Genomic DNA, 123,731 nt, shown 5'->3' on the forward strand with positions numbered 1-123,731 from the left:
AGTACGGGGGCCACTGTGCGAATCACGACTCACTAGAAATCAACTCCTATAAACACAAAGGAGAAACTTAATTATTAATCATGTTTACTAAATTTCCAGCAACTATTTAAGAAACTAAAACCCTTCGTTTAATTAGAAATTATCGTTATTCGTCAATTTAATAGTCTCAAATAGTCAACTCAAGTCCTAGCATAAAACATTGACTTTTTAGCTTTAAAAATCATTAAAATCAACCCTTTAAAGCTTAAATCTGAAAATTTAAGTTGATTCCCATAATTTAAATCGTCATTAAATTATGTGAATCAATCGATTGAACAATCGGAATTAAAATCCTACTAATAGATTATTAATAAAATCATGTTTTGACCTTAAAAATTGACACTTTGATTAACCTTGAAATCTGAAAATTATAATTCTTTTGAATCAAAACCAATCTCATCAATTCGAATACTAAATATTAAAACATGGTGTTCATAACCGTTCCAATAAATTTAAATAACCCAAATAATTAAATAATCACGATTAAATAACTAAAACAATTTAAAACTGAAAATTGAAAATTTTGAAAGTATACAATTTGGTTATCACCAATCAACAACACACACACACACAATAATTGATGTGTTGAATGGATATGTTTGACTTATCAATCTATGCGTTCACAAGCTAGTTCTAATAGAATTTGAGTTTTTGAATTCTAATCTAATGAAATCTAGAAATGCAAACAAATAAGGAAACTCTAGAGGATTCGGGAATCGACTATGGAAATCGAATCAAAGGAAGCACAAGGTCCAAACAATCATGAATATGCAAAGACTTGATGCATAGGGGAATAGAAACTAATGACGAACCCGCCACCTCTCGGATAGGGAACGCTAAGCGTCTAACCCACGAAAGAGCTTTCGCCTAATCCTAGATTAAACTAACTAGCATATAATAGGCACTACTATCCACATGCACAAATTAGGCCCACAATCTCTTGCCAAACCTAACCATGCATTCCAATAGATTCTAATCAAATATAGCATTCGCGACTACTACTCAACTAGGCATGGATGTCCTAGCACCGAATCACATTTAATCACAACATCAATCATGAATTTCCCCAAAACTTCTCCAAATTCAATCCCAAAGCTTCATCCCTAACCTCTAGACTAAACTACTCAATTAGCATGATTAACATAAACATTAAACTAATATTAATCCTAATCATGAATCTAATTGCAACAATGAAGCTAATTGAATCAAGAAAATTCAGAAAATTAAAACCACAAAAATTGGGGAAAAATCAAGCAAATTCAAAATATCAAACTGATTCTAGAATTCAAGCATGAAATCTAAGCAAGAACGAAATTAACAAAGAAATTAAAGAATTGAAGAACAAAATCAAAAGAAGAATTAGAATTGTACCATGAAATGAAGAAATTGCATCAAACTTTGAAGAACAAAATGAAGAACAAAACTCAAAGCAAAGAGAAAAAGAAATCTGAAAATGATGATTGAATTCACTAAGAATTGAAGAATTTGAAGCTAAGAATCCTAATCCTAATCTCTAATCTAAGCCCTAAACTATTTCTCTCTCTAGAATTCTAATTCTAAAATCTGAAAATGAAAACTAAAACTAATTCTACGTAAAACTAACTCGTCGAAATGAAGCTGCGATTTCGTATTTATAGTGCCCGCGCCCAGCTGTGCGACCGCACAAGAGGGTGTGTGCGCCCGTACAGGTGTCGTGCGACCGCACAGATGGGTCGTGCGTCCGCACCAAACAACAAGGAGTTCCTGATCCAAATCTGGCATTTCATGCGCTCGCACAAAAAGGTGGTGCGCCCGCACTGATAGCTGGTGCGCCCGCACTGAAAGCTCATGCGCTCGCACAGACTGCCTCTTGCTGCGCGCTACTGTTGTGCTGTTGCTGCGCATATGGCTGCTTCGTGATGCTGATGTGCCATGCTATGGCGTGTGTGCTGGCTGCTCATATGCTCATGCCTTGCTTCGTCGTTGCACAAAGAACAAAATCGTATAGCACATTATTAAAATCGGAAAACGCATTATTGAATCGGAAAATCACATATTTAATTCGTTTGACATTTTCGTAAATCGTAAAGCCATTTAAATCATCGTCTAAGCCAAAAGTCGCATTATTTAGCACGTTAACACTCCAAATGACCCCACGCTATCAAATTGAGCATAAAAGACATAATTAGAGCGAAAACGGCTAGAATATACGCAAGACGAGAGAATGTAACGATAAATGCAAAAATGTAACAAACGAACTAAAAACGATAAAACTAAGCGAAAATAATAATAAAAAGCTAATAAAATGAACTAAAATCCTAAGCTAAGAGCGACATAAATGTCGCTCATCAAACTCCCCCAAGCTAACCCTTTGCTTGTCCTCAAGCAAAGCTAGAATGAGAAACGGGGAGGAGAATGAGCTTATTTATTAAAATCAAAATTACGAAAATAAGATCTACAAGAATGCACACTAACTCACTTTCGTAGGAATCACGGTTTCATTTAAGCGCATGCAACAAGCTCTTTGAACCCCACAATCGCTCATGAGGGCGAGTGGGATCTCGCAAGGGTTTCCATAGAGAAACACCCATAACTCTTCCAAAAATTTGAATCAAGGCAAGAACTAAAAATGAAAAACAAACCAAAAAAGAAAAAGGAAAAGAAAAGAAAAGAAAAGAAAAGAAATAAAAAGAAAAAGAAAAACGAAACTACAAAACTCAAGATAAGGGCCTTTATTATGGAACGAGCACAAGAGAATGCTAATATTACTAACTAAATAGACGAATGCACGCTAACCAATGTCCTAGATCGAGTGAAAGATTCAAGTGCCAAGCAAAGAGAACTAAGGGAAAACACTAGCCAATTCCCCTTCAACCGAGCATACCACGTCAAATCTCTAGATCCTATCCACCCTTGAGAATAGCGTCTCGAGACACCGTGAAGGCGCCGGAAAAACAAGATTAGGCTACCCGACATCTTAGCATGACAATCCCATTCCATAAACTTGACCAAATCCTCCCTCCACCGACAATGACTCAACTCTAAAGGGTCAAGAGGACTTTTTAGGGTGTAACGTAGGCTAGGGGTAAGGTGTGGAACAAATTTGGTAATTTGGTACTCATACCTAAAGTGAAGCGCAATTAATGAACTCAACTCAAGCAATTCGATCCACAACAAACTTATACCACTGATTTGGGATACCCCCAAGCTTATTCAACAACAATTCTAAACTACAACTCTTTTTGCACTTTTCTTGATTTGATTTTCTCTTTTTTTGTGTTTCAATTGAAACTTTTCTTATTGCCTTGTTTTTCTCTATTTTTGGCTTTTTCAAAACTTTTGCTTTTGCTTATTTATTCACTACATACAACATACTTCCCAAATGATGAATCATATTTATATAGGGTATTCTAGGCTCATTTAGGTTGCATTTCTAGGCATTCGTCTCATTTTAGTTGCATTTAGAGTCATAATTGCATAAGTCGTCGTTATTGTACTCTATTACGCTCCGTTTGTGTTTTCTTTGATATTTCAGGTGATTTTACAATCATTTGGGTGCTTTCGGAGTGTTTGGAGGTGGAACGAATGATCACCGGATGGTTTGAGTCGGAGACGAAGTGTTTGATCGGAGAATTGAGTTTTCCGGGGATGATTAACTCGATGTATCGCTTGTGCATAGCTCTCAAGATCCCTCGTTGGCTCGCAAGATCCCTCGTTGGCTCGCAAGACATTTATCGTAGGCTCGCTACATCTATCGTCGTGCCTCATCGCTTCATAGTTGCTTGCTTCACTAGGCCAGCGAGGGATGGCTCGCTAGCTCCCTCGCTGCCTCGTTGCTCGTCGCCTTGGCCTGCTATGCATCTCACTAGGCCAGCGAGGGATGGCTCGCTAGCTCCCTCGCTGCCTCGTTGCTCGTCGCCTTGGCCTGCTATGCATCTCACTAGGCCAGCGAGGGATGGCTCGCTAGCTCCCTCGCTGCCTCGTTGCTCGTCGTCTTGTCTTTCTGCACTTCACTAGGCCAGCGAGGGATGGCTCGCTAGCTCCCTCGCTGCCTATAGCTTCGTCGCTTAGCTTGCTACACACACGCGCAGGGCAGCGAGGGATGGCTCGCTAGCTCCCTCGCTGCTCTACCTTCTTGCTAGTCGCTCATCATGATGCCAGCGAGGGATGGTGCGCGAGATCCCTCGCTGCCCATGCCTCGCCATCTATCTTCCCGTGTGCGCGGCTCGTGCTCGGGTTTGGCTGCCACATCATCGCTCCATCGACCAATCATCGACGACTTTTATTTTTTATTTTCACATTTATTTATTTATTTTATTTTAGAAAATAGGAGCATATAAATACTCAAGGGAACTAATTTATTTCTCTTATGTTATTATTTTCCTAGAATTCTTTTAAACGTTCAGTTTTATTTCTCTCTCTACACATTATTGAGCCCTAGTTCATTCCATTCAATTAATCAATCTAGAGGTAATTCAATAATTTCTTTTGCTTTTATTCTTTCTTATTATTTTCGTTTCTTAGATTAATTCGTCCTTTGATTATGAATCTCGTTTTCATTATGTATTCCATGCTTGTTAATTCAATTATGAGCGAGTAGTTATATTCTAGGGCTAAGTTAGGGAAGCCATGTTTATACCATGATTGTTATGCAATAAAGTTTGCTAATCTATAGATTATTGCTTGAGTAATTCCAATTGATTTGTTCTTAATCGTTGATTCATGTTATCGGCCAATTTCATGGATTAATTATCTAGCTAATAGGAATTAGAATCGAAAGATCGTGTTTTTAGAGGCTTTGTACAATTGGCAATTCTGATTATGTTAGCGATCGTACTGCATATGTTGAATTGAAAGTGTTAAGACCCGACCGTAGGATTAGCATGTACTTTAATTACTCGACCTAGTTTATTCGTTGTCGAATTGAATTGTGTTATTGGATTGGTATAAGCATGGTGAACCGAACAGACGCCCTAGACCTTTAATTCATTGATAAATTACGCATTTTTATTATTGTTTTAGCTTTAGTAGTTAATACTCAAACTCAACTTTCGTTATTGAAATAGTTCGTATAATTGGGCAAAAACTAATAGAACTTGTCTCCCTGTGGGATCGACCCGTATTTGCTAAGTATCTGCTAACAACAGACACCGTGCACTTGCGGTATCACTTTTTAATTCATCAAGTTTTTGGCGCCGTTGCCGGGGAGACGGCTAGATTCTATTAGTTTTAGTTTGATTATTTGAACTGTTTCCATTGTCTCATTGGAACTCTCAGTTCCAATTGAGGCAAATCTCACTGCGTTTTCTTTCGTTGTTGTTTATGCCCAGGTCTGCCAGAACGGGTACCTTGGTTCCTCCCGATCCCGATCTTGGAAAGACCCTTCGTCAACTAAAAAAGCAACAGAAAAAGAAGAAGCAGTCAGGGTCCCAAGACTCACAGACTCCACCGAGTCACACGATGTCTAAATCCCTGAAATCATATGGGGTTCCTTCCTCGAATAGTGTTCCGACTGGGCTCACAATGCCAACTATTGATGCAGTCAACTTTGAGATCAAGCCCGCTCTAATCTCCATGGTCTCACAAAGTCAATTTGGTGGCCATCCATCTGAGGAACCCACCAACCATTTGCAGAGGTTCAACCAACTGTGTGGTACTATCAAGCATCAAGGGGTCACTCAAGACCAATTGAAAGTCATGTTGTTTGGTTTTAGCCTTCGTGATAAGGCTCAAACATGGTTGAATGATGTCAAGGAGACAGAGTGGAGTGCTATTTCACAGGCCTTTCTAGAAGAATTCTTTCCACCCACCAAGACTGCTGAAATAAGGCATAAGCTGACTACATTCACTCAAGAACCTGGTGAATCACTTCGAGAAGCCTGGGATAGATTTAAGGCTTTGCAGCGGTCGTGTCCGCATCACAACATTGAAAAATGGTTCTTGGTTCAGATTTTCTACCATGGTTTGCAAGATGAAACAAAGAACACGGTTGATTCTGCTGCTGGGGGTGTTTTTCTTGACAAAGAAGTGGATGCAGGTTATGATTTTCTTGCCAATTTAGCTGCCAACCATTACAGCACCACCAGATCCACATCTAAGAAAGGAAAATTGGATGTCGATGCTTATGCTCTATTGTCCTCACAAGTGGCAGCCTTGAACCTGAAGATCGATTCTTTGAAGGCTCCTCAGTCTAGTACTCCCCCAATGAGTATTAATGCTATGTCTAGTGTAGCTCCAGTGACAACTTCTTACTGCGAAGTATGTGGAATCCAAGGTCACTTTGGTCATGAGTGCTCTTATAGTTTACAGGATACTACGCAATTGGAGCAAGTGAATGCTTTTCAACAGAGACAACCCAATGACCCATACTCCAATTCATTTAATCCGGGTTGGAGGAACCATCCAAATTTCTCATATCGGGGCAACAATGTTCAGAATCCTCAACCCCAGCAACAATGGTCGCAACCACAGTTCCATCCACCTCAACCACATGTTGCTAGGCCTCCATTTCAACAAGGAGCCTCACATAATGCTCCCCCGGGGTTTAATAGGCCCCCGCATCAAGGATATCAACAACCCCCTCAGAGCAGTGCTACTCCAGAGCCTAACATGGGTGATCTGTATAAGCTCATTGCAAATATGCAGAAGACCGCAGAGATAGCTCAAAAGAACCATGATGAGAGCATCAAAGAGTTGAAGAATCAGAATAGAATGTTGGAGAATCAAGTTGCTCAACTTGCTGACACTCTATCTCAAAGGCAACCGGGTACACTACCAGGGCAACCTACTCCGCCCCAGAACAGAGAAAGTGCCAATGCTATCACTCTTAGAAGTGGCACTAAATATAATGGACCCCCGATGCCCACTGATGATGCAACTCTTGCTAAGGAGAACACAGATGGACCAGGGAAAGCAATTGATGCAGAGCCTCAAGTCCTGGAAGTTGGTAATGCTGATGATGTTGGTGCAAATAAGGGAAAAGAGAAGAATTCTGATTCTCTCCCTATTGTGCCTAAGTTACCTTTCCCTCACCGGATGCAGAAAACTAAGGTTGATCAACAGCTTGGTAAGTTCTTGACAATGGTCAAGAATCTTGAGGTAACGGTCCCTTTTACTGATTTAATATCTCAAGTTCCTGTTTATGCAAAATTTTTGAAAGAGATGATCACTAAGAAAAGGGATTATGGTGGTGTGGAGAGAGTTGCTCTAACTGAAGAGTGTAGTGCTATATTGCAAAATAAGTCTCCACCCAAACTTAAGGATCCGGGTAGTTTTTCCATCCCCTGTCATGTAGGTGCATTGTTCATTGATAAAGCATTATGTGATTTAGGTGCAAGTGTGTCTGTCATGCCCCTTTCTGTCTGTAATAGGTTGAATATGGGAAAACTAAAATGCACACAAATCACTTTGCAAATGGCAGATCGTTCTATAAAATATCCTTTAGGTATTTTGGAGGATGTTCCTGTCCGGGTGGGAAAATTCTACATTCCTGTTGATTTTGTGGTGCTAGATATGGAGGAGGATAGTCAAATCCCCATAATTTTGGGTGGGCCATTTTTATGTACTGCAGGTGCTGTTATTGATGTCAAGTCTGGGTCTCTTACTTTGAGTGTTGGTGATGATACTGTTACTTTTAATCTAACCAATGCTGTGAAGTCTCCTATGCTTGAGAATACTTGTTGCAGGATTGATATTGCAGAAGAGATTTCTCTAGACAACATTCCTAGAATGTTGTATGATGATCTATTGCTGGCGACTCTCACCTTGGAAGCCCATAAAGGAGAAGGAGATTTTGAGATTGATTCCTTGATCTCGGATTTAGATGGAATTGAAGTTGAGAAAGTCGATGGTTTTGAGGTATTGGCAACTGTTTGCTCTATTTCCGAGCCACGGGTAACGAAGGTAGAACTAAAACCATTACCATCTCACCTTAAATATGCATTTCTTGATGATAATGAGGATTTTCCTGTGATCGTTAATGCTGCACTCGACGATAGCCAGCTTTCCAAGCTTCTGACCGTGCTACGTATGCACAAAAAGGCAATCGGGTATAGCATTGACGATCTCAAGGGCATTAGTCCTGACTTTTGTATGCATAGAATTAACTTGGAAGCAGATCACCGCCCTCGCATACAGCCACAACGTCGTTTGAATCTTAATATGCAAGATGTGGTGAGAAAAGAGGTAGTGAAACTACTTGATGCGGGCATCATCTATCCCATTTCAGATTCTAAATGGGTGAGCCCGGTGCAAGTCGTTCCTAAGAAGGGGGGGACAACGGTCGTTAAGAATGATAAGGATGAGCTTATCCCCACTCGTGTTGTCACAGGTTGGCGTATGTGTATAGATTATAGAATGTTGAATACGGCCACCTTGAAGGATCACTTTCCCCTCCCCTTTATTGACCAGATGCTAGAAAGATTAGCAAAACACAACTTTTTCTGTTATTTGGATGGATATTCAGGTTTCTTTCAGATTCCCATTCACCCAGACGACCAGGAGAAGACGACGTTCACCTGTCCATATGGAACTTTTGCATACCGCAGAATGCCGTTTGGTTTGTGCAACGCCCCTGCTACATTTCAAAGGTGTATGATGGCCATCTTTTCTGACTTCATCGAGGATATCATGGAGGTATTTATGGATGATTTTAGTGTTTATGGTTCTGACTTTGATGTATGTTTGCATAATCTTTCTAAAGTGCTTAAACGTTGTTCTGACGTGAATTTGGTATTGAACTGGGAAAAGTGCCACTTTATGGTCAATGAAGGAGTGGTACTTGGTCATCTTATTTCTGAGCGTGGCATCCAAGTTGACCGAGCAAAAATTGAGGTGATCGAGAAACTTCCCCCTCCCGTGAATGTCAAGGGAGTGAGGAGTTTTCTCGGTCATGCGGGTTTCTATCGCCGTTTCATAAAAGATTTTTCTAAAATTGCGAAACCCCTCACTCAATTACTGCTCAAGGATGCCACATTTGAGTTCACTGATGCTTGTTTGGAGTCTTTTGACAGGATAAAGAAAGCATTGATAACTGCTCCGATCATTCAGCCTCCGGATTGGGATTTGCCGTTCGAAATTATGTGTGATGCGAGTGATTATGCTGTTGGAGCAGTGCTTGGCCAAAGAAAGAACAAGGTGTTGCATGCCATCTATTATGCAAGCAAAACCTTGGATGGAGCTCAGATGAATTATGCTACTACTGAGAAAGAGCTCCTTGCGGTTGTCTATGCACTTGACAAATTCCGGACGTATCTTGTTGGTTCGAAAGTCATTATACACACTGATCATGCCGCTTTGAAGTATTTGTTGGCCAAGAAAGAGGCCAAACCGAGACTTATTCGATGGATTCTTCTTCTCCAGGAGTTTGATTTGGAGATTCGGGATAAGAAGGGTGCTGAGAATGTTGTTGCAGATCATCTCTCTCGGTTGAAATTTCAATCTAGCGCAGACGGGCCTATCAATGATTCTTTTCCTGACGATCATCTATTCTCTGTGTCTACTAAATCCCCATGGTATGCGGACTTTGCGAACTATTGTGTTGGTGGCTCCCATCCTCCGGAATTGACATATCAACAACGTAAGAGATTCTACCATGATGCTAAGCGGTATTTTTGGGATGATCCACATTTGTATCGGAAGTGTGCCGATGGTATGTTTCGTAGGTGTGTAGCGGATTGGGATACCCACGGGGTTCTTAAGCATTGCCACAGTTTACCTTCTAGTGGCCATCTTGGTGCTATTCCGACCGCCCATCGAACTCTTCAAAGTGGTTTCTATTGGCCTTCTATATTCAAGGATGCTCGTTTCTTTTGCAATGCATGTGATGAATGTCAACGGACGGGCAATGTTTCGAAAAGGCAAGAGCTACCACAGACCGGAATTCTTGAAGTTGAGCCATTTGATGTATGGGGCATTGATTTTATGGGACCGTTCCCTTCTTCATGTGGGAATCGGTACATCTTGGTTGCCGTTGATTACGTTACAAAGTGGGTGGAAGCTATTGCATCACCAACCAACGACTCTAACGTCGTAAAGAAGCTTTTCAAGAAAATCATCTTTCCGCGCTTTGGAGTCCCAAGGGTCGTGATTAGTGATGGGGGTTCCCATTTTCATCAAAGGACTTTTAAGGCTCTTCTGAAGAAGCACGGAGTTACTCAAAAGGTTGGCATGGCTTATCATCCTCAAACGAGTGGCCAAGTCGAAGTTTCTAATCGACAGATCAAGAGAATTCTCGAAAAAGTGGTCAACAAGTCTCGAAAAGATTGGTCGTTGAAGTTGGATGACACATTGTGGGCGTTACGCACGGCCTACAAGACTCCGTTGGGGACAACTCCGTATAGGTTGGTGTATGGCAAAGCTTGTCATTTACCAGTTGAAATGGAATATCTCTCTACTTGGGCCGTCAAGGAGATCAATATGGATTTAGAAGCGGCCGGTGAAGCGAGACTTCTTCAATTGAATGAGCTAGATGAACTACGGTTTGAAGCTTACGAGAATCATAGGCTCTATAAGGAGCAAACGAAGAAGTTTCATGATAAGATGATTCAAAAACGGGAGTTCAACATCGGTGATAAGGTCTTGCTTTATAATTCACGACTACGGCTTTTTCCAGGAAAGCTTAAGTCTAGATGGTCCGGACCTTTTACCATCACCGAAGTCAAGGAACATGGAGCTATTGAGGTTGCTAGTGAAAATGGCACCAAGTTTAAAGTGAACGGTCAACGTTTGAAGCTATACACTGAAGGAGCGTTTATTGGAAAATTGGAGACGATCTATCTCTCCGATCCACCCACCGACGCTTGACTATTGAGGTTTGGAGTCAAGCTAATGACTTAAAACGAGCGCTTATCGGGAGGCAACCCGATTTCTAACTCTTTTTCTTTTCAATTTTTTCAATTAATTCTATTTTTCATCTAATTCTATTTTATTTATTTGGTTATTTCATTGAAAAAAAAAAAAAAAAAAAAATTATATAAACAACAAAAGAACAAAAATATTTTATTTTTGAGTTCACCTGAACTCATTTATTTATTTATTTATTTTCGTATTTTTATTTTCATTTTTTTTTTTTAGACTAGTTTTTCGTTCTTCGTATTTATTCATTTATTTTTGCGTGTTTTAATTTTACTAACGATTCTAATTTTTGAGTTTAGTGGTGTTTGAATTTTTTTTTTTTTTTTTTTTTTTAGGATGTGTAGGTGCACGATCAAGCTATTCCGAGAATTTTGATGCATCGACAAGCTGTAGCAGCTCCTCGCGTAGCCAGCGATCGAGCACTCGACGCCAGCGAGAGAGCAATCGATACCCACGCCATGCCAGCCGCGCACCTGCTCTTCATCGCTCACTAATATTGCGCAGCTCTCACGCCAGCCTTCATTGCTCCAGCGAGCGCTGCCTCGACCACAGCGAGGGATCTCGCGCAGCTCCAGCGAGCGATGGGTCGAGCACAGCGATCGGTATTGCGCAGCTCTCACGCCAGCCTTCATTGCTCCAGCGAGCGCTGCCTCGACCACAGCGAGGGATCTCGCGCAGCTCCAGCGAGCGATGGGTCGAGCACAGCGATCGAGCACTCGACGCCATCGATCGAGCTCCTCGCGCCCCTGCCAGCTCGCAGCACCTGCTCTTCATCGTGCGATCCTCGCGCGCAGCAAATCCCCCAGCGAGCGCTGGCTCGATGCCAGCGAGAGAGCTCGCCCACAGCTCTCCCAATGCACGCCCTCATGCCTAGCAAACCCCAGCGAGGGATGCGTCGACAGCAGCGAGGGATGCCTCGCCTCACCCTTTCCTTTCAGCCCACAAGCAGCACACCCTAGCCCTTTCACTCTCATTCCACACGCAAACACCCCGCTCCTCCCTCACTCTCACTCACCAATACTCTCCACCACCATCACCCAACATCCCATCACTCACCATCACCTACCAACTTCCACCACCACAACACCGCCGGCGACCACCCCCGTTGTCGGCGCCGCCCCAAACCAGCCACCCACCCTCAAAATCCTTCACCTTTTCCCCACCTTAACACCATAAACCCTATACTTCATCAATTTGGGGGTTTTTGCTTCTCATAATTGGAGCTCAAATTGGTTGAATTGTGAACTTCATAAGGGTCAAAGGAGGAGATTTTCATCAATTTCATGCTCTATTCATCACCAAATTGGTAGTAAGATTCGAATTACTCCCTCTATTTTACACTTTGACATTATTCAAGAATTTCTATGCTTATGGTTAAATTGAATTACATGAATTACTTGATTGTCAATTGAAATTGATTGAGGGACAAATTGCTTCATTGTGAATTCTGGTTTCATTGATTTGATTGTTGCTTGGAGTACCGGAGTTTTGATTTACTTGGATTATTAGCATTGTTGATTGCGGTGACACTTATCACAGATTTCATACACCATGACACCACCAAGACGCTCAAATCCTAAGCGTAATGCCACTAAACCAACTGCACCCAAACCTGCCACATTGAAAAAGCCACCCACCCCAAAACACCCACCATCAAAAGTCACCACACCCATATTACCACCACCCTTACAAGCCCCCACACCCATAATACCATCACCACCACCACATCTAAATCCTGAGCTTCGCCAACAATCTTTGCTAGCCGCTTTGCACAAAAGACCGGTCCGTTCTACACTTTTCTACTCCATAGATGCGGCTACCAAATTGGGACTTCATTCTAGTATTGACGAACTTCTTTCTGGTTCGTCTTGGGAGAAATTTCTTGGTATTACTGAACTTACTTTTGCAGATTGGACTTATGAATTCCTAGCTTCCTTTGAGTTTAAAGGAGAGCCCTCAAAGATGTATTTTAAACTTGGTGGTGTAGCTCGTGAATTGACTGTCGATGAGGTAAATGATATATTTGGATGGGAGAAAGGATGCTTAATTGACTCATACGAATTCAACACCTTCTTGGATGACAAGATAGGCGAGGATGGTACACCTTGTGATCTCTCCCACTTTTGGTTTCGAATAACTGGAAAAAAGGATTGGAATCCCGGCCATAGCAAGTGTGGCTCGATCATCAATCCTTCCCTCAGATTACTCCATCGGGTGATTAAGAGTGTCTTCTACCCTAAAAAGGAGATGAATCAAGTCACCTCATCTGACCTCAGACACTTATTGGCTTTCACTATTGAAAGGACCCCGGACTTTCCTACGATTGATTATGGTTCTTTCTTGGTCTCAGCTTTTCATACTGCTCGCAACAGAGATGTTGGAGATATCCATTGTGGCGGTTTTATCACTAGTATTGCCAAGCATTTTGGGTTGTCAACTGAGGGCAAGAAGCCGGTTTCATCGAAAAACTATTTGCTTGATATTAAGGCATTGGGTCGTTTTGGTTGGCTCAAAGAGACAGGAGATCGTTATATTTGGAACGTGAAACGAGGGGGACACCGCCTGGCCGACTCCCCTTATGCCTATCTCCCGTGTTCTCGAGCGGATCTCACTACCTTGGGATGTTTGACATTCTCACCTGACTTTCGACGATCGGGGAGCCGGACGGCAGACTCCGCGCGTCCACCCCCGGACCCTCAGTGAGTCCTCCTGCGTCTCCCATTGTTGCTACCCTCGAGGGTCCGACGTCACCTACTCCTATTACTGGCTCTGCATCACTTGAGCACCAGCTGGGAGCCTTTGTTTCGCTTTGCGAAACTTTCCATACTGCTGTCTTTGAGCGTCTCTCTGCTCTTGACGACCAGGTTGCCTCTTTGCGACAGGATGTTTTCACCATTCTTGGACGGCTTCCAGCTCCTGCCCCGACGCTTGCTGAGTGAGTCGTTCCTTTTCTCTTTCCCTTGCATTACTATGTATTATCGCAGTGGGGTCACTGCATCATTCTAGCTTGGGGGAGGGATATCCTATCCTTTATTGCTTTCTTAGTGTACTTTTTATCGCTTTCATAGGTGTTGTACGCTTTGTACCATCCATTAGGGGTGGGAGTTTACGTGCAACGAAAAAAAAAATGTACTGCTTTCCTAGTATTATTGATTAGTTTAGTTGTCTTTCTTTACTTGCATTACATTCATATTTCCTTATACCCTGCATAGTGAATTTAACTTTCAAACCATGTTCAGACTCTTTTTGATTCTTTGGAGCTTCTCTTGAACTTAGCTATGATTCTGAAATTCAGTCGGTTGTGCTATACATTGATAACTGCTTGGTATTGTGTGAACCAATTGAATGGTATGCGGTAAGATGTTGGTCTCGTATCAAGAATAGCTAGCCAATTATCTTGTAGGTCACCTTACTATGTGTTTGTGTGATTGATGTGACTTGTTATCGTATGATTTTGGCTTGAGATTCACTAGTAGTTTAGTTGCAACTCACGCATGCCGCGTATGACAGAGGCCATTCTCTTAGGAAGCCTTCAGACGAATTTAGAAACATCAGTTCCTGCCTTTCATACCCATGTTGTAGCCTTGTCCGTTTATTCTTTTAACTCCACAAAATTGAGCCCTATTAGCCCCGTTGGTTACTTATCCCGAGTCTAGCTTGGGGGAGCTTCGGTGTTCGTAATGGTTTCGTCGATGTTGATTGATTGGCACACTAAGCCAATAGTTCGTGGTTCGAGGCTATGTTTGTATTTGTGGTTCGGAAGTGGTGTATATTATTGTTGGCACCCAAGCTTGTAACAGTTAGAATTAGATTTATCTATGTACTTTCGATTTCATTCTTTAGTTTCATTTTCAAAAAAAAAAAAAAAAAAAAAAAAAAAAAAAGAAGAAAAAAAAAAAAAAAAAAAAAAAAAAATCAAAGAAAAAATCAAAAATACGTTTTTCGTTTTTGTATATAGTTTGAAGGCAGGGAAAGGGGATTCAACAAAGATCATTGACATTATATTATGTTTTTCCCCTTGGTCATATATAACTTGGTTGATTGTTCGGGTTTCATGGTTCGACGGAGTTGGATTTTAGGCATTATCACGCCGACGCATATAGTTCACATTTGCTCCCCAAGTTGGACCTTACTCTCACTTTTTCCCAAATTATATCCTACCCTTCCTTTCCACCTAGCCCCGTTACAAGCTTACTATAAAGACCTCTTGATCGGCATGTTTGTTTTGTGAATAAGCGAAAATTGTTTCTTGCTGTTGTCATCTTACCCCGCGTTGCATCATATATTCATATTCTACAAAGTATGCGGCGAAGACTAGCTTGATTGAGAACGGTTTGTGGCTAAGCTTGGTTGTTTCAATTGTGGATCATGATGCTTTGTGGTTCTATTTGTATCCGAGCTAAATTTCTGTCTTAATAACTTTGTTTGATTGTTTGCCCGAGAGTTGAGTAGGTTTGTTCAGGTTCAATGAAAGTCATGTGCGTCTCATTTCTCTGTTTTCGGTCTAGTGTTGCTTGGGGACAAGCAACAGTTTAGCTTGGGAGAATTTGATGAATCATATTTATATAGGGTATTCTAGGCTCATTTAGGTTGCATTTCTAGGCATTCGTCTCATTTTAGTTGCATTTAGAGTCATAATTGCATAAGTCGTCGTTATTGTACTCTATTACGCTCCGTTTGTGTTTTCTTTGATATTTCAGGTGATTTTACAATCATTTGGGTGCTTTCGGAGTGTTTGGAGGTGGAACGAATGATCACCGGATGGTTTGAGTCGGAGACGAAGTGTTTGATCGGAGAATTGAGTTTTCCGGGGATGATTAACTCGATGTATCACTTGTGCATAGCTCTCAAGATCCCTCGTTGGCTCGCAAGATCCCTCGTTGGCTCGCAAGACATTTATCGTAGGCTCGCTACATCTATCGTCGTGCCTCATCGCTTCATAGTTCCTTGCTTCACTAGGCCAGCGAGGGATGGCTCGCTAGCTCCCTCGCTGCCTCGTTGCTCGTCGCCTTGGCCTGCTATGCATCTCACTAGGCCAGCGAGGGATGGCTCGCTAGCTCCCTCGCTGCCTCGTTGCTCGTCGCCTTGGCCTGCTATGCATCTCACTAGGCCAGCGAGGGATGGCTCGCTAGCTCCCTCGCTGCCTCGTTGCTCGTCGTCTTGTCTTGCTGCACTTCACTAGGCCAGCGAGGGATGGCTCGCTAGCTCCCTCGCTGCCTATAGCTTCGTCGCTTAGCTTGCTACACACACGCGCAGGGCAGCGAGGGATGGCTCGCTAGCTCCCTCGCTGCTCTACCTTCTTGCTAGTCGCTCATCATGATGCCAGCGAGGGATGGTGCGCGAGATCCCTCGCTGCCCATGCCTCGCCATCTATCTTCCCGTGTGCGCGGCTCGTGCTCGGGTTTGGCTGCCACATCATCGCTCCATCGACCAATCATCGACGACTTTTATTTTTTATTTTCACATTTATTTATTTATTTTATTTTAGAAAATAGGAGCATATAAATACTCAAGGGAACTAATTTATTTCTCTTATGTTATTATTTTCCTAGAATTCTTTTAAACGTTCAGTTTTATTTCTCTCTCTACACATTATTGAGCCCTAGTTCATTCCATTCAATTAATCAATCTAGAGGTAATTCAATAATTTCTTTTGCTTTTATTCTTTCTTATTATTTTCGTTTCTTAGATTAATTCGTCCTTTGATTATGAATCTCGTTTTCATTATGTATTCCATGCTTGTTAATTCAATTATGAGCGAGTAGTTATATTCTAGGGCTAAGTTAGGGAAGCCATGTTTATACCATGATTGTTATGCAATAAAGTTTGCTAATCTATAGATTATTGCTTGAGTAATTCCAATTGATTTGTTCTTAATCGTTGATTCATGTTATCGGCCAATTTCATGGATTAATTATCTAGCTAATAGGAATTAGAATCGAAAGATCGTGTTTTTAGAGGCTTTGTACAATTGGCAATTCTGATTATGTTAGCGATCGTACTGCATATGTTGAATTGAAAGTGTTAAGACCCGACCGTAGGATTAGCATGTACTTTAATTACTCGACCTAGTTTATTCGTTGTCGAATTGAATTGTGTTATTGGATTGGTATAAGCATGGTGAACCGAACAGACGCCCTAGACCTTTAATTCATTGATAAATTACGCATTTTTATTATTGTTTTAGCTTTAGTAGTTAATACTCAAACTCAACTTTCGTTATTGAAATAGTTCGTATAATTGGGCAAAAACTAATAGAACTTGTCTCCCTGTGGGATCGACCCGTATTTGCTAAGTATCTGCTAACAACAGACACCGTGCACTTGCGGTATCACTTTTTAATTCATCACCAAACTTTGCCATTCATGCCAATCAACAATCATTCCTCAACTTTGCATAATCATTCAAAACCATCAAGCATCATAACTCAAAGCTTCACTATCACTTCTAAGGGTGAAAATAAAACAAAGGCTATTAGGCTTGTAATGTGCTCATAAGAAATGAAGGGGCAAGGCTCAAATGGCTAGCAAAGGGGAAAATGCAAACAAAAACATATGAGAAAAAATAGAAAATAAAGTCCTAAACTAAAAAGAAAAATATTCACCGAAAGAAATGCCTCTATCGTCCCCTAAAGTAGTTCGGTCGCGGTCTCGGGAAGGAAATAGTCAAACTCGGGGAATAAGAAAGTCAATGCTAAGGATCCATGCCACTCAATATATATGTATATGTGTTTGGGCTAATTTGAACATGAACCTCACATGGGAGCAAATACCACTCTCTCCGGTTTCAAATCACTAGAGAGATCGACACCATCTTACCACAAGCCAAGGGTTCAAGACGCATGCTACCCAAAGTTCAACCAACTTTCTTAACACCTAAATCCTAGATTCGACCCAAAACATTGAAAACCGTGCAAACATCTACCAATTAGGAATAAAAGCATTCTAACCTACAAGTTCCAATTTTATTTGCCCAAATTAAGAATAATGCCTAAAAAGCTAGAAAAACTTGCCTTGACAAAGATCGAAAAGGAAAAAGAAAGAAAAGAAATGAAAAATAAAATAAAGAAAATGAAAAGAAATGAAAAAGAAAATGAAAATAAAGAAAATATTCACAAAATCAATGAAACTAATCAAGAAATATGCACAAAATCCAAAATATTCACAAAATCAAGCAATCCACCACACGGAGATCAAAGTAGCAAACAATAGAATCTCCCCCCAAGCTCGAATTAGGCCATATCCTCAAGGCCTAAAACAAAACTAGGAGGGGCACAGCTACCCATCCAACCAATGCCCCGCAATAAAGATGCCCAACCCAAAGAATGCATGTGAGTTAGAAGGATATTACCGGTGATGACGTGGGAGCAAGTCCCGCAAAGAACCGTAATAACGAACGAACTCACCAAAAGAATAGTCGGACATGGAAAAGATGGATGCAAAGATTTCCACATCAAGAAAAGCTTGAGCCACAAAAAACTTCAAAAATCAAGAAAAATTAGTATACATGGGCCAAGTGGCCAACACCCACGGGTTGCCTCCCGAGAAGCGCTCTTTTTACGTCATTAGCTTGACGCTTCTTACCTCTAGTAAATACCCGACAACGATCGCAATAGTTTGTCATATGCAATGGCAAACATATCCAATAGTAACAAGTAGGTAAGAGTCAAATGAGATGCAAGCACAAAGTAAAGCGCAACTCTATGCCTACAAGGGGTAGGGAACCAAAAATAAGAAAAATAAAAATAAAAAACAAAAGAAATACTCCATTCTTTTTGCTCCTTTGGTAAAGGAGAATCATTAGGATCAATAGAGGAAAAAGAATCCTCAAGCGGCGGGAGTTTGGACAAAAAGGGAAAAGAAATAGGAAATGAAGGATCAATGTTGAGTTTCTTCTTTCGGAAGGGGGAATGAGGGAAGGGGGTGGGAACAAAAGATTCACAAACAACTTCGCTCACATCACATAGAGCACAAGAAATCTCAACATAAGATCCTTCATTCACTTTAAAATCTTTTTGGTTGGCACATTCACTCTTTTCCTCAATTTGAATCGACTTAAGAACTTCGAGGCAAAATGGAGCAAATAGATATTCATCACCATCATCGATGCACTCACTCAAAGAGGAACGAGTAGGAACAAACTCTCCAATACTCAACTCCTCAATGTCATGCATCATAGGTGGCAATGTAGCCTCAAACTCTTCTCTTCTCCATGATACTTCCTTAATAGACTCTTGCAATAGGTTAGAAATTCCCAAAAAGCCTTTTACAACTCGTTGGGACATGTCCTCAAATAAATTCAAACTAGAATCTATTATTTGCTCTTCTTGAATTTCAAGATACTTCATGAAAAGAAGCAACTCACACAATGATTGGGTAGATTCAACTTTCAAATAGCTTAAGAATTTATCATGGAGATAGAGAAGATCATCAAGTGTAGTCGATTCATCATTTTGAGAAACAAGAGAATACGTCATTTTTATTGGTTTTCAAAGAAAAAGAAAATGAAAAAAATGAACTAGTCTAGAGAACTAGAAAGAAAAATCAAACAATGATGCCATTCCCCGGCAACGGCGCCATTTTGATAGGGCGTTTTATCCGTCGTTGAATAGAAAATCACCTCACCAAACAAAATTTATAAAACACCTAAACTACCGGCTATATTGACTATAGCGGCAAGTATAGGGATCGTCCCATAGGAATGGATATGTTTGACTTATCAATCTATGCGTTCACAAGCTAGTTCGAATAGAATTTGAGTTTTTGAATTCTAATCTAATGAAATCTAGAAATGCAAACAAATAAGGAAACTCTAGAGGATTCGGGAATCGGCTATGGAAATCGAATCAAAGGAAGCACAAGGTCCAAACAATCATGAATATGCAAAGACTTGATGCATAGGGGAATAGAAACTAATGACGAACCCGCCACCTCTCCGATAGGGAACGCTAAGCGTCTAACCCACAAAAGAGCTTTCGCCTAATCCTAGATTAAACTAACTAGCATATAATAGGCCCTACTATCCACATGCACAAATTAGGCCCACAATCTCTTACCAAACCTAACCATGCATTCCAATAGATTCTAATCAAATAGCATTCGCGACTACTACTCAACTAGGCATGGATGTCCTAGCACCGAATCACCTTTAATCACAACATCAATCATGAATTTCCCCAAAACTTCTCCAAATTCAATCCCAAAGCTTCATCCCTAACCTCTAGACTAAACTACTCAATTAGCATGATTAACATCAACATTAAACTAATATTAATCCTAATCATGAATCTAATTGCAACAATTAAGCTAATTGAATCAAGAAAATTCAGAAAATTAAAACCACAAAAATTGGGGAAAAATCAAGCAAATTCAAAATATCAAACTAATTCTAGAATTCAAGCATGAAATCTAAGCAAGAACGAAATTAACAAAGTAATTAAAGAATTGAAGAACAAAATCAAAAGAAGAATTAGAATTGTACCTTGAAATGAAGAAATTGCATCAAACTTTGAAGAACAAAATGAAGAACAAAACTCAAAGCAAAGAGAAAAAGAAATCTGAAAATGATGATTGAATTCACTAAGAATTTAAGAATTTGAAGCTAAGAATCCTAATCCTAATCTCTAATCTAAGCCCTAAACTATTTCTCTCTCTAGAATTCTAATTCTAAAATCTGAAAATGAAAACTAAAACTAATTCTACGTAAAACTAACTCGTCGAAATGAAGCTGCGATTTCGTATTTATAGTGCCCGCGCCCAGCTGTGCGACCGCACAAGAGGGTGTGTGCGCCCGCAAAGGTGTCGTGCGACCGCACAGATGGGTCGTGCGTCCGCACCAAACAGCAAGGAGTTCCTGATCCAAATCTGGCATTTCGTGCGCTCGCACAGAAAGGTGGTGCGCCTGCACTGAAAGCTCATGCGCCTCGCACAGACTGCCTCTTGCTGCGCGCTACTGTTGTGTTGTTGCTGCACATATGGCTGCTTCGTGATGCTGTTGTGCCATGCTATGGCGTATGTGCTGGCTGCTCATATGCTAATGCCTTGCTTCGTCGCTGCACAAAGAACAAAATCGTATAGGACATTATTAAAATCGGAAAACGCATTATTGAATCGGAAAATCACATATTTAATTCGTTTGACATTTTCGCAAATCGTAAAGCCATTTAAATCATCGTCTAAGCCATTATTTAGCACGTTAACACTCCAAATGACCCCACGCTATCAAATTGAGCATAAAAGACATAATTAGAGAGAAAACGGCTAGAATATACGCAAGACGAGAGAATGTAACGATAAATGCAAAAATGTAACAAACGAACTAAAAACGATAAAACTATGCGAAAATAATAATAAAAAGCTAATAAAATGAACTAAAATCCTAAGCTAAGAGCGACATAAATGTCGCTCATCAATAATTCATTAGTGCTTGACAAAATTAATTTCGACTTTGCTCGGATGTGGGTTCGGGTTTGTGAACTGTCGTTGAGTCATCTTGACCCGGAATGGACTATCCAATCTCTATCTCATGTTGGTTATGTAGAATTATTGACTATGATGGAAATGGCTTGCCCGAGAGACCAGAATTTCGTGCTAAGATGCGTATTGATCTTTCGAAACCTCTTGTTCCAGGTTGTTTTGTTCGTTTTCCGTACGGCGAAACATAGTGGTTACATTTTCGGTACGAGGGTTTAACACCATGTATTTTTAAGCATATTTTATTATTCTGAAATTACTATTACTAACGTAATTACGTCCTAAATTTTTCCGAGCTATTTCAATTATCTTATTATGCCTATTCTTTTTAATGTGGCATATTACCAATTATTTGAGCCTAATCTTATTTTGATAAAACTGATTCCTATTTTTTTTTTTAGTTGGAAATTCCATTTCCACCCTTATTTCCTAAGGAGACCAAAGTCTAATTTTTCTTCCTCTGTCATTTCTTCATACGTGTAATATGGAGATTTTGCCATTCAAGCTTTTGACTTGTGTTCTTCCTAAAATCAGTCCAGCAAAACCAACTTCTATTCTCTTTGCGTGTCATTGAACCTGCTTGCCAAATGTTTATGAAATCCTATGTTTCCATGACTATTCCCTGTAAAGAAATTATAGAAATAGCATAGGCATTACTTGTTATCTTCAAGCTCAAAAACCCATATCCAGCAATCATCTTATTGTTAATTCAAATCAGGTATTTTACCATTTCTTTTCTCCTCCATTTTCGTAATTATGATTTCCATAGCCAAGTATTACAAGCTTTCTCTGCTACTGCAAATACCCATAAGAACACTAATTAAAAACCCATAAATTTCAAATCCGAATCATGAATTGTTCAATTTTCTCTCTCCTCTGTTTCACCACCGCGACACCGCCGCCGAGCCACCACCTCTGCCGACGAACCAACCACCACTTAACCCCGACCCGACGCCAAGTTCTTTCCATCGCCAGAGTCACCGTTCGCTGTTGTTTTTGCCTGAACTACTACTATTGCGTGAACTGTTGCTTCTCTATTGGTTCATTTCTTCGTTTCATTTTGTGTTTCTGCTTCTTTGATTTGTTTCCCAAATGGTTAAAATACCAAGGTGCTAGAATGGGTATTAATTGAAGTGGGCCACGTGTTTTAATTAAAGAGAAAACAAGTTTGGGCTTCTACCAGCAAGTTTCGAAAGTTATCAAGTGAAGACTTATTTTGGAGGATTATTATTAGTATTGAGCTTATGGATGACAGATTAAGGAAAAACGATCGAGGTAATTATTATGTCTAGCATTTTACTTTATATGTCCGTATATGTTATGTAATTTTTATGTCTAGCAATTATGTTTATATGTCCGTGTATAAAAGTATTATATTATTTAATGCCTATCATTTAAGTTTATATGCCCGTATATGAAATATGTGATTATATGAATTATGTGCTAAATGATATGATGGATAATTTAAGGTTTATGAGTTCATTGTTATATAATATGTTATGTTATTATTTTATGATGTTAAAGACCTTGTTCGGGAATAATTATGATATTTATAAAGTTATTTTAAAGAAATACGATGTTGCTTTTGTATGGAAAAGTGAACTGAACTAGTAAATGGGCAAGTTACAGGTGGAGGCCATGTTAAGTTAAAGATAAATGGGAACCAGTTCCCCCCTGAAAAGATGTAAGAAAAGTCCCGCCAAAGCCTGTACTTGCCAATGAGCTGTAAAGGAAATGATTCTTTGCCGACACATGTTTTCAAGATAACGAATTTAAGTTATTTCCGAACAATAAATGCCAATGATTGATTGTGCCAAATGATTTTTGAAAATAAAACCGTTTGGGTTGGAGTAATATTACTGAGTTTTCCACTCATTTTTGGAATTTTTCCTTTGTTTTTCCTGGTTTTTTTTTATGATGATGCACAGGTACGATTAAGGAGCTCAAGTTGCACAAAGAAGAGTTATTGCTTGAGTTGGTAATTTATTATGGAGATATCGAGATGAGAGTTTATTTATTATGAAAATCTTGTTATTGAGTTTTTTATTATGAGAATATTGAAATATATTTATTTTGGGAATATTGTATTATTAAGGAATGTTTTTGAGGATTATTTTATTTGTGGGCCCATACCCACAGGTCCCAGGATTAATTATGCCTAATTCTGCTGCTAATGATCAGTAAAGTACGATTTATTACCGATAATTAAGGAGCCAAAAAGTCGGGGTGTTATAGAGGGTGTGTACAAATTTTGTAAGCGGTGTGGTTGTGTAGGCCATTATACAGTTAATTGCTTGATTTCTGACTATGATGTTTTAAGATGGATTAGTAATTGTATAAGAAGTCATCGAACAACAAGTTCAACTATTCTTTACGATACCTAAGAATACCCTTTGTATTCAAATCTCATACAAGGAACCCCATATAGGTTTCGTTTCCGTAATCTTAGGAATAACCTTCTTATGTTGGGGCTTAATACGGATTATGAAAGGGGATATAACAATGACGGGTATGGTGGTGATGATGGTGGATATACTTCATATAAGGCTACGAATATTAATAATGAGGGTAGGAGTTATGGGGATGAAGATTTCAGTAATGGAATACCTGGTAGTGGAGATGTGCTAGCTCTTGGGCGAGGACAGTGGTGTAAATGAGAATGATGTAGAATGTAATAATGAATTTCTCCATCATGTTAATCACGATGTAGAAGACAAAGAAGAATCCTCTCCAGAATATCACATAGAGGATAGTTTCTCTCATGGCTCCACCAATGACATAATTTCAGAGAATGATGAGAATGGCGAGGATTTAATACAAGGTTTTGATGAAGTTCGGTTTGACCCAGATACTCTAGAGGACTACCAATCTCGGAAAACAAGTATAGAGGGCAGGGATGGTTCAACAATGGTTGCTCATGGCCTTCCAGGTGATCTATATGCGCCCTATTACCCATCTACTCAAGGCTTGGTAAATTTAAAAGCTTTTCGAATAACAGCTCCAATTATAGTTAGTGATAAACTATTTAGGGATGGGAAGTACATTCTTATTCATAGACAACCTTTTGCTTTGTATGGTTCTTCTTCTTTGCAACAGGAGAAAGGCTACAATGTTATGGGAATTTCCTCAAACTCTGATATTAATGGAATATATGTTGATGTTCCATTAGGTAACATGATGGTGCAGGATGCAGGGTTTAATGAGTTTGTTGTGAAGAAAAGGAAAGGTTCTGGTATGCTAGGCCATTCGAGGTCTTATGATCAACATGGCTTCTTTAATTTCGTGGGTTCAACTTGGACACAAAAAAGGCGAAAATTATATAAGCAGTGGCTTCAAGATAAATGAGGTTTTGATATTAGGGTTCGAAGGAAGGAAGAGGTTTTTGTTCACAAAAAAGGTCACTATACAAGCTCGTTGGATTCAGGTGTTGTGGCTGCACAAGACTCGTCAATGCAGATGGAAAATCGAGGCAAGAGGAAAATAACAATGTCAATGTATCCTAAGGAAAAAAAAGGCTAGAGGTTTGGTGGGTGGTAATACTATTTCTCATGCAAACAAACAACTTTCAGCAGCTGCCCGAGAGAAAGAGGAAAGTTCTCTTTCCCTTCTTTTCATTAACTCTCATGGTTTGGCGGTTGGCCCTTCACAGCCCCCAAGCTTATTATGAAAATAATTTCTTGGAATTTTCAGGGAACTAACGACCAAAATTCCCTGGTTTCTCCTTACTTGGTCCGGTTATTTAAAACTTTTGCGCCAATGTTTATTTTCCTTTCTGAAACAAAATCTTCTGTAGATCATGTACATAGGTTAGCTAAAGGGTGTAATCCCTCTTTTGTTTGTGGTTCTAATTCTATAGGTTCTAAAGGTGGTTTAGTGGTTTAAGGGTGGTGTCCTTTTGAGGTACTTTATGTTTTCTCTTCACAAAATGTCGTACTTTGTAAAATCAAAATCTCTTTTGGAAATGAATGGGAGGTAATGTAATACCTCGTATTTTTATAATATTTATAAAAATATTTTATTATATTTATAAAGCATTTTACGATTTATTAGCATTTAAATAATATTTAAATGTATTTAATGTATTTTAATTAATTAGAATAGTTATTATTTTAATTAATTACGAAACGAATTTAATTCTTGAGTCGGGAAATTAAATGAGTTGCAAATGATTTTTAAAGTTTCGAGTTTTAAATAAAAAGTCCAGTTCGTTGTATTAATCAAGCCCAATCCAAACGGTTTAATTTAAATCCTAAGCTAGCCCAATTCATTTAATTCCTAAGCCCAACTCAAATATCCTAAGCCTAGCCCATCAAGGGATTAGGGAGCCTATAAATAAGACTGCCCGTCATTAAATAAACTCCTAAAAATTCATAAAGCCCCTCTTTGATTTCTTGCCCAACACTCCTCTCTCTCTCCTCTTTGGTTCGGTCCGCCCGCACGCACAGCACGAGCACGGTCGTGCCTCGTGTGCTGCTCGTGTGTTGCTCGCCCCTTGTTGCTCGCCCCTTGTTGCTCGCACACTCCCTCTCTTCCTCTCTCGTCCCGCGCCCAGCAGTGCTGCACGCTGTTGCGTGCCTCGCATCCTCTCGCCCGCTCCCTCGCGCCAAGCGCGCTGTGCCCTCGCCTTCCCTCGCGCACAGCGCCGAGCACCCCCTCTCGCTCACTCGCTCTCTCCCTCGCGCTGCGCCCAGCCCGCGCGCGCGACCCTGCTGTGCCCCTCTCCTCGCTCGCGCTCGTCGCCCTTGCTGCGCACACGCACGTTTGTGTGTGTGTGTGTGTGTGTGTGTTCGTATTCGATTTCTTTTTCGCCCAATCACAATTAATTCGTGGTTGTTCCGTGCTATAGGCCGGATTGGTATAATTCTCTTCTTCCTTACCTATTCTATTTAAATTCCGTATTTTAAATTGTTATATTAATATTGTTTTGAGTAATTAAAATGCTGGGAACCGGTTATGAATACCGTGGTTTGAGGATTTGTGTGTTGTGATTCATTAGGTTTGTTTTAATTATTAAAGGATGAATTTTCAGATTTGTTTATTTAATAAAGCATGGATTTTTATGATATTAAACTAGTATTATTGGGATTTTCAAGTTAGGGTTTTAACCTAGACCTAATGAGTCAATTGATTAGCATAATTAGGTGATGATTTTAATTATGATAATCAATTATATTTTTAGATTCGAATAAAGGTTTAAAGTGTCGATTTTTATTGATTTTAAAGGCGGAAAAAGTATGTTTTTGTACTAGGGATTGATTTTGCAAATTGAGACGACTTTATTATTAAAAAACGATTGAATTCTAAAGTCTAAAGGAAGTTTTAATTTTTATAAAGTTTCTGGAAATTTAATGAACATGGAAATAATTTAAGTTTCATTATTTTGATGATAGGAGGTGATTTCTAGTTGAGTGCTCGCTATTGCAAAGTGGCCCCTACGCTTAGGTATTCAAGGTACGTACAAGTCTAGGGCGACCACATCTTTTTGTCAATGACATTACATGATTGTTGATGATGTGAATTACATTATGTGAAATCATGTTTATTTTGGTGAACGAGCATGTGTTTTGTGATGTTGGATTTATTGAATTAATTGTTGAACAAGCATGTTGAAATTATTATGAGTATGGATTTCATTGTCAATCATGTTGTTCAATATTTATGCATGTATGGTTCAATTCACATGCAAGGGATGGATTAATTATTTGTATGCTATTGTACGGGATGTCTAGCATACTTTGAACCATTTATTTGTACCTCGTTGTACTATTTATTTTACCACATGTGAAGGGTTAGCTCACGTAAGCCACCGCACATGTAGGGTTCAGTTGGGAATATTATGTATGAAATGAATTAGGATTTGTCGTGCAAGGGCACAACCCTCATGTTAATGTGCATGATGTGGAATCTCACTTTGGGGAGGAGGAACATGGTAGTAATATCACAAGTGTCTTGCTTGGTTGATCACAAGTCTTAAAGCATTAAAATAAGATTGTTTTGGTTGTCGTTTATTAATTGTATGTGTGCATGTTGTCGAGTCTTGAGTTCGCCTTTATTAAAATATTAATAAACGTAAAGTGCAACCGGAACAAGCTTCAAAACTCTTGGAACGTATATACCTTGAGTATGAACAATGGGGGGAGTCTTGCCGGAAAGCTCGTACTCCTACTAATGATACAAGACGTTGTTTCATTTATATTATGCGCAGGAATTCCGTCGGTATGGCCCGACACTCGGTATGGCCCGATTTTATTATTATATTTGGTGTTTGGTTGGCTCCCATCACCTTTTTCCCTTTGTGGATTATTCTTTTGGCCCGTTCGAAACTTATTCTAATTAAATTGTGAGTCAAGAGTCGAGTCTTGTATCTCATGATTGTTTGATTTGTTATTATATGGCTTTTGCATGTTGATTATTATTTAGTGAGTGATGCATGCTTAGTTTCATTACTCTATGCTTGTAAGTACTCAGCTTTTGCTGACTACGTGCTTTGTGTGTTTCCGGTCATGGCCTTTGCCCTAATGACCCTATGATGATCCATCATTTGCACTTGCATTGTTGGGGAGTAGAATAATATAGCAGGTTGGTAGATCAAGTACGATCGAAATCATGTGGCTTGGGATGATTGAGAGAGTTGCATGTTTTCGTTCCTTGAAACTATTTTATTTAACTTTATTTTAATTATGTTTGAAATATTTGAATTACTTATACTTTGGGTTTTGGGCCATTATGGTTCCAAATTGTAGGAGGCCTCGATATTTTATTTATTTTGGTTTTTAAAAGTTAGTTGACATTTAATTCCGCTGCGTAATTTTGGTAATAGCCTTAACCGTTATCACGGTGGCGGTAATGCTTTAGTAATTCCTTTATTTTAAGTTGGAAAATAGTTTTATAAAAGCAAGGAATTATTAGGGTGTTACAAAGTGGTATTTGCAGAGCTCTAGTTTGAGAGTTGCTTTGCATTAATTAATAGTGCAAAGTGGTAAATCCTTAAACTACGATTGCGGAACTTTAGGATTTTCGAAAATTACTTTTCCTAAAGTTAAAACGTATTATTTTGAGTACTCAATATTTTAAAGGTCAAATACCAATTATTTTGGGTCGTTTGAAATAAGTTGAAAAGTTTGGATTATTATTTAATTTAATTAATCTTTCCGAATCTATTTTTTTTATTTATTCGAAAATTTCGAATTAAATTCGAATTTATTTCTTAATTTCGGAAATTAATTTATTTAATTATCCGAATTATTTTAATTATTTATTATTCTATTTATTTTATTCGAATATTTTTTTTTCTTTCGAATTTATATTTTAAATTTTTCGGATTTCTTTTATTTTTTTATCCGAAAATTATTCATTTATTTATTTAATTAATCGATAATTTTTATTAATTTTCGATTTTAATTTAAATAATTTCAACTAAGTTAGGAGTTATTTCTTAATTAATTTCGAAAATTAATATTATTTTCAAGTGAGAAATGGGTAGACTAAGAAGGGCATATTAGTCTAAGAATGCAATGTGACAATGTGATTATTAAGTGCCATGTATATGTTTTAACCATGTTTTATCTTGCTTTATGTGATTAATTGCATCATATTTCATGTTGAGCATATATTTGTGCATTGAAATTGTATGGCTCCACGAACTATTTATTGTATCCTTTTGGGGTTGGAATTTCTATGGAAACGCGTTAGTAAGACTTTTGAGTTGTGAATTTTCAGGAATTAAGGATGCTACCTTCTAAGTTCACCAGTTTAGGATACTTAGAGAAGATGGATAATGAGACTCCTCGCACGTATATTCAGAAGATCGTGTTTGCTTGTGACTATTTGGCTTCGACCAAGAACATGCCCCACCTTAGGCACAAAGATATGATGGCTAGTATGATTATACATTGTTTACCCCATAAGAACCCTTACATAGACCTCAAGAATAGGTTCAGTGACATGCATTATGGTGATGGTACCCCTAATTGGTACAAATATGGGACTAGTGATGGTAGGTGGAAGTATGATTCTGAGGTTCTTGCTACTATACTAGAGGTTGCGGAAATTAGCTATGAGGATGGAAAGTATTCTGCGGGTCTAGGTATGGGCTATGGAGGAATAGAAAGTGATGGTGAGGATGATATGATCCATGATGAGCAAGCTAGTGACGTTGAGGAGGATAGTGATGATGATATGGTAGAGATTGAGAATCCTAACCCTATAGTTCCTGAACCAACCATTGAGATATCCAGTGGATCTGAGGATGAGCTTGAAGAGAATAATGTGGTTGATAGTGAGCCACAGCAAAATGATGAGGCTATGGATGAAGACTCGGATCCGGAAGAAGACTTGGATGATCCTAATGATCAAGACTTTAGTCCAGAGCAATACAAGGAAAGAAATGATCGTCGTGATGACGTTAGTCTCTAGAAAAATGTAATCCTTAGTTTTATTTCTTTTGGTTCTTTCTTTTCGTTGAAGTAATAAAGTGGCAAAGCTACTATTTATGGTTTTAGTCTATTATAGTTGGAGAATCAATGTTATGGCATTAGTGGATGTAAGACTTATTCATTGGAGTTTTAATAAAAGAAGAGAATTTCCTTTTCGTTATCCTTTAAGTTTAATTCTCAATTCTAAGTCGTGTGGGTATCGCAAAGGGATTATTTGTTATTTCTTCAATGAAATTTTTATGTGCAAGGTGGTTTAGTAGCAACCATCTAGATTTACTTGCATCGAATAGTGGGGTGAGAAGGCCTGAAAGTGGCGCCAACTCTTCCCCTAGGTGGCGCCTAAGTGTGTGTTCTTGTTGTGAGTAGGTTCGTTGTAGAACCAGTACCTTAGTAATGTCGTGTCCAACCAATATTAAAGCTAGCCTTTTTATTTATTCAGGAGAAGGGATATGGCTAGCCAAGAGATTTCTGAAGTGGTTAGACAACTAGCTGAGGTAGTTCGTGACCTAGCTCAAACCAGAGCAAACCCAATGCATGACCCGGCTGGGGAAATGTTTAAGAAAATAGCTCAAAGCAAGCCTCCACTCTATAGCGGAGAGATTGAACCAAGTGTGTTGGAGAACTGGTTGAGAGAGTTTGATAAACTTATTGTAGCTGTGAATTACCCCGAAAACCTTAGGGTGAATAGTGTTGTGTACTACCTGAGAGGTGAACCTGATCTGTGGTGGCAACGATGTGAAAATACCCTTAGAGCCACACCTAACTTTGGATGGGAAGCATTCAAAACTGCACTAAGGAACAAGTTTTACCCACCCTACCTGAAGAAGCAAAAGGCGCAAGAGTTCATTGAACTCAAAATGGGAGATCTGTCTGTGACGGAATACTATTCTAAGTTTATAGAGCTGTCTAGGTTTGCACCTGAAGTGGTGGCAACGGAAGAGCTCAGGGCTCAAAGATTTGAGAATGGTTTGACCATGGACTTACAGCTGTTGTTGTCTGGAGAGACCTTTACCTCATTAGACACCCTGTACGGAAAAGCTGCTCACCTATATGGGCTACATCAAAGGAAGAATGGTAGTGCTGAAAAGAGAAAGGATGGTGGAAGCTCGAATCAAGGAAATAACCATCAGAATCAGGGGAATTTTAAGAAGCACAAAGGAAATGGGAATTTCCAGTTTAGGGCTAACAATGGTGGTAATCGCAACAACCAAGGTGGTGGAAATCAGTTTGGAAGGAATGGAGTACGGACCTACGAATGTAGGCGCTGTAACATGAATCACCCTGGAAAGGATTGTGATGGGAACTTGGTGACTTGTAGATTCTGTCAGAAGTTAGGCCATAGGGAGTATGAATGCTATTCAAAGAATGGAAAGCCTAACCAAGGTAACCACCAAGGCAATAACCGGAATAATCAGAACCGGAATGGGGGGAAATGGAGGTGGAAATCAAAGGAACTACCAAAGTGGTAACAATGGCAATAGCAATGGCAATCACCAGAACCATGGAAAGCCTGGAGGGAACCAACAGCAGAATGGGAATCGAAACAACAATGGGAACACCAATGGAGGTGGCTATAACAAAGGAGTTGCCCAAGGAAAGTTGAATGTGATATCTAGGCAAGAAGCGGAGACTTCCTCTGACGTCATAGCGGGTACTTTTTCTATTAATTCCGTTTCAGTTAAAGTTCTATTTGATTCTGGTGCGACTTATTCTTTTATATCAGTAGATGCTTTGGGGAAATTAGGGTTGAAAGAGCCTGAATCGATTTAAGTACCTATAGTCATACCTACTGGTAGTATAGTGAAGTGTACCAAAATCCATAGAGATGTGCCTATGGCCATAGCCAAGACCGTATTCTTATCAAACCTAATCGAATTCGAGTTAGGAGAGCTAGATGTAATTCTAGGAATGGATTGGTTGGCCAAGTTCAAAGCCAAAATAGACTGTGAGAAGCAGAAGGTTCACTTGAGGTCTAGCCTAGGCAAAGTAGTGTCATATCGTCGTTTTGGTAAGCCTAAGAACATAGGAATCATCACGGAAATGGAACTCGTGAAGCTAGTCAGTAAAGGGAACCCAGCCTTCTTATGTAATGTGAGGAACCTAGAGCATGTGATCAAGGATCATCCTGAGGATATTGCAGTAGTCAATGAATTCCTTGATGTATTTCCAGAAGAGATCCCGGGGATGCCTCCCAATCGACCTATTGACTTTACCATAGATTTAGTGCCTGGAACCGCCCCTATTTCAAAAGCACCTTATAGAATGGCTCCAGCAGAGATGAATGAGTTAAAAGGCCAACTAGAGGATCTATTGGAGAAAGGTTATATTAGGCCAAGTGCATCGCCTTGGGGAGCACCAATGTTGTTTGTGAAGAAAAAGGATGGAAGTATGAGGCTCTGTATAGACTACCGGGAGCTCAATAAGGTCACAATCAAGAACAAATATCCATTACCTAGGATAGAAGACCTATTTGACCAACTAAAAGGAGCAGGAATCTTTTCAAAGATCGATTTGCGTTCGGGTTATCATCAATTGAGGATCACTGACCACGACATACCAAAGACCGCATTCAGAACTAGATACGGACATTATGAGTTCACTGTTATGCCTTTTGGGTTAACCAATGCCCCTGCAATATTTATGGACTTAATGAACCGTGTATTCCATGCCTATTTGGACAAGTTTGTAGTGGTTTTCATAGATGACATCCTAGTGTATTCAAAGTGTGAAGAAGATCACGCGGAACACTTGAGATTGGTGTTGAGTACCTTGAGAGATAACCAGTTATATGCCAAATTCTCAAAGTGTGAGTTTTGGTTAGAAAGAGTTGCATTTTTGGGACATTTTGTGTCAAAAGAAGGAGTGGAAGTCGACCCTGCTAAGATCAAAGCTGTCAGTGAATGGCCTACACCCAAGAGTGTGACTGACATTCGTAGTTTTCTGGGATTAGCTGGCTACTATAGACGCTTTGTGCAAGACTTCTCTACGATAGCCAAGCCCATGACTACCTTGATGAAGAAGGAAACCAAGTTTGAATGGAGTGACCAGTGTGAGGAAGCATTCCAAGCCTTAAAGACGCGATTGACAACCGCGCCAGTGTTAACCTTACCAGATGAGAGTGGTGCATACGATGTGTATAGTGATGCCTCTAAGAATGGTTTAGGGTGTGTATTGATGCAAAACGGGAAGGTTATTGCGTATGCATCAAGGCAATTGAAGCCATATGAATCCAATTACCCTACCCATGATTTAGAGCTAGCAGCTATAGTATTTGCATTGAAGATATGGAAACATTATCTGTATGGTGTGAAGTGTAGGATATTTATGGACCACAAGAGTTTAAAGTACATCTTCACACAGAAGGATTTGAATGTGCGCCAACGAAGGTGGTTGGAGTTAATTAAGTACTATGATTTGGATATCCAGTACCATGAGGGAAAAGCCAATGTAGTTGCTGATGCCTTGAGTAGGAAATCAAGTCATAGTGTCAATGCGTTAGTAGTTGCTAACGAGTTGTGTAAGGACATGCAGCGTTTGAACCTCGAAATAGTAAGTGGTGAAAGCCTTGTGGGAATAATGAATGCCTTAACCATCCAACCGTCAATATTTGATGAGATTAGAGAGAATCAAGCTGGTGATGTGAAGTTGGAGTGAATCAAGGAAAAGATTTCGCAAGGTAAGGAGGTAGATTTCCGAATCCATGATGATGGAAGCTTGAGGTACAAAGGCAGGTGGTGCGTGCCTCAAAAGTGTGGAGAACTGAAAGAGAGATTGATGAAAGAAGGGCATAATACGCCATATTCTGTGCACCCAGGGGGTGACAAGTTGTATAAGGACTTGAAAAAGGTCTATTGGTGGCCAAGGATGAAGAACGAAGTGGCTGAATTTGTGGCTAGATGTTTGACTTTTTAGAAGGTTAAAATTGAGCATAGGAGACCTCAAGGGAAGGTCCAGCCTTTAGAGATTCCAAGCTGGAAATGGGACTGTATTTCTATGGACTTTGTCACTTGTTTACCTAAGTCAAAGACTGGGAATGATACAATTTGGGTTGTGGTATATAGGTTGACCAAGTCAGCAGTGTTTATACCAATGAAGGAAACCTGGAAAATGGAACAACTTGCTAAACCCTACATTAAGAATGTGGTGAGGTTACATGGAGTTCCTAAGGATATCGTATCAGATAGAGATTCAAGGTTTCTTTCGAATTTCTGGAAAAGTGTGCAGAAGAGCTTTGGTACGACATTGAAAATGAGTACAGCCTTCCACCCAGCCACGGATGGCCAAACTGAAAGGACTATCCAAACCCTGGAGGACATTCTTCGGGCATGCGTTATTGATTTCCAAGGAAGTTGGGAAGATAGCCTAGATTTGATTGAGTTTTCCTATAACAATAGCTATCATGCTAGCATTGGAATGGCACCATTTGAGGCTTTGTATGGACGAAAGTGTAGAAGTCCACTTTGTTGGAACGATATTAGTGAAACCGTAGTGTTGGGACCTCAAATGATAGAGGACACCATGAACCAAATCCGAACCATCCAATCAAAGATTCAAGCGGCGCAGGATCGCCAAAAGAGTTATGCAGACTTGAAACGTAGGGATGAAGAGTTCAACCTAGGTGATAAAGTGTTGCTCAAAGTGTCACCAATGAAAGTTGTCATGAGATTTGGGAAGAAAGGGAAGTTAAGCCCTAAGTACATAGGCCCATATGAGATCTTAGAAAGAATCGGAAAGGTAGCTTATAGACTAGCCTTGCCTATGGACTTGCATAGAGTGCATAATGTGTTCCACATATCTCAGTTAAGGAAATATATCCCGAATAAATCGCATGTGTTGCAACCGGAGACCATAGAATTAGACCAAAGTCTAACCTATGAGGAAAGACCTGTCAAAATCCTTGATAGTAAAGTGCGTAGTACGCGTACTAAAGATGTGAAAATTGTCAAAGTGTTGTGGTCTAATTAAGAATCTGAGGAAGCCACTTGGGAAGCGGAGGACGAAATGAGAAAGAAATATCCCGAGCTTTTTCCCGAGGCTAGTTGAGTTACGGGGTCGTAACTCGTGTCTTTTAAGGGGGGTAGAGTGCGGTAGAATTTCGCGTTTTTTACCTTGTTTTCCCCTATTTTATACTTACTTTAGTGCTTTCTATTGAATTTGCACTTATTATTGTCCTGTTTAATCATGTAAAGAGTACAGCAACTTAAAACTTTTGTAAATGAACGTATTAAAAAGTCTCAGAAAGTCTCAAGTTGAGTTGAATTTTGGATTTCCGAACCCAAGTTTCGGGACGAAACTTCTTTTAAGGAGGGTAGACTGTAATACCTCGTATTTTTATAATATTTATAAATATATTTTATTATATTTATAAAGAATTTTACGATTTATTAGCATTTAAATAATATTTAAATGTATTTAATGTATTTTAATAAATTAGAATAGTTATTATTTTAATTAATTACGAAATGAATTTAATTCTTGAGTCGGGAAATTAAATGAGTTGCAAATGATTTTTAAAGCTTCGGGTTTTAAATAAAAAGTCCAGTTTGTTGTATTAATCAAGCCCAATCCAAACGGTTTAATTTAAATCCTAAGCTAGCCCAATTCATTTAATTCCTAAGCCCAACTCAAATATCCTAAGCCTAGCCCATCAAGGGATTAGGGAGCCTATAAATAAGACTCCCCATCATTAAATAAACCCCTAAAAATTCATAAAGCCCCTCTTTGATTTCTTGCCCAACACTCCTCTCTCTCTCCTCTTTGGTTCGGTCCGCCCGCACGCACAGCACGAGCACGGTCGTGCCTCCTGTGCTGCTCGTGTGTTGCTCGCCCCTTGTTGCTCGCCCCTTGTTTCTCGCACACTCCCTCTCTTCCTCTCTCGTCCCGCGCCCAGCAGTGCTGCACGCTGCTGCGTGCCTCGCATCCTATCGCCCACTCCCTCGCGCCAAGTGCGCTGTGCCCTCGCCTTCCCTCGCTCACAGCGCCGAGCACCCCCTCTCGCTCACTCGCTCTCTCCCTCGCGTTGCGCCCAGCCCGCGCGCGCGCGACCCTGATGTGCCCCCTCTTCTCGCTCGCGCTCGTCGCCCTTGCTGCGCACACGCACGTTTGTGTGTGTGTGTGTGTTCGTATTCGATTTCTTTTTCGCCCAATCACAATTAATTCGTGGTTGTTCCGTGCTATAGGCCGGATTGGTATAATTCTCTTCTTCCTTACCTATTCTATTTAAATTCCGTATTTTAAATTGTTATATTAATAGTTTTGAGTAATTAAAATGCTGGGAACCGGTTATGAATACCGTGGTTTGAGGATTTGTGTGTTGTGATTCATTAGGTTTGTTTTAATTATTAAAGGATGAATTTTCAGATTTGTTTATTTAATAAAGCATGGATTTTTATGATACTAAACTAATATTATTGGGATTTTCAAGTTAGGGTTTTAACCTAGACCTAATGAGTCAATTGATTAGCATAATTAGGTGATGATTTTAATTATGATAATCAATTATATTTTCATATTCGAATAAAGGTTTAAAGTGTCGATTTTTATTGATTTTAAAGGCGGAAAAAGTATGTTTTTGTAATAGGGATTGATTTTGCAGATTGAGACGACTTTATTATTGAAAAACGATTGAATTCTAAAGTCTAAAGGAAGTTTTAATTTTTATAAAGTTGCTGGAAATTTAATGAACATGGAAATAATTTAAGTTTCATTATTTTGATGATAGGAGGTGATTTCTAGTTGAGTGCTCGTTATTGCAAAGTGGCCCCTACGCTTAGGTATTCAAGGTACGTACAAGTCTAGGGCGACCACACCTTTTTGTCAATGACATTACATGATTGTTGATGATGTGAATTACATTATGTGAAATCATGTTTATTTTGGTGAACGAGCATGTGTTTTGTGATGTTGGATTTATTGAATTAATTGTTGAACAAGCATGTTGAAATTATTATGAGTATGGATTTCATTGTCAATCATGTTGTTCAATATTTATGCATGTATGGTTCAATTCACATGCAAGGGATGGATTAATTATTTGTATGCTATTGTACGGGATGTCTAGCATACTTTGAGCCATTTATTTGTACCTCGTTGTACTATTTATTTTACCACATGTGAAGGGTTAGCTCACGTAAGCCACCGCACATGTAGGGTTCAGTTGGGAATATTATGTATGAAATGAATTAGGATTTGTCGTGCAAGGGCACAACCCTCATGTTAATGTGCATGATGTGGAATCTCACTTTGGTGAGGAGGAACATGGTAGTAATATCACAAGTGTCTTGCTTGGTTGATCACAAGTCTTAAAGCATTAAAATAAGATTGTTTTGGTTGTCGTTTATTAATTGTATGTGTGCATGTTGTCGAGTCTTGAGTTCGCCTTTATTAAAATATTAATAAACGTAAAGTGCAACCGGAACAAGCTTCAAAACTCTTGGAACGTATATACCTTGAGTATGAACAATGGGGGGAGTCTTGCCGGAAAGCTCGTACTCCTACTAATGATACAAGACGTTGTTTCATTTATATTATGCGCAGGAATTCCGTCGGTATGGCCCGACACTCGGTATGGCCCGATTTTATTATTATATTTGGTTTTTGGTTGGCTCCCATCACCTTTTTCCCTTTGTGGATTATTCTTTTGGCCCGTTCGAAACTTATTCTAATTAAATTGTGAGTCAAGAGTCGAGTCTTGTATCTCATGATTGTTTGATTTGTTATTATATGGCTTTTGCATGTTGATTATTATTTAGTGAGTGATGCATGCTTAGTTTCATTACTCTATGCTTGTAAGTACTCAGCTTTTGCTGACTACGTGCTTTGTGTGTTTCCGGTCATGGCCTTTGCCCTAATGACCCTATGATGATCCATCATTTGCACTTGCATTGTTGGGGAGTAGAATAATATAGCAGGTTGGTAGATCAAGTACGATCGAAATCATGTGGCTTGGGATGATTGAGAGAGTTGCATGTTTTCGTTCCTTGAAACTATTTTATTTAACTTTATTTTAATTATGTTTGAAATATTTGAATTACTTATACTTTGGGTTTTGGGCCATTATGGTTCCAAATTGTAGGAGGCCTCGATATTTTATTTATTTTGGTTTTTAAAAGTTAGTTGACATTTAATTCCGCTGCGTAATTTTGGTAATAGCCTTAACCGTTATCACGGTGGCGGTAATGCTTTAGTAATTCCTTTATTTTAAGTTGGAAAATAGTTTTATAAAAGCAAGGAATTATTAGGGTGTTACAGGTAATGTTTGTTTACGGAGCACCTTCAGTTGAGGACCGGGTACATGTCTGGGATTAAATTTTGTTTTTATTGACTCTTTACCCTACTTGTCTTGCAATTGGTGATTTTAATCAATTAGAACACTATTCAGAAAAAACTAGCGGGGTCTTCAATCATTAGAGGGTGGGATGAATTTATTCGGTGGCGTTTAGCGTCTAGTCTTATTGAAGTTCCATTTTTGAGACCGCCTTTTACCTGGACCAATAAGAGAGAAGACCAAGGCCTCATTTTGGAAATATTAGATAGGGCTTACATGACAAATGATTGGTTTTTAAAGTTCCTTGACAGTAGGATGATTAATCAACCAAACCTAGTCTCAGGTCATGCAGCTATTGTCTTTGAAACAGATTCTTTGGTTTTAAAAAAGAATCGACCTTATCAAATCGAGAATTGGTGTCTATCTTTTTCAAAAGTCTCAAAAATTGTGGAGGAAGTTTGGAATTTGTCCATAGCTGGTTCCTCTATGTACTCATTGTCAAGAAAGATCAGGATGGCCAAAGATCGGATTAGGAAATGGTGTTTAGAGCATAAACGTTGTTGGGGCATTAATTGGCAGCAATTTTTGGTCCCCTTGTTGATGTAGGAAATAGAGTTTCAAATTTGAATCGGGAAATACCTACATTGCCCAGGTGGAGGATGCTCGATGCAGTGCCAATTTACAATTTCAATATTGGTCTCAAAGAATGAAGGAGAGGTGGATTGCAAAGGGTGATTGTCCATCGAAGATTTTGTTTGCTAGAGTTAAAAAAAGACAATCTACGAATGTTATTCGTAGGCTTAGAATTGCAGATTCTCGGTTTGCAGAAGGCCAAGAAGAAGTGGAAAATGTTGTGGTTTCCAATCTGAAAAAAGTGTTTCATTCCGATGCTCCTTTAATCCAGAATGTTGATCTGGATAATGTTCAAGGTAAATTAATGTTCCTCAACTTTCAACTTTACAAATAGAAGCGCCGCTGAGACCCTTTTCAGGTTCAGAAATAAGGCTATCTAGGTTCGCAATGAAAGGTTCTAAATCTCCCGGGCCAGATGGAATGTCAGTGGAATTTTTCAAGCGCAATTGGGAAATTGTAGGGAAATCGGTGATTCAAAGTGTTCAACACTTTTTAACACGGGTCATATGTTGAAATAATGGAACCAAACATTTTTGATAATGATACCAAAACTTCAAAATCCAGAAGAGGTTGGCCATTTGCGACCTATAAGCCTTGCAATACTGTTTATAAATGTGCTTCAAGGTGTTTGGTTAACCAAGATGAACAACATGAGTTCATCCCTGAGAGATATATGTCAGACAATGTTCTTATTAGCCATGAGTTATTATCGATCATTAATGGGAGAAAATCGACAGGACCGAACTTAGCAGCAGTCAAGGTTGACATGAGTAAAGCTTATGATCGTGTGCACTGGGATTTTCTTTTAAAGGTTTTAAGGGCCTATGGTTTCTCTTCAAGGTGGATTTCGTTAATCCATCAATGCATCTCAACAACCTCTTTCAAGGTCCTTCTAAATGGGAAGCTTCTTCTCCGTTTCGCCCTCAGTGTGGCCTCAGGCAAGGGGACCCACTCTCTCCCTTTTTGTTTCTCTTCTGCATGGACATACTAGGTAGGATGCTAACATTAGGCAGGGAGTTAAAATTCTTTCAAGGAATTCAACCAGCTCGTCGTGGCCCTTGTATTTCTCATCTATGTTTTTGTAGACGGCGCTATGATATTCTTCAAAGTAAATGACGATGCTTGTTCAAAGATGAGAAATATTCTCGCTAGGTTTTGTGCCATTTCAGGGCAACAATTGAACTTACATAAATCCTTTGTGAAGTTTTGCCCGAATACATCCACGAAGGATCAAGGTATAGGTACAAGGACATTTTAAGGATGCCATAAATAACTCAGTTTGATCCACATTTGGGTGTCCCTATAGACGTCATGGGGAAACGTTCTACTCATTTTAATTTCTTGATTGATAAAGTTGCGAAACTGTTAACATCCTGGAATGTCATTCCCTTATCACAACAACAAAAGCTAATTTTGATCAACTTGGTGGTGGTTTCAATGGTGTCTCATGTGCTAAACTGCTTGGAAATACCATTAGGGATTGCAAACAAATTAGATTCCATGATTGCTACTTTCTTCTAGGCCAAGCAAGGATTGAAAGGAATGCAGTGAGTGCGAAAAGAAATACTCCACTTGCCTAAAGGGATGGGAGGCTTAGGCATTCGAGGTATATCCAGTTACAATACAGCTTTTTGATGAAACATGCATGGAGGTTGCATCGAAATCCACAACTCCTCTTGTAACTGGATGATTCCACCATGTCTCTAGGAAGAACGACTAAAATAAAGGTTGGGACCTCATGGTGATTTCGTGGTATTCGAAAGGCAGAAAACACTCTTTTTCAGGGTTGCGCTTGGAAAATTGGATATGGAGGTACTGTTTTCACAGGTAGAGACAAATGGATGAATGGTCGGGTTCCTATTTTCTCATCCCATGTTTGTTTGAGAGATGCTCAAAATTGGAAGGTATCTGCTTTTATAAACCAAGACACTTTTCAATGGGATGCGGATGGGAGAATTTTGAAAGCACCGATGCTCGTGCTATTTTATCAACAGAGTTACCTAGGACGCGAGAAGATGATTAATTTGGCCACGATATAAATCAGGTAATTACATAGTTAAATCTGGTTATGCATATCTACAGGATCTAAACAAGGAAGATACAAATGTGAACTTTATGGAATCGAATCAAGCTTTCTATAAACAACTTTGGGCTTTGCACATTCCTCCTAAGTGGAAAATTTTTGTTTGGAAAATTATGCTTCGGAGTCTTGCAGTAAAAGCAAATTTACTTTCTAGAGGAATACAAATCGATGTGGGGTGCCTAATTTGTGGGAATCGGGAAGAGGATGATCAACATGTGTTTCGATGGTGTTCGATAGCAAGGCAGGTTTGGATGTGTGGATTGCTAGGAATCCACTCTACTTTCAAAGAGAATATTTCCCTCCAAGAATGGATTCTCTACTATATCTGACTTTTATAAGCTCAGATGGTCGTCAAGGGGACAGACTCCCGTATTCTCTCAGTACTCTTTGGGCATTATGGATTTCTAGAAACCATAAGGTGTTTATGGGACAAAATTCCACATTACATGCAGTTTTAGCTCAGGTGGAAGACACAATGACTCAATACAGGGTTTTTACCGGGACTCGGATATCAAGCATGGATTTACCTTCACCGCATCAACATTATTCTACTTATCCTCCATGATTTCTTAAGATTGACATTGGTCAAGGTAATGAGGGTCCAATGACATATCAACTACAAGTTGATGCAACATGGCAGAAAAATAGTCACCGTGCTGGAATGGCAAGGCAATGATTGGGGTATGGCAAGCTCGGCGGCTTATGCAGAAGCTAAGGCTTGTTTACAAGGAATAGATTGGGCTATTTCACTTTCAATTGACTCAATCTGCATTTTTACAGATTCTGCTACTTTAGTTGCAACTGCAAAATTCTGGGACCCCAGACTATCAACAGGAATGAACGCTTTCGAGCATTCGTCATAAAGGTAAGAATTTCAGCAGATGCGTCATTCACAAGGTTGATCGAGATCAAGTTCGACAGGCTCCTAACTTGGCTCAAGCAACAATTCAACTGGGAATTCGTGTGGCGCAACATCCTTTGGAGCCGGATTAGGTTTGTTTTTTATTTTGTTGTTTTTTACTTTTCCTGATAAGTTTTAGCCGATGTAAAAAAAAAAAAAACAAAAAACACACAACAGTAAATCAGCTAAACACCGGCGAGACTGACTAACTGAAAAATTGTTCCATAAAATTCAGCATTTCCATTTTCGGACACTTACATAAACCCTAGTTTAAGGCTATCTTGCTTAATTTGAACGTTTTTTGCGACACTTTTCTCTTGATTTTGCCTTTAATCACTCAATCCTCTACTCTACCTCAAATCACCAGATCGTGTAGCAGTACGAACTGCTGCCCTTACATTCAAGCGTTGAAATTGAGGAGAGAAAGTAGGCAGCAGAGATTTCTCTGCTTTGGGGATCAATTTCATGGAGGACGCATACACTAGATCTGCTAGTGAGGTAAATTCATCGCAATTTTTTAAACGGCCAAAATTTTTCATGGTTGATGTTTTCACATTTTGATCACTGTTTGGTTTGCATGAATGATTTTGATTTTGATTCTGATTTCAGGTGTTGGATTTTTTCGCGGTCGACCCAATAAAAGGTCTTACAGATTCCCAGGTATTTGCAATCCTCAATCACACTGCTTATCAATTTTGAATTGCTGCAAAAATATTATTAATTCAAAACTTGTTATTTTTTTAATACAATGTTAAAGAGTTCTCATGTATGCTGTTATCTTTGATTAGATGTTTAATTTTGTATTCAATGTTGGCTGTTAAATGGTGGGGTTTTTAATTTTGTAGGTAGCTGATCATGGAAGGATGTACGGCCAAAACGGTAAGTATCTTTTCGTTTTAGTTATACTAATTGGCGTTTTATCAGTATCTATTAGATGTGGCTTGACTGTTTCTCTTGCTTTAGCGTAGAGCTTAGCTCTTACGTTGGTTAATTTTTTTTTTTTAAGAAATGATTTCATCGTTGTTTAGAAAAGTGCGAGGTGTTTCGTTCATAGCTACGATAGTTTGAAATAGTAATATGCATTCATGCCGAATCTATCGAAGGCTGTTCTTTCTATTACTATCAGCTTAGCAAGTGCTTAAGTGATGGACAAAACCTGTGTGGAAAATTAAGTCGATGCTTGAAACATCAGGGTAGAAGAAAGAATCCTCTCTAGTCGAAATTACAGGTGATTCTCCAACGCATCTTTGATCCTATTTTCTACGCCAAGTATTAAGACAAGAAGATTTTAGCTGTTGATACTTTCTAAAGGAACCTATGATGTGGATCCTAGCCTCAACTTCGAATTGAGGAAACTAAACTCCGATATTAAACCCCTAACCCACACTCACTCCTCGACGCTAGACGATTTATTTTCTAAAACCCTAAGATCAGACCTGAAATTAGAATTAACGCACGCAAGTAAAAACTCTCAAAATAAGCAAAGCTCTAAAAACTCTCAAAATAAGCAAAGCTCTAAAAACTCTCAAAATAAGCAAAGCTCTTTCTATTAGTCTGAATTGTATAGAATTATTAACTGACCTAAATAAAATAAAATACTGGTACTCAAATAATCCTAATTAAAATTAAAAACTTGCGGAACAAGAATTCTAAGCTAACTAGAGTACATAATCTAATATGATTTCACTACTTGAGAGTTCGCGAAAGTAACTCTTCAAATTGATGCTCCACTTATTTTGCTAGGGTTTAAGTTCCAGTCCACTAAGATACATAATGTAGCAATATCAGTAGCAACTCGAAGCATAATCGTACACCATAAAATAATCCACGTGACATTTTAGACATTTTAATACGTAGAATATTCCAAGCCCAAAAATTAGAAAGACTTTTTTTTGAGGGACAAAAATTATAAAGACTAATTAAATAGTTAATCTTCAATAGATGCTTTGATTCCGTATCAACCTACTAGAAACTTTAAAGCAGAAAACTTTCTCTATTACTTGATACTTCGTATTATTTTATTCTGAAATACGAAAGTTCCAAAATACTTGAAACCATATGTGGGCAAATAGTTTGGAGAGATTCAAATCTTGTGAGAAAAATTGCAGGTGTAGCTGTAGGCCCAAATTGGGGTCCCTGCTGTCTGTACCTTTGCTTGTGGTGAGACAGGAATCAGTTGTCCTTGCATTATGTGATTGGAGAGACTGGTTTGCCATTAAATTTCATGTTGTCATTAAAACAGCTTATATCTGTAGTGTTTTTTTTAACAACCTTCAAACATCAAAAGAGGCTTAACATATAGGGGATTGGACATGAATTTCCGTAGCCAAGCATATCCCTAAAAAGGGATGCTTTTTTCCCTAATCCCAGAGTCCTAAATGTTCTATAGTCCTAAATGTTCTATTATTAATTGAAAGAAAGACAATATGTTTGATCTTTGAGGGCAAAGGTTCTTGTGTTCACGATTGTAAGGCTATTGCGTAGAATCTGCAAACTATGTTTGACCATCTTGTTTTTTGAAAAATTGATTGGTGTCTAACTAATAAAAAGTAGGAAATATTAACAAAAATAATCCTAACTATTGATGGTTTTCTCATTTTAATCAGATGTGCACTTTAACCTATAATAATCCCAACTATCGTGTTGCTCTTCCAAAAACTCTCCGCTTAACCGGTGACCTTCACAAACAGTCAATTATTTCTCTTCTTAAATGTTAAAGTTCCCTCTTACCTCCCTGCTATCACAATATCAACTCTTGGTACTCTGGTACTTGCTCTTTGGTTCTTTGAAACTTTGCTCAATTTCTTCCAGCAACTCATCTTCAACTAGTTATTATAGTTACACCTTCCCTTCACGAAAACCTCTTTTTTTGTTCTCAAGTCAATCATTCATCTTGTCATATAAAACCATCAATTTGTCATTATCATCAAGTCCTTTGTCAAAATTCCTCATCTTTTTCATCAAAAACATTATTCACTTTATCAAAATAACCCAATTTCTTTTAAATATTCAATGTTCTCCAATTTAATATCGCCCAGTTCTCCCTTGACAAAGAAAAACAGAAAAATTGAAAATGGGGGGTTTTCATGATTGTTTATCTAAGCTTATAAAATGTTATGCAAAGACAACGGAGGATGATAATGATGAGTAATTGAATAGTGGGTTTGGTGTTGGAAGAGGAGAGAGACGAAAATGGTGGGTTTCTTCGGAACTAATGGCACAACAGCACTGATGGCAGTTGAAGCCTTCGTGCATCTGTCATCGCTGAGAGAGGGGGTTAGGTGTTCTGAGTGGTTGACAATTCCGTCTGTTGTTAGTTGTTGTTAGTTGTTACAGCTTGGGATTCGAATTTGGCGGGAAGGCGGCTAAACTGACAGCAGAGTAATTATTGGTATTCAGGTTTGTGGTGTCCGGTGTGGGATTGTGGTAGGGTGGTGGCTGCTGGAGGTCAGGGAAGGAGAGAATGAAGAAGGGTAGGGAGGCCGGGGAGGGGAGAAGAAGAGTAGGGAAGTTGAGGAAGGAGAAAAAAATGGGGAATTAGAAGATAAACATTAGATGAAAATCAAACCAATTAGAAAGTGACACATTAGTTTCTAACCTTCTCAAGTTCTCAACAGGTTAAAAAAAAGGACTGAGACTAATATGAGAAGGGTTACCAAATAATTGAAATTAATCTAGGTAAAAGTGTAGCTGGGATTAGAATGAGATGGCTACAGATAGTTGAGATTATTCTTATTAATTTTTCCTAAAAAGTATGATTTTTAGTACTTTATGAAAAACGAAGGAAAGAAATAAAAAGTCAAATAAATAAATAAATCTGCAGTCAGTTGATAGCTAGGTAGCACTGATACGGATACGGATACGGATACGGATACGGATACGGATACGGATACGGATACGGATACGGATACGGATACGGGTACGGGGACGGAAAACGGCAAAACCAAAATTTCTAAAAACGGGTACGGCTTGGATTCGGGAAAAAAAAAAATATATATATTTAAATTTAAATTTTAATAGATATAAAATCTCTATTACACTGTATAAGTGGACAAGTGGTGGAATATATTATGTACTTATGTATGGGTTGGGCTTATTGGTTAGTCCATGAAAATAGCACTGAGCACCCTCAACTAATTGTACTTGGATTCGAATTTATTTAGAGACACATATATTAAGGATCATATTAGTCAAAAAAATTGACTTTCCTGATTACATTTCTCCCTTCTTTCTTCACCTCTTTCTCTCTCCTCCGTCTTTACCCTCCATCATCATCATTCATCCCTAACCCAAAAACCCCCAGAAAACAAAAAAGTGAAAAACAGAGAACAAATTTGTGGTTACTCACCGAGTCACCGGCCGGCGAGTGTGAGACAATGAGAGTCTGAGACGACGGTCGACGGCGGCGGCTTCCTCGAAGAGTCGAAGATCGAAGAAATTCGCTGAGATCCGTAGAAGATCTGAAGAAAAACCGGCGAGTCGAACTCGTAGGAGATCCGTAGAAGGAGAACCGCCAGCGGCGAGAGTGTGAGACGACCGGTCGACCGGCAAGGCGAACGGCCGTTGGCGACGGAGGTGAGACCGTGAGAGAGAATTGGGTGAGTTTGAAAAATGAAACCCTAACTTTTGAATCAGGGTACACGATTTTCATCCCAAATACGTACCCAAGTCCCCAAAAACGAACCCAAATCCCACCCGCGTACCCACTATTCAGATACGGCCTGGGGACGTTTTTGGGGCGTACCCGTCCCGTCCCGTACCCTACCCGTACCCGTACCCGGTACGGGATACGGTACCTGGGAGGCTTCATAGGTTGATAGGTATTAGGGACTTATGAATGGCAGAAGACGGTTTGATCCATTGGAACATAATTACATTTCTCCCCTCCTGGAAGCTTATTTGGAAATCAATCCGAAGTTGAAGATAAATATCATTACATTTTTTTATAATTTCTTCCCGAAAATAACTTCTCTAATATTCTTCCAGATTCCATAATAATGGGGTGTCATACAAGCATACAACTAATTTCATAGGCACCAATCTTCATTCTAACTAGAAGCTTGTGCAGCAACAAATTACAGAAAAGTAACCTTTTTATGTAAGAACAGATATTGATCCATTTTTTCCTTTCATATAAAAAATTTGATGTACAAAACATAAAATCCTGAAAACTTCCACTGATACAGTTGCATGAAATTGCAACTTTCACCTTAAAGATCAAACTATCTGTTGTCTTTTCAAATGGTCATCCTTTTTGTTAGCTATTAGTGTACATTCGCATTTGCTTCTTTTCTACAAAGACACTACCAAAATAATGCTGCATTATCTTCAAAATGCTGTTTGATATTATCTGATCATCTAGTTTTGTTTTTCATATGTCTGATTTTCAATATTATATTCTTTAGTTGCTGTCTAATGCATGGTTCTTTTTCCTCTTGTGAATATTGTGCTGGAATCATTTGGCTCCTTGAACCATCTCAGTGCTTCCGCAAGAGAAGAGTAAGTTCATATCTAAACTTTCCTTCATCTTACATAGATCTTTGAAAGATACATATGTGTGGTATTGTTGTTTCCTTCTTTACTGAATCCACATTAACCTTCTCCTTTCTGAATTGCATGGTTTTCAAGAAAAATGTTAAAGGTGAAAAGAGGCAAGGACCTTCTGAATATTCTTATCTGTTTAAATATGGGTGATGAGGGTACAAAAACTGCGGTGGGGGGGCAGTAGGTCTAAAATTTGATGTTGTGTTATTATTAGTAGTAAAAGGAAATGTAGTAAGGTTGTGTTCTTATTCGTAGTAAAAGGTATGGTAGTAAGGTTGTTGATGCTTTTGTGGGTGGCTGGTAACAATAACTATTTGAAGGTGATGATCTTTACTGAATTCGTGTGTTTACTTAATGCAGGTACTCCTTTTTGGAAATTGGTCGTAAAGCAATTTGATGATTTGCTTGTGAAGATATTGATTGTGGCTGCCCTTGTTTCATTTGTTTTGGCTTTGATTAATGGAGATACTGGCTTAACTGCGTTCTTGGAACCTTCAGTAAGAGGAAGCTGCTTAGTTTATTTTAATATATGCATGTATTTTTTGGTTTGATTTTGTTTAAGTGCGTGGAATCTTCGTCATAATTCCTGGTGGACAACGTACCGGTAACATAGGCGAGATAATCTGGAAAATGCATTACATGGTATCAGTTTGCCAAGTCACAAGTATGAAGACCATGTGGTTTTCCGAACATTGTAATTAGGTAGTATGTTTAATAGGATGAAAAACTACTAAGTAAAAGTTAGGAGAGGACGAGAGGTTTAATAAAATTCCACTTTGGTGACAAGTAGCTTGAATATTTCCATTCTGGTTACCTCACATTAAAAAGTTGGTTTACTTTAGCAACCAACTGTTTAACTAATTAGGCACGTGTGAGTAAATAACTCAGCAAAGGAGTGACATGTCTTGCGTGAAATTTACCTACCCAAGCCCCTAAAATCTCCCTCAAACCCGCTGAACATTTTCATCTCCCATTTATTTTTCCTTTCTTCTCATTTGTGTCTAATATTTTTTGGGGTTTAGAGGGGAAGTTTTTTGAGGAGATAGGTAGGTGAGTTACATATCCAGTTGACATATTACTTATCTAAGGAGTAGTTTAAGACACATGTCTAATTACTTAAATAGAGGGGTTGATGGAGTGAATAAGTTCACCAATGTGAACAATAATTCTAACGTCCTGTCACTAAAATTAAAATAATGAGAATACAGGTCGCCAATTGGAGTTTCACCAAACTTTAGTGCAACGAAGTGGAAAATTTCCTCTGCATCACTTTATTCCATATTCAGATATTATTTCTGAGGTAATCCTGGAGTGAAATCCTTCCTTTCTCATGGGGCCAAATGGACTGAGTTTGATTGATCCATGAATATGCAGCCTTTAGTATACATTGTTGATTGTTTAAAAGGAGGCATGAAGATTATGAATACCCATAAATAATTCCATAGAAAGCTCCTGAAAGTGATGCGAGGAGAATTGCTCCAAAAGGTCTTCTGTCCAGAGAACTTAATTTCCTATTGTTATGTCATTTTTTCCAGCCGGAGTTACAAAACCCATTAGTTATCCAAACACGCTTACTTCTTCAAGGAATTCTTTCTTGTTCCTCCAAGACCAACATAACGATTTGCAAATGCTTCAAAGTAGGTTGCTTATGCAATTCATTTCATTATTTAAATCTCATTTCTGTAGTTCTGTTATGATGCTACTATCCTGATTACTGTGCCAGATTTGGTGACACCATGTCTCCCACTACCATTATGTAAAACACATATATCAAACAAGATGCACTTTGTTAGGAAATAAACACAACTTAGTTAAACCGATGAAGGCTCGTATCGAAGTTTGGGGTCAAAGCGTAAATTGGGTTGTGCCTGAAATCAAGCAAACTAACAAGAGTGAGTTGCTGACACTTAGTCGTTTGAGGCCTTTGAAGTATAATGACATGACATTGTTGCATTTGGTAATTAGTGCAACAATGTTAGGCGGCAAAGACAACTTGCGTCAAATAATTAGAGCTTCAACAATACACAAGTTCCGTAGCTTTAGGATTGTTAGTTTGTTATTTAGTTTCCTAGTTTAATTAGAATTGTATTAGGAAACTAGATATATTTTGGTATGTAACAATCTCTAGAATTATATTTAGACTTGAGAAGCAAGTATAATTCTAGTAGATGTGGCTTTCTAGTTTAGCCTATAAAAGGGGGTTTAGGCCTAGCTAGAAAATAAGAGGGAAAATACATTGGTGAGAGGAATCATCAATTGAGGGGTTATTGTATTATTTTGCAGGAACTTAATAATATGATAATATTTGAGGGGAGGAAATCTAAATTTCCTCACAAACACTTGTGCCTTTTATTATTGTTTTTGCTATTTGTTCTATATTGTATTTGTAGGGTTTGTTCCTAATCGTTCGTGGCAAACGTTTGGTTAAAACAAACTAGTATCAGAGCTGGATTTAGTCATGGATGATTCCGGGAACAAGTACAAGGTAGAAGCTTTTAACGGGAAGACGGATTTCTCGTTGTGGCAAAGTAAAATTAAGGATATTCTTATACGTCAAAGTCTTCACAAGACTTTGGAGGATAAGAAACCCGATTCGGTGGACAAGGACAAGTGGGAGGATATGCAACTACGGGCTACTAGTACGATCAGATTGGCTCTTGCACCGGAGATCAAGTACAACGTCTTAGAGGAAAATAATCCAAAAGAGTTGTGGGACAAATTGGTTAAGATGTACCATGGAATAAAAACTCGCCGAATTAACTCGGATTTTCAAGTTGTCGATACGATATTTGCCGATTTGTCACGCCCTTTCCTAAAAGGGCGATATTTCGCCCGATACGACCGATACGGTCAAAAGTCTGCCGAGATTGGCGATATCACTCACGAATCGACCGCATCCTTGAGGATTATTGAAAAGAGGAAAAATAAAGCGAAGAAGAAGAAGTAACAGATTAGCAAACCGGATTGTCGAACAAGACGACAGTAGATCTAGAAACCTTTTGATTTATATTTCTTGAGTAATGCGTGATTTAGATTTTGGTTTGTATATGAGGTTGAAATTTGAAGCTTCATCTTTGTTAATGGCTGCGGCATACTGAAGAAGACGAAGAAGGATAAAGAGGACGTATAAATGTCGATTCTTTTTTATTTATTTCTTCATTTGGGTGAAATTTATTTATTTCTCTATGAGTGACAGCTGTTAGAAAGTTTGAAAAAGGTTACAGTTGTTTACAATGAAAATAAACGTAGTGGACCTTTACCCTTTTATTGACCTTTTAGTATTTTTATTATATAGGATTTATTTATTATCTATTTATTTTAGTTGTGTACAGCTAGCTAGTTTTGAGGGGGTATACAGAATACTTATCTCAATATCTCAATATGCTATATTTTCTTATAAAAAAAAGAGAACTAGGATACAATTCTTTATTTATTTTATTTTTTATTCATTTTTTCATTCATAATTGTTTTCTTTACACATGGAAAAATAAAAATTCGTCTGCGATTCGATCCGCGACAACCGCAACCGTTCCGTTACCACATCACCGCGACGATACCGCAACCGCGACCGATACCGCATTTTCGATCTATGAGATGTACGCATCTAAGTCATTGGCCAACAAGTTGTTCTTGAAAAAGGACCTTTATTCACTCGAGATGGAGGAAGACATCGCACTACAAGATCATCTAAATAAGTTTCGCGAGTTTAAATGTGAAAATCGAGAAGGAGGACAAAGCAATTTTATTGTTGACATCTCTCCCTAAATGTTATAACTTTGTGATAACTAGTTTACTTGTAGGGAATACAACAATTGCTTTGGACGACACGGTGGTGGCGTTATTCGAGGCGGGGAGGTTCAAGAGAGATCGTCAATCCATGGAGGAGCAGGATTAGTAGCGGAGGGTAGTAGCAACAAATGGAAAGGCAATAAGAAGGCGAACTCTAAAAACTCTAACATCAAGTGTTGGTACTGTGACGAGGTAGGACATATACAATCCAAGTGTCCTAGGTACAAGGAAGACTTGATGGTGCTGAGGAACGGTAGGGTTAGAGGTGCTGCAACTATTGCTATAGATGAGGATATGGCTCTCATGGTGGAGAAGAGTAAAGATCCAAAAGAGGGAGGAATTTTGGCTCAATGGAAGGCAAGTTCCAAAAGTTGTTTGTTGGTTCGTGAGAAGACCAGTTTAAGGGAAGGTTTGTTAGGAAATAAACACAACTTAGTTAAACCGATGAAGGCTCGTATCGGAGTTTGGGGTCAAAGCGTAAATTGGGTTTGGGTTGTGCCTGAAGTCAAGCAAGCTAACAAGAGTGAGTTGCTGACACTTAATCATTTGAGGCCTTTGAAGTATAATGACATGCCATTGTTGCATTTGGTAATTAGTGCGACAATGTTAGGCGGCAAAGACAACTTGCGTCAAATAATTAGAGCTTCAACAATACACAAGTTCCGTAGCTTTAGGATTGTTAGTTTGTTATTTAGTTTCTTAGTTTAATTAGAATTGTATTAGGAAACTAGATATATTTTGGTATGTAACAATCTCTAGAATTATTTAGACTTGGGAAGCAAGTATAATTCTAGTAGATGTGGGTTTCTAGTTTAGCCTATAAAAGGGGGTTTAGGCCTAGCTAGAAAATAAGAGGGAAAATACATTGGTGAGAGGAATCATCAATTGAGGGGTTATTGTATTATTTTGCAGGAACTTAATAATACGATAAGTTTGAGGGAAATTTCCTCACAAACATTTGTGCCTTTTATTATTGTTTTTGCTATCTGTTCTATATTGTATTTGTAGGGTTTGTTCTTAATCGTCCGTGGGACACGTGTGGTTATAACACACTTATTATGGTTTTAACTGTCATTAGTGTTACACCTTCCTAGAAAGGTGTTCATGTAAGGCCTTAACTTTTGTAGAGGCTGGGGAACAAGTAAAATGGGATTACAGGAAGTCTAGGGTTATGGAGTTTTTCGCTAACCGGACAAAGGGAACCATATGTAAGATCTTGATGCTTTTACATTGTGAGTATTTACTATCTTTAGAGGAAGACTGGCTTTCTATATGGAAACATTGACATGCTACACCTGGCAAAGGACTGCTAATGGTTTTAATTTGGGCCAATTAGATTGGTTTAAAGGAGTTGATCGACATACTGTAGCTTTTTTCAGGTCATAATTAGTCCATTCAATTGTAGTTTGGGTCTATCAGGTTCTTTTTGAAATTGGGTCACCTTGTTTTATAAAATTCGTTTTTGGTTGGGTTGATTCAAATCAAAACATTTGGTACAAGTCAATCTTACCAGATTTATCACTTAACAAGGATTTAAACTTATAGGGGTTCTCAAAGAAGAGTTAAAACCTAAATACTTTTTTAAAATTTACTGGGAAGTGGAGTAGTGGGTATGAGACTGATGTTAAATGCTACATCTGTTGGTTTGAGATTGCTGTTTTCTCTTTCTTTTTATGGCCTCCTTTTTCAATGTTGATATTAATTACCAATATTTACAGGTTATTCTCATGATATTGGCTGCAAATGCTGCAGTAGGTGTTATTACAGAGACAAATGCTGAAAAAGCTATTGAGGTAATTTTATTGGACCCATGTTGAGTTTTGCTGCAGATGTGCTGCCTATTTTTCCAATTTTAATTTCTTTTTCAAATGACGTACCTGTAAATACAATTTTTTTTGAATACGGACGATAATTGTCTTTGAAAATTTTCCTAAGTTGTGGAACAGGAGCTCTACTTCTTTATGTCAAATTTTTAATGTGTAGTGCTTTCTTACTTATCTGTCTCCTTTTTTGTTCCTGGTTTGAATTTTAAAAGCATGTGTCTGGGCTCCATTTTAGAAGTTATGTCTGATTCAGTTATATTTTATAACGTCTTTTTCCTGTCAAAATCAGTGGGGCATGCTAAGTTCCACACCGATGATTTATCAACATAATATTCTTAAAATGCATGGTAGAGTATTTCAAACGCAATGCAATTTCTGATTCTCTTTTTTTTTTAAAAAAAGTTGGTTCCAGTAGAAATCTACTTCATTGAGGGCAGATAGAGATGGCATGGCTGAATCATGACAATAACAATGTGTATTTTGCGTATGGACATCCCTTTAGTTTAGCAAGGGCTCTTTTGGAGCCTCGGGCTTAGGTTCATAAGGTCTATAATGCAATAAACCAACCTTTTTCTAGTATTCTTTTAGTTGATGATTTAATGACCTCATCTACATTGGTAGTCTTTCGCCACTTTCCATTAGTTGGTGCAATTAAAGGCTATATATATTAGTATACTCTGGGATGGTGTGCGTTGTAAATAGAAGATCTTTAAGGAACTGTAAATACATTTTATGAATAACTATGTTATGTTACTGTATTATTGGGCTTTGAGAGGATCATGAAGATAATTATAGAGTAATACACAGTAGATATAACTCTGTATAGGTGGTCTGAGTTGTCTTTGGTGTTCTAACATTTATTTGAAGTTGAAGTGGTATGCCTACTTTTGGATGGCTAATCTCTCAGGGCAGTTAGACCAGAGGATTTAGTTTTATGGAATCCTAATGATGTTTAGTGGTTCATGAATAAAATTTCAACCCTTGTATAAGTAAAATACTTAATCCATCATTGTTCAAAATGCCTGGACATTTGGGTTTATTTATTAGGGTGGCTGAATACTGATTTAATCTTTCAAGTTTAACCTTGTAAGACACATTTCTTTGTCTGCTATTCCTAGTTCTTGTGTTCTTTAGTATGTATATTTATTGGGTAAAATAGAAGCCTAATTACCAAAAGGATCAATTACAACAAAAGCTTACAAACTAAAGGCTATTTGTTAACAACAGATGGTGTAATACCTATTGTCGTGATGTAATTGGTATATCTGTTTGTTATGTTTGTTTTCTTATTGTATGTGGCATCTAATTAATATGTATTTCCCCTGTGGTTTCTTCCTTATCATTATTGCAGGAGCTAAGAGCTTACCAAGCAGACGTTGCAACTGTTCTAAGAAATGGTAAAATGAACAGTAGATATGCTGAATTGACCATGATTATGTCTGTAATGTCACTGTATGCGCTAATGATTATGGCTGCTCAACAGGTTGTTTCTCTATAGTACCTGCCATAGCTCTTGTTCCAGGAGATATTGTGGAAGTCAGTGGTAAGTTGGTTCTTGTAACCTGAATGAAATTTCAAATTGCCGTGTTATCTATTAAATGATTTATTTTCTAACTCCATCTTTTATATGGAAATGTAGTGGGTTGTAAAGTTCCAGCGGATATGCGAATGATTGAACTGTTAAGTGATCAATTACGAGTTGATCAAGCAATTCTTACAGGTGCTTTTGATTTTAGATATCTTATCCAGATTTTGTTTTTCCTGTGTATTGGTCAATTTTCTTTGTGTAACAAGTGTAACGAAAATCCTTAAAATTTAGTATAGAACAAAATTAACGCACTCAATATACCGCCTAACGTCAAAGTACTTAGTAGAGACTTAAAGTACGACGCAAATCACATAGTGAACATAAATAAATAAGTAGAAAGAAAAATAAACACAATAGTTCTTCAAGCTTGATAGGAGGCATCATAATACTAGTACTCTATATCACCATCGTCATACACATCCTCATCTCCACCAATATCCTCTTCCATCTCACCATCATCATCTTCATCCAACAACACAACTCTATGAGTACCTTTTCTTTTATCAACTCTTGATGATGCTCTAGTGATATACATAGGATCATCAGCTCCGGAGGATACCAGCCGCACTTTATGTCAATCCTCACCATCAAATACCAAATCATCATCATTATCCTCATTCCCCTCATTATCATCCATCCTTCTAATTAGCCACTCATTACTTTCATCAATCTCATTTAAGAGAATGAGATCAATGGTGTCGTTCCTCATGTACCAATGAATCAAAGTTCGATTTTGTATTTCACATATACCATGTCATTAAATCTATTTTGTGCCAATGGGTAATCTTCTTAGTATGGAGTTCGTGAAAAATAAAATTATTAGTTCCATCATCTTATTAATAATGAAGATCGTATTAGTAAGTAACTTGACAAAAGGGAAGTTACTTATAAATTGAAAAACACCCCAATTCCTCTCACAACTAGTAGCAATACAAGTGGGAACTTGTGGGTAGTTACCTATGTTAGTTGGGGGAGTAGGGTGCCTATGTGGCCGAGTTGTGGCCAATAGGCAGTATTATAAATAGTGAGCTTCCCTTAGGGGTTTACATTCGATTTGAGTGAGAAATATTTTGTATGCTTGTAAGCTTGTACTCTCTCTCTCTCTCAAGCAATAAAGCGTTGTGCGTTGCCTGATAATCTCGTTAGTAGTTAATAGTGTTTACGCTGGTTAACTCGATAAGACGCCATTACGGAAACCTCTGAAAGTGAGTGAGAGTGAAAAATACTTAGATCAAAAAAAATCCGTAACAATTGTTCAGACCAACCGGAAAAGTAAAAGCTTGCTTTGAAAGTGATTCCAAAATCATAAGAACTCCCAAGTCGTATGGAAAAGGCGTTGCTCCTCGAGCGACGAGTTGCAACCACACTAAGGCTACAAAATTGGGAATGGAGGAGCGAAGGAGAATTCCTTAAATCCTTAGAAGGGTTCCAAAGATGGCATCACTGAATGCGACCCCGTTAATGGCACTGTTGGGGAATGTTCGAAGGCCTTGCCGTGTTGATGCAACCCCTTTGTATGGCCTAAGGGATAGTGATCCCATATATGCCATAGTTATGTCCTACCCGAGCAACTTGGCGGGAAAGATCGGAAAATCCCTCAGCAATGTTTGCCGGTTTCAACACTTTGGTGAAGTAGAATAAGGGGTCTTGAGTTCAAAGCAGAGGACCCTTGGAACTAGAGGTGTGCAGAAATGGAACTGGACCTGAATTGTCTGGGCCGGTGGATTCAGACACCAGCCATCCCAAAACAGACATTCCGGATTTAGGACCGGGCCGGACAAAAACCGGGTAAATCAGGTATTGTCAGGAAACCGGTAAACTATATTTTTTTTTACTCTCAACGCTAATACCAAAGTGGGATTTAGGGTTATGGCTATGTTTCCTGTCCCGTGTCATACCTATTCTACAGTCACCCTCCCTCAATTCAAGATCTCAACTGTACAACAGAGTCATTCTCTCTCTCTCTCTCTCTCTCTCTCTCTCTCTCTCTCTCTCTCTCTCTCTCTCTTTCTGCTTCAATGCTATTTTCCCCATTTCTACTTCTAATTCCATGGATGTTTGCAACTCTGCAAGAAGAATAATTTTCAGTTATCTTCCAGATCTTGGTTCGGGTTAGAGCTGTCACATGAATGGTTCGGGTTCGATCCCAGCCAAGGCAGCAATGGCGATATTTCCATTTTCTTTTTTAGTTCGTCCCTTCAATCAATTGGAGTTTACTTTAAAACAGGGGAAACTGGAATTAGGTTCCTTTCATCAGGTAAATTTCTCAGGTGTCAGATTCACCAATTTCTGTAAACTAGTTCAATAGATTATCACTCCAATTTCTACTGTGCTAAAGAACTGAAATTTCTGATTCAGTCCCAAATATAAAGAATTGGGGTTTTGTTTTTAACTTTCGTATAATTATTTGTGCTAAAGAATTATGCCTAGTTTCAATTTCTTTAATTTTTTCTTTCTTGAAAATTAGCCGATGATAATTTACATTACATTAAATTGTGCATAAACTTCAAAAACCAGAGCAACAGGTCTAGAACCGGTCTGGTCCGGAATTTTCAGAAAACAGAAAACAAACTGCTGCTCCCTTTTGCTAGCTTGTGATTTTACGATTACTTATAGTGCTTAAAGGAAAATAATTCCTTCTAGAGAAGCTTAATTTCTATGAGGTATTTCCTGTATATGAATTTGCACGTGCAAGGTGGAGTTGCTTAACAATTTTTTTTAAGGTTAATAACTTAATATCATGTAGTGGTTTTGTATGGTTTCTCCTGTATATGATGCTACCTAAGACAGAATATGGCAAGAAAGATATAATGCTTTATGGAATGCCAAGTTGTCTCTACTAAGGAAGTTAGTAAAAAGGATGTAGATTGGTTGTACACTTTATGATTGGTTGACTCTTGTTTGTTTTTTATGAGGGCAGGTTGTTGCCTCTAGTTTCTTGGATTGTTGAGTTTTGAGATTTGTTGTCTCTTCTCAATTATCCTTGGGTTGCATTTGTTGCCTTTTTATTTTGAATAAATCCTTACTTACCAAACAAAAAAAACATAATATCATGGTGTCAATATTAGGGTTTGAAGAGTTGAAGTCCTCTAGCTTAACGAAAAGATAAATATGAAGTGTTATTTGAGATTAAAATTTTTGTGCATAAATTATGTGTGATCGTTGGATAGCTAGAAATTTATTGCGACAGGGGCTGTTTCCGATGGAGCCAAAGATTCATTTGTTCTTTTGGCTGTGGGATGTGATGGACTAAATCAAAATGGCTCTTAATACCTCTTCGCTTCCTTTCCATGAAGTAGAAGATGGTCGTCCCGTTGTTGTCCCGTTATCGCTTTTGGGCCAATTGGAAACAACCTCTCTGCAATTGCGGGGGTAAGGTTGCGTACGTCCGACCCCCCCTTACCCCGCTTCTTGCGGGAGTCTCTTTGAGGCAATGGGGTAATGATAATGATGAAGGGGCTGTTTCATTCAGTCGCTGTTTATTTTCTCTCCCGAACAAAATTCCACATTATCTTATCTTTGTATCTTGCACCCTCCCTTTCGCCATTGAACATCTGCATCTGTAAATGGTTCTGCTTTTGTTTTTGGAATTTCTTATCTGATACTTCAGATAAAATATTTGTTGGCAGGTGAGAGTTGCTCAGTAGAGAAGGAAGTTGATGCTACTTCAGCTGTGAATGCTGTATATCAAGACAAGACAAATATTCTCTTTTCGGTAATGTCATATTCATAATTATTTTATTAGATTCCTGACATGCAATTGTAAATGCAGTGTAATTTTGTGTACAAGTTATTGTAATCTTATAACAAAAGAACATTTTCAAAGAAGTAATTTAGAGACTAAAGGTATATAGGGGACAAGGTTGTGATACTCGTACTCGGCTCACCCTTAGTTTAAAAAGGCGCAAGGCGCACTAAGGCGCACAAGGGCGCGCTCAGGTGCCCGCCCTTTTGGATATGAGGCGCACATAAATAAATAAATAAATAAAAAAATTTAAAAATTAAAAGAAATTTAAAAAATAAAAAAAATCCAAACAAAAATAAAATCGGTACTTTGAAGAAGAGAAAGACGAAAAATAAAAAGAAGAAAAAGTGCAGAAGAAGAAGAGAAGAATAACAAGAAAAAACGAAAAAAAGGAAGAAAGAAGAAGAAAAAGAAAAAGAAGAAAAAGGAAGACAAAAGAAGATAGAGAAGTACATACCCGGAGGTCGGAAACCATGGAGGAGAATCCGCCGAGCAGGAGCAGCGAAGGAAGAAGCAGATAAGAAAACTAGGGTTTCTTAAAAAGTTGAGATGGGGATAAGATGGCAGTGGGTTTTTCCTACCGTCTGATATTCTAAAGTATTTTCTATTATTTATAACATTTTTTTTAAAAAAAACCTGTCATCAATCAACGCCTTAAACCAGAAGGCGGCAAAGGCGTTGCATCTTGCGCCTCAACAAAGGCGAAAAGCGCCAAAGGCGTGTGCCTACTGGAGTGCGCTGCGCCCAGCTGCATGGGTGCGCAGAAGGCTGCACCTGGCGCACTTTTTTAAACTAAGGGCTCACCGCCCTCCCGTACCGGTGTCAATACGACGTTACCCGGGTGCGGACACAGAATCCGGATTGGACCCATGGGTGAGAAAGTTGACTCGGCACTCACTGACCCTAGATCTAAGATTGAATCTCAGATCCACCAAAACAAGAGCCTAAACCTTAAGGCTTTTGTTAGGCCAGAAAAGACGAGTAGAATGGACACACGGAGTTGTCGGTTTTCTTCTCCGGCGAAGGGAGGTTGTCTTCTTCGCATCTTTGACATTTTTCCTAGTTCTGATTTTCTATTTCTTTTTTTTTTTTTTTTTTAATGTGGTTGGGTAGGTTGAAAAAAAGTCACGTGACTTCTTTTGTTCCGCCTCTTTTTTCTGTTTTTTTTTTTACTTTATTTAAATTTTTAGCAATAAAGTATTGTCTAGTTATCTGGTGGTGTAGTCTTAAATTTTATTAAGTGGGAATTGGGAAAGACTTTGACTTTTCTCACCTAATATGGAGCGCAATTTAGAAGGTGGACAAAAAAAAAAAAAAATTCTTTAGTTTGTTTTTGCATTGTCGTGTCCCCTACTCCATATACAAGTTTTGGACCCTTTTAAAACATGTCCTCGAGTCTATGAATTTTGAATTTCTCATGTGTGACACTCGGATCCCTTCTCCGGGTCCGACACCCGTACCCGAGTCCGAGCATCCTAGGGACAAGGTACCATTGAAAAAAATCGCGGATGCGGTCGCGACCGCGTTAACGGTTGCGTTATCGCGGAAACCGCTTGTAACAGATAAACAGAACGGATTGCGGCTAACGGAGGTATGAATTTTCTCAAAACATTCTTATTAATAGGTTTAAGCTTTGTTTATACCTGTAAAGTTTAAAAGGCAATATTTCAACATAACCTAACAAACCCTATCATAATGTAAGGGACATTTTGTGAACAAATGATCGTACAAAATATCTTGTTTTTAAAATACATAAATAATACTAAAATGTTTTGTCCAATTTGTACAAAAGAAGATTGTAACGGCAAAAAAAACGTTCTAACGTTTCGAGTCATCATTATGTAATGGCGACGCAGGGAGAAAGATGTGGTTTTTGTCGCACCGTTATTTAACGGAGTTTCACGGAACGGTAAATCCAATATCCGTTACAGAACGGCCGTTATGTAGCGGAATGACCGAGTTTTAATCCATGCAAGGTACTCTCCAATTGTATTAAACAATACAGTTTACGTTTTGTAGTAGGATGTCCATGGTAAGCTCTGAGACTTGGGGGTGCTTCTAGAAACGTTGGGGAACACCTCAGGGACACAAGGATGTGGTGTTCTTCACCCCTTTCTTTTGGTTACCCTGGGGACTAAATCATTAAATTTTGATGCACAATTCCCAAGCTTAGCACGATCTATTGGCTTCATCAAAAACTTTAAAATTTTATAAATCTTTCAATTCCCAAGAAACTATCTTTTGTTTTTATTTTTATTTTTTTGTTGATGTGAGAAGAATAAAAGATAACAAGATTTCGATCACTTCTCTTACACAAAATTTGGTCAATAATCTCAAAGATTTAAGTGTTTCCTAAAATGGATTGCTCACAGAGATGCAAAAGGAGAGTTTTTTTTTCTTTTCCCAATGAGAAATGGATAGCTACCATACAATCTCATATATTCATAATCATCGAAACTTGAGATTTAACAAGCTATTACTACCCTATATATATGGGGGGCTAGTTGGTTACCCTTAAGACAACCCTAAATACACTATTTAAATGGGTCCTTCGATAATGAATGTATCGATTCATTAAAAGCAAAAGAAAATGCTGAAGATAACCTGGTGACTGGCTCGAGCTGGGCTGATTGAATTTCGACTCTGTTTTTCCGAACCTTCATACCGTATTGACATTTAGCCCAACCTAAGCGGATTGGCCTCGGTGGTGGGATGACCTCCCATACTGAGTTTTCCATTTTGACTTCATATTTTCATTCCCTTACCATCACATGCAATATCTACCTATTCAAGTCATCTGGAATTATCTATGTCACGTCATAATTAGGGTAAGCCATACAAGTGGAGCCAAAAGTAACACCAATACAAATCAGGTCGAATTACTATATCATGTGTATGAGTTCATCGATGCTCCCACAACACAACATTATATTGTATATATACATGTTCTTATGGTAGTGCTTTTGGATTTTGGCTGATGCGACTGCAGATACCAATGATCTTCATTATGGAATTAGTTGAAGATCAATCTAGAATGTAAACTTTGTTTTTTGTTTCTTTAAGATTTCAACTTTCCAACTGAAACATGTTGTCTTAATTCAACCGCAACATTTGTCATGAGCCATTAAAATCTCTTTTTTTTAACTTACCAAACATATTGATGCTTATGAGTCTACATAGCTTTCCTCTAAACAAGACATTACATTAACCAAGATGTCATTCCATGATGTTATCTGCATAAAACTTTCTCCGTTTCATAACTCCGTGAAACACCATGTACTTTTGGAGCCTTAAAGCATTGTGTGCACTTGTACACCCTTAAAAATGTGAGCCTTGGTCTTCCTCGTTTTCTTTCTAGGTTCATAATGATAATATTCCTACTCTTCAGCTTTTGTAATGAAGTGTCCACCTCTTTATGATGGAAATGTCAATAATAACTGGTTCTCCTTTGTGTAATTCTAATTGTTTCCATTGCAATGCGAATATCTTCTTTGCAAACTCAATATTTTCTCTTCTTATCAGTTACCACACATCCATCTTAAGATACACATTACTACTGGACTTACCTCCTTAATTTGTTCCACATACTCTTGAATCCACGTAGAAAGTTAGAATAAATTTTATGACATCATAAACGTAAATATTTTATTTCTACATAAACCAGTTAAATAGTACATTTTTGTATATGATACATAGGAAAATACTTCCTATACAATTATGAAGTGTACCTTTTTAATTTATGGCACGCTACTGACACTTAATCAAAACTGCGGCAATAACAATTTGTTTTAAATTGGTCCTGATTCCTTTCTAGGATTCTCTGGTATTAAATTTCTTCAACTTATTTATTTGTTGCCTTTTTCTTTTTTAATTTGTATAGAAACTGTATTTTGTTTGGCAAATGAAGTAAATTTTATTAATCAAAAGAGAACTACAACCTTTAAACACCGAAACCAAAAATAGGAAAATCCTCAAGCAATATCTTCCCACCTTCTTGGAAAGGTTGAAGAGACACTATCGTAGGCAAACAACAAGAAACCTACAGCAAAAGATCCCTCGTTGCGTCACTTCTTCTACAAGCAACTTTAAACGAAACGTAACTGTATTCAAATTGTTTGTTGAAACGGCATTGAAATTGTTGAAGTATGGACAATGGAGTCAATGAAGGGTTTAGTCTTTAGAGGCTTCATAAGGAACAAATCTTTCTAATCTCTTTTTAGCATATTCATGGCTTTCATGCCCTATTATCGTCTTTTTCTTTTTATCTAATAGATGATGGACATCTCATTTCATCAAAAATAACTTGAAGTGGGTTGAATTAAGTTATCGGTTATCCCAAAGTTTTTTCATCTATTGCGGTGCTTTGTATCTTGGAGTTTGTGTTTGACGAAGGCTCTTTAGCGCCTTTTCCTTTTATCCTTTCTACAAAAACATCCAAAGGATTCCTAGTCCTAGATCCGTAGAACAGTTGTAGGTTGAAAAAGCTGAAGGCTTTTTCCTGGTCAACAACTTTAGTAAACTCAACAATAAAGGTAAGATGTAGAATGACCAATGGAGGTCTATGAATAATTTTTGAGTGTAGAGCATTAGATTATGATGCACTTTATGAATTAATTTATTTCACAAACAGGTATGGAATGGTTTGAGTGACATAGTCACGTTTAGCTAAATTTTTGTACTCCTTGTGTGCCACCTTTTTTTTACCTTTGCTTAAGACGCTAATATTAAGGGTAGTTGTTAAAGGCGAATTGGAAATTTGGTAGTTGATAGAGATGAAAACGTAAGAGAAAGTGTTATAATAGGGAGTCTATTTTTGATAAATGAATTTAGATTGTTGTTTTTATGGAAACCTTGCTCTGTCGAATTCTTATCTCTTTATATAAATTGTTAGGGTACAGTTGTAGTGGCTGGTCGTGGAAGAGCGATAGTCACTGGTGTTGGCTCTAATACTGCAATGGGCAACATACGTGATTCAATGTTGAGAACAGATGATGTGAGTCTTTTTGATAGAAGACAGCATGCCTTCTAGCATGTTTTCTGGATACTCTTTCTCTTTCCTTGTCTTGGAAAATTTTGATCCACTATAAAGCCTTAATGCACAAATGTACACCATTTATTGCAGGAAGCGACACCGCTGAAAAAGAAGCTGGACGAGTTTGGTACATTCTTGGCCAAGGTATATGCTCCATGCTCCACTTTTACCATGACAAAGCTTCTACGAAGGGTATTTAAGCTTCCATGAAGGGTATTTATACTATGTATGTATGAGAACAACAAAGAAGCTACTTTGTGCACCTCTTAGAAAATGAATGTTTAGTACTGTCAGTGGTAACAAGGAAACGGGTACGGGGAAAAACGGGGACAGAAAACGGAAAAATCAAAATTAAAAGAAACGGGTACAGCAAGGATACATCTAACGATTAAAAAAAACATATATATCATATGTTTGGCACTACCTACAGCAGATTAAAAGACAAAGAACTTAATTTAATGTCCCAAAAATCCCAAACCCTGGAAAAAAATAAAAAACTAATTATAATTGGATTTTGAAAGAAAAGTAAAAAATTATAATGTGGCTTAGCCATGCTCATTGGAATCCCATGGCTTGCTGCATTCACAAAAGCATAGAGATCCATCACCCATTAAATTAGCAATATTAAAAATCAAATACTCGTCAGAGAAATAGGGAAAAGAATGAAGGAGTGAGAAAAAGAATTAAAGGAGTGAGAGACGAAGAGGACATAAATTGCCCATCGGTGAAGGAGACCACATGTTGTAAGCCTGAACAACACTGGTTGCCAAACAGTAAAACACCGTTGGTTGAAGATAGAACGTTACGACAACTAAATTTGGAAGCCTTTTGACAAAATGAAATTCCTCTTTATTTTTCTGCTAAAATATATTGGTACTTTTGACTTTTGCCAAAAACGTATCAGAAAAGTACTCAAGCACCGTACCCAAACCTGTTGAAAGTACCCATTTCTTGGAGACGTATCGGGAACGTATCCATGGAGTACCGGTATCGTCCCCGTACCCATGAAGTACCCGGTACCGATTCTTAACTTCATAGAAGTACCCGTCCAACATACAAGGTGCCTTTTTTCTAATCACATAATGTAAGGAGTTCTGATTTATTCTGGCCGAAAAGGATGCAATTTATCTTGGAATTTTAATCTTAGACGCAGTCCTCCAAATAGGGAATTGGTTGAGCTGTCTAATTTCTTGAGAGTTTTTTCTCATTTAAACACACGTGTTTTCTGTGTTGTTAGGTTATAGCAGGCATCTGTGTGCTTGTGTGGGTTGTAAATATCGGTCATTTCCGTGATCCTTCTCATGGTGGCTTCCTGCAAGGTGCTATCCATTATTTTAAGGTAATCCGTTATGGTTGAGATTCTACCATTCTGTACTAAATTTTTATTTCTTGCCGCTATTTTTAACGCATGCCAAACTATACAGTCTTCTTACCTTTATGCTTTTCCCTCACTGTTGAATTTGATGTTGTTGAGAATCAACTGATACTTGTGTGATGAGTTGGTATCTGGTCAAACATTCTGAACTATATATGCCTCCTCTAGACCTGGTTATGTACTGTTAATTTTTTTATTTTTTTTTGTAAATTTGCTCTTAGGATAATATACTACAATATTCTATGCTATGCACTTTTTTTTTCCTTTTCTTCCCTTGTTGGCTATTAGCATTGTCTTCCAATGTGAATGACGAAAAACAATAGTTTGAGTAACGTAGGTCTTTATAAAGGAACGCTTCCTACTAAGTAATATTTTGAAGCACAACCCCTCTGCTTACAACTTAATCATGAAACAAATTAGGGTGAAAGATTCTGCACTGTTTCGCTCTAAATTTTATTATTCTTTTAGTTTGGTTATCCGCAATCTTATTATTAGCTGCCCACCTCATGCTACGATGTTGGAGACGCAATTTTTTTTTCATGATTTTATTTTTTGACTTGCCTCCGGCTATTTCTCCAAAGGCCATTCCTCCCCGCCCGCCACTGTTGAAACCGTGTCAACACTAACAATGGCTCATATTAGATGACCTAGTAAGAAGGCCTTCAACAAAACATTTCCAAGACACCTAGGTCATGTCTTGTCGCAGGAGTTTCTTTTTCTTTATTTATTTGTATTTCTTGAGACTTCATTAAATAGCTAACGGGATTGTTTTTTCCTTTTTTTTTGCTGGGTTAAGTAAAAAAGTTGCTAGCAAATTATGGTTGTGATTAGAGTTCCAGAAAATTGAAGATTCATATAGCACTTTGAAGGACAATCATACATGTAGACTGAGGCTTGAGTTTGTGCTCTAGCATGTCTGCTTCTAATGAGATTTATGCTAGGAAGAACTGAAATTTCTAAGAGGGATTCCCAAATCAACCACGTATTTGATGCTGAATTGCTGATAATCCTTAGACACATTCCAGACCCGTTTAGATGTTTTGTGGTAGTGCTTTATGGAAATCTGTACTTAAAGAAAAACCAAAAGTTGGCGCGCCTTAGCCGTGACAGGCGCCGACACCTATAAAAGGCGCGCGCCTTAGCCGTGATAGGTACAAACACCTATAAAAGGCGCGCGCCTTATGTAGTTATGTGCCTTTCCCAGGTTCAAGGCAGAACGCCTTATGGTATAATGCCCAAATGGTTGACATGTAATAATTATTTTTAAAAAAAAGCCAAAACCACGTGACTTTAATGGCTCCCCTAAGGTTAGAATTCACTGCAAAGTATAATGACAAGAGGAGAGAGAACATCAAATTATTTACCTTATTTTTTTTCTTATTCTTGGTTAGACAACAGCAAGTCATGTAAACCCCTCACTGTTTTTATTCTAAAGTAACCTTTTATGTAAGGTGTATCCCACTTATGAGTATCGCAAATAAAGAGTCAGTGGGGACAATGACTGCCCAACTTTTCGGATTTTTCCCCCTCCAAAAGGCTTTTGATTTTACTATTTTACCGCTTTGTGATAGCGAGTAATACTATTATTTTACAGAAAATAAATTCCACAAAAAAGAAATAAAAAAATTGTGCGGCTTGCCTACGAAAGACGCGCCTTCGGCTTGTGCCTATGCTCTAGGGACTTTTGCGCTTCGGTGCGCCTCACACCTTTTAAAACTAAGGTTGAGGTGTTGAAATGTTGGGTTGGAGGAGCAAGGGGTTTGCTCATATAATGGAATGACGGACAATTGGAGGTTCATGTTAGCAGGTTTGCAACGTATCAGATGATTGGTTGTAAAGATTTTGTCCAATATATTATTATTGGTGTGATGTTTGTTGTGCGGAAGAACAAGAACCTTTAGAAAACCCAGTTTTTGGGGCCCCTTTAGAATCACACAATTTGAGGAAGCCACGGGTATGGAGTTGGTGTCTCGAAATGGTAACCAGACGAGCTGGGATGTTTTTTCCTCTAGGACCCTAATGACTGAAAAGTGATTTTAAACTTTGGGGCATACAAAGTCACGTAGAAATGGAGTTTGAACTCAGTATCTCATCTTGTTTGGACTACGATTAAATTTAACATCCCAACATAGTAAGTGCTTGAAAGAAAGAACTTCAGTATTGCAAGTACTTTGATCGTCTCATTCTCATTTGTCCTTGAAGGCTTGAATGCTCCCTTTATTGCATTTTCTCTATTTTTGTCCATTTCCGATGGAGCCAAAGATTCATTTGTTCTTTTGGCAGTGGGATGTAATGGACTAAATCAAAATGGCTCTTTACCTCTTCGCTTCATTTCCATGAAGTAGAAGATGGTCGTCCCCTTGTCGTCCCGTTTCGCTTTTGGGTCAATTGGAAACAACCTCTCTGCAATTGCAGGGGTAAGGTTGCGTACGTCCGACCCCCCCTTACCTTGCTTCTTGCGGGAGCCTCTTTGAGGCAATGGGGTAATGATAATGATAATGATGATTAGCCCGATTAATCCTTGCTTGGATAATATGGACTGGATAGCTAAGGTGTGGGAACCTGTGTTTTTTCTTATTTGATGACGTATGTGGATTGGGAAAGGAAGTGACTAACGGATATTTTAGTGCAAAGGTTCTTGTAATTGCAGTGTAATTGAATTTTTTTCTTGTATACTGCCCGAGATCATGTTATAATGATTCTTGTGTTGTCTAAATACATTGGTCATAAGTTCCAACTTTGTTTCTTTTTAATATTATTCTTTTTCTCATCTCCCGCGAACTTTCTTTCCTTGAGGGTGTTGTATTTTTGTCGGCAAGTGTGCTTTTAGAAGTAAGAACTACCGGTGGGCCACTGGGCCGCGGGGTTGGGTTGGGGGGGGGGGGAGGGGTGTTAATGTATATTACTACTTATTCATATTTGTTTTACTCTTGCTTTCTTTTGCACACATAAGTTACAACTGACACCATCTTGTTTCTTCATAGTATATTCCATTATTTCTCACTCAATAAACTGAGAATTTTTCCTGTGATGATGCACTCTTCTGTTTTGTTGCATGTCGGATACCATTTGTTTTCCTTGTACCTAGTAGCAAAACTTTAGAAGTGTACTTGTGGACTGCACTCATAACATCAAAGGTCCTAGATTTTTTTTATTGTATCGAGTTACCACATTCTTTTATGTGGATTACACCTCATGACACCAATTATCTTTGATTTTTCTTTGAGTATTATGAAATTCAGAAGAGAAAAGGTTCGTAGTTTTGACAATGTGTTCGAGAGCTTGTAAAGATAATTACAATATGGGTCAAAATTTAACTCCTCATTAGAAATAATCTTTTGATGTTTCAGGTTATGTAATTGCCTTTATTTTCATTTTTTTGCATAGCATTTCCCCCCCTTAAATTTCTAATTGCTCTCCTTTTGTTGATCTGCCTAGATTGCAGTGGCTCTTGCAGTTGCGGCTATTCCAGAAGGGCTTCCAGCTGTGGTTACAACGTGTGTAGATAGTATATTTCATGTTTGTTTCATTTGTTAAGTTTTAATGTATGGATTTGCTAGAATGTTGTTTTGTAAGTCTCCTTTCATTTTGAAGGTGTTTGGCCCTTGGTACGAAAAGAATGGCCAGGTTAAATGCAATTGTAAGGTCCTTGCCATCAGTAGAGACCCTTGGCTGCACGACTGTGATTTGCAGTGACAAAACTGGTACTCTGACAACAAATATGATGTCTGCCTCTAAGGTACATTAAACCTGATATATATGATGTAAATCAAGTTTTTTCGTTAACAAATCTCAAGGATCTAAAAGAGACACATGAGCCTTGCATAGTTAACTAATTCAACTGTAATGCATTAGGCTGACAATAATATGATGAGAAACAAAAGAAACAATTTATTTTCATAAACCAGTCATCAGCTTACTAACGTCAATCATGGATATGTTCTTAGATATTTCATATTCCGTAGCTGCTAATCGTCAATAATGTCTTACAAAAACGCTCTTTCTTGTAATAAGAAAATAATGTCCCGTACGGTTGTACAACCCAAGTTTGTGAGAATTGGGGTCCTACCTTGGAACGACGAGAGGGATAGAAGGCGTGAATGAAGTTTTAACTGTAAAGAATTTGGGAGAGATGTTCTCTCTATCTTTTCTTTGGTAAACCCCTTCCTCTTTAGAATCAATTTAGTCAACCACCCAGACTCAACCTAAGTAAGCAACTCCTAGGGTCTTCTAAAGAAAGGGAAGTCTTTCATGGAAAGGCTTTTGAGCTCGGGTTCCTCATAACAAATTTGGTATGACGATTAAGGATATGCAACCATTTAAGGCCCCGGGCCAGATGAACTAGTTTTTGATATTCAAAATTTAGTAAGCCATATTGATTGAATCAGATTGTAAGATCCTACTAAATAGCAAAAAGTATTGATAATGTAGAATGTAGTAAAAGTAACCTCTTTGTTAAAATTGTATATTTGTAATACCGAAAAACATTAGTTTGCTCACATAAAAGTTGATAGTCATATAGTTTCAACCTAAGTAGTTATATGAGTTATGTGAAAAGTTGTCGAATTTGAGATTTTAGCTATGATTAAATTAATTTCGCAATTGATTAAATTTATTGTACTTTTTTGGACTTTGTGCATTTTTTTGCAGCACGGAATTTATATTTCAAACATTTCAGCTAATTAGCAATAAAAATATTTAAGAATGATTTACTAACTCAAATTATCATTGCAAGTAGGATTTTATCGTAAGATTGTATTAAGATCCTACCACGTAATACTTTATGCAGGTCACAATCACTAACGCTTTGTTTGGTATGTCATTAGTAAAGGAAGGGAATTGGAAATTAGGTAAGAGAAAAGAAAAGAAAAGAAAAGAAGGGATAGGAAACGTAATTTATTTTCCATTGTTTGGTTTGATGGAAGGAAATGAGGGGAAAAGAAAGAAAATGTAGTTGACAACTTTTACCTTCTCTTTCCTCCCAAATTCCTTCACTTTTGGGAGGAAAGGAAAGTAAAAATTTATTCCTTCCATTTCCCTTCCTTCCTATCAAATCGCATTTTTACAACCAAACAATGGAAATGATATATTTTTTTCTACAAATTGCCTTCTACCAAAAAAAAGCGTAAGATCCTACTTAATATCCGAATCAGTTAGATGTTTTTGGCTCCTAACAACGTAGGATCCGAATTATCATATTGATAACCAGATCATTGGACTTTGTAGTGATATTGGTCCTTTTATATTCATATATTTTTTGGTTGCTCAAATTTCAATTCGATGTTGTGAATAACTAATCCTAGATAATTTTAGGCTTGATAGCTAAGTACACATGTAAGTTTGATGCATAGACTTTGTCTTATTTGTTGCCTGCAGATATGTGTACTCCGTTCTACGCACCATAATCCTAATTCTTCAGAGTATACGGTCAATGGGACAACATATGCCCCCGAAGGAGCAATTTTTGACAATGATGGAGTTCGGGTAGAATATTTTTTCTCATTTGTTTTATTGGGCGGAAATGTTTCTCTGTATAACACTCATTTTATGGCTTATCACTAAACTCCAGTTATTTGTGTTTGGTTTGTTTGGGATATTTTGTACCTTTCAGCACTTTAATGTCTTTGTGAATGTGACCTAAATTCCACCCGAGGCTTTTTACTTGTGGAATCCACTAAGTTTTGCAAAATCAGGACAAGAAGAACTTTGTGTCTGTGGGAAAGATTGATGAATGAGTATGTCCACAGGTTCATTGTCTCCAAAAGAGTGCTAAAATCATGTAAAATTGGCATGCTCCTAGGTTCGTGTATTGATGGTGTCAGAAGTCAACTTGCTTTCACTTTCTAACCATTTTATTGGGGACGGGGGTGCGTGTGTTATGGTTCATATATTATTCTCTTCCTGTAACATTCATGTGTTATGGAGGAATTGCGTGTTATTAATAAATGAAAGGGAACAGGACACTTCAATGACTGAATTCTGTTCATGATCATAACATGGTAATGATTCAATTTCAGCTGTATGCATAATTGTATATGGTTTACGCGGTAAAACACTCGGAGTATATATGTACCCTGAAAGTTCCTGTGAAAATTTCTTTTGGACATGATGTGATATGTTATGCTAAAGGGAATTTGTTTTAAAAATTCTAATCTTGACATGGAATAAACTTCCACCTGTTGAAGGCAGATTGGAGCTATATAACTTTGTGTATTGCTTACTGTATATGTTGTTATATGTTGTTCCAATTCATCCTAGGTTCCACCAGTGTCAGTTAAAGCAACTAATTTGATGCTCAATGCCTCAATTGCGTAAGTATGAAGTAATTGATCCAATGTTAAATGAAGAGATCCAATGTTAAATGAAGAGCATACATTCTTCTGATTCAGATGTAACAGCTATAGCTATGCTTTTGGTATGTAATCGCTTAAGCGAAGCTTCAATGTGACTAATATTTACTAAATGCTTTCGGATAAAATGTTTATGTGGTGTGCTTATTATTTCTTCTGCATTTGCTTTTAGGTCTGGGGCTTTCCATTATATGAAAATTATGATTTCTGATGTATCTTTTTGTTCCTTTTCTTTTGCTATCTCCTTTGTTTATTTTTGAAAATTACGGCATCTGACTATGAATGACAACCATCTTCATTTCACTTTTGACATATGGGTTTGTTGCAGCTTGACTTTCCTTCACAGCAGCCTTGTCTTCTTCACATAGCCATGTGTTCAGCCATATGCAACGAGTCTTCATTGCAGTACAACTCAGATAAAGGAACTTATGAAAAAATTGGAGAATCAACAGAAGTGGCACTTCGTGTATTGGCTGAAAAGGTGGTTGTCTTGTAGATCATATGCGCATTGCACTGTTTTACTCGTGCATTTCGGCTTTTTTTTTTTTTGCTTGTATCTTATGTTTATCATGATGAAACTTGATTTCTATTTCAAAATTTACTATTCAGATTGGGATTCCTGGCTTCGATTCTATGCCATCTGCCTTGAATATGCTAAGCAAGCACGAACGTGCGTCTTATTGTAATCGATATTGGGAGAATCAGTTCAAAAAGGTTTGTTTATGTACTGTACCTTCTATATGGGCCCGTACTTTATTTCTCACACAAAATAAATCTTCAATTTAGAGATTTCTCCAATGAAGTTGCTCGTTCCTTTTTTTTAGCCAAGTTCAGTATCTAAAATATTTATACATTATATGTTCTCTTGTTTATAGTTTTCTTATTCTGCGTTAAAGAGAAATCTCCATATAGTGACTAAGAGCTCTATAGCAAAGACTCAAATGCTTGAGTTTGTAGATTAGCCAAAAGCATCTCTATCATATAGTTTCATGAGAAGAAACCGTATCCCAGTTGCTCTCCTAAACAACGCATTTCCAAAGGACCAATACAGAATGGGGCTCTTTTTTTGTTTTCATTATCCCATATTTTGAACATGTGGATTCATTCTCATTCCTTATCATCAAAAATATATAATTTTAAGAAACTTCAAAAATTCGGAGATTCTATTTTAATTTTCTTCAGAAAGGAAGGTGTTACAAAAGCAACAAAAGAAATAATCTTGACTAAACAATGGTAAAGGTTGATGAATTCAAGAACAAATCATTATTATCACACCAAGTAAATTAATGATTGAGAAATCACAAAGTAAGATAATTACCACCTAGGTTACGCCACTAAGTAGAGGGAGAAATCTCGAGTTTTCTCATTGATCATAAAAAGTTGGTTTTCTGTCTAAGAGAGGCCCTCTTTTTAGACAGGTCATTTACAACCATCAAGAACTAATTATGAACGTAACTCAGCCATTAAGAAATCTCGAGTCTTCTCATTGATCATAAAAAGTTGGTTTTCTGTCTTAGAGAGGCCCTATTTTTAGGCAGGTCATTTACAACAAGAACTAATTATGAACCTAAGTCAGCCATTAAACTGCAAATAAAAGGCGAAGATTAAACTAAACGTCCAGGGCTCCAGACGCAAAAGTGATTGAATCCGCCTCCGAACTTTCGACGTTTAATCTAAAAACCTCAATTTCGATACTATTAACAGCGTAAGATACAAAAGTAGGAGCTGAGGTTGCTGATGGATTCAGCTATAAATGAAAAGCGAATAGGACTTGTTTGTGGAGTTTGTGTTAAAAGCTTCTATTAAATGGCTTGCAGGTCTCTGCACTAGAATTTTCTCGTGATCGCAAGATGATGAGTGTGCTTTGCAGTCGGAAGCAGTCCGCAACCATGTTTTCAAAAGGTGCCCCAGAGAGCATAATTTCAAGATGCACAAGTATTCTCTGCAATGAGAATGGCTCTGTTATTCCACTGACAGCCGAAATTCGAACTGAATTGGAGGCAAAATTTAATAGGTTTGTCGCAGAAATCTTTTTCTCCTCGTACAGCTTTTTTTAAAAAAAAATTCTTTTATGAAGCAGTTATTGTTGATTCTTGACAGATGCCTAACATTAGCAATATCAATAGACAACTTTCTAATGACATGTTCAAACCTCAAGGCGAGTACCTTTGAATGTAATTTTCTTGAGTTACTCCATGTGGGGATGGAAATCCTATTTGTTCCCTCTCTCAACAATCCAGCAAATTGTCTCCACTTTTTTATTCTTCCTTTTCACCATTCCTGTAAATCATGGGCATCCATCAGAACAGTCATCCCATCACAAACATGCCCCACCGTTGCAACACGAACACCCAAATTGTCTTATATTTCCTTCCTCAGCTTTCTTCGTCTGTTTTTGCTCGACTATCCTTCTGCTCTCTTCTGACTAATATTCCTTCCGTACAAACACAATAATTATTCCAGTGCAGGTAGAACATCATGCCTTCCCATACCGTAATTCCTGCCCCTAATCTACTACATGTTCTTTACATGAGTTTGTCCCCCCCCCCCCCCCCTCCCCCCCTAAGCTTCAAATGCACCTAAATTTGTGTCACCTAAACACAATAATAGTACATATGGGATGCTCCTTTATTCCATCATGACAATCAAAAGATGCATCATTTAAGTTAATTTGCTTCACTAAGCCCTGCTTAGGTGTTGGGATGTCTTTGCATGCACGTCATAGAAAAACCTCAATTATTCGTGGAACAATTGGCAACCTACAACTTCTTAAACAGTTTCCATGAGGCTGCGGTTGGTCTAGCTATATTCATTCTGTCATCCATGTACAGTGCAATTTCGCTCAATATCATTGTAAATTATTCAGTGTAAATTATATTCAAAGATTTTTTTTCTCCAATTCACTTGTAATTTATGCGGCTCTGTTTAAACATTGACCTCTACCTTCCTTTAAATAGCTTTGCAGGAAAAGAAACTCTGAGATGCCTTGCTCTAGCCGTGAAACGTTTACCCATTGATCAACATGTTCTCTCTTTTGATGATGAGAAAGAGCTGACATTTATTGGGTTGGTATGCTTTCTTTGTAATTTGTCTACATTTTTCACTTTGCTTATTTGCTGATGGTTACAAGTTTGCTCATTTTTGTGTGACTTTGATAACCATGATATCGTAAGTCAACTTTTATGCACCCTATGTCTCAAAAAGAAAAAGTGCAAAAATAAGGAACAGAAACCATTATTTTGAAACAGAGGGATTATTTGTGTAGCATTTATGAAATAACTAGAATATTTAAAATGTACGTACTAGGTCTTATCGAGTTACCGTAAAACAAAAAATCTTTCAAATGTACTACGTAGGATTTTAGAAATCCTTTATTTGAAAGCACAGCAATATAAGTTCATGGTCTAGACAGCTTAAGTTTTTATATACCTTTAATTAAGAGATGGCTGGATTTTTCTAATGATACAATATTCAACTCTATCCAGAAGTGAATTCTCTGGAAAGCTTTCTTTCCCATAGTGTCCAAATTAAGACGTTTGGTTTATTGGTGCGAGGGATTTTAGTAATATTTGTTTGCGCGAAGATCCTTTTAGACTTACCTACCCAAACTGCCAAACATAATATTGCTATTCTTGATGTGTCTTTTCTTAAGTGCATGGTTGTAATGATATTCAAAGTTTGTCTATCTTCTACTTTGATCTTTTACATCTTGTGGTTAGGTGGGGATGCTTGATCCACCAAGAGAAGAAGTACGGAATGCCATATTGGCATGTATGACTGCAGGAATACGTGTAATAGTTGTAACGGGGGACAATAAGGTACTCATCTTTATTCGTTTAGTTTTTGTGGCAGAAAAGATAAAAGATCAAATCCAAAAGAGGAAATTCAAAATGAACAGTTGGAATATTGGTCAAACTGTATGGCATTGGTTTTTTATTTGGTTTTGTTATATGATCATCATACAGGCAACTGCTGAATCATTATGCCGCAAGATAGGAGCTTTTGATCACCTTGGCGATTTTGTTGGGCACTCTTTTACAGCATCTGAATTTGAAGAACTTCCAGCTTTGCAGAAGACTATAGCGCTGCAACGTATGGCTCTCTTTACAAGGTACACAAAGTTATTTTTCACATAGCTATCAAATATTATGGGGGATGTGTTATGTTGCTGTTGCTCCCTTTCTGGCATAAAAATTACATTTCTACAAAGTATAGGAAAATAACTCTGTAGTATGCAGTAGCCATAACTAATTAAGGTAAAGCTCTGTACATTTGGACAAATTGAACTGTTGTAATGCTGACTGTTGAAAATAAGTTTATTAAGTTGATGCAACATGTTAGTGTCAAAACCAATTTGTATTCTGAATACTCTCTTTATTTTTTTTATTTCTAATCTTTTATTTGTGTCTGAAAGGTTCACTTTTACTATGTGCCTCTCAAATTTCTTTAATTTGATTTTCTTACATGACATTTTTAGGGTTGAACCATCTCACAAGAGAATGCTGGTTGAAGCATTGCAAAACCAAAATGAAGTGGTAAGATAACCTTGAATGATACTTTTTTATTCGTTGTATTATGATATGAGCTGCAGTGATATCCTGATGGTTCACCTTCGGACCATGCAGCCAGGGGTATGATATAAATTTTAGGTTATTAGATTTGGATAATGGGACATCTCATTTCGTTCTTAAAATTCCTATAAGATGCAACAATATATGCTAGTGTGCTACAAAAACTATTACGCATCTCCATCCTTTTTAGATGTTGAGTTTGTTATTCTTCTTTCCGCGCTATTCTTCTTTCATTTCTCTTGTTGAGGGATGGTGTGTTAGTGGTTCCTACTTGCCCTAATGATTCCCTTTTAATGATTTGTTAGGCAGTAAAAGTGGGACAATACTCCTGCTTTGAGTAAGGAAATGGTTTCTGTCAATCAGAGTATAGATTTTCCATTACCAGAGAATGTATACGGAGGATGGGTTTGGGAAAATATGGGTGAATCCTTTCTTTTGTTGCATCTAGCATTTGATGCATTCAGGCCAAACCATCCTATTTATTTAGGTTTCCTCCGCTCCCTCCCCTCTCACACTGAATAACATATGTGGGTGGGTGCCTGCAAGGTTTTTGTTGCTGCTGCAATGTTTCTTTAGTAGAATAAAAAATGGGCAAGGAAGAACATAAAATATCAGTATCAGCAACCATAATCTTTATTTGTAGTGTATGTTTTTTCTCCTCAACTACTGTAATCTGTTTGTCTAAGAAATCCCCCCCCCCCCCTGTAACACAATTCTTAAGGTTGCGATGACTGGTGATGGAGTCAATGATGCTCCGGCGTTAAAGAAAGCGGACATTGGAATTGCTATGGGTTCTGGAACAGCTGTTGCTAAGGTAAGTAACTCATGTAACCTGCATTACTATTGGCCTGATACTCCATCAATTCAAACAAGAAAATTTGATGAAGGATTGGTTGAGTGGAGCTGTTTTATTGTGTAACGTACTCTTGTATAAAATCCTTTCTCATCTAATGACTTGTGTTACTTTGAGTACAAATTTTTTAAAATTTTGTAAATTGTTTCAGAAAACCTCTGAACATGTAATGCTTCCCTGAGCTTCATCTAATCAGCTGACATATGGCAAAAAGGATTATTGGCATGCTTGATTGTCTGGAGCTTAAGATATCGGATGTTTTTGAAGTTTTTTGTTTGCTGCTGAAATCATTAATTCCTCATTAGGGAGACAAGTTTTGTTTGTCCTGCGGTTCTTCTTCTTGTATTTAAGAAACTCCCTCCTTCAAAAAATAGTTTGAACCTCTGTTTATCCAGGACTCAGAAGATTTCATCAAGTACCGGTGTCGACCGACGTTGACACGGGTACGAAATCCTGGTCGGATCCGGCAGGTTTCCCTTGGACATGGCAACCTCAGAACTCAAGTTAGAAACCCTAGATCCAAAAATTAGACATCAATTCATGATAAAACGTATAATATGTTGGGGCTTTCAGTCGCTAGAGTGAGGCGATTCCCTTGGTGGAGTTCTCCTCTCTAGCCGATAGTCTTTAGTGCTCGGAGAAGTGTAGACCATGGCAGGTAAAAAAAACAGAGGATTTTGTAGCGGATTGATGAGAATGAAAAACAGAAAGAAATGGGTGGGGGTTAGGAGAGAGAAAAACATGTCGTAGTGGTAGAGTTGACAGTAATTGGGTTGTCTTTTAATAAGATATATTCAGCCTTCACAGCTTGTCTCAGTGAGCATTTGTTCTAAAGAATAAAAAAGCATTTTTCCCTTTTCATATTTCTATAATCAATAACATGTTGAATAAAACAATAAAGACTATTTTCAGATTTCTTTTGAAAATAAATTCTTAAAATATGATGAAATATTATTTTATATATAATATTGCCGTTTCAAATCTCGGACAGAGTCCCCGTTTCCCCATTTCTCAGAATTGCTGTGTTGGACATTAGGGCCCTTACCCGATACTTCTTCTCCGAGGCCAGGTAACCCTAGGTTTGAACAATTAATGCACAAACTTTCACGAAATTGGTTGCATCCGCCTTATCTATTGGTATTTTAATGGAAAAGTGAATGTGATTGGAGATATAATAAAAATACAAAAAGGAGATAGTGGGTCCATAAAGAATGTACTCGTATTCTCGTACGAAGGATAGCTGATTGTAAAACCATTCCAAAAAAGTGAGTGTTCAAACTATTAAGGGAAAAGGGGGATTACATTATTTTAGGGTGAAACTAGGTTGTTAGGATATACCCAAGATGTCTCTCTTTATCTTTCTTTACTTGACCAAAAGCACCTCTTTCCAATTGGATATAAACTATGCGAAGCATCAGCTCTATTTTTAAAGTTTAAACCAAAAGCTGTAGCCATTTCTTCCGCTTCCTCAACTTAACCGTCACCCTCTTGACTGCCAATAACTTTTTGTTTGATAGATAACTTGCATCACGCAACCTTGTACGCTTCTTTTGATGTATGTTTGTCATGACTTCATGAGAGAAGTAAGGTAACTAATAACTTGACTTTGCAATATTCTCACTATCATTTTTGTCCTCTTGGGTGCTGATAGTTTAATATAATCATATGCTCCAGTTAAATTTGCAGTTTTCTTAGTGCTCGTTCATTTTATGTTTTAAACATCTTTGACGTATCTTCAGTTGGACGTTGATGTGATAGTGTATTTGAAGGGGTTTACTATGCTTTGTTTTTTTTTTTTAATCATTGTCTTGGTGAGCATTTGTTCTAAATGTTTGGGGTATCTTACGAATGCAGAGTGCTTCGGACATGGTTTTAGCTGATGACAATTTTGCCACCATTGTTGCAGTATGTGTGACTTTTTTCTATTTGATTTATGATAACTAGGTGGTTAAAATTATTGTAAATTAACATTTCATTGTTAATGCTGGATTACTCACAGGCAGTTGCAGAGGGAAGGGCTATATATAACAACACCAAGCAGTTCATCAGATACATGATCTCTTCTAATATTGGTGAAGTAGTTTGTATATTTGTTGCAGCCGTTCTTGGCATCCCTGACACCCTTGTCCCTGTGAGTCTACAGCTTATAAATATTTAGTCTTCTTGTGTTGCTTAAGATACTTATATTACTGAAATTGTAATTGTTAATTTTACATAAACTCCTCAATTTTTTGTCCGTATCCAATACAGTAAAATTCACAATTCTTGACCTGGAATAAACTGAATGGATTAGTAAACTTTATGAGCTTGGTGAAATAGAAATTGAAGGGTACGGAAACTTTGTTATCGTACAGGCAAGGCTGCATACATTTGACTTCTTCCATCTTGCCCAATACGGGCACTGGGCTTATGCTGATATTTTTCAAGTGTTATTTCAAAATTAAGATTTTGGTACAAGTTCCCTCTAGGCATTCATTGTGTACATCATGGTGCGTAAGCGTATGTCTAGAAAGTTTTTCTGTTCAAGTATTGGACAGGCTGAAAAGAAATAACATTATGGACTGAGCTGTTTTATTTGCTTGCTTTTGGTTAAGGCTAATAGTGGTTTCAAAGTCCAGAGGTGGGATGCTTTTTTATTTTCGAAATCTACAGCTGTTGGCGATTAGCACAAACCACAGAAAGGAATACATCTAGACTTCTAATTTTCTATATGCAAGCTGGACCCTTCCACTTGTTTTAAATATATTGGAATTAATGTGAAAACTTTTTAATGTGAATGGCTTAATTTTCACCTTCATCGTGGTTTTCGATGGTTGGCAAGTGGCAACTATTGAAGACTCTTTGATGAAAAATATCATCGTCCACATTAAATTTGACAATGATTACTTTTCAAATATCAGGTTCAGTTGCTATGGGTTAACTTGGTTACTGATGGGTTACCTGCAACTGCTATTGGCTTTAATAAACAGGACTCGGATGTTATGAAGTACAAACCACGTAAGGTATATGATGTTCCTTGTTCATTAATGCTGACGTTATTCTGTGTCATTTAACTGAAAATGATAGTCGTTGGTCGGAAAAGTTTCTGCCGACGTTGGTCAGTCATTCAATTGATTGTGCAAACAGCTTAGTTTTTGGCTTTGATTCTCCCATTTGTTACCACCATTCTTCTTGCTCCTTGTCTTTTTATTTGTTTATTAAACTTCTCTTTTATCTGGCCTTTTCATGTTTTTTTCTTACTAATTATAAATTCCAAGGAAATTTGCTAATTATAGACGTTACAAGTGGTCCTTAAATGTTTTCATATGTAGTGTGACACGTCAATTAGATAACAAAATGCACGTTCTTTTTCCAGATAAAATATTATTGGTTGTCCTTTCTTTCATATGGAACAAAACATAAATTGCTTGTGAAAACAGCTGTGGATGAGGGTCCTTGTATATATGGCTGATTTAAGGATAATTGTTTAACTAAGAGCGAAATATTGGGTAACGAATTGCTGGCTGATTTAAGGATAATTGTTTAACTAAGAGAAAAATATTGGTTAACGACTTGCTGGCTGTGTTAATTGCAAAACCTCCAAAAAGTTGAACAGGAGCATAACACTTTACCGTAATTATTTTCACTTCTGACTTCTTAGTGTCAGAAAAAGTTCTATTTATTTAAGACATTAATGCAGGGCTAAATGATAATCACTTGTCAATCCTTGAATCAATTCAGAAAAAAAGTCTTGTTAACCACAATAGACTAATAATGATATAGATCCTTTGCGTCACAACTTAATAATTAAACTATTAAGCTGCTGATAAACTGAAAAAGCCCTGGTTTTCATTCCAATCATCTAATTACCAAATCATTGGTGCTTTGAGTATTTTTCTTTTAAAATTCATGGGATGGGTAACCGTTCACTATACACTCCTCCTTTTTATTTTATTTTTTATTTTTTATTACACTTTTGCCTTTTGCCAGTATTCACATACTCCAGTTTGACCAATATTTGTGATTTATACTTAAGCAAAACAGCCATGTGGAATCTTGTTAGATTCATCTCGATATATAGTTTCCAAATATAAACTGTTTATAATATTTACTCCATAATTGAAGATATTAATGGTCAAACTTCCGTGTTGGCAAGCGTGAAATCAAAGTGTGTAGATTGAGAGAAAACAGAGGTAGTTAATGGCTTATAACAGTCTCATCATCATACTCTTAGTAAAGAGAAGAGAATGTCTGTTGGATGGAATACACTCGTCTATTTCGGTAGGGTTTGAGGGCACTTGACTTACTCGTCATTTCAGGCCTAGCTTTGAATCACTAGCCTACTCTATTTACTGCTGGCTTCATAAACACCATTCTTGACATCCTTGAGGCACAAGGTATAGAGATTGCCAAACAGCAGGTTAGCCAAACATCTGTAGTGTGGAAACACTTTAATGACCGTAGCTAGGGTTTTTAATTGTGGTTGACTGCTTATGCCCAAGACCATCCATGTGTTGTGTAACATGGTATGATTTTGTGTTGATCGTATTAGCTTTAGTGGCCATAATGACGTTGTAATAGCTGCATCTTCCAATATGGTTCATTGTGACTCCAACGTCAAATAGTAACTGATATCTGAAACAAGGGTTGTGAAGGAAGTACAATTATCAGTTATTGAATCATAGGCTTGAAAGAAAAGAGTAGCTGACGAGAGCGGTTCCTATGACTTGACTTATGGTGGAGTATAATTGTATTCAATTTAACAATGATTGAACAACCTGTTAGATGTTCAGTGGTATATAGATCCCATAAGCTTGCTTCTGATAAGATTAATATTTATCCTTCCATATCCGTTTAGAATGGTATAAAATGGTTGTTGGTACTTAATTTTGGACTTATATTCACTTTACTGTCATGTTATCAAGCTCAATGCTTTAACCACAGCTAAATTTCTCTTTTATGTACACTCGTCTCAAAACTTCCCAAATAATGTAAGACAGAGATCTGTCAGTCCAGAATTTAGGTCATATCATGGCAGAAGAGATTCCATGTCATGATAACTGTTATAACTATTTTTTATTGTAGCCATAGCATTTTATGAATGTTATGATAAGATAAAACTCAATTTAGTGCTTTAGTCCATATAGTCTCAAGCGATAATATTTTTGTTGTATCAGTGAAGAAAAACAACACCTCAAATCTAAGCAACCATACAATGATATTTTTGTCACATTAATCTTTCTGAACAATCACTAATCAGCAATCGTTCGTTCCACTGAACAAATTCATATGAAATTCGTTTTTATGTTATCTGATTTCATTTTTAATATGAATATATTTCTTTCTGCTAATGTATAGTTGTGGCTGGACAGTCTTGAAAGTTGGATGTTTTATATTGTCAAACATGCAGGTCGGGGAAGCAGTTGTTTCTGGCTGGTTATTTTTTCGTTATGTAGTCATTGGAGGTAACTTGTATTTACATGCTTCATTCAACTAAATATTATAAGTTGGTGCTTGATTGGTCAAAGTAAATGAAGCCTCCATTTACGATCTTGAATTAAATTTTCACTTTATGTAGAAATACAATTTGATTATAACCATGTAGGATATGTATATTTGAACAATTTTTCCATAAATATAGTGTGGACCTATGTGTTGATGCGAGAGCGTGCACGGTGATGCGTGGATGAGTAGCGTTTCAAGACTCTTCATATCTTTTTTGCTTAATTAGATTTTAGGTCTCACTTGGGACGGTTTTCTCATTTTGGGCGTAGTTTAAATTTCAGTTTGTTTTATGTTAGCTTTCCTAGTTCAGTTAAGATTAGGAGTTGGTTTCCTAAACCTATTAGGATTCGATTTTAGCTTTCCTATTTTGAGTTGGGTTAAGTTTCCTTCTTGCACTAGGATTAGGTTTCCTTATTGTTTTAGGATTAGGATTAAGCTTAAAGCTTGCAGAATACTCCAGAGCTTTATCCCCTATAAATAGTGGTGCTTATTCTTGTTTCTACACACAATTTTATTATAATAAAATCTGAAGCTTTGTTTAAGTTTTTGAATACTTTAAACTTACGTTTTTATCTAAGTAATAATTAATCAGGAGGGGATTGGGAGTGAATGGTCTTATAAATTAGTGCATTCAATTTGTGAGTTCAAGAATGGATTCATACATTGAAATATCGGTTACTTACTGATCAATTAAACGGGTTGATTAGAATTTTCGTGGGTACTTGCTGATTCATTAAACGGATAAATTAGTTTATTTTTATTGGTTCTTGAGTTTAGATCTCTTAATTAAACTAAGGGGTTTAGATTCATATCATGTGTAGTGTTTATTCTCACTGAGGAGCTTTTTTCTTTAGTTACATTATCACTTCATTGTTGAGTGTGGGTAAGTTACTGTCATAAACCCAGTTTCTGTAAAATGCATATATTCTAGGCACCACCATGCACTTTGTTACATTTTACACGGGGTTGATGATTGAGGATCTAAACTAATAATGGTAAGATGTCTTTCAGGTCTGACTTTCCTTGAAGCAATTCGACCTTACCATTTTCCATTACCCTGTGTAACCTGTTTCTTGGGATGGGGAATTTCATTTGTTTACTGAAAAAAAAAATCATAGCATTAAGGGGTTGATTTGCTAAAGCAAAGATTTTGTTTACACAGATCGGTTGGGAGTTTCAACCTATGGGTTGGATACATCTTCCCATACATAATTCTTACTTGATATTAATGCAGACAAGGCCTGAGTTAGATATGTCAAACACAATTTCCTGAAGACTTTAAATTGTCTATTCTAATATAGTGACTAATTTTCTTTCCCTTACTTTCATCATTCTAAACGTCAATTGTCATTGTCACAAATATTAAAAGTCAATAAGTGAAAGCAGTAAGTCTAATCGTTATAAAAATAAAGAAAGATAGCTGTTCATAATTTTTTTTATTGACAGAGTTGGGAAAGAGTACTGTTTTTAATTCCTATTTTTTTGGGACGATTAGACGTACTGTTTGGAGTGTATATTTGTCCTGGTTTGAACCCTTCATTTGAGGTGGTGGGTATGAGCATGTGGGAAAGATTTGCAGCATTTCACCCTATGCATTCCCATACATGCAATTCATTATATGCTGCCTGTAAATAATACTCCCATTTTTCCTTAAAGGACTGCCCATACTTTTTGGGCACGTGGATTAAAGAATCGTCTTGTGGTTGGCAATTGTCAGTAAAGATTAAATTAAATATTGAACTAGTGAGTTTATTTTGTTCTTTTTGGACTGACGTGACAGTAAGAGGTAACAATAGAAAAATAAAATGTATGGCATTTATATTATTTTATTTAGTGGACCCTACCCAAAATAGAATGCATTTAGAATGAAGGAACTGCACGGTTGTTCGATTAGTAATATTTATAAGCCTAATAAACGATTATAAAGTCTAAGAACTGATAGCTAGTAGTTTTATCGTATCCCTAATGTCAAAAGCTTAATAACTGTGGAAAAATCTGATCAGTAATTAGACTTATATGTGATTAATAGGTTTCTGCTATCATTAAACACCCATTTTGGGTAATGGGTGCACCGTGCACATAATACTTGCATTAGATGTTTTTATATCGCTCGTCAAGTCGTCAAAAGAAGAAAAAAGAGTTGTATTTTACCATTATAGCTTACATCTTAGTTGTCAAACAAGTCATACAATGTACTTAACTTTTCTGTTGCATATACTAGTCACTTACAATTTGTTTCTTGAATAATAAATATAGATTCCTTTTCTGAAAGGGGGGGGGGGTGGATTCTCAAGTACGGTTCTCCTTGGAAGTTTTTTCTAATGGTTGATGAGACAGATAAATATCAGGTTATAATAATAAATATGGATTCCTTTTCTGAAGGGGAGGGGGGGTGGGGAGTGGATTCTCAATTAATCATGGAGATGTACGGTTCTCCTTGGAAGTTTTTTCTAATGGTTGATGAGAAGGATAAATATCAGGTTATATTAGGATTTAGGATTATTATGGATCAAAAAAATAGGAAACATTTTTGACCTTTTCCCCTCATATTTGTTACAGCTTATGTCGGCCTTGCCACTGTTGCTGGTTTCATATGGTGGTTTGTTTATGCTGATACTGGACCCATGCTATCATACGGTGAATTGGTAAGCATCTTAGCAATCTGTTGCCCTATGATTTTGCTTGGAAAAAAAAACTCCTAGTGGATTTTTGTTATTCTTGTAGCAACAAACCTCTACACTAACAAAAGAGTTATGTTTTCCCCTGTACTATTTCTAAGTCTTAATAGGAACCCAGTTATAATACACACTGTTGCTCAATTTGATAGAACAAGATTGGTTACAGTAGCGCAATCCGTTGCCCTAATTTGTAATATAGTCCAAATTGTACATCTTTCATGTACCAATTCACCTTTTTCTGTTACCAATCAATTCGTGGGGGATTCAGGAATCAGCCAATTAGGAAACACAGATGACTGTAGCCTTAGCAGACCATCTTTGAAATTAAAGTTTAGTTTTCATTCAAAGGATGTTGGGTCCTCCTTTTTATATCTTTGCTTCCCATCTTAACGTCTTGCCAATAGCTTTGCTGTATTACTTTGACTGTTAGGCAGTTTATGTTTTGAAATTTTGACACCATACTCTCTCCATGCTGCTATCTACTTCCATTTGCGCTATCATCTGGTATGTCCACCATCTCTTTTTTAAGCCTGGAATTCGTCTGCAGTGACAATCCTTTTCCTAGTCCCTGCCCTTTCCTCATTATATCCACCGAAATTGCTGCCAGGCCAGGAGTGATTGGGGAAGTGTTATGAAGAGATAATGAAGATTAAGGAGGTGAAGAGTATTGCCCAATACTAAGGCTGTGTTTGGTTCACAAGAAAACATTGTGACCTGAATTTTAATTTCAATGGACTGTTTTTTAATTAAAATCTTAACATCAGAAAAATATTTTCACCTCTTTAAAAACTAGGATGGGGGAAACCAATCTTCCTGGAATAGGATTTTCTTTCCAACCAAACACAACATAATAGGAAAGCATCTGATGCATGCAGGGAAGTGGAATGCAGGTTAAAGGAATAGGTTGACAGGGGGCACTAATGGAGTTTCTTCACCTTTTCTTTCTGCCTCGTTGGATTTTGATCCATTGGCACTCTGTCTTTTTTTCTATCTTGAAGTAGGAACTTATACGACACATTGGACAACCAAGATTTGGTGGCTCAGATTTGAGGCAGTATAAAAGTGGTAATTGATTGATTCCAATCAGGAGGCTGGAATAAGTGGAAGGAGAATTTGGAGGGGTTATATGACTTGTTTTGTATTGATTTTATTTTTGTGGCATGACTCTGTGTGCTGTGCACATGTCTTTTTATCGTAATTTCTGATCTTCAAAAAAGTTTGGCCTTGATTTGTTCCCACCTGGAGAATGTCATTTTCCGCTTTTACGTGAGCCAAAATCTTTGTTCGTTAATAAATTTGACACACATTTTTATTTCCGTGTTAATTACTCACAATTCAATTCAGAAAATTTTCTCAAAACTTCTCAATGATCTTTGGTAAATAATTCTGGTTTCTGCGGTCTGGAAAAAAGCTTCTTACTGAATATAATGTTTATTGTTTCTTGCACATACACACTGAAGGGCTCTTTTGTGGGATCATGATGATGCCTTTTTCCTGTACCAGGTAAACTTTGACACCTGTCATATGAGGCAGACAAGTTATCCGTGCAGCATATTTGATGATCGACACCCATCTACTGTTTCAATGACAGTACTTGTTGTGGTAGAGATGTTCAATGCATTAAATAACCTGAGTGAAAATCAATCTCTTCTGTGAGTATTTAGTTTGACTAATCTTTCCTGGTTATGGCTCTGCTGCTATCATTTAGAAAAAATATTATGTCATCATGTACATGAAAAGTAATATTGCATATGTGTTTCAATGATCATTCTTGTTTCTGGTCTTCCAACATCATGGATTCTCATTTTTGAACAAAAAGTAGTCCATGGAAAGGGAGAACTAGCACCCTTCCAGAAACAAAAGTTGATAGAGACATGACTCTGAAAGTTATAAGAAGGATCTAAGGAAGAGCTCCTTGAGCATGTGTTGAAAGAGATTCTAAAATCTTAACTCTCTTCCCCAACGACTACACGAGGCACTTGTTTTATAGGATTATATAATTTCTTTTTGTCCAAATCACCCTCATGAAAACAAATAACAGATTGCCTGGTAATATTCTGTCAGAGAATGTTGGTGGTTCTGCTTGTTTAATCTTGTTAACTTCATAATCTTAAATGCAAGTCTTATAATGCGGTGTTTATAATTGGTCTATAATTCTATATCTGCCCCCCCCCTGTCCCCGCTGTAGACCAAAATAAATGTTGAGCTTATGGATACTCTTTGTTAAAATGAACCAAATTAATTCTGCCAGATGCTGTACTGTATAGCATTTTTTGATAATGCGGATGAGAGTGAGGTAACTGAACATATTAGTGGAATAAAAAATATATAAAGAAAAGCTGGAGGATATTTTATATAAATAAGTTAATTGCATTATCTAAAGAATATCCATCACATGCTGTCACCATAGCAGTATTCCACTTAGTATTGTGATAATTGCATTTTAACTACCTCTATAAATATTGTTTGACTTTGGACAATTATATGTTGACTATCCTTGGGATTTGGCTTCTTGTTTAGTGCAATACCTCCCTGGAGTAACTTATGGCTGGTTGCTTCTATCATATTGACCATGCTTCTTCACATACTTATCTTGTATATTCAGCCATTATCAGCTATGTTCTCTGTAAGTTGTTTATGATGATCTACTGTTTTTGTTTTGTATTGGTATGTTTTGTCCTTGCTAAAGCTGCATATTGTAACTAATTATTTGCTTAATCTCAGGTGACCCCACTGTCTTGGACTGAATGGAAAGTTGTTATGTATTTATCATTTCCGGTCAGTTATGCCATCTAATATGCTTTATATTAAACATAATGTTCAATTGTTTCTGGCATCTCTTAACAACATTCTCTACTATCCTGAAACCCCAAGCGATAAATCAACAATAAACATGTGTTATATAAGATTACTAGTTAATGATATACTAATGCACATAAATCTAGAGTATTTTGTCTGATCTCTTATTTAGATTGATTTATGGAACCTGACAAGATCCATTATTGTCCATACGTTATCTTAAGTCGTGATCATTCCTCCAGATTAGGTGATCATTAATAGGGTTATTAAGAGCAATAAAGAACAATTACACAATAATTACATATGTACAATATACAATCAAAAAGAAGGGAAAAATTACATATCTTGTTACAACTTACCATTTCTCCTTTAAAAAAGACTCTTTATTCACCCTTTGCACGGACATGACTGTATCTAGATCTTGAAACTATTGGAAGTTTGTGACTTTATGTATTGGGCTTAGGAAGGAGTAGAAAAAGAACATGGATTTTTGGAATGCTCGAGTTATTGTTAATTAATTTTCGGAGGTTTGAGAGGGATGTATTTATAGTAGAAGTGTTTCGGCTGAAAGAAATGCTAAAAGGCTGAAACTTCCTGCACGCGTGAGGAAAAAGTCGCACGGGCACGTTGCGTGCGAGGATTTACCCGCGTGTGTCATGTGTTCTCGAGAATTCTAAAAAGATAGGATAAGGTTCCCCACACGCGCTAGAAAAAAGTCGCCCGTTCCATTCATGCGTTCACGCGCGTCAACAATACTGCTCTATCTTTGACAGCTCATCACTTCTTGTCACGAACTCGGATTGTAGAAAATGATAGGTTGTTGGAAAGCTAAAAAAACTCCTTTTCCTACTTAATTGGTCTTGCATCAATGGACTTAGTAGATTTTGTGTTATGGCCCTAAGAGTGCAAGGTGGTCCGTTTAGTCAAAGTCCAAGTAAAAGCTTCATATCTTCTTTATTCTAAATCTTCTTTATTCTAAGTCCATGGAAAGCTTTTCCGACGCCTACTCAATCATGTAATATGCAAGATCCAAAGAACATTTTATAAGATTAACTTTGGCTCCGAACGGATGTATCATTTCGTAACAAGTCAACGAGCGTATTTCTAGTACACATGAGCATGTTTTTGCTAACTTTGATTAACATTGTACTCATTGCGCCCAAGAACTCCGAGTTCGGAATATGTCATTAACATTCTAATTAACGGGTGAGTGTTTAAGCTATTTTACCTTTACATTGTTTAAATTTTGAGTCTTTTAAAGAAACGAGGTTAAACGTCATCATTGGGCCATCACTTTAGGGACCAAAAGTAGGCGTCTAACATCACTCTTTTATGTTTTTAAGTGATGGAATTAGGCGACTACTTTAAATAGGGTATATCAAAGCATTAAACTACTGACTTTCTGATTCCTTATATTACAGCCAATTTTACATTTCTGCCAGGAAATCAACTTATTCCTCTTAAGCTATTTTTATGAATTCTGAAATGCTTTAATACTTGTGTAGGTAATTTTAATTGATGAAGTCCTCAAATACTTTTCCAGAAATTCAAGAGGTAATTGTTCTTGCACCCTGAGTATTCAAACTTCTTTTGAATCAATAGGGTCTGGATTTATTCACTTCTTTATTATGCATGACATGGTTCAGATGTATTCCCTTCTCTTCAAATAAGTTGGCCACTTAAGTTTTCTCATTCCATAAGTTGTCACAAAAAGAGTCAGTGGATTATTTATTTTCAGTTTAAAATACTATCAAAGTTAAGTTGGAGTTAGAGTGCCTTATATGATGTTAAATTAGAGTGAGAGTACTTTCAAAGTATGTAATAAATACAACACAAATCTAAGTGCCTTAAAATCTATGTATCTCCTGCGACTGACATGTTAATGTGTTTACTTTGTTCATACAATTTTGTTAGAATTGGTATCACCAAGCTACCAAGATATCCTTGGTCAAAACAACAATTTAGTTAAAGAAGATCGCCTATTGCTGTTAACTGCAAGAGGTGTCTTGTTTCAAGAGTGAACACCATTCGTCCATATCATACAAAGCAATTTGAATTGAATCCTTCATTATCTTGTTTCAAGTAGTATGGCGCATTAACTAATTTCTGGTTGGTTTCACAGTTTCCTAGAACTAAAGCGGAATTAACTGCAAAATCACAAAATAATGTGTATTGAGATATGGTGTGCACTCTGCAGAAACATTCTCACATATAATTTCTTTGTCTACAGGTATAAGGTTAAAGTTACGGTTCTGGAAAACTGATTTACTTCCCAGAAGAGAAGTACGTGATAAGTAATTAATGGTTGCTGTGAGCCCAAGCACAGAAGCTTAACTGTGCTACAAAACTATGCTCCTATGACGCACCCTCCAGTAAATGCCTCTTATGTGTTATCAGTTTATCTATACAACTAGAGAAGGGGTTTTACAGCCTATGCTTCTTAAAATTGGTCATGCTTGTACCAAGTTGTTCGAGGAGGTAGATGAGTGTCATGTTCATTAATGAGTCATGTGTACTCGGGCACAATCACACAGAATTTTGGCATTGGAACTTGTATCTTGTTCTTGTGAAGTCTGTAGTGTAGGTGCTCGGTGCAAAAGTTTTGGTATGACTCCATCTGACTATCTGAGTACTTACTGTGTACAATCAATTACTTCTGAAGGTAACTAATATACGAAGTGTCACAAAGATACTTCATGCCTTTATGTAAAACTAACTAATATACTCATTATTTTTTTGTTTTATGAACACATTTGAGGGAACCAAATTATTCGAAGCATTGTATGGATATCTATCTATACTATATATTAAAAGGTGTCGATATAACAAAGCATATGTGAAACACGGAGTTTTACTTATGGCTCGTTCGCTCTCTGTAATCTTCATATACGTTAAAAAAATGACAAATATGGTTTGCGTAAGGTTAGAACCCTGAATTTTGAGTTTAAAATAAAGCTTTTACCACTAAACTATTAAATGTTTCATGTTATTATTGCAAAAAAAAAAAAAAATAAGTGTATATGTTGTTAACGTAGTAGCCAAGGGCATCGTCCTGGCTCAAAAACTAGTTTACCCTTTGCGATATGTATTTGCATTTTCATGAGTATTACTTAAAGATGTGCAACAAAAATACCATTTTTGGGAAATACATTTGTTTAGGTTTTAGGTGAGCTGATAGACGAACATGGCAAACCTGGCTGTGCGTGACATGTACACATTGACAGCATGTGAGGTGGGACACTTGGATTTGTTGTTGAACAAATAAGCTTAGGTTTCCATTAGGGTTGCACCGTTGGTGGTGCAGTTTGGCTAATATCCGTTATAGTCATGTCTTTAATCCTGTAAAAACGATGCGCATAGTTCGTTTTTTGAAGAAAGGAAAACCGCATGTGCGTCGCCAATGGAACAAAAAAGACATGCTTCATAACTATCTAAAAAACAAAGAAAAATCATTTTGGAAACCATCCATTTTCCATTGCGCGTTTGTTTTCTTTCTCCACTTTTGACAAACCTATTTTATATAGCGCTTTTACTTTCGTTTCATGTCACTATTTGGTCTTAAATGAGCTACACTGAGCTGTTTTAGTACTTATGTGTTGTGTAGTGTATTCTAGTTTAGGACGTCTTTGATGGAAATTGGTTTTTTGAGAAACGTTTCTTACTTCCTAGACAACTACGCAGATCGCAAGCAAGATTGGGAGATTTTAGCTGACTTCAAAGAGCCATGAACGCTAAATTATGCCCAAATGAGTTAGGCTTGAGTCTCAAGAAGGAGAAGCCCACAAATCCGTGCAAATTGAGTCTGCGTCCGGTGGCGTATACATCATCATACGACCGGGAGATTGAAGAGGATTTGGAGTTCCTTGTGTTACGGTTACCACCGTTGTTCCCCTTGAAACTGGAAATTGTTGTTCCCTTTATGTTTCTTTAAATTCCCTTGATTGTGTTGGTTACCCCCATGACCATGATTTCCAAAATCCTTTCTCTTTTCACCGGTTCCACTTTCAGCCTTGTTCTTTCTCACTTGTAGTCCATACAAATGAGCAACCTATCCATAGAGGGTATCTAGAGAGGTAAAGGTCTCCCCAGATAACAACAACTGTAGGTCCTTTGACAACCCATTCTCAAACCTTTGAGCTCGAAGCTCCTCCGATGCCACCACTTCAGGCGCAAACCTAGACAACTCGATAAACTTAGAGTAATAAAGTCAGACCGTCCATTTTCAGTTCGATGAACTCTTGGACTTTCTGCTTTTTCAGGTATGGCGGGTAGAACTTGTTCCTCAAAGAAATCTTAAAAGGTTCCCACCCAAGCTCAGGTGTAGCTCTCAGGGAATTCACACACCTCTGCCACCATAAATCAACTTCTCCCCTAAGGTAATAAACAACACTATTCACCTAAGGTTTTCCAAACAACTCACAACATTAAACAACTTATCAAATTATCGCAGCCAGTTCTCTAAGACATTGGGGTCAGACTCCCCTTGGTACAGTAGAGGCTTACTCTAGGTTACCTTCTTGAACATCTCCCCAGCAGGGTCATTGTGTGGATTATGCCTAGTCTCTGCTAAATTTTGAACTACTACAACTAGTTCTCTAACAACCTCGGTTATTCCTTGTTCAGCCATTTTCTTTCTCCTGAATGAAATAAGAAAAACTAACTTTAATGATTGGGTTTTTGACATGGAAAACACTAAGGTTACAGACCAACAAACCAAATCAAATCACGTTGTATAAAAATTTCGGACCATAAGGGGAAAGTGGCGCCAACTTTGGCCACCCCCTTGCGTAGTTCGAAATCACTTAGTTAAGTGGTAATTGAATTTACCACGATTCACTTAATTAAAAATTCATTCAAGAAATAAAACAAATGACCCTCGTGTTGATTGCTCGAACTAACTTGGGTTGAAATAACTTAGAAACTAAAGAAGAGTAAGGGAAGAAAACTAAATAATACTTTTATTTCTTTATTGATAATTCTACATCCTTTGAATAAATGAACAAACCGTTCAACTAATAACAAAAAAATGTAGATTTGCTACTTTATTGCTTTGACATTAAATAAAAGAACTAACTATTAAAATATTATGCTCAAATGCTAGTGGCATCACGCCTATCATTTCTTTCCCTATAAGATTCTGGAGTAAAATCATAATCTTCAGGATCATCAAAGTCGTCTTCTGGATCAGAATCTTCATTCATAATATCATATTGATGTGGTACTCTTTCAACTTCTCCATCAACTTCAGGTTCCATATCAGAACCACTGGATATCTCAATAGTAGGCGCACGAACAACTGGATTGGGATTCGCAATTTCCACAACCTCATCATCATCATCTTCTCACCCACCATTCATTGCTAGCTCATACTCATCATCATCTATATCATCCAAACCTATTCACATAGCAAGTCTACCGTCTTTGTAGCACCTTTTCACTACTTCAATGATAGAAGTCATACTCTCAGAATTATACCCCCATCTACCATCCCTAGTACTATACTTCACCAAGTTTGGTGTATCATCCTCATAATGCATGTCATTAATCTTAGCCTTTAACTTAATTTATGGTTCCCTAAGTGGCAAACAATACACAATGGTAGCAACTATGACATCTTCTCTTCTCAAGTGTGGTAGATTATTAATCTTAGCAAAATATTCACACCCAAACTCGATCTTCATTACATACAAGTGCAGAGTCTCATCTTCAAGTTTCTCTAAGTATCCTAGGTTGGAAAACTTTGAAGGCAACATCTTAATCCTGAAATACACAACTTAAAAGTCATACTAACGTTAATTCTAGAGCTTGTAGAAGGTGAGGTGTTGGAGAATAGGTTGAGCGTTTTGACTATTCAACCAACAATCTTTGATGAGATCAAGGAAACCTATATAGGCGATGTTAAGTTGGATCGAATTAAAGAGAAAATTTTGTAAGGACAAGAACTAGAATTCAAGATCCACGAGGATAGTAGCATGAGGTATAAAGGAAGGTGGTGTGTACCACAAAAGTGTGAAGAATTGAAGCAAAGGCTTATGAAGGAAGGGCACAATACACTCTATTCAGTGCACCCAGGAGGTGACAGGTTGTATAAGGATCTTAAGAAGGTGTATTGGTGGCCTAGAATGAAGAATGAAGTTGCTGAATTCGTTTCTCGATGTTTGACGTGCCAGAAAGTCAAGATAGATCATAAAGGTTCCCAAGGGAAAGTCCAACCACTAGAGATTCCAAGATGGAAATGGGATTGTATTTTTATGGATTTTGTCACGTGTTTGCCGCGACCGAAAGCAGGAATTAAAACGATACCATATGAGTTATGGTAGATAGATTAACCAAGTGGGAAGTGGTTATCCCTATGAAGGAGACTTGGAAAATGGAACAGCTGGAAAAAGATCACATCAACTATATTGTGAGACTTCATGGAGTTCCAAAGGATATTGTTTCAGATAGAGAGTCTAGATTTCTTTCGAAATTCTGGAAGAGTATTCAAGAGAACTTTGGTACTACATTGAAGATGAGTACATCATTCCACCCAGCGACAGATAGACAAACAGAAAGGATTGTTCAGTCACTCGAAGACATGCTTCGAGCTTGTGTCATTGATTTCCAAGGAGGTTGGGAAGAAAGCTTAGATTTGATAGAATTCTCGTACAACAATAGTTATCATGCATGTATTGGAATGACACCATTTGAGACATTGTATGGAAGGAAATGTAGAAGTCCACTATGTTGGAGTGACATTAGTAAGACAGTCGTATTAGGGCCTCAAATGATAGAAGATACGATGAACCAAGTGAGGGCTATTCAAGAAAAGATCCAAGCTGCCCAAGATAGGCAAAAGAGCTACACGGACTTGAAGTGTAGAGGGTAAGAATTCAAAGTAGGGGACAAGGTGTTACTTAAGGCTTCAGCAATGAAATGAGTCATGATATTTGGGAAAAATGGAAAGCTTAACCCAAAGTATATAAGACGTTATGAGATTCTCTAGCGAGTGGGAAAGGTAGCTTACCAGTTAGCATTGCCAATGGACCTTCATAGAGTTCATAATGTGTTCAATATCTCGCAGTTAAGGAAGTATATACCAGATAAGTCTCATGTGTTGCAACAAAAAACAGTTGAGTTAGACTCTAGCTTGACGTATGAGGAAAGACCAGTCAAGATTCTAGATAGCAAAGTGTGCAGTACAATATACAATCAAAAAGAAGGGAAACATTACATATCTTGTTACAACTTACCATTTCTCCTTTAAAAAAGACTCTTTAGTCACCCTTTGCATGGACATGACTGTGTATCTAGATCTTGAAACTATTGGAAGTTTGTAACTTTATGTATTGGGCTTAGGAAGAAGTAGAAAAAGAACATGGATTTTTGGAATGCTCGAGTTAATGTTAATTAATTTTCGGAGGTTTGGGAGGGATGTATTTATAGTAGAAGTGTTTCGGCTGAAAGAAATGCTAAAAGGTTGAAACTTCCCGCACACATGAGAAAAAAGTCGCACGGGCACGTTGCGCGTGAGGATTTACCCGCGCGTGTCATGTGTGTTCGAGAATTCTAAAAAGATAGGATAAGGTTCCCGACACGCGCTAGAAAAAAGTCGCCCGTTCCATTCATGCGTGATAAATTTTTTCACGTGCATCAACAATACTGCTATATCTTTGACAGCTCATCATTTCTTGTCACGAACTCGAATTGTAGAAAATGATAGGTTTGGTAGATTTTCCGGATGGGTTTACACCTATCGGATGCAAATGGGTCTTCAAATCGAAGAAAGACAAAGATGGAATTGTATACGCATACAAGGCTAGATTGGTAGCAAAAGGTTACAGGCAAGTTCACGGCGTTGAACGATGAAACCTTTTCTCCAGTCGCTATGCTTAAGTCTATTCGGATAATCCTTGCGATTGCCGCGTTTCATGACTATGAAATATGGAAAATGGATGTCAAAACTGCCTTCTTGAATGGTGTTCTTGAAGAGACTGTGTTTATGCCGCAGCTGGAGGGTTTTGTCGATCAAAAGAACCAAGGAAATGTATGCAAGCTTAAGAAATCCATTTATGGATTAAAGTAGGCATCAAGGAGTTGGAATAAACGATTTGATGAAGCAGTCAATAAGTTTGGCTTCATCAAGAATCAGGACGAATCTTGTGTATACAAGAAGGTCAGTGGGAGTAAAATTGCATTCCTAGTCTTGTATGTAGATGACATACTACTTATTGGAAACGACATTCCTATGTTGGAGTCTGTAAAGACTTGGCTTGGAAAGTGTTTCTCAATGAAGGACTTAGGAGAGGCACAATACATATTGGGCATCAAGATCTATAGAGATAGATCTAAGAGGATGATTGGACTAAGCCAGAGCACTTACATTGACAAAGTGCTAGCTATGTTCAATATGATGGAAGCCAAGAGAGGCCATCTACTCATGACACATGGCACATATCTAAGCAAGACTCAGTGTCCCAAGACATCTGATGAGCGTAGAAAGATGAGTGGAATTCCATACGCTTCGGCTATTGGATCCATCATGTATGGTATGATTTATACAAGGCCGGATGTTTCGTTCGCACTCAGTGCAACGAGCAGGTACCAGTCAGAACCAGGTGAGGCGCATTGGACTGCTGCCAAGAATATCCTAAAGTACATGAAAAGGACTAAGGATCAGTTTCTGGTCTATGGTGGTACAGATGAGTTGATTGTTAAGGGCTATACGGACGCAAGCTTTCAAACCGACAGAGATGATTTCAGATCACAGTCTGGTTTTGTGTTCTGCCTTAATGGCGGAGCAGTAAGCTGGAAAAGTGCTAAGAAAAGCACTATTGCGGATTCTACAACTGAAGCCGAGTAATTGCTGCCTCGGAAGAAGCAAAGGAAGCTGTTTGGATTCGGAAGTTCATCGAAGAACTTGGGGTTGTCCCCTCCATTAAAGGACCAATGGCTTTGTATTGCAACAATACCGGAGCCATTGCCAGGCAAAGGAGCCTAGGAGCCACCAGGAGTCCAAGCACGTACTGCTGCGATTTCATATACTTCGAGAAATCGTTGAAAGGAAAGAAATCGAGATTTTGATGAGCCGATTTCCGGTCGTTGACGGATTTCCGCTCAATCAAACAAAATTTATAAACTCCTAAACTAACCGACTATATTGGATTATAGTGGCAAGCTAGGGATCGTCCCAAGAGAATGAATATGTTTGACTTTTCAATCTAATGCGTTCAAAAGCTAATTCGAATGGAAAACGTATTTATGTATGTATGAATCTATTGAAATCAAGAAAAGTATGAAATATGAACAAGTAAAGAAATTCTAGAGACTTCGGGAATTGGCTATGGAACTTGAATTGGGAGTTCCGAAGATCCTAAATGCTCATGATTTGCAATGACTAATTAATTAATGCAATGACCAATTGTGGCTTCGACGAGCCATGCTCAACCAATCCTAATCTAGCTCACGCTACAATCAAGACTCGTGGAGGAAACTATGCACGAAAAATCAAGCCAAAGTAATGCAAGCAACGAATCATGCTCTCGCGCCAATTCGAAGCCAAACACTCCAATATTCTAGAAATTTAGGTTAGCTAATCCTAAGCTAACTAGACATGGAATCAAACATCAATTAATCCATTTAATCACAAAATCAATCACAAAATTATCTCCAAAATCCCTAATTCTAATCCAAGGCTTCAACCCAAATCTCTAGACTATGAACTATTCAATAGGCATGATTATGACTAAGATTAAACTAAAACTAATCCTAATCATGAAACTAATTGCAACAATGAAACTAATTGAATCAACAAAATTCAGAAAATTTAAATATCAAAATGGGGGAAAAAATCAATGAAATTCAAAATATGAAACTAAATCTAAGATTCAACAATGAAATCAAAGCTTGAACGAAATTAATGAAGCATTTAAAGAATGAAAGACCAAATTAAAGAGAAGAGTAAGAATTATACCTTGAATCATTGAAATTGCACCAAAATTGAAGAACTAAGCTCAAATTAAAGAGAAGGAAATCTGAAATTTATGTTTTAATTCACTAATAAATTGAAAGATTTAAGCTAAGAATCCTAAATTCTATCCTCTAACCTAAGCTCTAATCTATTTCTCTCTCTACGCCTAAACTAATTTGAGAAAACTAATTCTAATTATGAAATTCTACACTTCGAAACAATGCTGCGATTTCGTATTTAAACATCACTTCCGCGTAGCCGTGCGATCGCACACAAGGGTCCGTGCGTTCGCACAAAAACACGGGGAGTTCCTGCAAGATTTTTTGCTGTTTTGTGCGGTCGAGCAACTCCGTGTGGTCGCACAGCAAGGCCGTGCGAACGCACAGCTCTGCAAACTGCAGCTTTGCGTGTTTGCTTGCTCTCACTTCTGCTTGGAGTTTAGATGCTGTAATGGCGTGTGTAGCCGCAGCTCTGTAGCTGCTATGGCTGCTAATGCTTGCTCTTGTGCAGCTGCTATCAAGGGACTTGCAAGGCTCAAGTTGGAGAGCTCACGAGGCTGCTACAAGGGCTCGTGTACAACTGTTGTTTGCGTGTTACTTCTGCTGTTTGTAGCTGGTTGTTTGCTGTTCTGCAGTGGCTGCAATTCTGCCTTGCTACTCTCTCGCTGTCAAGGTACTGCGAGGCACATGAAAATGAGCACACGGGGCTGCTGTAAGGCCGATGCACAACAGCTTATGGACTCGTGTACAACAGCTAGCAGTGGCTGTCATTCCTCGTGTGTGTGCACTGCAGTGGCTGCCATTGCTTGCTCTTGTATGTGTGCACTGCAGTGGCTATGGCATGTTGTTCGTGTGTGTTGCTGCAAGGCTGCTGTTGGTATGCACACACAAGGCTTTGTCGCTGCACATGCAAAGAATCGTATAGCAAGTTAGCAAATCGCAAAGCACGTTATTAAAAATCGAAAATCGTATTATTAATTCGTTTAACATTTTTACAAATCGTAAAACATAATAATCGTCGACAAGCATAATGACACATTATTTAACACGTTAATACTCAAAACGACCCTTACGCAATGAGAATGCGCACAAAAGGCACGTTTAGAGCAAAAACGACTAAAATATACGCAAGACGAGAAAATGTTACGATTAATGCAAAAATGCGATAAACGAACTAAAAACGATAAAACTAAGCAAAAATAATAATAATAAAATGCTAAAAAAATGAACTAAAATCCTATGCTAAGAGCGACATAAATGTCGCTCATCAGATTTGCAAGGTTGGAACTGACGACAACGTCGCGGATCCATTTACTAAACCGTTGCCACAAGCGAAGCACAATGCACATGTAGCAACACCATGGGAATCAAGAATATTGGAGAATGACTTTAATTTTCTAAGTTTTCTTTTAGAACATCTGTTAGATATGTGTTTAAAACAATTGGTTTAACCATTCATATTTATGAAATTTCTTATTTCATATTCATTTAATTTGGTTTAGTATTAAATGAAAAGTCCATGTGATTCAAAACATTCAAATGGGATGTCAAGATGGATTCTTCGACAAAGAAATACCCATAAGTGAACTTGAATATTGAAGTCACAAAGGATCCCTAATCCAGGTCATTGAAAGGTGGACGATCAATGACTAATGAAGATTAGATTGCAAGTAGATTTGTAGTTCGGTTTCTTGTACTAGATTGACTGGATGTCAGAACCTTTTGCATAGATACTTATTGGATCTTGTATCGGATTGACCATGAGAACACTTTAAGAGATTAAATTCATGTCATAAGTAGTTCTCATTAATGGTGATTAGAACCATTCCTCAGAACATGAGTAATTAAGATTGCTCGTTTGAGAATTAATTCGCTCTAATGCTAGCAAAACGTCGCACCGTAAAAGGAGGCTATAAAAGCACTTATTGGGCGTACTATGAATCAAAGTGAGTGTTCATAGATTGCAAGAATGGATTGTCCTCCTATCTTTGATAAGATATGGTGTTGTTGTTTAACAAGGCCTCTCGGAGAGTTAGATATTGTGAAAATGCATGGCCGTGCTCAGAATGGTTAAGGCTTAACCTTCTGTAAAAGTTTAACAGTTGAACTCAGTAATCTGAGAAACACTTATGGACCTAATAAGGATGGCTTGGATCTTACCTTATGTTCAGCAAGTAACACTAAGCGACAAAGGAATGTGGATGCACACTTGTCTGAATGACAAGTGGGAGACTAAAGGAAATGTGTCCTTCACCCAAGGTGCATTAAGTCTAATACCAAGGTTCAGATTAATTACGAACAATTAATTCAGTGAAATCAAGTGATCGGAACATCTAGCTGGAGCAATGCTTCCGATCCGTGAGTTCTAATCTATATTAGGCTTACAGTTTACTCTTGACTAAACCTATAAGGTCACACCAGTGGCATGTAACAGATCACCGGATTAAGTGAATCGGAAATTCATTTAATAGCTTTTCGGGAATTAGTTCGGAAAAACATAGGAATCGTATATCGTATCGCGAATATTCGTAAGTTGGGCAAAATGAATAATCGTATCGTATGACGGTGATTTGTCGTGTACGATACGATAAATAATAGCCGTAAGGCATTCTTCGCGAATACGAGCCGCAACGGAGCTGCTGGCCCGTCGAGCCAGCAAGTTCGCGCAGCGAGCAAGCCAGCCCGCGGCACGAGTGTTCGCGCAATGGGACAAGATAAAGCAGCGAGCAAGCAAGCGAGGCCCGCGACCCATCGCTGCTGCTCGTGCGTTGTAGGCTTCGACCTGCAGTGGGCTACGCGCATGTGGCTTGCGGGGTGTGTGTGTGTTTGGCCTGTCAAGGCCTTGTGTCTTGGCCGGTTACACTAATATAACTCTAGGCTTATATTCCACACACTAATCAGTTTTTCCACACCCCTAAACCTAATTCTGAAATTAATTTGTTTCAGTTTTGCTCTCTACTCTAAACTGTTCTTCCCGAAAAAGCAAACACTCTTGAATATTGTCTAAGCTACGATTATCAAGACGGATCTGAACGTGTCAGTCAACCAAATGGAGGAACGACAATTGGAGTTCTTTGTTCGTGTTCGTTGATAATAAACTCGGTAAAACACGCTTCAATGTAAGTATGCTTAATCTGTGCTTTATACACGTTTCCTGGCTTTGGGGATGTTCCGCACATGCTACATGTTTAACTGTATTCCCCTACACTAGCTTGGGGGAGTTTGATATGTGCGTTTTATATAGAGTTTTTACCCCCGTCCCTTAGTACGTTTCTTTGTTAAATGAGCTCTTAGGATCCATTGTGAAGTCTTTCGGGTCATCAAGGGCATACAGTTCCTTATCCAAATTCTCAAGGTGGGGAACAAAACAGAGCCTATACTTTACATACCCCATAAAAGTTATAATTAATTCCAAAATATGAGGGGAAATTATTTTCTTATCCAGAGAGTAAAATATGGCTTTTCCATTACTGTAACGTCTGGCAGGATGGAAGACAAGTTTTCCTTTGTGCCATATCGTAAAAATTATCAACTTCGAAGTAGGCATTTCTGCAAAGCACATCACAACAAGAACACACATTATATATTCAATAATTATACTCATTAACAAAAGAACCACATGTTCAGATTGAAAAGGGGATCTAGACTTCTAACATTAAAAAGTAATAGTTAATCCAATAACAATAAATGAATAAAAATTACAACTAACAATTCGGTAGTAATCGTGTTCTAAAACAATAACACAAACAAAAATTACAAAATTACATTTGAACAACGTCATCTCAGGTAAACCAATAATATAAAATCATAAATTTTAATTTTAATTAAACAATATTTAAAATCAAAATATTAGAGTTTCAAATCACAAGTCCTGAAATTGTAAAGCAACAAATAAATCAATCTAAATTAAAATCAAAGTTACCAAACGTATCATGTTCAACTCGTGAATACATCTACTGTCAGAAAACCATTAGTTCAATCCTTCAATTGAATAAATTTGCAAAAAGCATTTAGTAAAGCACGAAAATTAGTGGACAAAGTTATACCTTTAACTTCAGGGATTAAAAAAAATCGAGAGGAGATGAGAGAAGAGTGTGCCTCCGGCTATGCCAAAGAGTCAGTTCTCTGGTTGTGTCCTGCCGCCGCGCGTAAATGTCGAGAAGAGTAGCGGCCTAACGTTTATTCTTGGGGTTTGGGGGAATTAGGTCGCCAGGAGAAGTCTCGACTGTTGGAAACGTGGAAGGTTCTATTCGTTATTTTCAATAGAAAAGGGGGGGGGGGGGGGGGGGGGGGGGGGGGGGGGGATCAGGTACAAGAAATAGAAAACATACAAAAACAGGTAAGACAGGCTTATGTATAACGGCAATAAACCCAACTACTATGTATTGCCTCCGTATTTAAATAGGAGATACACTTGGCCGGGCATTGGTATTAAGGACGAATAGTTAAATGAAATGAAATAATAAGCATGTGTGGTTTGGGGAAATATTTTAATCAAGTAAAATAAGTAGGGACCATTAAATTTGGATGGGTGTGGGGTGGGGGTTTGTGAAATTAATTGTTTAATGTGATAGTGGTTCATAGGGTTAATTAGATAGGGGAGTTTAAAAGTTACTAAAAATGACAAATGTATCTCCTATTTAAATACGGCCGGAAATGGTAAGTGGGTCTCCTATTTTATTACGGAAGGAGTACTTTGTAGTATGGAGTACCAAATAGTTATACTTTTTAATTGTAATTTGCGTGCTTGGACCGATAACGGGCTAGGCCTAAACTTGCCTTTTTTCCAACGACCCTATAGTAGAAAAACCATTTTCTTTTTGCGGGTCTGACTTGTTGTCCATACCTACCTACTCAACGGGCTTGTGTTTCCAGCGGGGTAACGAGCCTAAAAATATGGGAATGTATATTGATTTTCTTTACAAATTTACATATAAGTTCATTCTCATTGACACCATTTATGGTCGGCCACCAAACGGGCTGCTAGAGCCTCCCACTATTGTTGCTCTAAGCGGATTCCAAAAAATAATGTCGCAATTACCTACATTTGACCGGAGATAATAAATCCATTGAACTCAATTAACGATACATAATTAAATGCAATACACCTACATAATCCATCAAGTGTAGACAATGTTAAGTAACACTTTAACAACTATCAAATATTATTCATTTGAATTGATTGTGGCCATCCCCGGAAGTTTATTTGTGCAATAACTGATCCTAGCTGGGAGTTTTCTTGGTGCTTTACCTCAATGAAGTTAGACTTGAACAATATATGACAATTTTCCGACACCCTCGGAATCGTGTACAATCTCCCAAAAAATTCAAATTCCTTCGGCATTTCAATCATTTCCGTTCAACCACAAATGTATGCTTTCTGTAGACGCACCATCAGTTCGTGTAAAACAGTTGCATTGATTAAAATGTCTTCCATCCACTTTACATGATCGTCGTTATCAGACCTTACTCCGGACACCTTTAAGTTCTTCAACTTACTTAATACACATTGTGGTATTGGTGATATCCCGCAACTCATATCTACTTTCAGGTTCGTCAAATTATCAAAAACAGACCAAATATTAGAAACAACATCCGCATCATTCAGTTTACATAACATACCAAGATCATAGACGACTTGAAGCATCATCTCATACGAAATTCCTCTTGGAAAATGTTTTATCCCGTATACTAAGTGGGTTTGACTATTATAGCATCATCTATGGTTTTGGATTGAAAAACACAAGAAGGGACAGCAAAGAACGACACAAAACGTCTGCGGAAAGGGCATGTAACTTCATGTTTACAATATTTCGACGGCAAACTTCAGAAATCCAAATATTCATATACCTGCAGCATAATTTGATGTTGTCATCAGTTCTAATAATTAGATAAGGAAACTTGAGAAAGAAGGTTTAAATTTGAGGGAGGGGCAAGAGAATTTTAGGCAGCGATGTTGGGTCCAAAGGTGTTTCCACCGGTGCGATAAGGAGGAAGTAGTGATGGAGGTTTTGATTTGTAGGAGAGACAATATGTCAGCGATGATGGGGTCTGGAAGCGAGCTCAACCTGACGATACCATTTCTTGTCTTTGTCATCTTAGAGAATGTTGTCATCATATCTTTGGGTTTAAGACCTGATGAGAGTGAAATTGGGATTGCCTATGAGGGATATTTCATGAGGGAAGCGAGATCAAGGTTGGTTGACTGTTTGAGAAAAGAGATGAAGGTTGTAAGAGAGATGAAGTTTGCTTTGTGAGAATTGTGACGATAGGTTCTTAAACTCTCATGAACAGCTGTAACTAGTCCCACCCCATACTACTTAATTATTTGATACGTAGTGATTATTCGATAATAATTTAAAGTTTTTATTGTAGGAGTCAAACTAGCTTGGACATTTCTTTGACCTCGCTCATATTATTTGATACTAGATATACTCGATTTTATTTTTAGTTTAAGATCTGATCTAGCTTGGACATTTATTTGACTTCCATCATACTATGTACGAAGTATTTAATACTAGAATTTATTCGATACTACTGTTAAGTTAGGAACCAACTTGGACATTTATTTGACATCGCTCATACTAATTATTTGATACTAGAATATATTTGACACTCTTTTTTTTCTTTAGGAGTCAAAATTGGCATCCATTTTAGCGTTGCTTATATTGTACTCCTTCCATCCCGGAATACTCGAAACGCTTTGACTAGTACATAGTTTAATACATTGTAATTGACTTATTATTTAATTAGATGGTAGTTGGTAGTGGGGTATTTTTTTTAATATAGATAGTGGATGGAGTGGTAGTGGGGTATTTTTTTAATGTTTATTTTTATGGAGTATAGAGGTAGGTGAAAAATTGATATAATATTAATAAAAGTTTTCATTTTTAGAAACGTTGCAAGTAACCGGGACGACCTTATAAGGAAATCGTTTTGAGTATTCCGGGACGGAGGGAGTACCCCATTTTATAAACCGAATAGGATACCCGATTTTCCGGATAACAAATATCATGATCCGCATCCAAATCGGTTTAACTGGATAATCGGTTTTTGGATATGATCGGAAATCCGATATATGAAAATATAATTCTGAATACCTTTCGAATAGGCTCTTTTATTCTCTTTTTCCTAATAATTATTATTGATTCGTAGTAATTAACTATGGATATTTATTTACTCCCTCCGTCCCTTAATACTCGCCACGTTTCTATAGTTGACATACTTTTACTAATATTATATCATTTCTCTCACTTAACCATAGACTCACCTATATTCTACTTCCAACAAAATATTAAAAAAATCTCCACCTTTTCCCAACCCCTCAAAAAACGTTTGACACATTTCGCACTAACTATATGTGAACAAAAGAACATCACTATTACGGAGTACTTCTAGTTGATAGGGTGTAATTGATATCACTGAAAATTAAAAGGTGCAAGAAAATATTTGATACTAGACTTCATTAAATACCTAGACTTATTTATTAGCTATTACTGTTAGGAAAGTTGAAGCATTAGCTGCTTGATTCTATGTTATTTTTTAAAATGATACGTGTATTTACATAGTAAAAAGGTAAAGGGCTTGGCTGGGCCTACAATGGAAAAATTAAGCCCTTCTCTTACTACTTGTTTGATACTAGAATAAATTCAATACTACTTGTCTATTTTTAGTTTAGGAGGTCAAACTTGCACATTTTAATTTGACCTTGCTCATACGGTAGTCATACCATTGTGAGCTGGAATTCGTTGTGAGATAATTTTAGTAGTAGATGTTTGTCCCTATGTGGGCCATAGTGGGCCCTCCTAAAGGCTGATTGTGTGACACTTGTCACGACCTTTAATTATCCTCTCTTTTTTTGCAATCTATTTTCTTGGGCATGTCTCACTAATCTATTCTCGGGCATCTCATCTCTCCACAATTACCTTACCATTAAGCATTCAAAATGGAATATTTTCCTAATCTTGTACCCTCCTTGAATATACCCATGATGAAACCACAAGATCCGAGCATTATTAGTGGCTTCAAATTTCCTGGTGTGTGCCGAAACCATCTGATGGCAAAAGACTTCGTTAAGGAAGGCAAAGAGGAAGTTGATAGGGCACAGATGGCTGCTTGGACTGCCGCCATCATGAACCACTTTGGGAAGAATCCTACGGTTGTTGATGCTGATCCAAAAAAAATCGTTATCAAGCTGCTAACAATTGGGAAGTGACCTTGACATTCTGCAGTCATGGTTGTTCCCAAAGTTGGATAGAACTACCCAAGAACAAGTCACTGTTGTATGCAAGGCTTGGGGTAAAGCCATGATCTCTCAATTCTTGAAACCTGATTTGGATCTTAGGTATACACGCAAGTTAATACCTGCTCACTACGTGGATCATGCTGAAGTCCATCGCTTCGATCCATATGGAAGGAAGAATCTTATCCAGTACAAATGTGTCTTCCAACTATGGGACGCCTACATATCGGCAGGGGAGTAGCCCCTCTACCTCGCTAACGTCGTTGACTCTGCCGATGAAAATGAAGTTGAAGATGAGTATGATGCTGATGAAGTTGAAGTTGAAGACGAGTATGAAGAAGATGAAATTGAAGATATGATGAATCATTCCTAAAACCACAACTATGTACCAGTAATAAAAACATTATTTCGCATTATTTTAGTTACTACCGCGTATCAACCTTTTGTGTACTTGTTTGTTGTGTGAGTTGTATCTAAATAAAAGTTTCCTAGGATTGTAATTGCACTCCATATTACGGTACCAGTTGTTTAAGTTTCAGTATTAATGTTCTTTTGACTTAGATTAGTTTTCATAATTTGTACTTCCTCCGATTTTTAATACTCGCAACGTTTGTGATTTCTACACTATTCACATATTATACTTTGACCATTTTTGGTGATTTACACGTAAGATAAAACATAGTCATGTGGGATCTTGTTAGATTCGTCTTAATGTATACTTTCAAAATATTAACTTTAAGAAATACACGGTTTAGAGTTTAGCTACATATACTTTCTTTAATGTTCCCATGAGGCATTAGGGCATAAGGCGCGATCTTATTGCCCAATTCTTTTATATTCGAAAACAAATTAGTTCTAAACAAGAAAACGTGCTACAAAACTTACTCCTATTGTCTTAAACCCGGTTAATTAATTTTTTTAAATTAAGAAATTTTAAGAAAAACATGGTTTAGGGTTAGCGTTTAGGGTCGGATTTGGCAATAAAAACTTCCCTAGCACCGAAAACATGTACTCTTAGGCCCCGAGCCACTCTCACATTCTTTACCAAAATTTACGTCGCTCATACTACGTATTTGATACTAGAATACATTCGATTTAACTTTAACTTTAGAAGTCAATTAAACTAGCTTGGAAAAATATTTGAATGATACGTAGTACATATGAAATATTTGAGACTATAATATACGTAGTATTAGATATTACTTTTATTATATGAGTCAAAGTGGACATTAATTTGACCTTGCTTATAAAGTTATCATACCTGTTTGATACTAGAATATGTTCGACACTGCATGGTCCTTTAGGAGTCAAACTTCGCATATATTTAGCCTTCCTTATATTGTACCCCATTTTATAAACAGTATAGGATTGGAAACAGTGGTAGACAGTAAATTGGACACTTATTTGATCTCGTTAATACTACATATTTGATACTCAAATAAATTCTACACTGGTTTTAATGTACTCCCTCCGTACATCCCTTTTTATCGCTTACGCTTTCCGTTTCTATTGTCCCATTTTAATATTTACATTTACTAATTTTCCACTTATATTGTACTCCTTATAATAATATAAATTATGATCGTGAGACAACTTTTTCACTGTGCCACAAACTTAGCTCTTATTCTAATCCAAGTGTGGCATCAAAATTGTCGGATTTATTTCGTGGATGGAACCATGATGGACTGTGCTTAGCGGGCCACCTCGCTCATTATCAAACAGCTCTAGCGAGTTCAGCCTCATACTATGTATGAAGTATTTGATACTTCGTTTTAGAATATTCGATAATACTTTTAAGTTTTAATTTAATAGTATAACTCGCTTAGACATTTATTCACCTCGCTCATGCAACACATTTGATACCAGAATATATTCGACACTACAGATTTTGGAGTCAGAGTTGAACATTTATTTATCCTCGCTCATAATACATAGTTGATACTAGAATATATAATGGTTTTAATGTACTCCCTCAGCCCCCCTTTTTTTTACGGTTTTCGTTTCTAGTGCCCATTTTAATCTTTACATTTAAAATTATTCCTTTTATATTGTATCAAAATATAAATGATCTTTTTCATTGTGCCACAAACATAACTCTTACCTTGATCGAAGTATAGCATCAAAATTGCCACCTTTATTTCGTGGCCACAACTTTTTAGCCATTGGATTGAGTATAACAAAATAAGTTCAAGATGTTAAGTGGTAATCCTGCTTATTAGCTACCTATTAAAGTCCTTCATACTCGTAAAAAATAATAGGTGCAGTAAAACCTATCGTCTTTAACACGGATTTATTATTGTTACTTGATTAAAATTATGAACTTTAAAGAAAAACACGGTTTAGAGTTTAGCCACGATATATTACAAATAAACTAATTATGTTCCAATGAGGCATGTGGGATTGAGCCATTGAGGGAATAAGGCGCGACCTTATTAGAAGTTACAAAATGTCGACTAAGTTACATCTGATTGTTTCCTTGGCAATGAGCAACCCACTCTCTCTTTATGTATTTATTCCAAAAATCAATTTGTGAATAATTGAATAAATTAATCCGTAAATTCCTGGGTCCTAACACATTTTTTTTCTTCTCTCTGTGTTTCCAACAGTAAAATGCCAGCAACATTTTAAAAAAATATTAATACAAACCCTATACTAATTGAGTGTCTCTAGTTTCTAGACCCTCTTCTTAGTTAGTATAAAGTAGTTCCCAAGCCCGCACATATCATTTTCATTTTGTTTATCATTTTTATTGGTGCAAACTTGCAATTGAATACAGAGTAAGGATTAACGAACCAATTTTTTAAATATTTTTCGTGTTTTATTAATTGAGTACTTTCGCACTTACTTCGTATTGCTTTACCGGAATGAACACATAAATTAACTTCGTGTTTTCCCAATAATAAGGGTACTTATTTGTTTATACTGCTACTTATCTTAAGAAATAAATTTTAATCAAAACATATACTTCATAGCTTTTATTGTATTTTACATTCTCAACCGCTACTTTTACCAAACACTCATACTATTTAGCCACTACATTGACAGCTAACCGTTACCCGCTACCATTGATCGCTAACCGCTACTCAACCGCTTAACTCTACCCACTACCGCTAGTTTTGCCGAACATGGCCTAAATTAACTTGGTGTTTTTCCAATTATGAAAGTTAGTTGTATACTAATTTTCAAGTTAGTTGTATACTAATTTTCATCGTACTAATTAGTTGGTGCCATAAAACTGTCGTCTTAAACACACACGTAGTCTAAAATATTTTTCCCAAAAATATGTAATTTAAAGAAAAAATATGGTGTAGGGTTAGGATTTAGGCTTTTGGCAATAGGAATTTTGGATACCATCGATAACGTGTAACCACTCTCACTTTCTTTGAGGAGCAACGTTAATACTTCATTCGTTTTTTTTAAATGACAAAAAAATTTAGGCGAGTTTGCCAATTTATGATTTCAAACATTAATATCTTCAATTATGGATAAAACCAAATTATTAAAAGTTGATATTTAGAAAATATTCATTAAGACCAATCTAATAAGACACCACATGAGTACATGACTATCTTTTTTCTTAAATATAAATCACAAAAGGAAGTTAAATGAGTTTATGTGAATAGTGTCAAAAATCACATTGTGTATCTAAACACACCATTAACCCCTTAACTTTAGCTCCCCCCCCTATTTTTCCCCAAGTGAAAAAAATGTTGCAAACCATAACGATGCTCTAAGATTAAGAAACAGAGGAAGTACTCCATAGGATTTAAGAAATTTCGACTAGTATATATCGTTGTTTCTTGGCAATGAAAAACACCCACATGTCTTTATCTATTTGTTCCAAATAGATTATTTCCGGACACATTATATGCTTTCTATTTCGGACTGCATTTATTAATAAATGCTAGCCAAATTTACCCCAATAAATAAAAATAAAATTCCAGAATAAAGTTCCCTTTTCATTTTCGATTTTATTCTTGTTTAATTGAATATTTCGTATTTGCGTATGTTTTACCGGAAAGTAAGCATAAAATAAGTAATTAACTTCGTGTGTTTCCAATTAAAAGGGTAATTTTTTGTTCATATCGCTACTTATCTTAAATAATATTACTAACCCCAATAAATAATCATTGTCTATTTGTTCCAAAATCTACTGTGTGAATAAACAAAAAATAATATATTCCTCACAAATTTGTATGATTTCTGTTTTGAAACTGCAACTATTAAATGCCAGCCAGTTTAATTTTAAAAAAAAATTAATAAAACGAATAATCTCAATTGTCTTTTTTTCTCTATTGTGTGTAGTTTAGAGTCTCTAGTCTCTTCGTATTGAAGAATATATATTAACTAGTGTGTGGTCCTGGCGTTGATCCGGGTTTTACTTTTAGTGGGGGTTTACGTTTTATAAATATGTGTCAATTTTAAAAAGATTATATTTTATATTTATATGAAAACAAATACTTCCTCTGTTTTTTAATACTCACAACGTTTGTTGCTTTCATGCATGCCAATGCACAACTTTGGTCATTTATATCTTAAATTCTCTTTATGCAAAAATTGTAAAAAGTTGATATTTTGAAAATACACATTGAGACGAATCTAAGAAGATCCCACATAACTATGTTTTATCTTATATAAAAAACACCAAAAATAATCAAATTAGATTATATGAATAGTGTAAAATGTCCAAATGTTGCAAGTATTAAAAACAGAGGAAGTAACATATATCGTAGCTAGCTAAGATGGTAGGAACACTAGGAAGTGTATCTTTTAATTCATTAGGTCTGGTGTTCGATTATTATAAATTGTCCTAAATTTAATAAAAAGTATACGGATTATATATATTTTTGGAAAAACACACAATTGATTATAAAAAAGTAGTGTTGTAACTATTAACTTTTTTTAACGTTTGATCTGAGTAATTAATAAAGATTAAGTAAAAAGGTAATAATAGTTTGTTATTCAAACATATAAATATATATATATATATATATATATATATATATATATATATATATAAAATATAAAAAATCATATTGTGTCATCTAATAAGAAACAGAGGAAGTATGACAATGTACCAAATTCACCCAAGCCGGAGGACAAAGCAAAAAAATACTTTGTAATATTTATAACCCAGTTATAACATAGCTCTACTACATACGATATTCTATCATATAGGATAACTGCGTTATCCTCAATATCATCAATTCATCACTAAAACTAAAAGTAGCGGAGTACCCCCTATTCCCCACCCTTTCCCTTTCAAAGTGTCGACCGTTAAACCGTGCCTTTAATCTCACCTGTTTTTTGGGTTGGGGGGGGGGGGGGGGGGGGGAATTATTTACATACTAGTTAACAAATTACGATCACACATTCACACATCAGATTTAATGTGACATTTACCCCAAAAAATCAATATGATTGTGTACCATACCTTCAACAATCTTGTTTAACCAGCTCTCCCTCAATGAGTGAGTAAGTTCACATTCCTTAGTATTGAATTTTTTTTAAGACCACATTCCGAAACACTATAGTACTCTTTTTTCCTCCTAAAGCCATAGATTTTCCAGCACAAAGTCCAACCACAGTTGCAGCAATTCCCAACCTCCTCATATTATTTATGATGAAAGATGCACTTTTTCGGGGGCAAAGCAGGATCAGACGAACAGATCAAACGCTCTACACCACTCCAATTGACACCATTGTTTTTGGAAATTCTTTGACCGAACTTATGACAGTAATAACTGTTCAGTGACTGGTATGTAAGTAGCCGGAATATGCCTGTGACGCACGGTAATACATGCTTGTCGAAGACATGCTCTAAAGCACCAGGATTATACTCATTTCTGTGGTGCATAGACACATCAGTTTCCTTTTCCCTCTAAAGATTTTTGATTTTCCTTTCTGATTTACTAATTATTCATTGAGATGGGGTTGGAATTTTATTTTATTAAGATGAAGATTACTATTTTTCTTGAGGGAATTAAGATGCAGATTAGTTTTGAAATGGAAGTTTTACTGTTCGAACTAAGAAAATAAAAAGACAATAACACGTAAGTGACGTCACAAACGCATTTCCGGCCTGCATTTCTGTTCGACACGCGTATTAGAAATTTAGAATTATGGAGGATATTTCATACTCTTTCTACTCCATATACATTACTCGGTACTTCGTATTGTTTTTACTCCATAGGATTTTAAACACCCACTCCCAAATTGACAATTGTTACTTCCTCCTTCCCGGAATACTAGCACTGGTTTTCTTATAAATCCGTCTCAGATTGATCGCACTGTTTCTATAAATAGAAAACTTTTATTAATATTATATTTAACACTATCAACGACGGAGTACCATCTAATTAAATAATCAGTCAATTACATTGCATTAAACTTTGTGCCAGTCAAACCGGTTCGAGTATAAATAGAAAATGAGAAACAAACGCAATATAAATAATAAATGCGGGCAGTGGCCGAATTTGAATATGTGACCTATTGTACACTGGCCCTCAATATTAACAACTAGGACAAGCCATCATTATTATGATATTTTCTATAATAAATCGAAGTCCATTGAAAATCATATTTCCTCTCCTACACTTCCCATTCGAAGACGAATAATTATATTAATCCTTTGAATTATTGTTAACTAGTCTTTATATGCAATCGTTAACGAAGAAACCCGTTTAGGCCCGAAAAGCCCGCACAAAATTTATGGATTTGGGCATGAGTTTTGTGTTGAAGCGAAGCCCGACCCGGCATGTATTTTGATCACCTCTTAAAATACACTCAAGTAAGGATAGTCTTCTTTCAAGACTATACCCTTATCTAAAGAAATAAAATAAGAAAATATATTGTCTATATAACAATCAATGTATTGGTGTCACAAGATGGTGACCTACGGTTGCGACATAATCTACTGCTCGCTAGGCTCTCCGGTATATATCACGAGAAAAAAACTTCATTAAATCTATTATGCGGATGCTTGACATCATCCATTATGTGTCGAATTTTCCAAGTACATTGTGGTTTTTCCTGCTATCTTTTTTTGACGGGAATAATTAATATGTTATCAAATTTTCACCTTCAATGAAAATATGTCGAATTTTATGCTCCGGAGCTAACACGGGGTTGTTTCGGAGAGCTATTGATTATGCAAGAAATTAACGAAGATCATTCCCCAAGGTTGTATGTAGGACTATTAATATTATTACCCCGATTATTTTGTAAGTCTTTGGCTTTTTAATCTTAAAATTACTTTTCTATCCTTAATTTTGCACTAAATATTAATTAATAATGATATAAAATAAATAACTAGCAATTAAAAATATTAATACGGAGTAATCAATTATTAATTATTTATTAGACCCATTAATAACTAACTCATAATTTTTAACTCTACTAATTTTTTAGAGTGAGATTAATTACTACTAATTAATAACTAATTTAATTAATGATTATTTAATATAAAAGTAATTAGTTAATTAATTTAAATTTAAATTTAAATTAATATATTTTTATTAATTAATTTAAAACAATTTATTAAATAATTAATTTAGATTAATAAATTATTAACCATGCAATAACAATGATTAATTAATAACTCATAATATTTATTTAATACTAATTAATAAATATTTAAGTTAATAATTCTTTGAACTAGAAGTAATTAATTTATTTTTTTATTATTTATTTATTTTATTACTAATTTTACTATTTATTAATTAAATTATGTAATAATTTATTAAATAATAAATTTAAATACTAGCTAATTAACTTGGTTAATTAAATAATTACTAAGAATATAATAACTGGATAATAAAACATAATAATATCCATAAATGTCATTTTATATAGTCACATCGAACCACCAACAAATGAGTTTGATAAACATCTTTATAAGTCAAACAACAAACTGAAAATCCAATGCAAACAGCCAGTCAAACCAGCTAAGTAAAACAGCCAACCGCCAACAGCCAATTGCGAAATACCCCCTATCTCTTAGTACTAAACTAGCTGATCCATAGTTAATGCAAATAGAACCATCAAAATTAAACTAAACGAACTAGGACTAGGGGTGACTAAACAACCCAGATAGTGCTAGGAGAGTAAGAAGTATATTTAATGGGAATATAAGGAATCAATATATGTTCAGATGTTCCATTCCTTATGGTTTTTTAAATCTCTAGTATAACTACTCATAGAAGAAGCAGGGGTATGTCTAAAGATTAGATATTACGTGTCTTCCATATACTCCAAATTGAAGCAATAGTTTATTTTTTATAAACTAGTTATAACTACTCGCTCATAGAAGAAGCAGGGGTATGTCTAAAGATGAGATATTACGTGTCTTCCATATACTTCAAATATAAGCAATGGTTAGTTTTAAAAACGGGAAGGTTAAAATTATAACGAATCATCCGGAAAATATCAAGGATATAGTCGAATTATGAACACCATTTCCAAGTCAAAGAACAACGATCCAATATCTAGTGATTGGACATTGCAACAAAAAAAAGTGGTCTTGTGATACTATATGAGTATCAATGAGGGGTTCATGTGAGACCCGCCCGACATCCGGCCCAAGTAGTGGTGTTATAACAGATGGGGAAATCAAGGAGGAAACAGAAGCCCACGAACATAACTTAAGTGAGATTCATTCCATCCTAAATCCGACCCGATTCGTCTCATTATCAAAATGAAACTTTTCAACCGCAACGATGAACGGATGAACCAAACCCAAACCCAATAATTTTGATGGCCTCGGAAATTATGAATAAAACAAAATACTGTAGAAAATAAAAAGTCCAAATGACCCAACACATGATTTTTTTTTTGTTTCTTTGTCGCGCAGAAATTAAATGCCAGAACACTCTGGACTATCTGATATTATTTTATTTTATTTCTTCTTCAAATTGATTTCATTGTTGCAATTCATTATGTTTTTAGTTTTGCATGTATTTTAAATTAACATGATTTCACACTATTCACAAATGTGCGCTGCACGACTCGTTAAGTATACTACTACCTAATCCCCTTAACCCCCCTTCCCTTCGTTTCAAATTAATTGTTACTCCGTCCAATTTATCTTTTCACGGTTGTCAATATATGATGTTAATTCTTGTGATTATTACAAAGTATCTCTAATTTTTTATCGTATAATTGTATTCGTAAATAATACTTTGTATGAAAAGGTTAATATTCCGAAAGAGCATAACAACGCAAACCAAACAAGACCCTGACGAATATATTTTTCTGTACGAATAAGTCACCAACGACAGTGAAATTGTAATACAAAGTAAGAAGTACGTAAATAGTGTTAAAAGTCAAAGTGTAACTCCATGTAAATTAGAAAAGTTCTCAGAGCAACTCCACGTGCATCAATTCTTTATTTTTTCTCTCTAATACTAACCACACTTGTAAATTTCTTAATAAAAAACTAAATAATTAATATAACTATTTTTGGAATATTAGGTTTGTTTTAACGGGAACAAGTTGGTTCTTACTCAACGGTAATATGATCGAGTTGGTTGGTGCTCAAAATAATACTACATATGTCCGAGTGGGAATGAATTGTATCGAAAACAACAACGCCCAATTTGTTTATATCTACTCTGCTCAAATGAATTTGTTCTTTAAGTAAGACTTCTTTTTATTAGGCTTATTTTGACTAAACTTATATTATCTAAACTTATCTTAACTAATCTGAACTTATCTGAACTTATTTTATCTGAAAAATACTTATTTGTGTGTGAAAATATCCGAAGAAAAAAAACTTAATTTTGCTGAACATATATTATCTGAACATATTTGAACTTATCCCAACTTAACTTAACTAAACTTATCTAAACTTAATTTGTCTGAAATAAGTCAAAATAAGTCGAACAGAACATAGACTAAACTAATTTGTATATATCTACCTCGTTCATACTATATATTTGATACTAGAATATATTTGATATTGGTTTTAATGTACTCCCTCCATACTTCCCTTTTTATTTTTTACGCTTTCCGTTTCTAGTGTCCTATTTTAATATTTACATTTACAATTTTTGAACTTATATTGTACTCCGTACAATGATATAAATTATGATCTCGGGACATCTTTTTCATTCTGCCACAAACTTAACTCTTAGCTTGATCCAAGTGTGGCATCAAAATTGTCGGCTTTATTTCGTGGATGGAACCATGATGGAACGTGCTTAGCAGGCCACCTCGCTCATGAACAACTCCAGCGAGTCCAGCCTTAAACTACGTATGAAGTATTTGATACTTCGTATTAAAATATTCGATAAAACTTTTATGTGTTAATTTAGGATTCTAACTAACTTAGAAAATAATTTGACCTTACTCATACTACACATTTGGTACCAGAATATATTCGACACTACAGATTTCGGTGTCAAATTTGAACACTTATTTAACCTCGCTCATAAAACATATTTGATACTAAAATACATTTGATACTGGTTTTAACATACTCTCTCAGCCCCCCCCCCCCCCCCTTTATTTACGTTTTCCGTTTCTAGTGCCCATTTTAATCTTTAGATTTACAAGTTTTCCTTTTATATTGTATCAAAATATAAATTATCTTTTTCATTGTGCCACAAAGGTAACTCTTATCTTGATCGAAGTGTGGCATCAAAAAATTGTCAGCTTTATTTCGTGGCCACAAGTTTTTAACCATTGCATTGAGTCTAACCAAATAAGTTCAAGATGTAAGTGAAAATCCTGCTCATCGACAACCTATTAAAGACCTCCATACTGGTAAAAAATAATAGGTGCAGTAAAACCTATCGTCTTTAACACAGATTAATTATTTTTACTAGATTAAAATTATGAACTTTAATGAAAAACAAGGTTTGGAGTTTAGCCACGATATTAGTATATTAAAATTATACTTTCTACATTCCCATTAGGCATGAGGCATGAGGCATGAGGCATGAGGGATTGATTGAGGGCATAAGGCGCGACCTTATTAGGAGTTACAAAATGTCGACTAAGTTATATCTAGTTGTTTCCTTGGCAATGAGCAACCCACTCTCTCTTTATCTATTTGTTCCAAAAATCAATTTGTGAATAAATGAATAAATTATTACTTAAATTTCTGAGTCCTGACAAAAAAGTTACTTCTCTCTTTGTTTGCAAAAGTAAAATGCCAGCCACAATTTTTTTTTAAAAAATTAATACAAACTCTATCCTAATTGAGTGTCTCTAGAGTCTAGACCCTCTTCTTAATTCTTCCAAAGCACGCACATCTCGTTTCCATTTTGTTTATCATTTTCTTTTTCATTTTCATTGGTGCAAACTTGCAATTGAATAGAGAGTAAGGATTAACGAACCAATTTTTTGAATATTTTTCGTGTTTTATTACTGGAGTACTTAGGCACTTACTTCGTATTGTTTTACCAGAATTAACACATAATTTTACTTCGTGTTTTCCCAAGAATAAGGGTGAAGAATTCTTGTTTATACTGCCACTTATCTTAAGTAATCTTGTTAACCACAATACATTACTTAGGATCGTGTGATAAGATCATATATCGCAAACATGCAGTCCTTGTAAACTACTTAGTAAATAGAATGCAATAGTTCTAAAAGTAGGGTAACATAAAGTATAGTTGGCGTGAGAGTTAAATTAAGTTACGTGTTCAAATGAGTTACTCCAAAGTTTTATATTTCTAGTTTTTTATTTCATACCCGTGAGACATCTTTTTCCAATGTGGAACATACTCTTACCCGGATCGAAGTGTGATATCAAAATTTTCCAATTTATTTCGAACCCAAAGATCGCGATGATGAGTTGTAATTGTTTTATCGGCAGTGTATTAAGTCTTACATGTATGAATCGTTAAATAATGTTTACGTCTACCTAGAATTAACTAAAAATTACTTTGTTGCCTATTGGAGGCTCACTTCACATTGTTTCCTCGCATGTAAGGGGTGATAGGGTGCATGCTTCACTCGGGTGCACCTTGTATGTTACAAAGATTAAACAAAAGGCTTGTTCGGAGCAACTTATTAAGGGGTTGTTGTAAATCTTTCTTGGTAATATAACTTTACTTTTACATAAAAAAAACAAACTAAAGTGGTGTATTGCTCGACTTATTTTAGACAATATGTCACCAAAGTACAAGTGGAATCAATATCAAGAAAACACATTCTACTTGACAGAAGATGCTATATTCACATATTGTGTAATAATATGTGTTTTTGGTATAAACTATATTTTTTATAAAACACGTTTTTTTGTATAAATAGATTGGATAAGATAAATTTTATAGGGGTTAAGGTAAAGATCAAGTTAGTTGTATACTAATTTTCATCATACTAATTAGTTGGTGCCATAAAACCTATTGTCTTAAACACACACGAAGTATAAAACATTTATCCAAAAATTATGTATTTTAAAGAAAAATAGGGTTTTGGGATTTTCCACTCTCACTTTCTTTAATGATTCGTCATTTGATTGATCCCATTAGGTGCGACCTTAGGAAATTTTACAATGATCGAAAACATTTAATATGGTTGTTTCTTACCTTCTTGGCAATGAGCAGTTGAGCACCCACTGACCCACTCTCTCTTTATCTATTTTTCCAGAATGCATTGTGTGAATAAACAAATTAAATATATTCCTCAGACATTATTCGATTTTTGTATTGGGACAAAAACTGTTAAATAAAATGCCAGCCAGTTTTTGAAAAATTAAAACAATGAAACGCTAGAGTAATCTCAAATTCTCAAGTGTCTCTGGTTCTCTATTGTCTGTAGTTTAGACTCTCTTCATACTGAATAGTTATGACTTTCAAAGCACGTTTTAAATAAGATTTTCATTTTCATTTTCATTTTCATTTTATTTTTGATTTTAATTTGTGCAAACTTCTAATTGAATTATCAGCATTAACCATTAGAGCATGTTTATCAAACACCAACTTTTGGTGTTGAAGAGATAGAATTGAATAAAATACAATAAAATAGTTAGAGAGACGAGAGAGAAAGGAAGAGAGAGATTTATACCATTGGTGTTCATGAACACAAAATGGATAACCAATTTCATGCATGGAAGACTTCACAAGTGGCATATGAGGGACCAAACAATATTTTTTACTTTCTTTTAAATGCAAAATACAATTTTATAGGAAGTGTTTTAATTGCAAAGTGACATTTTAGAAATGTTGTTTGATAAATGTTGTTAAATATTGTTGCAGTTGGGTTTGGTGTTTGGAGAGAGAAAACATAAAATATTTTATTTTATTGGGTTGAAAGCCTAACTCTTGGTGTTTCATAAACATGCTCTTATTTCGAATGAATTCTTGTTTCATTAGTTGGGTACTTTAAATTTTAAACACTTACTCGGTATTGTTTTAATTACCATAATGGAAGCACAAAGGCGTGTTCGACGGTAGCGGGTAGTGTTTTGACCTATTTAAAACGCTACTTGTAAAATATGTGAGCAAAACACATTAATTTTTATTTTTTTTGGTTTGTTTTTTATTAGATGAATGATAATAGATCCCATATATAAACTTTTGTATCATGTTTATCTATTGTTGGTGAAAGGTTCATTACAATCAAGGTTAGTAAAATGATGATGTGGCATGAGAACAAATTTAATTGAAGTTTCTTTTATTGCTATTGCCCTAAATATGAACTTTTTATAATTTTTAATTAAGCATATTTCGACGGGATAACGAGTCAAAGTCTAGTGTCAGGAATCGTGAAATCAACATGGTGCAGTATTTAAGGAACGAAATAAGTAATAAGTTTTAAAACAAAATATATATGAAGACTTTTCAATGGCTACAAAAAAAATGGTAGCCACCGTAATTGTATTAAATCTTAGCCGTTTAAAACTAAAATTTAATCTATCAGTTTATTTGTTTAACCACAATATTTTTTGAATGTAAAACAAAAGAAATTAATTATAAAAAACGATTTTAGTTGTCAAAAAAAATTGTTGCATGGTTTGGCTTTCATCATCAAAGCACAATCGTCAGACTATAAACCACCCAAAAAATCAACGATCATCGTCTTTGCCATAAAAGAATTTCGGACATAAATATTTGCAATAGCTAACTGCTGTACCCGGGTACAGCCAGCTCTGACTGTACCCCCCAAAACGACACACTCATATTGTTTGTTCATTCTTGTCGACTGTTTGTTCTTTTTTATTGAACTGTTTGTTCTTTCTTATTGTACTGTTTGTTCTTTCTTGTTGTACTGTTTGTTCTTTCATGTTGTTTTTTAAATTCACCATCAAAATTTCATAATTGTTGTATTTTTTGTTCTTTCTTCTGGATTTTTATGTTCTTTTTTATATTGTTTGTTCTTTCTTGTTTATTTGTTTGTTTGTAATAATCATATGGTTAATGTTCATAATTAAACTCTTCATTGATCTTTTATTCTTTCTTTTTGTATTGTTTGTTCTTTCTTGTTGTACTGTTTGTTCTTTCTTGTTGTTTTTTAAATTCATTCATCAAACTTATTGTTTGTTCTTTCATTTGGCTTTAAAATTCATCATAAAATTGTTCATAATTGTTGTATTGTTTGTTCTTTTTTCTGGAATTTTATGTTCTTTTTTATATTGTTTGTTCTTTTTTGTTGAATTATTTGTTCTTTTTTGTTTATTTGTTTGTTCACAATAAATATATGGTTAATGTTCATAATGAAATTGTTCACTTCATTGGTCTTTTATGTTTTTACAAGCGCCTATATTGTTTATTTCCAAATAAATAAATAAATGTTCATTTCCAAAATAGTAAATGTTCATTCCAAATAAATAAATAAATGTTCATTTCCGAAATAGTAAATGTTCATTTTTGTAGTTTATTTCCAAATAAATAAATAAATGTTCATTTCCAAAATAGTAAATGTTCATTCCAAATAAATAAATAAATGTTCATTTCCGAAATAGTAAATGTTCCTTTTTGTTGTATTGTTTGTTCTTTCATGTTGGCTTTAAAATTCATCATAAAATTGTTCATAATTGTTGTATTGTTTGTTCTTTTTTCTGGAATTTTATGTTATTTTTTATATTGTTTGTTTTTTTTGTTGAATTATTTGTTCTTTCTTGTTTATTTGTTTGTTCACAATAAATATATGGTTAATGTTTATAATGAAATTGTTCACTTCATTGGTCTTTTATGTTTTTACAAGCGCCTATATTGTTTATTTCCAAATAAACAAATAAATAAATGTTCATTTCCAAAATAGTAAATGTTCATTCCAAATAAATAAACAAATGTTCATTTCCGAAATAGTAAATGTTCATTTTTGTAGTTTATTTCCAAATAATAAATAAATGTTCATTTCCAAAATAGTAAATGTTCATTCCAAATAAATAAATAAATGTTCATTTCCGAAATAGTAAATGTTCATTTTTGTACCAGTATATTAATGTTCATTTTAAACAACACAAAACGACATCGTTTTGGATGGGGGTACATCCAGCTTTGGCTGTACCCGGGTATAGCCAAAAAATTGCGAAATACTTGTTTTCCTACTCTAAAAACTACCCCTAATTACTCTTGCACAATTGTTTAATTTTTATTTTTTGAGTTTTATGTTATTCATCTTTCTGTTGTGTTCTTATTTTATTTATTTTACGAATAAATCCCATGGTGTTCTTCTACTTAGTAGAGTTTGCAATTTTGGTAACAAGATACGACGTATATATTACAAAAACCTTATGCACACATTAATACTTAAAAACAAAAATGTGACATAGATGGATTTTCATCTGGTAGATGGAGAGAGGAGAGGAAAAGAAAAGAAAATAATTTTTACAAGTCATGTGAATAAATATTGAATGGTGTAGATTTAACACATTTAAATAAATGGTCAAAATTAAAAGTTTATATTGGCTACAAAATTTATGTAGCCATTGCAAAATTATCCAAATATATACTCCATAACTTTTATTGTATTTTACAATTCAACCACTACTTTTACCAAACACTCATACTAGTTACCCTTTACTTTGATAGCTAATCATTACCCGCTACCATTGATCGCTACCTGCTGTTCCGGGTGTGGAATGAGAACAGCTGACTGTGGGATACTGGATTCCTGTCGAGATCGCCGGTTGATATCTGCACAACAGAATGGATTAACTGGCCTCGGGGGTGGTTCGAGGATCCCCCCTCGATCCGATGCTTAAGTAAGATTACTGAGAGATTAAGAGATGATTAAGAGATGATTAGAGAGTAAGAAAGAAGTGTGTTTAAGTGTTTGTGTCCCTCATAGCAATAAATGAGGTGCTCCTTATATAGACCAATCCAAGGGTACGATCTGGTAGGTCCCTTGTGGTTAGATAGCGACCTGTTGATAGTGACCCTTGGTTGGTTGTCTTCATGATAATGCCGGTAGGTTGTCTTGCAAATAATGCCGGTAGAGGATATTTACCTAAGATGACCAGATTACCTGCAGGTTAAGTTTACATACGGGGAGTTCTGCCGGTACCAGGTGGTGCCGGTAGGACACCCCGTACAACTAGCCCCCTCAGAGTAAGCGCATATATGACAATTATTGCGCTTGCTCTGAGTTTAATGGGAAAAAATAAGTATTATTTTGATACCTGGTGGTACAACTAGCCCCCTCAGAGTGAAGCGCGGGCGCTGACTGTGTTGCGAGTGTTTCTGAGAAAAGACCGCGAACAGTTTGTCGACTGCCTTCGCTCTGAATGAAGAACTTTGTTGCTAGGTCCTTTGGAAAAAAGATTTTGACGACTAGCCCCCTTGAAAAAAGATTTTGACGACTAGCCCCCTTGTAAAAGGTTTGAACGACTAGCCCCCTTGAAAAAGGTTTGGACGACTAGCCCCCTTGAAAAAAGATTTTGACGACTAGCCCCCTTGTAAAAGGTTTGGACGACTAGCCCCCTTGTAAACGGTTTGGACGACTAGCCCCCTTGAAAAAAGATTTTGATGACTAGCCCCCTTGTAAAAGGTTTGGACGACTAGCCCCCTTGTAAGAGGTTTGGACGACTAGCCCCCTTATAAAAGGTTTGGACGACTAGCCCCCTTGAAAAAAGATTTTGATGACTAGCCCCCTTGAAAAAAGGTTTGGACGACTAGCCCCCTTGGGAATACTTCAGATGACTAGCCACTTTTCGAATTTTTTCCCTACAAGTGGCGGGAGATTGCTAGCCACGTTCCTCCACGTGGCCTTCATCCTGTGCCTCATTTTTTGTGCTTATTTTGGGCCGTAGATTTCGATCGTAACTGTCTCTTCAACTGCTCGACTTAAGGGGCATGACCTTTCACATCCCCCCTCTTTGACCTATAAGACCCCAAAACTTCTTCGAGAATTTACTTTTTCGACCATTTTTACTTCCTTTGAATTTTCGATTTCTCTCTCTTCCCTTGCGGTTTTGTGTTGAACTCCGTTGCTGTTTTACCAAGTCTTTGCTGTTGTGGTGATTTGTACTTGCTAAGGTTACTAGCCTCTTTTCCTTTCGTTGCTGAATTCTGGATTTTCCTTCCCCTCTCTTATCTTTGTGGTTGATTTTTCTTTGTTTCTGTGTTTTTTGTAGGTTTTTTCTGTGTTTCTCTTTGACGTGGTTCATTGTATTTCAAACTTCAGAAAACTCGTAGGTATCCCCCCCTCTTTTCTGCTCCTCTTTGATTTATTAGCTTTTGCTTTTCTTTGTTGTGTTTCACTTTTTACTACCCGCCGCCTTGAAAATGACCAAAACTTTGGGCGGGGACAATCCTTCTTCTCAACCTTCTGGGTTTTCTGGTTGGAGTGTTCCTCGAGAGAGTAATTGTAGTTGGGCCCGGGAGGAGCCGTACTTTCAATCTAATTTAAGACGGACCGCCATTCGTGAGGTGTATGACGAGGGTTTGAGTCAGGCTGAGAGAGAGCGTTGCTTTGCCCTACATCAACTGCGGTCTCGAATGATAAGGGAAATGCAATCTCGTGAACGCCTTACTCCGGCTACCGAGGCCGCTTTAGATGTCTCCCCTATTTCAGTGCGATATCACATTCGCTCTTATCGGGAATTTTTGGATTCCGCCGGTAGTGGCCATGGGCAGTATGGAACTAATACTGGCAACTTCGGTGTTTCTTTTGGTCAGGCTGATAGGATGGTACCAGAACAACCGGCTAGCACTAGCGGTCGCCGCCCTGGTAAAGAGCCTGCTACTGACGACGTTGGTATGGCTATTGGGGAATATTCTGATGGTGATTCCATTTTTGAGGATTCCGCCGGTAAGGGTGTTGACGAACACAGAAGTGGTGATGGCGATGAAGCC

The 123,731-nt window shown here is 36.9% G+C and overlaps 1 protein-coding gene, 1 long non-coding RNA gene and 1 other non-coding gene across 4 annotated transcripts; 1 reads left to right on the forward strand and 2 right to left on the reverse strand.

Annotated features, from left to right (window-relative positions):
* Window positions 1–5,839: 5,839 nt before the first annotated feature.
* On the reverse strand, window positions 5,840–5,945 carry LOC130471161 (small nucleolar RNA R71). Its single transcript, XR_008931824.1, has one exon. It is a non-coding gene; the product is annotated as a small nucleolar RNA R71 (small nucleolar RNA).
* Window positions 5,946–41,867: 35,922 nt separating this feature from the next.
* On the forward strand, window positions 41,868–90,098 carry LOC110796538 (calcium-transporting ATPase 3, endoplasmic reticulum-type). 2 transcript variants are annotated; one of them, XM_022001598.2, is made up of 34 exons: window positions 41,871–42,160; window positions 42,272–42,322; window positions 42,508–42,541; window positions 47,144–47,161; window positions 47,567–47,703; window positions 52,714–52,788; window positions 54,170–54,215; window positions 54,302–54,361; window positions 54,458–54,538; window positions 58,036–58,121; window positions 63,043–63,144; window positions 63,274–63,327; window positions 64,421–64,522; window positions 67,997–68,055; window positions 68,153–68,297; window positions 69,935–70,042; window positions 71,237–71,389; window positions 71,518–71,622; window positions 72,726–72,922; window positions 73,866–73,977; window positions 74,628–74,726; window positions 74,874–75,019; window positions 75,386–75,443; window positions 76,201–76,293; window positions 78,187–78,237; window positions 78,332–78,463; window positions 79,233–79,334; window positions 81,722–81,776; window positions 84,376–84,461; window positions 85,998–86,146; window positions 87,015–87,120; window positions 87,219–87,272; window positions 88,799–88,847; window positions 89,524–90,098. In XM_022001598.2, the coding sequence occupies exons 1-34, from the start codon at window positions 42,128–42,130 to the stop codon at window positions 89,589–89,591; spliced, it is 3,006 nt and encodes a 1,001-aa protein (XP_021857290.2). In that variant the 5' UTR covers window positions 41,871–42,127; the 3' UTR covers window positions 89,592–90,098. The 2 variants fall into 2 exon arrangements, 1 of the variants encoding a protein (XP_021857290.2); XR_008930475.1 differs by lacking the exons at window positions 87,015–87,120; window positions 89,524–90,098 and having other exon boundaries at window positions 41,868–42,160.
* Window positions 90,099–97,271: 7,173 nt separating this feature from the next.
* Window positions 97,272–101,504, reverse strand: LOC130470321 (uncharacterized). The gene is made up of 2 exons (XR_008930476.1): window positions 101,288–101,504; window positions 97,272–100,790 (listed from the first exon to the last, which is right to left on the reverse strand). It is a non-coding gene; the product is annotated as an uncharacterized lncRNA (long non-coding RNA).
* Between the last annotated feature and the right edge of the window lie 22,227 nt (window positions 101,505–123,731).

The sequence above is a fragment of the Spinacia oleracea genome, chromosome 3 (assembly GCF_020520425.1).
Source record: "Spinacia oleracea cultivar Varoflay chromosome 3, BTI_SOV_V1, whole genome shotgun sequence".
Taxonomy (NCBI): Eukaryota; Viridiplantae; Streptophyta; class Magnoliopsida; order Caryophyllales; family Amaranthaceae; genus Spinacia; species Spinacia oleracea.

Bases quoted from the DNA above. Each gene is read 5' to 3' on its own strand.
- LOC110796538 (XM_022001598.2), top strand. From the start codon at position 42,128: ATGGAGGACGCATACACTAGATCTGCTAGTGAG. The intron at 42,161-42,271 runs GTAAATTCATCG...TTCTGATTTCAG, and splicing joins ACACTAGATCTGCTAGTGAG to GTGTTGGATTTTTTCGCGGT. The intron at 63,328-64,420 runs GTATATGCTCCA...CTGTGTTGTTAG, and splicing joins TTGGTACATTCTTGGCCAAG to GTTATAGCAGGCATCTGTGT.